Raw genomic sequence first — 126,080 nt, 5'->3', positions numbered from 1 at the left:
TTTGGACTTCAACTCCCACAATTCCTAACACCCTCAGCCCCCCCCTTTCCCCCTCAGCTGCTTAAACTCAGTCCATCTATACCCCGCCCTTCTCCACCCTGAAGGAGACTCAAGGCGGCTTACACATGGCTATCAGCCTCCTCCCAGTAGACTTAAATCAAAGGAAAGTTTCATGAGAACCACCGCTCTTCTAAATGTTCCTCCAGCAACAGCAAGAATATCAATCATGTTGGGCAGCAAAATCAGGCCCCACGAGGGTCTTCCTCCAGGGGCAAACCAAGGAAGTCCCTAAACAGACTCAGAAGCGGAGGTGGCAGATCAAAAGACAACCTGGCAAAATGGCACTGCTTAGAAGAATCCTCCACCTTATGCGACTGTGCAGCAGAACAAACAACGTGCATCTGTATGCATGCCCACAGTGCCCTGCCACATGAACAGAGGAAGAACTGTTTAAAGCTACAAACAGTGCAGCTGCTATTGTCCGCTTTTGGTCTAAAACTATTTAGCAGCTCATGATCCCTTTATTTTATCAGTTTTAAACTTATTTATGCAATGCTTTTGACACGAAATAAAAAAGTCAGTATAGTTTAGTATCCTTACATAAACAAGATTTTTGGTACAATGGTTAGAAGGGAATATACTTAATTTGTTCGCATTCTCAGTGGTCTTCCTGCAGTCCTTTTCTTGTTGTTGAAGATAAGGAGTAGAGAATGCACATCAAAACTGAAAGCCATCTGGGCCTTTTTTGAAAACTTGATAGAATTATTCAAAAGGGTGTTGATGTTTCCACGTGGAACTCCATTTATACAACCCCTTTGCAATGAACAGCTGCATAGAGGAAAATGGGTCCCCTTCTACATGTTATTGAACACCACTACCCCCACCCCTCATATAATTATAGTTTTCCAAGGGCCACAAGCCAGAATGAGATAGAGCAGTGTCCTTTCTTTTGCATAGAACTCCCAGGTCTCCTCATCACCCCCAGATCTCTCTCTCTCTGATGACCGTCACCCCGGCTTTCAAATTGATTTGAAAGCGCAGCGGAGAGTTCCGCAGATCGCTCACAAAAGGAACGGAGCGGGACCGCAGCAGACTATTATTAAAAGATTTTTTTCTCTTCACTTTCCCCTTCCCTGAACTATGTAACAAATCCCCCAATAAAAAAAGTAGCATTTATTTTAACAGTAACACTCTCTATCTGGTTATTTTGTGTCATTCTCTGACTCTTTCCTTTGCATGCAATTTCTCTCTCTCTCACTAACCCTAGCGGAGGCTTCTCCGCCATAGATTAATACGGCGGACGATATAAATTGGCTCATATCTCTATCAAAATTACCCCTAGAACGCTCCTCTTTTAGTCCTAACCCTTTCTAAGGCTCCTGACTCGAAGACCACCAGCGGAACCGAAATCGGTCCAGTTTTCGGCACCTCAACAGCTGACTGTCAAACGGGACCGACTGCTCCTTTCAAGCCAAACTGCTGCCTTATCCCGGACTTTCCTCTCCCCGCGACTCGCGGAATGGTTTTAAGAGATCCCTAGCCCCTTTCTGTGAACTGGGGATGGGGGGATCGCTCTCCCGCCGGGAAGACATAGATCTCCAAGTACCCTCACCCTCTCTGCAGCTGCCAGGGGGTGCCCGGACGGGTGCCCTCCACGTTTCATTCATACTTTCATAATTTTATGAAGGAGAAGAACACTCTTCCCCAGACCTATCCCTGGACTTATGAAATCTTATACTTCCAAAGACTACAACCCACATGTGCCCCTTCCCCATGCCATCTCTATGAATTCCTTATGAACTCTTTTCCCTCATGTATCCATGAATTTGCATATTCTATGTACCTGGACACCCTCATGACCCACTGTTGTATGAACTTCTAATCGTTGGGCTAACTTCATGAATTGTGAAATCATGCTGCTAGAACTCCACTCCTATGACTTTCCATATTGGGTTCCCCAGATGTTGTAAACCTCGTTCTTATCAAATGTTTTCAATTGTTTATATCATCCATGATTCCCCTTTATGCAATGTAACCCCCCTCTATGGATTTCCCCCTTACTTCCTTGAAATCTGTCTATCTGCCTATATGTATTTGTACTCTTTGGGATCCCCGGAAATTATGTGTTTTTCCTAGCTGGGTTTACGCTCCAACTTTATTTTATTTTTCATTTTATCTCATATAATTGTCAAATCATGAAATCAAATGGGAAATATTTTGACCCCAACATGAACCCTAGCCCCTATGACCCAGGTCTCCCTTCCCAGAAACAAAAGGATAATCTGCTACAGCTTAACCCAATCTAATTCAGATTGCATGGACAATATAAGGCTGAGTCACCAAATTCGGAGTATAGTCCTAAAGGTGATTCAGCCCCCAGGGCAAACATTGTCATATCTCAGGAAATTCCAGGACGCCCCACGTTGAGCGCCCTGTGGAGCCTGTCCATTTTGGCTCATCAACACCCATCACCACTTCCCGTCTGACACCCCAAGGCATATCTAAAATCTGTGAATGTGACAGGACCCCGGACATCCTTGATGGGTGCCATTAATCCCTTTAGAAATCGGCCGGGCAAGGACTAATCTGATATTTCCTGTCCTGCCACTTCATTGTTTCAATAGCTCCCGCCTCCTCCTCTCTGATTGGCCCGAGTGGGGACAAAAGTGGCTCCCCATTGGGCCAGCAGAGCAAGGCGGGAAACGAAAGCCCGCCTCGTTCAACCTCCCAGCCTATCCGCGATCAGATGGGCGGGGGAGCGGGGCGGGAAATTCAAGGGGCTGTCAGACCGAAACATTGTATAAATATGGCTTTATTTGAAACATATGATACGCTAGTAGATTGAATGATCGCTATTAGCGTCCTTTTCAGCTGAATCGCTAAATAAAGACTCCTTGGCGGATTTTCCTTCATCTTTGGCGGACCTTCTTCATTTCGGCTCCAGGTTGTATTTCGGCTCATATTCTCCTTTTGGCTTCGCCAAGGTCCGTTCCCTCAGGACCGGGTCGGGTCTCTCCTTAAGGGCCCGATCCCCTAAAACGCGGTCGACAACATCTCCTCTATAAACTATATTTTATCCAACTTTTATTCCTATTAAGCATGTTGTATTTTACTTCTGGGAAAGAAAACCATTAACCTTTACCTGACCTACGTAAGGAAGCAAAACATACAGTTATTGTTAACACTTCCACATTCTATCCAAAGCTTAAAAAGAGATATTTTGGCTGGAGTTACATTTTTAAAATGTACCTGTTCAGACTTACAAATTCAACTTAAGAACAAACCTACACAACCTATCTTGTTCATAACTTGGGGACTGCCTGTAGTGTATAAATTGGAACTGTCTATCACAAGATGTAGCAATGTTTATAATGGCTTTGCAGTGTAACTAGAAAGAGTTCCCAGCAACTCCTAGTTATAGTGAACACACATGGTGGGTGTGCTGGTACAGCTGTACCAGAACCTTCTACTTTACTTTATTGCTGCAAATGTTTGCAATCATAGGACAGGCCACCTGTCAATCACCATTAAGTTTGGTTCCGCCCCTTGTTCAGGGCTCTGGGAGGGAAGGAGCCATTTTTAAGTTAGTCTCACTTAGGAAGCTCATCTATAGGACGTAGACCAGCTCGTCCCGTAAAAAGCTTCATATTTCAAGACCGTCTGGGGTTAAAGAATACCAGGGATAAAGACCACCAGGGATAAAGAGCACCAGGGTTAAAGAATACCAGGGATAAAGACCGTCCGGGGATACAGAACAACAGCACAGAAACATCTGCAAGCCATTGGCTGGTAGGTCCACTCAACAACCAGATGCACTTGGAGTTGGCAGTGGGTCCCAGACTAGCTAGGCCCAGATAAGAGATAGCCTGGGAGGGGTTATAAGAGGGTTTCCAGTTATTCAAAGCCAATCGCCTGTCCTGTGGGACAAGACTCCTTGAAGATTTATTATTTGTTCGTCAATAAAGGCTTTGTTATTTCTTTAAAAGACTTCAAGGCCATCTTTTCAAGGAATTCCTCAACACCCTTTCTTTAGGCACCCTGGCTTCCCGCTGGGTGTAAAGCATACGTCCTATATAACAGACAATCAGTCACAGGCCCAACGCGTGACAGAACAGTCGGAGACCATGTTCATGGGGCTGTTCCAGGCCCCTAAGGTCTTCAAGAGATGCACTTGTTCTATACTCACACATTTTCACACATTGACCATCTGCCATTGCCCAGGGGATGCCTGGATGTTAGATGTTTTACCATCCTTGTGGAAGGTTTCTCTCGTGTCCCCGGTTGGGGAGCTGGAGCCTGCAGAGGGAGTTCACCCACTCTTCTCGGATCTGAACTGCCGACCTATTGGTCAGCAGTCCTGCCGGCCCAAGGGTTTAACCCATTGCACCACCAGGGGCTCCTGTCTCCCTCTGATACATAAATATTCTGTCCTCTACCAGAAACACTGTTCTTTTGCATATCAGTTTACAGAGGGTGGCCCATTCTAGGATACGGGTTGATATAAGCTGATGTATTCATTGGATTAATGTGAAGTTGAATACAGATTGGCTCTGACTTTTGGCCCAATGCTACTGGCCCTGTTGTAACGGTCACACAGTGTTTTACTGTTTTAATTGGATATGATATTGGTTTTTAAGTGTGTTTTTACGATTGTTGGTTTTTACTATATTTTGTGGCATTAATCTTGCCATTATGTAAGACCGCTCTGGGTCTCTCTGGGGGAGAAGAGCGGTATATAAATTTCATAAATAAATGAATAATTGCCCTCATGGGTTTTCCATAAACACATAGTTGGTCATCAGTGAAAAGTATGTTGGATGTGAGAGACTTTTAGTCTGATCCAGCAGGGTTCTTAGGTTCTTGAAAACGCAAATGTTAACAGGTCATAAACCAAACAAGGAGATCAATTAGTGTGCAGCAAGCAAACAGCCCCTATCACAAACAGCAGGTGATGAGATACCACAAATCGGTCTTGACCTACTTGTTTTAAACCAGATGCTGAGTAGTGCAAAGGACGACATACTAACCACCCTCTGAAAACAACCATATGATCCGCTTGAGGCTGCAAGTCTAATTATTCATTTATTTACGAATGTCTACTCACAAAAGACATGAAAAAGCTTCAGACTTGTGAAATGAATGGCTCTTTCAATATACAAAATAATTTCCACATAACACCATATAATTTTATTTTGTATAGAAATAGGTCAGGGTTTTTGTTATTTTTCTTTACAACAGCTCTTTTTTAAAACACTTATTTTGTAATGACATAAAATATCTCTTAGAAACATCAACATAAAGCATACAAAAGTGCAATGCCTTGGAGGAAAATTCAGTCCTAAATGTAATAATGAAAGATATATGTTGCAGCATTTTCCCACTTAATGGGCTCTAACACAGTGCATATCCTTCAGGTGTTTGTTCTGTGAACAGTTGTGAAGGATTTGTCCAAGAAATAGAAGAGAATCTCTTCAAAGTGCTTAAAAGAGCATGGCTAGTATGCTGAAAGAGTAGCTGCAAATGATTGTTCTTAAGCCCAATGTTTACAGTTTTAATTCAATAAGTAAATAGGAAGCTGCAAAGTGTAATTTATCTTAAACATTAGAAGTAACAAGAGTAGGATGGTAGGTAACAATTTTCTGGTCAAGAGTCTGAGGGTTACAAACTGCAAGGTGATTTTATTTTAAACTAAATGACAATATGCTCCTTCCCATTGGAAGTGCTCATCCGGCCACTGGAGCAGACTTTTCCTTACCAAAAGTGCTAGGTTATGCTTTTTTGTGCAGTTGTGCAAAATAATAATATCAACCATAATAAAAAATAATCTCTCATTCTCTCGATAAATCTCTGAACCAGTGCTTTTCATATTAAATGATCAAAATAGTGAAGGCCAAATAACTTATATTCCCCTTTTTTGGAATAACCAGAGCATTTTCTGGTCAAAAGATTCAACCGAATCTTCTTCTAACACATACCTTAGTGCCACAATTTGCATATGATGGTATGTATTAATTTTAAGAACACAGTCACAAAACCAGTGCAAACATCTGCAAAATGAATCCTCGTTCCTTTTCCTATTGCACTATCCATAAGGGTCTACCCTTGGTAGTCCCTTTAGGTCACAAAGCTTTGAAATGAACACATATGCAAACACCAACATTTCCTCCTGCCCATCCACCGTTGAATAAAGCTAAATGTGCACTGATTGTGATGGTGGGATCTACTGCAGACGCTGCTGCATGTCTGAGGATTCAGGCAAGCCAGTGGTTCTTTCGGCAACAGGCGCCTGCTGCTGCTGTGATCGCACATGAAGGTACTCTATGCTTCAATCCTGTGGAGGGTAGGAAGGTACCACCAGACCATCTGCCTGCCTGCCCTGCAAAGGTCCAGCAGACTGCACCTAGGCACAAAACAGAATCTTGTGAAGTCAATGATTTAAGAGAAACAAAGCAAAAGATTCATTTATAACAGAAATAAAGTTGGTACAGTCACCTCTTCATATCCACAAATTCAGTATAGCCATGGCTTGAAAATCTCCTATGCTCCCTGTAACAGGTTAGGCTACCTTACAAGGTTGGTGTATAGGTAGTTTTCAGGCCTTGCTTGCAAAGGCTAGGCAGAGCAAGGGGGAGGAGCGATCAGGCTGCTATTACTGGAACTGCAGTGATTGGCTGATGTAAATGAGAGTTGCTTAGAAACTGGAGATGGGTGGAGCCAAAGTGACAATTGGAGCTATGAAGCCAAAAAATTCTATTCAGTTAGGGGGTTGGTTTTTGAAGTGTGAAGTTAGAGATAGGTTTGGGATCTGTATTTTTAAAAGGAAACCTCTTTGAGGAATATAGTGAAAGTCTTCAGGGAAGAAAGGTGGAGAACTATATTGAGACTCTATAGTTTAGAGTGCTGGTGTTAAATCCCAGGAGAAGTGGATTTAAAGGTTTAAATTGTCCTGTTTGTATTTCCTGTGTGAAGGAACATATTTCCACAGAATTCAAGTTATAAAACTGTTCTTTGTAAGAGTTAAGCCTAATCTGTTAGTGAAACCACTACGCATCTTTACTGTTTAAATACAAATAAAAAAACAACTTCTTGTTTTTTCCTTACATAAAGTGTCTCGTGTAACTCTCTAAATATCCTAACACAGAGGAGGCTCCTGAATATAACATTGGTAGCGGTGTTAGTAGTGGTAACAAATTCGAATTCTCCATATATTGTTGTCAGTGGGAGGCAATCTGCCTAGCACATGTCAAGTCCTCTATATTTTTGGTGGCAGCTGAAACCAATCCTCTATACCCCCCTGCCAAAATCTCGAAAGCAAACCTTGATTTTGCTATCTACATATAGAAGTATAAAAATATGTATGTTTCCTGTATGACTTGATGGATCTGGACCAAATTTGGCACACTTTATCCAGCTTAAAATACTGGTGAGGTTTCATCTGGAAAAAAATCCACCCCTTTTGTGGCTAAGGCCCCAAAACTGTTGCAGCACACAGATGCAACCACAAAAGAGAAGAGAAGGGTGAAGGGAGTTGCCTCTCTAATTTATATCATTCTTATCATTAAAATGTAAAGCTAACAATGAGTATTTCTCCTTAATAGCATTAGAAAATGCAAATCCGGGCAGCCCCAGGCAACATCAGATATATGCCCTAGTTTTATATAAGGAACACCATTTTATCATATCATTGTCTATGTCTATAGTAGGACTTGAACAGCCATGGATTTTGATATATATGAGAGAATCCTGGAACTAAACCCCAGCATAACCTGGCACTGGAACATTCTCTCCAGGAAGATCAGGCAAGTCCCTACAGTTTCAACTTTCCAGAAGGAACTGAAAACCTGGCTTTATAAACAGGTTTTTGATAATGGTTAAACATAGTAATACACAATGGTTGGAGAATTTAAATAGAATTAAATTTCTTAACTGGACTTCATTGATTCCATCAACCAGAGCAGTGGCTGAGGTATTTGAATTGCTTTTAATCCCTGTTTATTTATGAATGATGGTTGTTAAGTTAATATATTTTGGGTTACTTTGTATCAATTTTGTGTTGTTACTTTTGTTGATTCAATTTAAATTGGTTATTTGTTTTATTATTGTTTATTGTATTATTCCCATTGTTGTAAGTCGCTCCGGGTCCCCTATTGGAAAAGGGGCAGGATATAAATAAAGTTATATTATTATTATTATTATTATTATTATTATTATTATTATTATTATTATTATTATTATACCAAGAGCCCAATATATACAAATAAACGCCCACAACTCATGGTTTGTGATTTTTACTTGTTGATTACCATCTTCTGCAGGACTCTAAACATGGTGCAGGTAAGTTACATGACTGAATACTGTATTATCAATGTAAAATTGAACTTTAAAAAAAATCAACTCTAAACATTTGAACGATATTTAATCAGAAAAATGTGTGGGATTTCTTGTCCAATAATTTGGTTTGCAGTTCTGTCTTCCATTGTAAATGGATTCTGCCTCACCCTCTTTTCTTGCCATGACTCTAAATGTTACATGGCGATCAGGTTTTCCACTAATATAAATATTTGCAGCAGAATTCTGAGCTTGTTTATTTAGAAATAAGTACCACTGGTACTTAACTGTCAACTAACTATATACATCAAGGACTACAGCCCAAGTTGCCAATGGTGGTCTACTGTGGACAAATTTTGTCATATTTAAAGTGAGAGAAATTTTCTCTATATTTGGGCTCTTTTGACTTTGACCTTTAAATCCACAATTGATGTTTACTATTCTACTAGAAGACCTGTTTTTGAAGTGGAGTTTATTTGCTACAGTGCCAAGAGCAATCACTGACGAGTAATCATTGAGGGATTTTTTTGTGTAGCAAAAGGAAAAAACAAAGGAATAAGTAGGTAATTTGGACCCAGAACACAAAAGGAAATCTACTTAACAGAAACAATGTGCTAAAATTAGATTTAGAAACTGACCATATGCAAAGTTTCCTCCATAATCAAGTTTAAACAAATTGATGTTTTTATGAAAATGTGAGCAGATTGTTTTCCATTGCAAACATCACAATTTCCAAATAGCTAACTTTTCCAGTAATATTCTACACTATAAGAACAATTAATTGGGTAAATCTTTTTTATTTGGATGAATGGGTCCCTATAGGAGCATTGTCCTGTGGCTGCACCATAATATGTTATTACAGAATGACAGCTCAAATGGATTCTAAACAATAAAACAGAGAGAAAGCCAATAATTCACATTTTCTGTAGAACTGTGAAGAATTAGAGACATTTCCTTTCCATTTCCCCCATCTTTAATGGTACATTTTGTACAATTTGTATTATTCCTCTAATACTAAAACCTGTACTAATGAGTGCAGTTAAATAAATGCTTTTATAGATATAAATCAGAGGCCGTTGTAAAATTAAAAAAATGCTTTTCACTTCAAAATCTTAATAGAAATTACATTTACACATAAATAAGATTGAATGAAAACCAGCTCACTATTTAAAGCCCTTTTATCCAATCAATGAAAGGTTTGGAATGAAAAATTATGTACGCTCTTGGATACATATCAGCATCACCATGTCCAATTTATATGTAGGGAACCATTCGCTGTTCATGTAAGAAAGAGAGTGATTGAGTGTGTACATATGTGTGTGTGCGTGAGAGAGAGGGGGAGAGAGGGAGAGAAGGAAACAGAATGCAACTAAGTAAGTGATTTGTAACTTGAGATGCAATACGCATTCGTTTTCTTAACACTGAAGCATTCTGAAACTACGGTACTTTGTGAAAAATGGACAGAATTTATTACCATAATGTACAGCACCACCTGCTTTTGGTAAAAGCTGGTTGATACTAATGCACTACTTATTTTTGAAACATTTATCTGCCGCCCCTTCAACTAGAAAAAAAAAACATTCAGGGCAGCTTACCCATTAGACAATGTCATTTCTGTTCCAGCCCACCTGCAGGTAGCATTGCTGCTGCTGTTGCTGCATAGGTTGCAAAGCTGAAGCCTGAGAAGTCTGCATTTCTGAAAACCTGGGGTGTAACAGTGCTTGTCCCATCAGCACTATAGGTGCATTGCTGCTGGAAGCTTGCACTTCCAAACTTTGGAATGCCTGAAGGCTTTGAGAATATCTGTTAAATGAAAGAGTGCAAAGTTTTCCAGCTGATACAATATAAATGTCAAAGCACAGTCCATTATGGAGAATGACTGGGAAAATAACAGGATCTGTGTACTTAAGATGGCTAACCAACATACACATATACATGCACCTACCATGTCTACTATGTACAGATTATTTTCTTTCTCATTATGCCAGGGGTTTCCAAACTAAGGCCTGTGGGTCGGATATGGCCCTCCAAGGTTATTTACCCAACCCCACCCTAAACTTTAGTTGATTCTGAGTCTAAACACAACAATAAAATCCTAATTACCTTGATCATCTCATCAGCCAAAAGCAGGTCCACACTTCCCATTGAAATACAGGTAGTCCCTGAATTACAAACATCCGACTTACGAGCAACTGGATGTTCGTAACTCGACTCCCTGTTCCTCCTCAGCCAAGATGAAGGAGGCTGGTGTAGGAAGCCGCCCCTTGTCTCCAGCCTTGGCTTCCTGCTAGTCTCCTTTGCCCTTCACCAGAGCCTTGGCTGATGTTGTAGCCCAGCTTCCATCTGAGCTGTCAGGTGAGCCTGAGGTTGGGCCTGTTCAGCCTGTGATTGTCCCTGCACCTGGCTTGTCAGAGGACTCTAGGTTTGGGCCTGAAATTCCTGTTCCTATGCAGCCAGTCTGTCCCAGTGGATTCTGGGACCAGAGGCATAAGGGTTCCAAGCAGGCAGCTTGAATCACATGTTAATTCCTGCAGCTTTGTACCTTGATTCTTGTTCCAGTCTTGCCCTTGCTTCTGGGGATTTTTGTGTATCCAGTTGATATTCCAATACCTTTGCAGTGTGGATTTCTGCTCCAGCCAAGACCCTTGCCCTGTGATCCAGCTTTGATCTTGTACCTTGGACTAATCTTGGAGAGTTCTCTCCTGTGTTCCAGTTTGATCTCCTGTGTTCCAGTTTGATCTCCTGTGTTCCAGTTTTGCCTCCAGTGTTCCAGTTTGATTGTGTGACTTGGATTAATCCATGATATCTTGCTTGGACTTACCTTGATACCTTTATTTGGATGAACTTTGATATCCTGTTTGGACTCTGAGTGACTTTTAGAGACTCTTGCCCCAAGATTCTCAGGTACTTTGTTCTTGTGGATTTAAACCTGATTTTATTGACTTTGAACTTTGATTTGCTACTGCTTGCAAATAATCTTCAATAAACAGCTTGCTTGCTTGCTTATATTCTGGGGCTCCAGTGTGGTTTTGAGGTGCTTCTGCAGCCTAGGGGTGCAACAGCTGAGGAGGAATGAAAGGGAGCCTGTCAGCAAGCTCCTTAATTCCTCCGCAACCAATTGGCTTTAATTTCATTTAAAAATGTAGTCATTCCAACTTACAAACAAATTCAACTTAAGAACAAACCTACAAAACCTTTCTTGCTCATAAGTTGGAGACAGCCTGTACTGCTAAGTTTATGTTGGTTAAAGTTGTTCTTAATTTTAAATATTGTATTGTTATTTCATTTTTTTGCATTACAAATAAGATTATGTGCAGTGCATAGGAATTTGTTCATGCTTTTTTTTTCAAATTATAGTTCGCCCCTGCATTTCCAGTCTGAGAACAGTGAACTGTCTCTCTGCTTAAAAAGTTTGAGGACCCCTGTTCTACACATATTGTTGTACATGCAAAAACTTTGCACATTCACACCGCGTAGTGTGCTCACATTCTCTAAGCAATCTTTTGAAATAATGGGGTCTTGCTGGCTTGGGGCACTGTGCAAGGAGCAGCAAAGGACTGTATAAGGCAGTCCTTATACAACTCCCAGAAATCCCAGCCAGTTTACCAGCTGTTGGGATTTCTGGGAATTCAAAACATCTGGGGACCCACAGGTTGAGAACCACTGGCATAAGGGATCCAGGCCTGCAGGCTGTATGTCCCTATATTAGATGCTCTTTCAAGCATCAGGACCCAAGTGTTTAAACATTTTAAGAACATATTTTTTTCCAACAGCATATACAGTTAACCATTTTGAGAACAGTATCTAAGTCAGACAAGTACATTGTATTAAAAAAAGTAAAGAGAAATTGTTGATGCCTTAATACAGCTTATACGTAAAATCATTAAGAATGTAAACATTTTACATAGTTGCTAATCTAAAATAACAAGCATAATAATAAGATGCTTCCCATCTAGTTTAGAACTTTCCCTGTTTAAGACATGCTGATAATTTTGGGTTTTTTTCTATCTACTTAAGTATATTTTGTTTTATATTTTAAAGAACATCTTAAACTTCTTTCTGAAACCATTCGTTCTCCCATGTCTTAAAAGCGGGACAAAATGAAGAGATGAACAAGGCAGCTGAGATCTGTGAAAACTAGAGATGTCAACTGTAAGAGTGAAGGTAAAGATTACATTCTTTCTCTCTGACAATCTGCTTAACTCAAATACCACTTCTAAATGACCTGTAATTTCATGATATTATGAAATCAATATGATTTTAATACCCTTTTATCTTAATTATCTATGTATGCATATATAGACTTTCAATGTATGGATATGTGTGTGTGTGTATGTGTGTGTATATATATATATATTCATTCGTTCATACGTACTTTGCTTGGTGTCCAGCTGCATTAATATCTGGCGACTGCCTTGCATGACATGACCCAGGCATCATTGGCTGAATAGGTTGACTCAGTAAGAGTCTGGAAAACAGGAGAGAAAATTAGCATCAGTGAAGATCAAGTGACTTTAATACACTGAAAAGGAAGACAATTGTTCTGCATAAGGTAATTTCTTGTTTGGCAGGATCAAGAAATTTTAAATGAGACTGAGCCCAAGGACAAATTTTAATTAATCCTAGAATAAAGCACAGTAAAAATCTTATCAATAGCACTCATGGCCTACTCACCCTCATAGCAAGAAGTTCATTTTGTGTTAAAGCCTAATTCTAATTGCAATACAAAGTAGAGAAAAGCCATTGACTCCGCTGTATTATTTTTTCAAATGACTTGTATACAAAAAACTCTGGACTCATCCCAAATAGAAAGTTGGCTGTCCTCATGATGCACAAACGACTTCTATTGTGTCTTTTTTTGCTTTTTGTTCTGTTTAGGCCAAGTCAGGGGATACTCCAGAGTTTTCTGGAAGTAATAACCCAAACATGGAGCTGTAGATTCTGCAGCAATGACAATTTGCACTAAAACACAACAGTTTCTCACACTTCTTTTTACCTTAACTGTCGGTCATGACCAAAATCTGAAGTATTGTGCTGCTGAGTGCTATTCTGTAGAATGGCAGGAGGTGGAGCTATGCTCAAGGATTGTGGGAGCACAGAGGTCTCCCTAAATTGGGAAGATAAATTGTTCGAAGAACGGCAGCCCTCTTGAAGCCCTTGTGAAGTAGCCACTGATTCCTGGTCCTAAAACAAGCACAATGTTTAGGGAGTATTATCCAAGGATACAGCATTAAAACAATATTAGACATACTTTTACAAAATTATACGCGTGATTTAATTTACTCTCCTCTTTTAGTAGACTCTTAGTAAATTATGTGAGATGCTATTCTATTTGCAAATACCATATTTCTTCCATTCTAAGAAGGCATTGATTGTAAGATACACACTAATTTCAGTAGTATCACCACCAACAAAACACATAAGATGGACCTGCAATTCTAAGATGCATCCCATTTTTTGGAGGTGTGCGTCTTAGAATCAAAGAACTACAATAATCTTGTCGGATACATTGCCCATGTCCATTGACATTCTATTTTTTTAATTTAAAGAGCCAATTACAGCCTTTGTTACTGGGGTGGATTTTTTCACCCTCGGAGCTGCTGTAGTTTCAAAGGGGACTTTAAAAAAATATCTGAGAAAGAACTTCCAGCGTTTTTGGGGGGGGGGGGGGGAGGGGGGGAGGACAAGTCACTCAAACCATAAACATGGAGAAATTATCATCTGCATCCCCTTCAGCAGAGCTGGTAATATTCATAGCAGTCAAGGGTACTATTGTTTTATTCCCTAACCTCAGCCAATTACACCATTAGAATGTTTGCCAACTTGGAAGTGATGTTCCATGACTTTTATGTCACTTCTCTGCCAACTTGAAAATTAGTGTATTTTCTAATTGGGGCCTGAGAGAGTATTTTAAAGACAAGCAAGTGCCTCAGAGCAATATATTTAGACAAAAACTGTATTCATTAAAACTGGGGAGGGGGGGGGGGAGGATGGGAATTATGGGATTCAGGGTATGTATTGCCATACACATGGGCTTCATAGTTCTATCCTCTGCCCCTTAAGTTGCAAGGATCCTTTTATAGTGAAATTTTGTTTTTGGAGTGCCAGGGCCATAGGAGAGACTGTTTTTGCCTTATGGACTAGATTTTGTCCATTCTTGCTATAGGAAAATTGTAGATTTCTTTGTACCGACCTGGCTCGATAACACATTTTCTTCTCTTAACATCTGATGTTCAACTGTCTGAGAAGCTGCAACCTGCCCATGAAGAGGAGGCCTTGCAATGACCTGCTCCTCATGCTGCCGCTGAAGTGGATCAACCACTGACTTCCTCTCTGATTCTGATTGCTGTGAACTACTGAAATTCAGAGCTGCTGTTGGCTGCTGTAAGAACACCTGGAAGACGAAAATAAACAAAGTTCTTGCTTGGTATATTAAGGCAAGAAATTGAACTTCTCTTCCAGGTTGTTATTTTTTGAGTAATATTTATAAAATGGGGAGTCAGAAGGCTTAATTTGATCCAGCTGCAGAAAATATGAACTTGATGTATGGATTAGGCAACTTCTGCAGGTCTGAGAGTTATATACACCTCTTGCTCCTTGCTCACAGTCCTGTATCGGTACCTATATTTATATCTCGATGGTTGGATGGTTATGTATGTGCACTCACACATGCACACATACACAACTTTAAAAGGGAGGGGTATTCCATACATTTTCTCTCATGCTCTCAACTGATTTTAAGACCAGTAGAAGTGTTCTTTGAAAAAACATAGTGCTTACTGCAAAATTCCATAGAGGTTATTGTGGGCTTTCTACCAGTTTTTCTAAAAGTTATATGAATGTAAGGTGATGTAGAACCTCACCAGAAGCCCTGGGGCAGTTGCACTTAAGCTACAGGTTAAATATTGCAATCCCATGACTAGAAGAACCTAGGGCATTTCTTTTAAGTGTACATGCAGAGTTCATTCATTCATTCATTTTCCTGTTTACTTCTGAAACTGAGGCTCAGGGTATTCCTCATCAAGATTTACTTTAAAAGGACATACAGAAATGTAAAAGCTGTATTATTTATTTATTTATATCCCGCATTCACCACCACCTTCACCCACTTGGCCAATCCCCCTCTGGCTTCTTTCACCAGCCAGGATGGGCAGGGGTCTAGAATGCATGTGGTAGCCCTCACCTCTCCAAGCACCTTGTCCACGTCCTCAAGCTGAACCAATTGAAAAGAATCCATCAAAATAGGACAAGCAGGTGCCCGTGCTACATCCTCAGAGAGTGCTGTTAATATAGTGTCAAAGCCAGAATGGATCAAAGCGACTTTGTCTGCAAAGAACCGAGCAAATGTTTCACAGCGGGCTGTCGAGTTGTCAGGGATCCTGTCTTGGGAGGCGGGATTTAACAAACTTCTGACAACTCGAAACAGCTCCGCCGGACGGTTCTTTGCAGATGCAATATTAGCTGCAAAGGAAGATTTCTTTGCAGCATCTATTGCCGCAGCATATGTCCTCAGGGCGGCACATAGCCATGTTCGGTTTGACTCACTTGGCTTTGAATGCCACACGCACTCTAGCCTCCTCTTCTTTCGCTTCATCGCTGCCAGCTCCTTGAGATAGAGATGGGTTAGCTTGGCTATTCGAGAGGGGATGTTCTGGAGCAATCATGTCTACTGCCCTAGTCATCTCCCTATTTCAGAGAGAGACCAGAGCACCGACAGGATCACCAACTGAGGTGGCGGGAAACTCCCCAAGAGCCATCAGGAATCCATCCGGATCCATAAGCCTCCTGGGGTGGACCATTCTAATTGGTCCTCCACCCTTGCAGAGGTTAGGGGGTGTAGTAAGCCTAAACCTGATCAGATGATGGTAGGTCCATGGCAATGAAGCGATGGTCAGCTCCTCCACACTGCCACCTTCCTCCCATCCCTGGCAGAAAACCAAATCCAATGTGTGTCCAGCTCTGTAGGTCGGACCAGATACCTGTTAAGACAGCCCCATGGTTGTCATGGTAGCCACAAAGTCCTGTGCTGCCCCGGAGAGAGTGGTCTCAGCGTGGATGTTGAAGTCCCCCAGCACTATGAGCCGTTGGAACTCCACCACCAGGCCTGAGATCACCCCTGCTAGTTCAGGTAGGGAGACTGTAGTGCAGCGGGGTGGTTGGTACACTAGCAGAATCCCTATTCTGTCCCGGTCACCTACCCTCAGGTGGACACATTCAAACGTGGTTGACTGTGGGAGTGGGCACCTGATCAGGGAGATGGAATCCCTATAGACCACTGCGACCTCCCCGTCCTCCAGATTTTGTTTGGTGCTCCTACTCATTTCTCACCCATGCCCTGCAATCTTCAAACCCCTCCAGCCCACCCCAGCCTCCTCCACCCTCACAAAGTGCACGCACAATTGTTAGATACAGGGGGTTAAAGAGCAGCATGAGAGATAGGTCTCTAGATCTCAAAAGACTGTAAAGTGCAGGCAGGTGTGCAAGAGTCTATAAAGTGCAGGTAGGTAATATAAGAGTCTATAAAGTGCAAGTTGGTTGTACTATAAGGTGCAGCCATTGAGTAGGGTTGCCAATTAAAGTGCCAACAGTTAGATCATTTATCCATGAATGCTTGAGATTTCTACTGCTCAGTTTCTAAGTGGAAACCCTGGATCATGAAAAACCTTTTACTCTGTGAATCCTGGGGAAAATGCAGTGAGGAGGAATAGTTCAGTTGTTGGCTGAGCTTCAAATACAAAATATAAAATTTAAACAAACAGCAGGAAGAATTGTAGCAATATTTAGAAAATCAGATCAGCTATTCAGGCGTAATGTTCACTCTCCAGACTCTTAATTCACCATACCTCTGACCATATACCTATTGTTATTATCAAAAACAATTGAAGAACAAGATAAAAACATATTATTAAACTGCAGCTGCCACTTTGTGGAAAAGCAACTACCCGGGCAATTACATGAGAGAAATGATGGGTAGTTGTCATTATCTCTGCCTCACTGACATAATCACATTTTCCTGCTTCAAATCCTCCCCCCCCCACCCCCCACCCCGCCCCACAAACACCTCCTTATCCTTTTGTGGAGTTTCAGATGTATATTTGCATGAACAAGCCTATGTCTGAAACCACCAAAAGAGGGGCTGATTGAAGTTGGCGTTGCAGGAGGAAGGAGGAATTTAGCACTCATCCCCAACCATGCTGCATATCCTCTGAAAATACCCTCCTCTTATACTCTTCCCTGGGAAAAGCTGTCACTGAGGTTTAAATCAGTATCTTTCTTAGCAATGGGGAGTTTGGTTCCAACATACAGGTTCTAATCATAACCTTATACTTCTTCTTTCCCTGGGGAAGCAACATCTTTTTACCCGATGAGATTATGGGGTTATGCCATCTTCTTCTAGAAATAATTCACCACTGTGTTAAAAAAATAAGATATGTGACTAATAATTAAGAAATTAATAATTAAGGAATATATCTAGAAATGTGAAAATATAGCAGAAAACAAAAATAATTAAACAAGGAGAGAAGAACTAAGAATGAAGCACAAACAAAAAGACAATAGTTATTGATGCTTTCACGTTCAACCGTCTTAAAACTAATAGCTATTATGAAAACCAGAGTAACTACATGTTCAGGATATGATGAAATATGGGCATCTTATTATAGGAAACAGGAGTCATGCATTTCAATATCAAACTACATTGCCAGAAATTGCCTCCAGTCAAACAGTCATATTTCATCTATCCTTGAAAATTATGTGTAATTATAGAGTCTATATAAGGACAGGAATAATACAAGCTGTAGGCCATATGTGACCTCGCAGGCAACGCTTTGAAGACCCAGGAGTGTTCTCACCAATTTTTCCTGCTTTTTGGATGATCACACTGTGGAACAGTGCAAGCCTTTTCTGAAACAGCACATAGTTTCACACATAAACACGTTGGCTTAGCAGGAAACCCAGTCTAAACCACAAGTTTACACTGTTCCATAAAAAAATGACCTTCTGAGCATTTTCACTCTTACATCGAGGGTCTGGCCAGGAAAAAGGACCCCAAGATTCTCACAGGTTGCTGACCCCTGGAAACGACTGGGTGAAAAAGATTTGTTTTCTCAGCCTGCGAGCGAAACACCCCCACAAACTGTCATTAGGCTTTCACATAAGTGTGTGTAAGTCCATTTTTGCAGAAATGTCATGGGCTAGGTTTAAAAAACAACAACAAAGAAAACAGTGTTGATGTTTATGTGAAACTACGGTGCCTTATGAAATAAGTTGTTTTTTGTACAACAATCTTTTTGTTGAAACTAATTTTCACCAAAAGTGCCAAAGTGTGACAAATAATTTTAAAATGTATAAAAACTGTCATGATCTCATTGGAGGGTCAGTTTGGAGCAGAACTATGGAAATCAATGGGAAAAATTTTCCATGACTAACTTAAGTTCCAGTGATATCAGCTGATCTCCTCTGAATTTACTTAGTGTGATGACTCATGGGCCTTGTAGTCCTGTTCCTAGTACTATTGTGGCAGACGAAGAGGGAAACATGGGGTTTTCGCCGGTTCAGCAAGAGCCGGAGTCTCTTCACCTGCAGGATGTTGATGTTTGCCCTCAAGAATTCAGCCAAACAGGCCTTGGGCAGAACTCCCCACCGTTTCCCAGAAAAGAATCTTATTCCAGAGAAAGGGGAGCCAGAGAGGCCCAACGGAGGAGTTTACGCTTAGCTGCCAAACATCAAGCTGATTAGGCCTGCTTCCCTTGGGAAATTCTAAGGAGTCACACATCTGGACAGAGTTGGGTTTCGCTTCTCGTTCTCTAGGGAAAGAGTTCTGTTGGCGGGAAAACGAGACCCAATATAGGTGTTTGGCGCGAAGGATTCTTTGCGGAGTCAATTGGTCAGCTTGAGGAGAGAGATCGTGTGTGGACTTCGTAATCCCAGTTCCTTGCTTCCCGGATCAAGCTTCAAGCCTTGCCCTGTCTCACGGTTTTACCACGGACTCTGTTCATGCTTTATGTTCGTCTTGCCTTCAGTCACGGATCTAGTCAAGAATCAAGTTTATTTCCAGCCTTGTTGTCAAGCTTCATTGGACTTTAAAGACTCTGTTATTTCCCCACACTATTGCTTGGCAAAGTGTGTGTTTCGGTCAAGTGGATTAAAACTTTGAACTCTAATATCTTATATTGGACAATACATTTCTGGACTATATTTGACCTCATCTGAAAGGTCTGCTTCTGAACTATATTCTTCACTTGTTTTTATTGATTTTATATATTTCTTTAATAAAGATATTAGATAGAGACTGGCCTCTGTGTAAGGTTATTGGTGCTCTGCAGCCAGGGTCCTGACACTTAGATCCAACTCATTATGTATATCTAATACACTGCCGTATATCACAGTATCTGATCCCAGATTATCTGCTTTAAACTGGATTATATGAGTCCCCACTGCCAGATAATCAGGGATAAATGGATAATCTGGGATCATATTCTGAGATATAGGGGCAGTGTGGAAGGGGCCTTAAATATACAATCTGGGAAATAACTTTATGTGAGGGAATATAAAGTCAAGAACTTGTATATAAAAATGTGAGACAAGTGCCCCCATAGATGTTACTGGACCGCACCTCTGAGTAGCCCTCACCAGCACAGCTAATGATGAGCAAAAAGTGCAGGCCAACATTTCAAAGGGTACAGTTGCCCACCCTATTATATGACATCTATTAAATACTAATGAGTTGGGGATACTGATAGCTGAGCTTTACTAGACTATCAAGCTAGCAGTCCTCAACTAGGTTTACAAATATTGAACCATTCTCCAAGAACCCCCAGTCTGTGTTTCCAGTGTTGAGGAACTCTCTTTAGTTGCTATAGATTGAGGTCTCATTTTTGAGGGGTTCTAGAAGTTGTAGTCTTAAAAGAGAACTTCTCCCAAGTCTCTGACTGTAAGTAACTCTTAAGTAGATATGTCAAAAAAGTAAAGCAGAAGCTCACATATGTGTCAGCACAAACCTCAGGACTATTTCTGCAGAGTGTCAAGACGTGAAAGGCACATTACTAATCTCCTCTAATTGGCAGTCTTGTTAGTATTCTCAGGAAAGAAGTAAAAAACATGAAAGCACAACAGCTCTCAGATCTGGAAACAGACAGCACCATATTTTAAAAAGATATATGAGAAAAAGCTTTTCTGTATGTGCCCTTTAGAAAATAGGCATTTTGAACCATCTGTGATGATCAAACAGGAAACTCGTTATCACCAACAGCAATTATTTTTTAAAAGATATCACAAGGAAAGACAGGAAGCTGAATTTATAGCTAAAAGACATTTCTTTCAGAAAATAAACTGATTTGTAAATTACTGTTTTATGGATATTGCCATCTGTAAATTTCTAGTCCTGATGGGACTCAAGCCTTTAAACTGTTAGGTTGTATATAATAATAGTCAGTGCAATAATATAAAAACAGTAAAAGCTCTCACTCTTTTAACAAATGGATTAAGATACAAAAAATAAATTCACAATAACAGAACAAAAGGGTTCCTCGATAACCTGAGGAAAAGTGTGGATGCATCAGTAATGTCACAAACGCAGTGTATGTGAGATGGCAATTATATTTATTGCTTCCTGTTCACTTCCAACACTTTAAATTAAAGTGCTTGTCTTTAAAACACTTTAAAAATGGGAGACAACTGAAAAACATTTAATTCTGCATTATTCCCATTTTAAACTTCTAAGGTTGTTGCATTATCTGTGTTTCCTCCATCAGAGATGAGTGGGACCTTTGTGGTGGTCTCCCTACATAGAAGTACCCAAGTTATGGACTGCCCTTTTGAAAAAAGTCTACTTGGCATAAACATCATTTTTCAGGCATCAGATAAAGAACATTTTTTCCCCGAAGACATTTTAAATTTTGTTACTGATATTCATATGGCTATCGATTAGGGATGGGCAATTATGGAGGGATTCATATGGCACCAATAGCTGTAAAATATTTTTATAATTGCTTCCAACCCCTTTTTTTGGCATTTGACAATTCTTTCAATGTCCTGACCCCCATTTTTTTTACAGTGTTGGATACTCCACTACAGTTAAGTTCTGCAACCATAAGTTAGGCCAGTTAGGAAAACCCAGAGTAGTGATGTAAGGCTTTAAAACAGAGGTTCATAGATTCCACGATTTTTGCAGATTTGGGAATTTACTCTATTTCACTGCATAGACTACAAGGCTACTCCTAAATATGTCCATTAAAGCACATGTTTCAAATTCAAGTCCTGCGGGCCAAATGTGTGGCCCCCCAAATGCTGGATTCCAACTCCTGTATTCCTAATAATAATAATAATAATAATAATAATAATAATAATAATAATAATAATAATAATAATAATAATAAAGTTCCTTGACAAAATTGAAGGAAACGCTGATAAGGAGAAGACCTGGCTCTGGCTCACGAATGGGATCCTGAAGAAGGAAACAGAAGGCCTGATCCTTGCAGCCCAGGAGCAAGCCATCAGAAGAAATGCAATTAAGGCCAAGATCGATGATGACCCAAAATGCAGGCTGTGCAAGGAAACCGACGAAACCATTGATCATCTCCTCAGCTGCTGTAAGAAAATTGCACAGACAGACTACAAACAGAGGCACAACTACGTGGCCCAAATGATTCATTGGAACTTATGCCTCAAGTACCACCTTCCAGCAGCAAAGAACTGGTGGGATCACAAACCTGCAAAAGTATTGGAAAATGAACATGCAAAGATACTGTGGGACTTCCAAATCCAGACTGACAAAGTTCTGGAACACAACACACCAGACATCACAGTTGTGGAAAAGAAAAAGGTTTGGATCATTGATGTTGCCATCCCAGGTGACAGTCGCATTGACGAAAAACAACAGCAAAAACTCAGCCGCTATCAGGACCTCAAGATTGAACTTCAAAGACTCTGGCAGAAACCAGTGCAGGTGGTCCCGGTGGTGATCGGCACACTGGGTGCCGTGCCAAAAGATCTCAGCCGGCATTTGGAAACAATAGACATTGACAAAATTACGATCTGCCAACTGCAAAAGGCCACCCTGCTGGGATCTGTGCGCATCATCCGAAAATACATCACACAGTCCTAGACACTTGGGAAGTGTCCGACTTGTGATTTTGTGATATGAAATCCAGCATATCTATCTTGTTTGCTGTGTCATAATAAAATAAAAGAATAAAAATAATAATAATAAAAACTTTATTTATACCCTGCCACCATCTCCCCGTGGGGACTCGGGGCGGCTCACAATGCTACAACAGTAACAGCGCAAATACATTAACAATATACACAGTTTAAAACACAAGAAGATGATAAAACAGAAGTTAAAACAAAGGTTTATACAACAGTAATAATATCAAACAACCACCAATGCAATTCAGTCAACTTCAAAGGTGGGGGGGGGGGGGGGAGACTATAGCAGCAATACAAAATAAAATCATTAGATTAAAATACCCCAATGAAAGGAACCTAATAACATTCAGAATAGAATTATAATGAGGCTGGTCATCCAATAGCTGTCTCTCCAAAGGCCAGCCCAAACATCCAGGTTTTCAATTTTCAGGCATCAGATAACGTTTTTTCCGAAGACATTTTAAATTTTGTTACTGATATTCATATGGCTATCAATTAGGGATGGGCGATTAAAGGATGGTAGGGAGGACACCAACCTAATCTCCCTAGGGAGGGAGTTCCAGAGCCGAGGGGCCATAGCTGAGAAGGCCCTCTCATTAGACATCAATACTAGATCTGAGGGAGTTGCGATACAGTAACATCTGCAAGGCTGCAGTTCGTTCTGTTTTGTCAAGAGAGTGGGGGCTGAATCTATACACAAGACTTGTGGATATAATGTCTGACTTTAAAATGTCTGTAACATTTCTCCAACATCAAGGCCACAAGTGCTGCTATTTTGCATTTCCCATTATCCCCATTCAGCATGGTGGATAATTAGAAGTGATGGAAGTTGTCGTTCAAGAATATCTGGGGACCCAAATTGGGTAAAAACTAAAGAGCCCTGATAACTTCTTGGACCACAAGAATATCCAACCAGTCCAAATTCCATGAAATAATGTCAGATTGTTCACTGGAGGGAAGGATATTAGAGGCAAAAATGAAGTACTTTGGCCACATAATGAGAAGACAGGAAAGCCTGGAGAAGAGAATGATGCTGGGGAAAATGGAAAGAAAATTGAAAAGAGGCCGACCAAGGGCGAGATGGATGGATGGTATCCTTAAAGTGACTGGCTTGTCCTTGAAGAAGCTGGGGGTGGCAGTGGCTGGCAGGGAGCTCTGGCATGGGCTGGTCCATGAGATCACAAAGAGTCGGAAGTGACCGAACAAATAAACAACAACACTGATAACTATATAAAAAATTATAACTCCCCCTATATCCACAGATGTTCTATCCATTGATTCAACAGAACTTCCTAACTGCAAGAGCTGTTCAGCAGTGAAACTCTCTGCCCTGGAGTATTGTGGAGGCTCGTTCTTTGGAGGCTTTTAAACAGAGGCTGGATGGCCATCTGTCAGGGGTGCTTTGAATGTGATTTTCCTGCTTCTTGGCAGGGGATTGGATTAGATGGCCCATGAGGTCTCTTCCAACTCTATAATTCTATGACTCTATGAATAGCACTTTGAAGGCAACCATAATGCTGATGTGGCTCTCAATGAAAATGAGTTTGACACCCCTGTAAGTGAAGTCGTTGCAAACAGGGAGCTCCCCACCCTAATCCAGCAGATCACAAGTATTAAGGTGTTCTGTGCATAGAAATCTATTTCTGCTGTAGGATTTCCCCTCACTGGAACATAACAAACCAATCTAGAAAAAGGTGTTATTTGGAATTTCTCCTGCTATGCTGACCTGCATGTTGGAGTCCTGTACCATGCAGAGCTGTTCCTGGATTTTCTGCAGCTCTTCCTGCTGCCACTGAATATTGGCTTGCAGTAGTCGAGTCCTATGCTCGAGTTGGTCCTTGATGTTTTGGAACATGCTAAACTGAGCACAGATCTTTTAACAAGAAAATAAAGAGCTATGTTATTTTACTGCTAGGTATAGTAGCTGTTGTTATATAAGCTGTCCTAGATAACAAGTGTGCAAAATAACAGAAATTGGTACACTTTACTGTACATGTTTTTCTCCTGGGGGCACCATGGAACCATTCCCATTTGTTAGCTAATGCAGTATAAAGATTTTCCTTTGTTTCCTTTTTTATAAATTAATAATTAGAATCCTCCAATCAAAAATGCATTTTGCCTTTTAAATCATCTTAAATCATCTTCTTAGAACATTTATTTTTATCCATGAGAGAACAATGAAACAACTGCATCAGATAAATGAACCTCATGTTGGATTGATAGAATCCATTTTTTCAAAGTTAAAACTTTTTGGAAGACTTGGTTTTATTTGAAATTGGATACAGCAAATCATGTTGCTCCCACGCATCTCCAAAATGAGATGATAATGACGGGAAGAATGTCATTTATTTTTTATCACTATTTTAAATTTAGTCCACACCATGCCACATACATACAAAAGGGTCCAAATCCTTAGCATCATTAAGACCCTGAACTGTAGCCTGTTATCTCATCACTTCCCACTAATGATAGAGCAATGGAGGGGCAATTTGAATGTTCTTCCCTCCTTTCATAGACTTGTCTTCCTGTATCTCTAGTTTCTGTTCACACTGCTGAATTTTCAAAATCCTTACCTGAACTGGATCTCTGGAAGGCTGGTTAGACCTCTGTATTGATAAATCCTGCTCTACAGTGGATGTTCTTTGCAAAGAAGGCGATTCTAGGATGAGCTTTGTTGTTGTGGCTATAGAAAATTAATCAAATTGGCAATATTTATGACTATAATTAAAACCAGTGTTGTTGAAGTTGTTATAACTATACATTAAAATACTGGTAAATCCATAAAACCAGTCAGTGATAGGATGAAAAACTGCACAAATAAGGGGAAAAAACAACACCAGAGGAAATTAGAGGAAAGGGGAGGGGAACCTAATTCTCTCTGGTCTGAATCATAGGCTGCTTCCTCCCACCCATCTCCTTTGTTAATCCTGCCTGCAGCTCTTTCGGATTTCTTGCAGAACAAATGCATTACTGATTCCATCTCAAAAGGATTCCCTGGGCCACACTATTTGCTTTTTTTTTTCTTTCAACATCTACTTTACTGCTGAACCGAAAGCACTGGATGCTTCTGTGCAAATGTCCTCGTGTTGCTTCTAAGATATTCTGGGATCAAAAATGGAACATGCCCATGAAGAAAATTGCACGTACAGACAGAGTTTATAAGCTTGCTGTTTTTACTACATCTGTTTTCATTGCTTAAGAGACAAGTCACTTTTAAAATTGAACAGCTGCTTGGTCTCCAGCTGTGCGACCAACACACACACACACACACACACACACAGTCTCACACACACAGGAACATGAAGCTCTGACTGTTTGTACTCTCTCTCCCCCAATAGCAGAGCATCCTCTTAAAATATATTTTCTTTCAGCTCTGGATGATGCTCCTCTTTAAACTTACTGTCAGAAATTTGGCTTGAAGGCACAATAATTTCACAACTTATTTACTGCGATTTCAGTACCAGTAATTATGAAAACAAAGATGAATGTAGCTGTTTGACTAATTCTCTGCCCAAAGATAAACAGGAATCATGAGGAGGACCAACTGACCATCCAAGCCTTTTGCTGAAGTGGGGATAGATAAATTTGTCCTTGTTGAAAGGAAAATATCCTGAGTATCTACAGGATAGACAGACAGATGGAGTAAATAAGGTCAAAGAGGCAAACCCTGATTTGGTTTGCCCCTTTGACATTGACCACGAGTCATAAAATCCTTATCAGAACCTTTTCTTCATTATTTTTATATGAACAGATCTGTATATATTTAAATCTTTGATTTCCTTCTTCTTTGCATTCTTGTTCATATTTAAATGTATTACAGTTCAAATTTCAAATTATTTACACAGAAACCAGAAACTCACTTGCGATTTCAGATAAAGATGGAGGTGCAGATTTGAGAGAGGCTTGTGAAGATACAGAAAGTGTCCGACTGGTATTGAGAATCGATGCCCTTAATTCAATTGTGCTAAAGTGCTGTTGAGAGTCCAAACCTGAGCTACTTTCCTTAAAAACAAAGTAGATATTATATAATAGCCAGTGTTACTTTGGTCATTTTAAACCTAAACAGATTATAGACAGTGGTTATAAAGCTTGGATGAATGAATATTAGATGAGAAGGAGGATGTTTTAATATACTTTTGTTACCAAAGTGGACATGTTCCTGGGCATAACTTCTTTAAAGGAAAATTTGGTACCAGAGGCAGAAATAACCTGGAAAGAATAGAACTAGAATAGAATAGAAAAGAATAGAACATCACATACACACAAAAGAAGAAGAGGTAGGTCAAGATGTTTAGGCAAACATTTTATTCAAAACTAATGAAACAACCAGGTCTGGTAAACCTTACAACACTAAAAGAAAATGTTTGAACCTTCAAGATACCATTTGAAACATCTTCCAAAATGCATCCAGAAATTTTTATCAGTAGCCAAACATATAGCTCTGTGTATTTTTTAATATGCTGAAGTAGCTCTGCTCCATATCACTCTGCATTGCATTCCCAGACACAAACATAGTACAGACACAGTATAGGTTGTTTCACTGTGACAAAGACAGTTTCTCCAACCAAGGAATGAGTATGGACACATCAGCAGCAAGTGAACTCAAACAGGCACATGGCAAATGTTAGGGTGTGCCCAATGTAGGAGGCATCAGGGAGAAAAAGGGTCTCTGAGTAGCAACTCCTAAGTAGTCTTCACATATTCTTGTTTATAGGTGACATATAACAGATCCCAAAGAACATAAAATGGGAGCTCGGCTTCAAGTGAAGAATGTGATATGATCAACATCCCAACTAACTTGATTTACATCTCTTTTACATGACAAATCATAGCACTTATACTACTTTTACTCTCATGCTGGAGCCCCCAGTGGCACAATAAGTTAAATCCTTGTGCCAGCATGACTGCTGACCGGCAGGTTGGTGATTCGAATCCAGGGAGAGTAGGTGAGCTCCCTCTGTCAGCTCTAGCACCCTATGCAAGGCATGAGAAGCCTCCCACAGGATGGTAAAACAACAAACATCCAGGCGTCCCCTGGGCAACATCCTTGCAGACGGCCAATTCTCTCATACCAGAAATGACTTGTAGTTTCTCAAGTTGCTCCTCACACACACACAAAACCTTCCATGATAAATCCTGGGATATGTAGTCTAGTGAAACACTAGAACTACCCCAAAGAGAATTCTAAATACATGGAACTACAAATCCCAAAATTCTGTAGAATGGAGCCAAGGCTGCTGAAGTGCTACCAATGTGCTATAATTGTATAGCATGAAAGTCTACATATCCCACATATATGGATCATAATTAGTGTAAATCATTCCACCTTCACTATTCCAAGGAGGAAGGATCAAAAGGCTCCAAATGTGATTGGAGAGATGAAAAGCAAGAAGGGCATTTTCAGAGACTGCTAGAAACGACTATACTCTGGTCTGTAAACTGACAGACTGTGGTAAATATTCCTCTGCAGAGATCCAACTAGACTTGACAATAATAAATGCATCTTTGCATTTGACATGAAAGGCATCACTATCAATGGGAGGGTTTATAATTATCAGGGACTGCAAATCCCTTTCCCGCTGCTAAGTCCTATGGGAAAATCCCGTCTTTGAAGGTGCTTTTTGTATCGAAAAGAAGTTCTCCATTGGTTTCTCAATACCTTAGCAGGGGATGAAATGGTTAAATTGCATCTCCCTTTCTACACTATTTCATTAATAATCAGGCTTCTCAGCTGATATTTGTATTTTTAAAACATGCATTTTTGAAAATAAAAAGTCACATCTGTTTTGGCTCTTACTAGCCATATTTCTGAGTATCAGAGGTGTCAAATGAATTTTTTTTGTAAAACATTCATAAAAAATACTGTTATTAACTTCACTAAACACTAAGGATACAGATTGTAGGAGCTCATTGCTTAAATGCAGATAATGCATAATCTGTGTTAACAGGCAGGAAGCTACACATTGAAGAATGAGCACAGGCCAATCCCACAAGCACTTCAAAAGAAGTTATTCTTCATGCCTGGCTTATGGTGTGTTTGCCTTTCATGTTTTTCCCTAAATGCTGTGGTACTAAATGTAGGCTTTCTTTCAACTTTATTTTCAACCATGAAATTATACTGGGGCAACTGAAGATGTGATTAGAGCTTAAATATCTATTCATTACATTGACTGGTCATAAACTGACTCACAACAGTTGTGCATTTGCAGCAGCTTCCAAAAGACTATGGATGGCATACCGGACCAGGGAAAGTAATGAAGTTTCACAAAGATGAAACTGTGACACAGGCCCGTAGCCAGAATTTTGATTCGGGGGGGGGGGGGGGGGGCTGAGTCTGGGTGAGAGAGGATCTACCCTAGCAAACCTTTTGTATCGTTATCCCAATACCCCCATGCATCTGGGATATATTGAGCATGGTGATCAGATCATGACATGAATAAACATAAAAGTTTAAATAATAAATGTAAGGTCTTCTCATGGATCACCCTGAGAATTTCAGGGGGGGGGGCTGAAGCCCCTCAACCCCCCCCCTCAAGCCCCCCCCCCCCGGCTACATGCCTGCTATGACATGTTTCTCCCTCCCTCAGCTCCCCAAAACATCCAAGCATGCATTTTCAATGTGGGATGGTTTATGTAGTTAGTTTTGTTTGTTGGGGTTGTTGTATGTGAGTTTTGTTTGTTGCTTAGTAACCTGACCCCAAAGCTACATTCCAGAGTTGATGTCACCATTTTGGGGTTTTGCATGTGATGTGGGGAAATGGGGAGTATACTTCCTGGAGTTTTACAGGAAGTGACATATGATTTTAGAATTTGGGGCATAAAAGGAGAGACTCTCTTTTGTTCTTTCTCTCTTTGGCTCTCTTTTGGCTCTTTGCTCTTCCTTTTTCTTGATCCTGCCATGCCATTCTGATGTTACTTCTTTGTTAAGAGATATGTAGTATCCTGAACTGTATTCTTTTGGAACTAAGATATTTTTACCTGTATGACCATCATCATACAAGATTGTGAGTAAACATATTTTTACTATTTTACTTTTGATGTCTCTGATGCTTATTTTATGTGCATAATTCTTTAAAGGGAATGGGAGGCTGGCTATTTTGCTTTTATCTCACCTCTGCTCATATAAACCCCCAGTCTTCTGCATTTTTGCTACTCTGCACCAATATCTAACCATATTGGTATCATAATCCTAATAGGTTATGAATATATTCCTAATATTCTGGTTGCTGAAGGCATAGTTGCAGACCTCCCAGAGAATCGGGTCATTGTAATGGATCCAACTCTAGGAATATAACTGGATAAATCACTGCTCTCCCCAATATGCTCTATAACAGCAACTAAATGGTTTTGTTTAGGATTCAGGAGAAGCTTAAAGGTTGGTTTTTTGAGGAAAGGGACTAGAGCCATTGTGCAAGTTCAGTAGAGAATTCTGACCTCTGCAATGTCTTAAAAAGTGAGTTATGCAGGAGTAAGTTGGACTTACACCCCCATAAGTCATAATAGGATGCCAGCTCATATTGACATAGCAGCCCCAAGCTCAACAAGGACAAACAATAACATTCTCAATATGAGTTAGGTAAAGAGCAAGCTTGCCCCAGCAGGCTTATCAGTTCTTGATAAGGCAAAAGGCAAAAGGGCAGCAACAATTGTGAGGAAGAGGCAACACAGAGCCAAAAAGGAAGTAGGGATCTACATGTGTGAGATAATATCAGCAGCCAACTCACACGAACGGAAGTGGCATACATTTTAAAGCTATCTAAACAGTTTTGAGCCTGGCATCTGGTGTTACCATTTGTTCCCTTTAAATAATTTAAAGGGAACAGCAGTATCTCATAGGAGATATCCATCAATTTTCTCATATGTCAGCATTCCGCTGCATCTTTCATTTTTAACATTTTATTCTGGAAAACAAAATCATATTCCTAGCCAAATCTTGCTCAGATAAACACTGAATTCACATTTTATGACATTATCTAATTATGCAAATATTCAATGACTGATGATATCTGAACTTTAAAAAAAAATTGGAAGAGAGACCCTGAAAAATGCCATTCCAGCATACCTTTAATACTGAAGAGATGATTTCTGGAGGTGAATCTTCCAAGATCACATTTCGTCGTCTTTCCACTCGAACATCTGCATAACTGATGAAACATTGTAACCTTCTGTGGAGATCTATATCCCATTCTACTGTTTTGAAAACTCTGATTCGTTGCATGATTTTTTCTAGAACTATTAAAATCTACACTTTGTGTATGGATACATGGTGGCATTTTATGCTTAACTGTGTGTACAGGATTACAGCTAAATTCCACAGAAATGACTATAACCTTAAATTGGAGTTTTAAAAAGTTACTTTTTGGACTACAATTACAAAATACCCAAGCAGAAGTATGGCCAACCTTTGCTCTGAACACTCTTCTTTACACACAGTTATGAAATGTTATCTCTACATGGAATGATGATGTTTGCAAACACGTTTATTGTTTTAGTATATATGCCAGACAAGAATGGTTGGGTGTGCTTCTACATTAAAAATGCACTTTATAAATAAATAACATTTAGTTATTGCATACTATACAAAACAACAATGCCAAACAGGCATAAAATTGCAGACCAATTAGCATGCCAATACGTTACTGCCATTCAAAATAAAATACTGATTCTAGATAAAACATATTTGTTTAGAATGCCTATTTTTGAATCAGGCAAGAAGTCGCTTTCAATGCATGAAGATCATCAGCAATATAGCTTTGACCAATCTGCATCCTTTTATAACAGATATATTCTATTATACCCAGCATGTCTTTCTAATAATGTTCTCCATTGTACAGTTTTTGTTTACATCAGGCACACTAATGATTGACCCAAGAGCAACCTCATTTATTTCCTCATACCTCAGAACCGTATGGGTACACACAATGAATTCTGGCTTGGAGTTCCACTGGTGGTACGTGATATAGTAATGTGTTTGCAGCCAGATCCACTGTTGTCCTTTGGTCAGAAACCGGTAGCAGCAAGACTTCCCTTTGCCAAACTGCATCACTGTTTGTGAGCAGAAAAATGTACACTTCAAACACAATTTACAAAACAAACAAAGTAATTTGTTCTTGGGGGCTTCCCAGTATAACCAGAATTTTCCTAAGGACAACACATTCCCTTTTTTGAAACACAGTTGCTATCTTGCGTATAGCCTCACAGCATAAAATGGAATATACCAAAAACTAGTAAGTAAATAGAGTGGGAAACCACATGAGGATCATATTTCTCATCTAGTTGCCTGCCTTCCCGTGAGAAGGTTGTGCTAGACAGCACATCTGAAGGCATGGTTTATTTGACTCCAGGACTATTATTATTACTATTATTATATTTATTTATACCCCACTTTATCTCTCCTGAAGGAAACTAAAAGCAGCTTAACATAAAAGCATTAGCATACAATTTAAAATATACAGATATGCAAACATTAAAACAGAATTAAATATAAACAGTATTAAAAATATTCAAAATTAAAACCACAGCACCTCCTGACTTGATCTTAAAAACTTTCATCTTTAAAAGCCTGTCTGAATAAAACAATTTTAGCCTGCCGCCAGAAGGACAGCAAGGAGGGGGCCATTCTGGCTTCCTTGGGAAGAAAGAAGTTCTAGAGCCGAGGGGCAGCCACCAAGAAGGAAGGCCCGCTCTCTCGTTCCCACCAACCGTGCTTGAGATGGGGATGGGACCAAGAGAAGGGCCTCTCCTAAAGATCTTAGGGCCCAGGCAAGTTCGTACAAGGGGATCCGGTCAGCCAAATAGCCTGGACCTGAACCAACAAAGGTGTGTCTTAAATTTCCTAATTCATCCAGAAGTTGTTATATGTTGAAAAACAAAGGGGAACCTCTACACACAAAGATACAAAGACTTTAAAGCTACATTGACAGGGTTGTTTGAATTCATGGGAGTGCCCATTAGTACCACATCTATGACCAAGAATCCCTTCACACAACACAGTTGCCAAACTAATGGCACTTTAACTGCCATGACAATACTGTATGGAACCTGGGATTGGCTGTTTAGTGAGACACACAAGTTGTTTGGCTGAGACTTCTAAACATTCCTCCTTAAACTGCAAATCCCAAGATTCCACAGGGTGGATTCATAGCAGACAAGTGGAACTGGACAGAGCAAAAAAACAAAAACAAAAAACCAAATATTTTCCAAATGCAGCTCCATGGCCATTGCTGATCCAACGCATGGAAGTTAAAAATAATTCTGATTGGTATAATTTATCAGATTACTAACAGAACCACAAATAACAGAACGATTTAAGATCATTAAGCAATGAGACAAACATTATTTAAGTTTCTGTTTTTGGGTTTCTGTTAATTCCATTCTACAGTTTTAGATCATAAAACATTTCTGAGTGCCACTGGATATCTATCTCATTCTGAGATTTCATATCCATTTAAGTGTTCAGCAGCAGTAACTCCAAATGAAGAAAAGTACATAGCCAAAATTAGCTTGTTTGATAGAAATAGTTAGCCTCAAATGAGTATTTTAAAATAGGGATATGGGATTACGTGATAAAAAATTAAATATTAACCTGAATTGAGTTCAATGTCAGATTTGCTATATTATCAGTGCATATAGCACAATGCTACACGTTCCCCCAACATTAGAGCCATTGATTTCAATAGGATTTTCTCCCAAGTAAGTGATTATAGAATGACAGCTGTTGTTTGGTGTTAAGATTTATCATATTCTCCGATATTTCACATAGAAACAAATATTACACTGGATTCCCATGATGGTAGGAAATGTGATACTCACAGTGTTCATGGCATTGTGCTAAGAGCTGAAGGTCATCTACATGATAGTAATCATATCCAGAAGTACCCAGTACTTCAAAAGGCAAATATCCTATAATTGGCGGAGCTCTGTGTCAAGAAGGAAATGCAGATATTTGTATTAGGTGATTTAAAATTCCAGCAGCAATGTTCTACACCCCTCTACTCACACCAGAAAAAGTAGCAAGAAAGCATGCTACAGAATACTTGGGATTAGAGTTTGGAAAGTTGTTTTGGATTCTTAGCTCCCAAAATTCCCAGCTAGCACATTCCCTTCCCAGACAGCATAGCAAAATGAACAAATTTGTTGTAGATTTTAAAAACTGGGTAAGGAGAATTATGGTGCAAAGCAGTGCAATGTATCTATGTTGTATCGTCAAAGACAGCACTCCAAGAATCTGAAGAAAAACTTTCAAGATCTTTTAAAAGTGGCATATCTTAAAGTCCATTAAAGCAAGTAAGTAACAGCAGGGCGAAAGAGTTCCAGATAGCTTTCTACAAGACGGAACCAGGGCAATTAAAGTGAAATTATAGTATAATTGCTTATTGGGAAACAGCCCTTGGCCTGCTATTTAGCATCTACTTTATTCCCCCCAAGTACCTCCAATATGATTTAGGCTAGGCTTTTAAGGCCTCAGTATCTTCTCCCTTGAAATCTGAATTATGTTGGTCAATCTTTTAGAATTTAGCTATAGACCAAGGACCGTGTACACATCTTGCATAGCCACTGGATGGAGTGGGTAGACAATTCTGGATATTATAGCCACAAAAAGGATCCTACTATCTCTTTTTGCAAAGAGAAAGTATACAAACAAGGCTGAGAGGAATTCCCAGAGCTTCACCTTATGCAATTGATTCAATTGGGAATTCTGGTGCATTCGGTATGTCAGTAAAGCTATGAAGAAACAAGAGCAGGTCCCTTCTTAGACCTATACAAGTGTTTCCCTGTCTTGCTTCAGGGGTTTAATGGAGTAAGAGCCTCAAGTCATTTTTCTTATTACAAGACCCATTTCAAGAGGCGACAGTTTAGAGAAGATAAAACAACATGGGAAAGTGTTACCTATTCCCTTCATGCCATTTTTCTACTTCAAATCACACAGCAGCTATTCTTGCCCTCTCCAGGGACATAGCTACATTTTCCCCAAGAATAAGCATGTGGCTTTGAAACCACTTGGGGATGGGGGAGGCTGTTGACAATTTATACACTATCTGCAGCAGAGACGTGGTGGACAGGTAATCATACACAGTAAGTTAGCATTTTGTAGCTTTAGGACATTTTGAAGGCAGTTTTCTGCAAATGAAAATCCACTTTCACTCCTTAAAAAAGAAAACAAAAATGCAATTCCACCATTGTTCTCAAAATCTGTCTCATGAAACATTAATGAATAGTTAAGTAAAATTTCAAATACAATTTTTTATTTACTAGCCTGTGATCCAGAAATAAAAACTTCCATTCCAAACTATGTCTTGAAGTAAATTCTTCTAAAGGTTCTTCAACTATACACATTTCCTGTGTTAGAAATAAATGATGTTAGTACAAGTACTATATATGACTAATACATCTATTCCACATGTTTTATCAGGTTTAACAATCTCTATGTTTGTTATTCTGGAAGATAAAATAATAGTTACAATCTCAGCAAGTTTGCATCCTGTATATAGCACAATTCTTTTAGAAAATTACATAGCTAACTACTGATGATTTAATATATGCATTTTATGTTTTAACAGAGAACATACAAAGTTATAGGGCACGTTACACATGTGACATCTACTCCAGATGAAAGTTAAAAAACTTAATTAACACATTGTTGCTTATCCCTATATAGAGAACCTCTAGATTTGGATGTTTTAAGGCAAAGGCACAGAGGATAATCATGAAAATAACAAGAATTGCATTAAATGTACTCCTAAATACTGTAATTACAGCAGAAATCAGTCTCTGCATGGAGCTTCTTTTAGGAAACAATACTTGGAAAACAATACTTGGGACTAAAGTAATCTGTGTACTAACTGGTTTGTTTTACCTTTAAAAACAAAACAAAATGAAATAACCCCACCCAACAAATGGCAGATTGCTTTTGCAGACATGAGATTACCACCACAATTCACTCCAATTTCAATTAATTTTAGGAAAAGACCAAATTTTGCTGTCAAAGGCTTTCATGACCAGAATCACTGGGTTGCTGGAACATGGCCATATAGCCCAAAAAACTCACAGCAATCCAAATACCAGATTTGTTTGATTAAATATTAAATAATGGAGAAACTCTGCTTCAGAAAAATATCCCCCCCACCAAAATCTGCAATCTAGAAACATGGGAGGATGTCAACTTGAAAAATTGCCTTCATTAATCCATGACATCTCTCACTGACACATTACTGCTTTTTGTATTTTTCTACATCTACAAATATTTGTCATCATAGTCTTTACATAATCCCAAATCTAAGTGGCAGAAGAACTATGTATTTATGTAGTTTGCAAAACACTAGTTTTCTTCATTCAACCAAAGTTGAAGGCAATATCTCTTTGCTTTGTACATAGTCATGAATGGGGGAGACACTTGACTTCAAAGGGCTGATATTGTTGCTAAGACTTAACAGACTCTAAGACATACACACTTGCCTTTAAAAACTGAGGTGTTGCCAGCCGAACAGTAGCAACAAAGCAGACTTGTTTTCCTAGTGGTGTTCTGTAACCTCTTGGAACAGCACCATCAAATCCATTATAAGTGGATATAGGCACTAGATAAGAAAATTACAAGACAGAAAATTGTGCCTCTTAGTGCATTTGTTCCCAATGCCTACTTTATACATATGAAATGCACTAATATTTGATATCTCTCAGACATATGGGTTGAACATATTTTGCAAGTTATGTATGTCTGTATAGCCCACATACACACACAGTGGGCCTTTCATATTCTGAAGCTGTGGATTCTAACATCCACAATTTGAGAATATTTTTTTAAAATCCAAAAATCAAACCTTGATTTTGCCATTTTATATAAGGGACACCATTTTACTATGCCAATGTATTTAATGAAACCAAGCAGTTGCTATGGACCCCACTGTGTGTTTGTGCATGCCTGTACTATAAATATAAATTATCTGCTTTTCCGCCTAAAAATCTCCCATTATTGCACAGCTGTTCTGCATCTCATTCTACCTCAAAAGAAGAAAATGACAGCACTTTTTTGTGTGTCAGGAGCAACTTGAGAAACTGCAAGTCGCTTCTGGTGTGAGAGAATTGGCCGACTGTGAGGACGTTGCCCAGGGGATGCCCAGATGTTTTGATGTTTTTACCATCCTTGTGAGAGGCTTCTCTCATGTCCCCGCATGGAGCTGGAGCTGATAGAGGGAGCTCATCCACACTCTCCCCGGGTGGGATTCGAACCTGGCAGCCTTCAGGTCAGCAACCCAACCTTCAAGTTACAAGGCTTTAATCCACTACGCCACTGGAGGCTCCTATGACAGCACTAAGGCAGTGTGATGAAACTAATGATAGTACTTCATCTTGTTTTCTAAAAGTGGCTGTGTGGAGGTAGATTGATTTTAATCTATATTAGTGATATTGTTATCTGTATAAATACAACTTTTGGCTGCAATCCTATACCTGCTTAAGTACCAGTTAAGTCCAATTGTCCCCATTCTGATTTATTTTCTAAAGCACATGCAAATGATCGGACTGTTACCTTCATGAAGCAGAACTATCATGCATATATGATTTTCTAGGCTAGAGAATAAGATAATAATGCTCTATACAAATAAATTGGTCTCCTAAAACGTTATGATCAATGAATCAATGAAGTTTTGCATATTGTGGAACTGGGGTTTCTGACAGACACAGTGAGTTTGTTTCTTTTTAATTGCTGAACAATAATACCAGCAACATTTGAAGTAAGGATTCCTAGAGAGAATTCAGAGAAATAAAGATTCTAATCTTTGAACCTTATCAAAAAGGCAGGATGAATGCGAGGGAATGTGGGGGGACAGCAGGGAACTGACTTACTCTGTTTCCTCTCATCCAGATCTATCTGCTGCCATCCCACATCCTTTCCCTCGCATTTCTCTGCTTTGTGCCATTAGGAGTAGGTTAACACCCAAATCTTTCAAAAGCACTCTGGGCTCCGTTTCTCCATTCTGCTGAAATATAGTCCCACCGGAAGTTGCCCTGCATCATGTGATGGGCTCCGTGGGACTCCGTTTCGACAGCATGGAGAAAAGGAGAGAAGATGGAGAACTCTATGTCTGATAATGTCCTACGGTAAGTAATAAAGAAGTCACAACAGCAGAATGGTTACTTTTATATATTGTTGCATAGCAGACCTTCTGTACTGTTTTCTATACAGTAAAAAAGTTCTACTCTATGAATATAAAATACTATACTGAAAAACAATGAAAGCAATTCCCCTCTTCACTCTATAACCCAAGTCCCACCATAAAATAAGTAAAGTAGAATAAAAAATAATAAAAATATAGAGACTGCAAATGATAGTAGTCAAATAGTCTTTATTACATCATCAGAATAAGGGAATTACAGGCACTTTGCTATACTCCCAGTTGCCTCCAAGTTCATGTTTTTAAACATCTTGCAGGGGGGATACTATATTCAGGGGGGATACTATATTCACTACAACATTACAACCACACACATGGTGCCTAGAAGAATTAAAAAAAATTTGGAAGATTGCAGTATATACTCGAAGATAAGCCGAGTTTTTCAGTCCTTTTTTTGAGCTGAAAAAGCCTCCCTCGGCTTATAATGGGGTCAAGGTCAAGCTGGCAGCAGAGCCTGGAGGCCATAGCTTGCAATAGATGATATATTTTCTTATCAGTGTGTTTACTTTTCCAAAGCCTCCCTCGCTCTTAACAAAGGGAATGGTTTGAAAAGGGAAAGGAGGGGGAGAGAGGCCTTGCAAGTCAGGAAGAAGAAAATACATATATCCATTAATCTTATAAAAGCATTTTCCCCTGAAATATTTGTTAATCTCTCCTACAGATATATAGGCATTTCCCTTTGCAAGCCTTTGCAATCCCTATGTACCTATGTGGGGGAGGCTGGAGGATTATGAGGACTGCAGGGCGGGGGGGAGGGAATGGGTACGAAAGGATGCCAATTTATAATAGGGAAATAATAAATCAAATAACATCGTCCTGACCAGGGGAAGTGGAAAAGAGAGGACAGCAGGCCAGGGGAGGGGGGTGTTCCGATGGGTGGGGAGCCCCTATTGAGGTGGTATCTGGGAGGGGGAGATACGGGAAAGGGAGACCAAATCATTTAATTCGGCCTAGGGTTTTTGGTAGGACATTATTAGTTCCAAAACGGTTTCCTGACATAGCTAATCTGGGTAGCCAGGATGACGGTCCCTCCAGATTAAAGGTGGTGCTGTTTAATGCCAGGTCAGTGAACGGGAAAACATCTTTCATCCAAGATCTCATCTTGGATGAGCATGTAGACCTGGTATTACGGAGACCTGGCTGGACGAGATGGGAGGAGTTAATCTCACCCAGCTCTCCCTGCTGGGTTACTCCGTACACCACCAGCCGAGATCTGGAGGGAGGGGAGGTGGGGTCGCGGTGGTCTATAAGGATTCCATCCCCCTGACCAGGTGCCCCGTCCCGCAGTCAACCAGGTTTGAATGTGTCCACCTGAGGGTGGGAGACCGGGACAGATTAGGGATTCTGCTAGTGTACCGACCACCCCGCTGCCTGAGCTAGCTGAGGTGGTCTCGGGCCTGGCGTTGGAGTCCCGGCGGCTCATAGTGCTGGGAGGCATCAATGTCCATGCCGAGACTAACCTTTCAGGTGCGGCTCAGGACTTCATGGCTGCCATGGCAACCATGGGGCTGTCCCAACTGGTATCTGGTCCCACCCACAGTGCGGGGCACACACTAGACCTGGTCTTCTGTCAGGGATGTATAGAAGTTTTGTAAGATGTGTTATGTAAAATAATTACCCATATGGAAAGCAGTACCAGAAGTCAGAAAGTTTAATAATCATTGATACATGTGGAATTTATGAAGCATTTGAAATCACCCACTTCAAAAAGCAAAACAGAAATGTTGGCTGGGGAAATTGAAATATATGCAATATGGTTGGCCCTCCATATCCATGGATTTTGCATCCACGGGTTCAATCATCCACACTTTGAAAATATCCTCCTCCCCACATAAATTCCAAGTAGCAAACTTTTATTTTGTCATTGAATACAAGGGACAAAATAGACATTGATCATCCATGAATGTTGGTATCCACAGGGAGTTCTAGAGCCAAACAACATCAGATCCATGGGCCTATTGTACTTCCTTTCTTATCCAACCAAAATGTGACTAGTTGTTTTAAAAATACAAACTATGCAACTTATATTTATGTATCATTTTCTAGGCCAATTTAAGGTTAAAAGCTTCCAGTGGGGTCTTTATAAAAGAGTTTGCATACTCCCAGCGCTCCTACACTGACCATATAATGCAGTTCATAGTTGACTCGAGCTCATGGTGGCTTACAAAACACACACCACAAATATGCACTGTAGTGTGCATTAAGAGCAATACAGAGCCTTTTTAAAAGTCTGAGTTCTGCCAAAAATTGCATTGCAGCTGATCCCTGTGTAGCCCAGATCCAGGGCGAAATCTACTTCACAAAATACAGAGAGCAGTGTAGACACATGCCCCTGCTGAAGCATAGTAAAGAGTTTCAAACTGGTGCTGAAAAAAAACATCTCAAGGGCATTGCTGGACAGCAGGGGGCTAATAAACACCCTAGGAGGGAAAACTAATGACCTCTGCTGTTAACTGTCACTTTCCCTTATTTATTTTCACCCCATATGCCTCTTGAGCACTGATGCACATCTCTCCTGGAAATTGCGGGGAGGGGGACCAGCAAAACACTTTGGGACTAGGTTTCATGTTCACTGTAATCACCCATATGGCCTCAAGCAGGTTCCAAACCTGTCAATCTAATCACCTCACAGCAAAAGTGTTTCCATTTGAACTGGTTTCCAAGTTGGATTGTGTCAGTGTAGAAGCTCCAATCATGTTCCAGATATGATAGCATTTCAGTAGCAAACTGCTTGTTCTATACAAGCACAACCATGAACCATCCCCAAAAAAGAGTTGAATATGACTGTTGCAATTTTATTTACTTCACACCTAGAGTATGTATGATGTGACAAGAAAGGGAAATCTGTGGGCTTCCCCACCTGTGGGACAGAGTCAATGCTTATCATGGCTTTGTTCTCTGCTAAAAGAAAGTTGTGGGATGCACTGGATCTTTCCTGAGTTCATCCGCATTTTGTGGCAGTGTTAACTGGTGGGCTGTTTCCCATTCAGAAGTGCCTGCACCTGTCCACATGGCCATCCTGTTCAGGCAGCCCAGAGACAATGGATAGCTATTACCCATATGTCTTCTTTAACTAAATCCCCCTTTATGGCAGTCATCAAATCTACCTTTGTCTTCTTTTCCAAATACCCAAGTGCCAGCCCCCATTTGTTTGCAAATTCTTCAGTATTTCCTCCTCTACCACTATTTGTCAGCTTGGCCATTTGGATATACAGTAAAGTCTCACTTATCCAACACTCACTTATCCAATGTTCTGGATTATCCAACGCATTTTTGTAGTCAATGTTTTCAATATATCATGATATTTTGTTGTGAAATTCATAAATACAGTAATTACTACGTAGCATTACTGCGTATTGAACTACTTTTTCTGCCAGATTTGTTGTATAACATGATGTTTTGGTGCTTAATTTGTAAAATCATAACCTAATTTGATGTGTAATAGGCTTCTCCTTAATCTCTCCTTATTATCCAACATATTCGCTTATCCAACGTTCTGTCGGCCCGTTTATGTTGGATAAGTGAGACTCTACTGTAATCTAATAATTTCTCTCCAATCTTTAATAGGCCTCCTAGAGTCCTAATCTAACCCTCATATCATTATATCACACTGGCTGTTTTCTACATATAAATACATTATTGGATGAGTGCTCTTGGAAAACAGATATATAATATCCAAAATAGTTATAACATTTAAAACAAAAAAGGGATAAAGCAGATATGGAAAGATGCAGCTATTCCATTCACAATGAATGATAGCATAGGAAGTAGATAACACTCCAGTCACATTCCATGTAACTATTGCAAAAGGCAGTTCACATACTGTAGAGGAACTATTTTCCTAGGCTAATGCAAGGAAGATGATATATACCTGCAACAGATATGTATTTTGAATAATGAGGTATGCACTTCGTGTAACACTCACTCTTATTTCACAAAAGAAGGGATTGTAAGTTTGAATTAATATAGCCTTTGGTTCAGTTCAGACCACACTCTTCAGTTCGATGGAATTTGCTTCAATCTAAGTAGTTGGTGTTAGTTTTATTATTTTTTTCCTGTTAGACATCTTTTCCCACCTACACGCAAAAACACCCCACTCAAATTTAAAGGTACATTCTTACCGTCATCAAATTTATATGTTGATTTAAATCATTGTTTATATTTACAGAATAGCTAAGACTTACCATGACTGTAAGACAGAAAGTTTCCTACAAATTTTATGTATTCATACGTTGGAATGTCTTTGGAGTTCAGACTTCCTCTCAGAAGATGACAGTAAAATTCTAAATCATCATCAGCTTGGATTATTAAAAAAAGAAATGAAGGACATAATAATTATTATTTGTAAATTAAAACAAATTAGACTGTGAAGAAGCCCAATTAGTTCAATTATTCTTTATGGGAGCCTACAAAGGTTCGTATTTAGTTGGATGAACCTCTGCATGAATGTAGGCTGCTCAGAACTAAAAATAGTTATTTCTCATGCATACTTAAAAGCTAAGGATTGGGTTTAGCCCTTACCCAAGTATTCAGTATCATTCCAGCAAATAAATCACACAGGCTCAAGTAAAAAGCAGGGCAATGCAAAAATCTACTTCTCACTTTGCAACTTTAACTGAAAGGCTTTTCCATTTTAATAGACAAGCAACCACAAACATAACACATTTTAATAATGTAATCCTATTACTGAAAGTGAGTCCCTTGACACTCTCCCATATCTATGCTTTATGTATTAGACAGATCCAGTGCAATTTTAGAACAAATTATTTTTAAAATAATAAGCACACACACTTCATTAAAAGATTTATGGACATAAGTGAACATATGAAATAAACTTCAAGGTGAAATATGTGTGGACAAAACATTTCCAAAGATACCCTGTGCAGACCTTTGTAAGAAAGACTAATCTTACATTTCAATGATTTGGCAATGGAAGGTGCACCCTCTTGCTATGGCAAAATCCAAAATATTTGGATTTTGATTTCATGTTAGTAGTTGATTTATTGTTCCTTTTACTTTTATATTTACGTATACTATCCTAATGGCATTTTAATCTATATGAAGAAACACTCACATTTTAGGTAATCTGATGATACAGTGTCTAGCAGAAGCATATGAGATGATAATATTTTATAAATGTCTGGCTGTTCTTGTTCTGGAAGGAAATCTAACAAATTCTGGTCGATCACATCAGACTGTAAATGACAAAACAATATGTATCAGAAAAACAAAAAATTCCAATAATTTCCCTTCTAAACACAAACATGCACACACAAAGGTAACTGGTCTATGCAATTCTGTATGTAGGCAGGTCTATAAATTTATATAAATCTATCCCTAGTCAGTAGAAATTTTGGTAGTTAGGTTCCAAAAAGGCAGGGCTGAAAGTCAGTGGTCCTCCACATGTTGTTGAACTAAAATTTCCATATTTAGTTACCATTGTCCATCTGTCTAGGAATGATGGGAGTTGGAATCCACCAATATCTAGAGCCGTGTTCTCAACCAAGGGGTCCCCAGGTGTTTTGGCCTACAACTCCCAGAAATTCCAGCCAGTTTACCAGCTGTTACGATTTATGAGAGTTGAAGACCAAAACATCTGGGGATCCACAGGTTGAGAACCGCTGATCTAGAGGGACACATGTTGCTTATCTTAGCCCTTATGATTAAGAAAAAGTTAATGTAGAAGACAATATTGAGTATGTGGAATAAATCCAATATATAGCCCTTTCAACCGCATCACACCAGAAGAGCATGGATCCACTTTAAATCTGCTTTCTGCCTCCTGCAGAATTCTGGGGTTTGTAGTTTAGTGAGGCCCAGGACCTCTGTGGCTGAGAAGTTGAAAAGCCACTCCCTAAACTACAAACCCCAGAGGCAGAAACTGGATTTAAAGTGGATCCCTGCTCTTTGATGAGGACAGCAATAGTCTTTCTGTTTACTTCAGTTAACAGATGTAAAATCATTCTTTTTCTGTCTGTAAATGAAGAGCTCTGAAAATCAGGCTGTCTTTAACACTGTTATTCATTAATACAATGGTATTCGCTTTATTTCATTAGCAACTCTCTGAAACACTGCTGGCCCCAAGCATTTCAAATTTGAGAGGCTCAACGTGCATTAGCTATCCTTCTCACCCTCAAACTATTTATATATGACTGATATTGATATGATAAACAAACCTCCTTTATCCAATTTATTTTTAAAAAATGTAAAAAAAAAAAAAGCATGGGATCTAGGGGCAGCTCCACATAGCGGTAAAATCCGCTTCAACCTGGGTTTAAGAAACCCAGGTCGCGGTGGACTGTAGTCCACACACTGCCAAAAAACCCCACGCTTTCTGCGGGCACTGTCTACATGTCCTCTTGGTACTTACCAGAAGAATGGAGAAACAGCCCACCCCCTCCCCAACCCCCCCAACCCCCTTTCAAAAATAAAATAACTTACCCAGCCTCCATTAGCGTGGTGCCGGAGCTCTCCTGGCACATAGGAATGATGCACTAGGAGGAGGGGGGCCAGGAGGGATTTTCCTCCTCCCTCCCTTCTCCTGGTGCATCATTTCTATGCACCAGGAGAGCTTTGGCACCATGGTAATGGAGGCCGGGTCAGTTCTTTCATTTTTAAAAGGGGCTTTGGATGGGTTGGGGAGGGGGTAGGAACCCTCCCACAAAACACGAGACGGCTGTGAGGACGGCCCCTTCAGAAGTCCCAAGACTTCTGATTGCCAGTCCAGGCAGCGACCATAGTGGGTTTGCCTTCCAAGGAGGCGCAAAACAAATCCATTAACATATCCAGGAGGGCGAGCATTTTGCCCCCTGAAACTCTAAGAGAAGATAGACACAATTCAAGCTAAGTATTTATTTATTAAGGAAAAGGCATGATCCACTTTAAAGATAGCCTGATTTTCAGCATTCTTCATTTGCAGACAGAAAAAAAAATCTATATCTATTAACTGAAGTAAACTGAGTATTCTCCTAAATGGAACCCAAAGCTTACAGTATAAGTTAAAAATATGTAAGCAGTTTGTAGTACAAAGGTTTTTAAAGCCTGAAACCACTAATCCAATTAAACAGACTTACATGAGTAGTTTTACCTTCTCTCTGCTCTGTTATCACTTTGTCATATTCCCTAAGAAACAATTACTCCTCCCTTGCTTTACTCCTAGCTATAAATGTAGCCTGCTTTCTTGTTCTTGGTTTTTCACAATAGCCTCAACAATTTTTGGAATTTGACTTTCTAACATTTTTTCTTACTGTTTTGGCTACTTTGCTATTGTCAATCTTATTCCTCCCCAATTCCAATTATATTTTTTGAAGTCCCAGCTCCTCGGAATACTAGATGTTTCCCCTTTTCCTGCTCATTAAAGTAATTCACAGTTGCAGTATTCCACTTTTTGGAATTTTTCATCTTTATCAACCCCTTTTCACTCACAATTTCTAGCCATGGCATTCTACCTAACCCTTCTTTGACAACAGGCTTTGCAAAGGTTCCAACTAATTTTCACAGTCTTTACTACAATGAATTTGAATATGACATAATATCTTTCTTTTCCCCACAATATTCCCTCATGTTCATTTCATCTGCCACTGCTTCTCCCTTGGTCAGATCTAAAGCCAAGAAAACAGTTCCCTTTGTTATTTCTAATACCTACTGGAGGATGAAACTGAAAGCCAACTTAAACTGGCATGCTTAATATTTCCTTTTCTACCCAGTCCTGCTTCTGTAGCTTGTTGTGTTAGTAAGAAAGTCTCATGCTTGTAACAAACTGAGCACATCTAGGCTACGAAGAAATGCACAAGAACTACTCACTGGTAAATGTCCAAGAAGAGAAGTAATACTGTCAGAAACATATACAATGCTTCCATCTGTTGTAACAGCTATAACAAACCCATCCAATGCCTGATGGAAAGAATTAAAAACAACAACAGTAAAATTGTTATTTACTGTGAACTGATTCACACATTTCAGATGTACATCAGAACTTTCTAATTAGATCAGAACAGCAGAATCTTAAAAAGAATGTAACCATGAGCTTCTGTGCTTGAAAGCGGCACATTTATACAGGGTGTTTCAATGTTTTGTCTTGCACTTTAGTGGAAGATTTTTGAAATTGGGATTTTTTAAAATTTGGTCCTTGAAATGTCTGAGTTTAATTTCTCTTCACAGCAGCAACAGAAATTTTAGCAACTGAAGCTGTCAAGTTTGGTGGCGTGATCTGGGGGTGGGTAAGGTTTCTTCATATTGAGACCTACCATCTCATCACATTGAGAGGGGAAAGCATGGGTGACCGTCCCTTTAAGAGTAGAGAATTGCCCCTCTTATATCATCAGCAGTACCTGGCTTCCCATCATACTCACACTCACATATGGAAAATTAAGAGCTGGAAATACATTAATCTTACATTCATCACAAGGTCAGTATTAATTTTTTGTTTTTAATCAGGAAAAACAACAATACCCAAAAACCGATACAGTGTTCCCTCACTTATCACTGGGGTTAGGTTCCAGGATCATCCACAATAAGTGAAAATCCGTGAAGTAGGGACGCTATATTTATTTTAATATTTATACATTTTTTAGTAGTTATACACTATTTTAAGTCTTTTTCAACCAATCGTGTGTTGATAAATCGCCTCCTTCTCCTCCCGTTGCCACGTGGGCTCCTTTTCTCTCTCTTTGGCTTCTCCTTCCTTCCTTCCTTAGACTGTAAATGGTAATTTTTTATGATTTATAATAGTCTTTTAGAGTTTATTGAAAAACAGCGAATCCACGAATAGTGAACCGAGAAGTAGTGAGGGCCCTGCCCAAAGCCCCTTACCTTAAAGGAGACTGACAGCAGTTTAAAATTGCATTTTTCACCTCCAACATCAACTTTTTTTGTAAGTAAATAATATATTTCATTTGAATCCATTATGCAATTTACTCTCATTTTATGGAATAATCATGTGAATGTATTCAGTCATGCCTTTATTTTTGCTTCCCAGTTTTTCTCCAGATTTGTACAGGTTGAGTTTCGCTTATCACGGGGCGCATCAAGACAGCGCCTAAAATGCACAAGCACCCATGTTTTTACCTGGGGCATCCAAACAACACCTCGGGTGAAAATGAATTCCTTCAGGTCAAAGAAGACTGCTTTGTCCCAAATCTGACAGCTGGAAAGATACAGGTCTTTCAGAAGACCCAGGTCTTTCAGAAGACCCAGGTCTTTTCAGCTATGGGCACTGTGTGGATTGGGACTGGGGACTGTGTCGCACAACTTGTGGTCCCAATCCACACAGCTGTCTTGGGTTTTTTGGGCTCCTGGAGAACCCCATCTCCTCCCAAAAACCCCCAGAAAAGCCTTTAAAAAGAAAATAACTTACCCAGCTGCCATTACCATGCTGTTGGAGCTCTCCTGGCACATAGAAATGATGGTAATGGCAGCCAGGTAAGTTATTTTCTTTTTTAAAAACAAGACACCTTTTCCTGGACACCTATCCCCAGGAAAGCACAAATGTTGGGGGGAGGTGTATGGACTTTAACCCACACCCAATTGGGTTTAAGAAACCCAGTTGGGTGTGGGTTAAAGCCCTGTGTGGAACCCATCCTGGAATGCTTAGGACTAGGAGTGTTTTGAATGCTACATTGTTTTGGAATTTAAAATACATGTATTTCCATATGTGTAAATACTGGGATATCTGGGGATTGGGACTCGAGTACAAACACACAATTAATTTATTTTTCATTATACACATAGCCTGTCAATAATTTCATATAATATTTTAAATAGTTTTGGGCATGAAAAAAAAAGATTGAGCACCACCAGAAAGCAAAGGATCTCAGTCACCCATGTGAACAATTTTGGATTTTGGAATATTTTAGTTTTTGGAATTCCAGATAAGGGACACTCAACCTGTATTACAAAGCTGTAAAATAACACAACAGGAAACAACCCAAGATTATTGTACTATATAAATCTCCTAGGAGCCTCAAAAACTGTTTCAGAATAAGCATGTTAAGAACAACAAATATGATTGAACACTCTCTAAATGTCTACAGCATATCTAACAATAGGTCATCTGCCACTTGGATGTTGCAACATGAATGTAAGCTATTGTTAGTACAATCATTATAACTAACTAGGTTAATGTGTCAGGTGCTTTGGAAATGAATGCAAAATAACCCCCTGCATTTTTTTTCGTGTCAGGAGCAACCGGAGTTGCTTCTGGAGTGAGAGAATTGGCCGTCTGCCAGGACGTTACCCAGGGGACGCCCGGATGTTTTGATGTTTTACCATCCTTATGAGAGGCTTCTCTCATGTCCCCGCATGGAGCTGGAGCTGATAGAGGGAGCTCATCCGCACTCTCCCCGGGTGGGATTTGAACCTGGCAGCCTTCAGGTCAGCAACCCAACCTTCAAGTCACAAGGCTTTTATCCTCTAGGCCACCGGAGGCTCCTGCATAGTACATTAAGATTCCCTGTTAGCTTCCAAAGCAATTTTGTAACAAAATACAAAGTACACTGCAGGCCAATAATACTATGTAACACGATTTTTTGTTTTTGGGCTATAAATGTCATTTTCTAATTGGTTCTACCATAAAAACATGGAAAAATTATTAAACTAAAAATGGCATATTTTCATTAAGGAAAATTACAAATGAAGTGCCTAAACTGAAAGAAATAATAGTATCTACTCTCAGCCACAAAAACAAAGTTTCTGGAGTATAATTACTTTCAAAGCAAATACAGTAGAGTCTCACTTATCCAAGCTAAACGGGCCAGCAGAAGCTTGGATAAGCGAAAAACTTGGATAATAAGGAGGAATTAAGGAAAAGCCTATTAAACATCAAATTAGGTTATGATTTTACAAATTAAGCACCAAAACTTCATGTTATACAACAAATTTGACAGAAAAAGTAGTTCAATACGCAGTAATGTTATGTTGTAATTACCATATTTATGAATTTAGCACCAAAATATCACGATATATTGAAAACATTGACTACAAAAACGGTTTGGATTATCCAGAGGCTTGGATAAGCGAGGCTTGGATTGGTGAGACTCTACTGTACTGCACAATTAAGCAGGAAATAACACTTTCAAACCAGGAACAGATTTTTTCAAATGTTGCTACATAGTGTAATAAATGTTATCAGTCTCTATTTTCAGAAACTGGCATGAAAGAAAGCAACCAACCTGAAGAGAATGTCTTATTTGCTCTTAATGTACAGCTCTAGACCATTAAGGCCCCTTCCACACTGCCCTATATTCCAGTATCTGATCCCAAATTATCTGACTATCCCAGATTATCTGGCAGTGTAGACTCATATAATATAGTTCAAAGCAGCTAATCTGGGATCAGATCCTGGGATATAGGACAGTGTAGAAGGGGCCTAAAGTGTCTAATTTGCAGTCTACAGCCACCATTTACTTTGGAAGAATGTCCATATTCACATTGTTCCAAAAATTGGATTTTTCACCTCCAACATCAACTGAGTGAATTCTTCGTTGCTGAGAAAGGAAGGTTTCCATTCCTGTTGTGTGTCACAAATCTCTGTCTGTGTGGAGAATTCTAAACAAATACAGAAACAATATTATATATTTAGCCATAAATAAAATTATGTACAAACAAAATGTACCAACAAGAAGTACAAATTAAAGAATCAATTTGACAAAAGGACCCTGACCATTATGAGAGTTATACCTGGGCAAAAGTTTGGGCCCTTCTACACAACCCTAAAATTCGGGCTAAAGGACTGATCAGCCTGAGGTGTCCAGATGATGTTTCAGGCTAATCTGCTTAAAAAATGAAATAAACCAAATTTCTCAGTTTATTCCAAGTTTTAAAAATACCACTAAGTATCTGGACCTTTCCTGAAGTTCCAGATCTTTGGAGGTCTGGGGTTCTGTACATTAACTAATTTAAAAAACACTAATAGTCAAAATCTTAGATCAGTTAGTGTCTAAGACCACATGTGCACTGCCATATAATACAATTTAAATGCACTGAACTGCATTATATGGCAGTGTAAGGTAAAGGTAAAGGTTTCCCCTGACATTAAGTCCAGTCGTGTCTAACTCTGGGGGTTGGTGCTCATCTCCATTTCTAAGCCGAAGAGCCAGCGTTGTCTGTAGACACCTCCAAGGTCATGTGGCCGGCATGACTGCATGGAGCGCCGTTACCTTCTCGCCGGAGCGGTATCTATTGATCTACTCACATCGGCATGTTTTTGAACTGTTAGGTTGGCAGGAGGTTTTTGAACTGTTAGGTTGGCAGGAGCTGGAGCCACTCCCGGGGTTTGAACCTGAAACCTTTCGGTCTGCAAGTTCAGCAGCTCAGCGCTTTAACGCACTTCGCCACCGGGGCTCCTATATGGCAGTGTAGACTCATATAATCCAGTTAAATGCAGCTAAACTGCATAATGAAACTGCATTATATGGCAGTACAGATGGGGCCCCAACTTGTTCCTTTTGGCTCAAATTGCCCCGATCCTGCTTTACCAGGCAGTAGCGACTGCAAGCAATAGAAATCAATTGGGGAACAGCATTTTGACATTTTTAACCACTTCCTCTAGTGATCTCTGGTGTGACAACCAGAAGCAGATCCCTGCGGAAACATTAGTGTTCTGCTCTCCAACTGACAGGAGAACAAATCTCTGGCTGTTAAAGCAGGACTTCTGGACTTTTAACATGGTTGTGATAAGTGTCACAAGTATGTAGACTGTGAGATTGTCTGGACCCTAAATTAGAGGATATGTAAGAATCATGAATATGAGAGTGACATGTTACTGCATTGCAGATTTGTAAAGGCCCAACCAAATTCCAGTCTAAATTGGCCTTTTGTAATCAATGAGATGTAAGCTAGTCATGACTTGCAAAGTTGCATATTTAATCTGTTAAGCCACATAAATTGATCTGAAAGCAGTAAGGCGTTGCCAAATATAACAATATCTGATTCTAAGCCAATATAAGGGATGAGCTCTAACAAGAGTTGCATTTATTTTGGTTGTGCAAAGATCTTTATCAAAACTAGTTCAGCAGGTGATAGATACATCTATGGCCCTTCAGTTAGGATTCATCAAAACACAAGAGTGACATGTGGCTTGGTTTCACTGTCTATCTATTACAAAAATCAGAACTGGAGTTGACTTTAATAACAATAGGTAAAGGTAAAGGTTTCCCCTGACGTTAAGTCCAGTTGTGACCGACTCTGGGGGTTGGTGCTCATCTCCATTTCTAAGCCTGTCCGTAGACACCTCCAAGGTCATGTGGCTGGCATGACTGCATGGAGTGCCATTACCTTCCTGCCAGAGCGGTACCTATTGATCTACTCACATTTGCATGTTTTCAAACTGCTAGGTTGGCAGAAGCTGGAGATAACAGTGGGTGCTCAATCCGCTTCCCGAATTCGAACCTGTGACCTTTCGGTCTGCAAGTTCAGCGGATCAGCGCTTTAACACACTGTGCCACCGGGGGACCTTAATAATAATAACAATAACAATAATAATATTAATAAGTTTATATCCTGCCTCCATCTCCCTGAGATGCGGCTTATATGGGGAATCTACTAACACTAGTTTACATGCTCCATATTTGGTGGTACTTTATGCTATATTATTGCAGAAGAATTAAAACTGTATCTGCTACAGTGATAAACAAATCTTATATTGTGTAATTTTGACTGCATGAACAAGATTTACCACTATCAAAGACAACAAACTGATAGCAAGATGGCAATGCCAAGACTATTTGAGGCTTGTTTGGTTACCATTGTGCTTCTGAAGAAAGCCAATGACTTTTTCAAGTACTGTTGTTTTGTCCATTTTACGGGTGTTTCCTGGAAGCATTGAACTGAGCTCTTTGATGAGAATGTTGAACTGATCACGCCTTTTCTTTTCAGACTTGTTACGTGAAGCCCTAGGAACGGAAGGAAAGTATTAACAGAATCAAAACGTTTGTTACTATATCTTACTATGTTGTGCTAATATGAAAAGTAGCACTTCACCATGGAAGCCAAAGAATAAAAACTGACATAGAAAAACATTATTTCCACCTCATCAAGTGATGAATGGAGGTTTTCACTTCACCTGTAATACAAGGGGGGGGGGGAGAAGCCTTGTACTACACAGAAAAGAGTGCTACTATTAGACACAACACCACAAGATTTACACTGAACTTTATTATTGCAGTATATTGACTTGAGTGTGACTTGGTTTGTATAATTGAAAGCCATATGGAAATTCCAATGAAAATCTATAAAAAGAAAACCAACACCATCATCGGACCCAGTAAAGTTTCAGACATCAACTACCCCCTTTAAAATAAAAGCATGGCACAGAGAAGTGCCTTGTGATGCAGACTTTTTGAACATATGCCAGGCTTTCTTCTTGTTCTTTCTTTTGATTTGTTAATAGGGGGGATAGCCTTGTCAAGTATGCAATTAAATTTTCAAGAAGCTGAGTACTCACCTCTTTGCCCTGTCTTTTTCATCCTCATCCATTAGATTGTCTAAACAGCTTGTTCTGTCGAAAGAATTTGGGACAGCTGTAATACATACATGCGCTAGATTCTTATAATGTTTTCAGACAGATTCATTATTGTTTTAATTTATCATGACATTCAAATAAGTGTGCCCCATGAATCATCACTCAATTCAATTATAATGCTTGTTATAGTGAACACAAGGCTGGCTATAGGATACTAGGAATTGCAGTCCAAATGTAATGTTGCATAACTTTTTTCAAGCTGCGGGTTGCACAGACTATTGAGGGACATCCCAGAGAAATCTTGAAGCTAGTTTTTCCCTTTCCCCCCTCTCCCAGAAAGTATAAACACAAAGGCTACTTGCAACACAACATGACAAACTCCACATGAGACCCAAAAAGAAATAGATTCTGAGCTGTATTCAGAACACCCAAACACACATCAAGAAACATGAAAGGTACTGCAGACTAACTAACTAGAGAAGTCAGCTATAGCACAGCACTTGATGAACCAACCTGGACACAGCATATTATTTGAGAATACAAAAATGCTGGACCACTCTAACAACCACCAAGTCAGACTACATAGAGAAGCCATTGAAATCCACAGACATCTGGACAATTTCAACATAAAGGAGGAAAGCATGAAAATGAACAAAATCTGGCTACCAGTATTTAAAAAAACCTCTAAAATCAGAACAGTAAATAAAGAACAACACTGAAAACAGAGGAATTACAGACACGAATCAATCAGGGACAGCTAATACCTCCGAACAAAGGACTCCCCAGGCAGGAATGAAGCTTGCAAGGCCATTAATGCTAATCAAGGTGATTATTACAACATTCACACTGGTCTCCAACAGACAAGAGTCCTTTCTCCCACCCTGGACCTTCCATAGATATATAAACCTCCCTTGCTTAGTTCTCCAATATACCTCACAACCTCTGAGGATGCCTGCCATAGATGTGGGCAAAACGTCAGGAGAGAATGCTTCTGGAACATGGCCATACAACCTGGAAAATGCACAACAACCCAGTGATTCCAGCCATGAAAGCCTTTGAAAACACACTGAGCTGTATTGTTTTGCCAACTGTATCACATAGGAAAGCTACAACCATTGTCCTATTCAAACCTGAGCAATCGTGAGTTGTGCTGACACAGCTGAAAGCTAATATAATGCATTCTATAAAGAAATGTGAAGAAAATCTGGAAAGGGATAAAGACCATAGAAACATTACCCTGTTGCTTCAACATCTTCTCTGCCCTCCTTCTGACAGGAGTGTCATTCAAAAAGATTGTTCTATTAAACTCTAAATGCCTTGAATCCACAGATATGGAGGGTATAAGTGGAGAACCTGTAGCCCATAGAAAACATGCAGTCAATCTATGGGCTTCAATTGTGGGTACTCTGACCCAGACCACTACCACTTCAAATATTGTACAATCATTTTTATGTGCCATTGGTAGCAGAAAGAAAACAAAGACCAATTTGTATAAAGAATGTCAGCGGAGAGGTGAACAAAGGGCTCTTCGTTGCCATCCAGCAAACCTCTTGGGTTTTACTTAAGTGTAGAATAGCCCTAAAGTTCTCTATACCTAAAGAAACACTCTCCATAGCCATCTTACAATTTCCTCTTTCTTCAAAGCCTGAACTAAGCCAGTTTTTTTTTAAAAAAAACTGAAGGCTAAAAATATGGGTGAGCTTAAAATGGATGCGACTAAATAAGGATGACCTAACTTTGGATCCTAATTCAGGTTCTTATTTTTTCTTAATTCAGGTTCATTAACATGTATGGTAACTTTAGGTTTCATTAGAACTTGCTTTAATGCTGGTACACCTGAGGTCTTCAAGTATGAAGGACCACAATCCAAATAAACCATGACTCATGCTGCATCACAAATAATGTCTCATGAAGCATTTTTGTGTCACATTGAATTCCAAAACAACATTATATGTATAAATTTATGAAAGTAATGCGAATCAAGCCGGTTGTGGCCTCCAAATACAACACTCCCTCTGACGTCCCTGATACCCATAAAACCCTGCCCACACTCCTTCCTGCAGTTTATGTGAAGCAAAAAAGTTTCTCTGTAAGTTACAACTCTCCTCTAAAATAATCAATCTCCCATATTTTAGCCCAAAGTGATATTCAAAAGAAAAGATGTTCTATATATTCCCACTTCACCCTGAATTGAATTTTCAATGGAAGTAGAAGTGACTGCCTCCATTTAGCCTTTCAAAACTTTTGTAAGGATAATTTGGTAGATCACTCAGTAAGGCCATGGCCTCATGGAGACTCGATCCTAGGGCCCTTCCACGCTACAGTTATAGTGCCTCTGATTGTCCTATGAAATGTCCTATGACAATGTCCTATGAAACCCTGGTGTTTCCAGTTCAGGGAATTCTCAGCCAGAGAGATCTAGTACCTCACCAAACAACAAATCCCAGGATTCATAGGATGAACTCACAGCAGTTAAAGGACAATCATAATGCTATAATTGACTGGTGTGAAATGGCCCATGGTCTGCCACTTTGGCCAATATACTGCATGGACTTAGCTGTATTTTCCACTTCTGTAAGAACCTGATTAATGACCTCATCACACTAGAGAAGTGGTTCTCAACCTGGGGTCCCCAGATGTTTTTGGCCTACAACTCCCAGAAATTCCAGCCAGTTTACCAGCTGTTAGGATTTCTGGGAGTTGAAGGTCAAAAGCAACTGGGGAGCCCAGGTTGAGAACCACTGTACTAGAGCATGGATCCACTTTAAATCCAGTTTCTGCCTCCTGAAGAATTCTTGGGCTTGTAGTTTAGGGAGGAGCCTTTAAACTGCTCGGAGAAAAAGGCCATGGGCCTCACTAAACTACCAACCCCAGAATTCTGCAGGAGGCAGAAACCACTGGATTGAAAGTGGATCCATGTTCTAGTGTGGTGAGGCTGTCAGTAGTTGCTTATTATACTTTTCAGAATTTAAAAACAGAAAATCAAATAAATCCCCATTCTTCCCTTATTGGTAAGAGCAATAAGGTGCATAGCTCCTGTATTTGTGTATTTGTACCTTTCCCACCAATGTTTGGGGAACTCTTAATTGTCTGAAAGAAAGGTGTAATGCCTATGTCAATAGATACTTCTTAGGACTACTATAATGAATCAGCTCTATGCAAAATGAGTGATTTCTGCTGCAAAGTGTCTTTTACAAAAAAAAAAAAAAGAGAGAGAGAGAGAGAGAGAGAGGGAGAGAGGGGGAGAGAGGGAGAGAGAGAGAAGATCAAACAATTCAAACAAACATTTATCATTTAGGGCAGCCATCTGCACAATTCAAAGCACTCTTTGGTGTGCCTGTTCCCTCCCAGCAATGCTAAACAGGATTAGCCTTCTGAACGCAAAACAGAAAAAGTAGGTCACTTCAGCAACACTGTTCCATGTGATGCATTGATGATGTGATTGTAATGGTCTGCTCACAGTCATCTTTCTTTCTCACACAACTACAGCAATGAAGGGCCTAAGAAGATTGCTGTGTGAAATGTTATCAAGGCTGTGCGTATTCCATGCAGTAATGAGCCAAAATGACCAAGGTGGAGTGCCAGACTCATTTTCACCAAGGGCCACATCAGCCTTATGGTTGCCTTCAAATGTATAAATGTAACTATGCTGCTCTGGCATTGAAAACTTCGTGGGCCACAACCAGGGCCAGCCCTAGGTAATTTTTTAAAGTGAAAGCAAACAGTATTTTGGTGCCCCCTCAAACCAATCAGGTCCTAAGATGTATATATCAACCCTCAGTTACCAAGAGTAAAATAAATACAAATTAAAACTTTGGAAAACAAGAGTCAGTACAAAGAAACACTAATGGGGGGAACAATTAACATATTGAGAAAGCAGTGTAATTTTTGGATTCCTGTAGGTTTTTCAGGCTGTAGGTTCTTCTCCAGTATCTAATAGACCTCAGCCTCTGAGGATGCCTGCCATAGATGTGGGCGAAACATCAGGAGAGAATGGCTTGGAACATGGCCATACAGCCCGAAAAACCTACAGCAATCAGCCGCATACAGCCGGGAATCCAATTCAGAGCAGATAATCTGGAATCAGATCTTAGGATATAGCAGCAGTGTGGAATGGGACTCAGGCTGGATCTACACTGCCTTAATTCCTAGGATCTGATCTCACATTATCTTCTTATCACAGATTATCTGGCAGTATAGGGAATCAAATTCTGGGATATAGAGGCAGTATGGAAGGGGCCTCATGTAACATATGATATTACCTACCCTAACTTCCAAAAAATTAACAATGCCCCTTTCAAATAACCCAGAAATCACCAGGTACCCAAGGTAGTTTTTTTTAAAAAACCTGGCAATAAGAGGAGAGGGTGAGCGTTAGGACCCTGCAGAATTCAGCCAGAGGAAGAGGGGCTGGAGGGAGTCAAAGGAGGGAAGCAGGAGGAACTGGGCTCCGCAGCAGGAGCAAAGGCAAAGGCAGCGGCAGCAAGAGACTCTCTCCCAGGTTTGGGTGCTGCTCTCGCTCTTGAGCATCTGGCTGGGGATTTAGTCGGAGGCAGAGAGGCAAACCTTTGTTTGCCCGCCTCTCTCTCTCTCTCTCTCTGGGGGCTAAACCGGGTGCATGTCAACAGCGCCCCTAGGGGATCAGTGCCATCTGCAAAAGTGTAGCTCGCTTATACCTAAGGCTGCCCCTGGCCACAACCTTACCAAACTAGAGCATGGATCCACTTTAAATCCAGTTGCTGCCTCTTGCAGAATTCTGGGGCTTGTAGTTTAGGGGAGGGGCCTCTCAGCCAGAGAGGCCCTGGGCCTCACTAAACTACAAGGACCAGAATTTTGCAGGAGGCAGCAACTGAATTTAAAGTGGATCCATACTCTAGTGTGATAAGACAGAAAATGACGTAGGGAGCCGGATTCAGCCTATGGGCCTTGTGTTTGATACGTGTGCTATATGCCATTCAAAAACAAAAATGAAAACACATGTTCATTTGGAACATCTGTTGAGGCAACTGCAGTGGCAAAGTCCAAAGATAGTCAGAAACTATGAGTGGCCTTCCAGTGTCCTGCAGAGCTCTGACCCCTTGTCATATCATATTTCTTTTTCACTGAAACATATTGGATGGACATCCCTTATGTGAAATGCTTGGAACCAGAAGTGTTTTAGATTTCATATTTTTAATAATGATTTTGGAATATTTGCATATTCAAGGACTTCATCACATGGAGGAACTTTCCTCCCCCGTGCTATTTTGCCAGCCTCTGTGATGAAATAGAAAGGATAAGGGGAGACTCTTGTAGCTCTGCACACTGCTTCTTTGCAACAACACTTCCCCCATCACATAGAGGAAGCATTGTTGAAGTGGCACAGATCCATGCAGGCTCCCATGTTTGGAGGGAAGCTTCCCAGGATGCTGGGCAAGGTCTCTGCCAGAAGTCCAGCGATGTCCTGTGATAGACAGTGTATCCATCCATCATGGGGCTGGCTAGGAAGTGTCCTGGAATGCTAATGGCAATTTTATACACCATGAAACAAGGTTTTTCATTATCTCAGCTACCCATTTGGACAATTTTGGATTTTGGACTATTTCAGATTTTTGGATAAACCTGTACACCATTTCATCTTTCCAAATTTTATCCCCCCCCCAAAAAAAAAAGTAAGAAAGAAAGAAAGACAGTTTAATCAATCTGAGCTTTTAAGAAGAGATCAAGTATCTTATTTTATTGATTTATTGTACAGGACTGAATAAATATCTAATGCAGTAAGACAACCGAAAATAAATATGATTATTTTTGAGAAGGATTACCTCATTAATATATGCCACCACTATTCATTTAAATAAAACCATAATATTCCATAGAAGTGCACAAACCCAGCTTGCAGACTTGGGAAACAAATTACTAAATTCCACTAATGAGACCAATGGTAATATCTATTATTTTTTTAAATCATTCGTTCATATACCCTCCTCGGGGCTTTAATGCTGATGGTCAGTGTTGTAGACTCAGGTAATGCAATTCAACTGTATTGAACTGCATTATATGAGTTTACACTGACTATATTATGTAGTTTAAACCGCATTATATAGCAGTGTTGATGAAGCCAGTGGTTGATACAATATCATAATATGTAGTCTCCCAAGTGCACACTAGACATCAGACTGATAACCCCCTTTTCCAACCTCATACAGAGTGTTCAATTAGTTAGCAATTAAGCTGTAAACCACCTTGGCCAAATCTACTTTACCCAGAAAGGAGCATTACTGGGCAAAAAAGACAAGTTAAGACAATTTCTAATATGCTGAATAAAACATTTATTATACGCCTGTCCACGTGTAAGCAAACATTTTAGAACACTTAAGACAATCTGGAAATAACCAGACTGTTCAGTATAAACTAACTTCATTTGTACAGGGGAGAAAATGATTGGTCGAATTTGCAGCAAAAGCTTAACTGGGCACGACTCTGACTATCAGACACGATTTCACCAAATCCTCTCCTCCCAGTCTCCAGAGTACCATAGATTTGCATTATATTAAAAATTTTCCTTTTTAAAATAATGTCAGATGAATAAATGTACACCCACGCAATACTCTAAAAAAATAATAAAAGGAGCTGGCATCCCAGTTAAGAAGCAAGAAGAGACAGAAATTATTACTAAAACAGTGATGAAGTTTTTAATACACATTTTTATTCAAGAATTGTAAAAGTGGTAGGAAGCTGGGCTCTCAAGGACCTGCTAAGAGCTTTCTTTCTCTCTTCCTGATATATCAGTAGCCTGACAATGTATTTATTTATGATATTTTATACCACATTTCAAGGTAAAACCTTCATAGGAAGTTCACAAACAGAGAGCATAAAATAATTGAAACAGAAATAAAATGTGGAGAAATTTCAATCCCTCAAAATGACTTATTTGAATGGGTTTAGAAAAGTAGACAGGTTCTGCTTGCCAAACAACACTATCAGCATGAAAGCAGGTGCACCTTTTAAGCCCCACTTACATTCACAGGAAGTTCCATTGAATTAAATAGATGTAAATGGGAACAGCACTGTGCTGTTTCCATGTGCATCAACAGAACTCAAATTGAAACATTCCTGAGACAAATGGCCGGGAAGTTTTAAACCAAAGCCATCATTCATAATTACTGTCCCATCTCTATGAAGATTTTTCTGTGAAGTTTTTTCATATACAGACAACAGGGATCTAGGACACTTTGGACTGGGATTCACCATGGATCGTGGCAAATCCTGTGGGGTCTGATATGGGGAACCCATCACCCTACAATGCCCGCCTTTCCCCTCACTCCATTTCACGGAGAGATGCGCTTGACTTCCCCCAGTTGTTTCCTATGCAACACGGGAAGCCACCAGTGTTGCAGAAGCACCCTCTTACCGCATTTGAACTTCAGTTGAGGCACGGAACTCCACCGGAAGTTAGATTTATGTTGTATGATGGGAGTGGGCAGTGCGTCAACTGAAGTTCAAGTGTTATAGGACAGGCAATTCTGCCCGTCTGATGAGGCCGTCAGTAGGCAACATGCTGGACATGAATCAACAGTGTGAGGTAGAAACTTAAAAAGCCAAACAGATTCTAGGCCAAATCAATAGGAGTATAGTGTTTTGATTGAAGGAAGTAATAACACGCCCACTGCGCCCGGCTATTGGTTATTAGTTGTTGTTCAGTTTATGTTTTTATAATTTTATATGTTTTTCTGTATTAATTCATTGTAATTGAATTGATCTTTTGTTGTATTTTATTTTTGCATTACTGGGCTTGGTCCCCATGTAAGCCTCCCCGAGTCCCTTCAGGGAGATGGGACAGGACATAAGAATAGAGTTATTATTGTTGTTGTTATTATTATTATTATTATTATTATTATTATTATTATTATTATTATTATTATTATTTTAGTATGACACAGCAAACAAGATAGATATGCTGGATTTCATATCACAAAATCACAAGTCAAACACTTCCCAAGTGTCTAGGACTGTGTGATGTATTTTCAGATGATGCGTGCAAATCCCAGTAGGGTGGCCTTTTGCAGTTGGCAGACCGTAATTTTGTCAATGCCTATTGTTTCCAAATGCCAGCTGAGATCTTTTGGCACGGCACCCAGTGTACCCATCACCACAGGGACCACCTGCACTGGTTTCTGCCAGAGTCTTTGAAGTTCAATCTTGAGGTCCTGATAGCGGCTGAGTTTTTCCTGTTGTTTTTCGTCAATGCGACTGTCACCTGGGATGGCAACATTAATGATCCAAACCTTTTTCCTTTCCACAACTGTAATGTCTTGTGTGTTGTGTTCCTGAACTTTGTCAGTCTGGATTTGGAAGTCCCACAGTATCTTTGCGTGCTCATTTTCCAATACTTTTGCAGGTTTGTGATCCCACCAGTTCTTTACTGCAGGGAGGTGGTACTTGAGGCATCATCATCATCATCATCATCATCATTATTATTATTATCTCTATTCTACTTTGGTCAGACTTCACCTGCAATACTGTGTCCAATGCTTCACCTGAGGATAGCATTTTAGTTACCATTGACGTCACCTCACTCTACACTAACATTCCATTAGATGAAGCCCGTACCATCATAGAGAATATCCTTCATAGTAGAACCAAGTTACAACCATCCACACCTTTCTTCATGGACCTGTTAGACATAGTACTGGAGAAAAATTATTTCTGTTTTCAAAATCAATTCTACTTTCAGGTCTTTGGTGTGGCAATGGGAAGTCCGTTGGCCCCCTCTGTTGCCAATTTATTCATGGCAAATCTAGAAAGTACTATATTGCTAAATCCATCTTTAAATGTGTACTATACCAATATAATATATTATGGCCGATTGATTGATGACATATTCATGGTATTTAAATCAACTGAGGCCGCAGTAGGATTTTCTAACTGGATTAACACTATACATACGTCCTTTAAGTTTAACAGTCATCGCAACCTGGATGTTACTGTATATAAATATCATAACAAACTTTTGGTCAAGAACTTCAGAAAACCCTCAGATAAAAATTCTTTTCTTCATTATAACAGCTTTCACCACTTTGGTTTAAAGACCAATCTTCCATTTTCACAACTACTCAGACTAAAACGTAACTCAAGCTCTAATGAACATTTATTCATGAAAGCCTTACCTTAAGCCAGGAGTTTAGAAATAGAGGCTATCCTAAACATGTCATTAAAAAGCATTAATTAAAGCCGAAAAAACTGATAGAACCACCCTACTGAAAGAATCTTCTAAACCAACAAAAAATCAAATTATTTGGACACAAGAATTATCGCATTACCCCAAACACATAATCCAAATTATAAAAAAGCACTGGCATCTTCTTCAAGATATTTCAGGTTGCGACAAATTACCTATTGTTGGAAACAGGCATATCAAAAAATTAGAGAATTTTTAATCCATACAGATTTAATCACTCCCATTAGTACACTGAAGAGCACCCTGAGAGGCCATTACCCCTGTTGTCACTGTAAGTGTTGTCCTCAATCTTGGAAGACTAAGGAGATATATAATCATAGGAACAAAGTGGGCACCACACTAAAACATTTTTCTACTTATAATAGCAGCAATGTAATCAGCCTCTTGACATGTGACTGTGATCTCTGGTATATCGGAAAGACAACCAGACCCTTGAGAATCAGAATCTCTGAACATAAATCCAGAATCAAACATTTATCTACAGAGTCTCTTCTATATTCACACTTCAACAATACAAACATTCATCTACCTCATTTAAATTTTGTGCTCTGGAATGCATTACTCAAAAACCTTATATGGACTTGGAAAAACTATTATTCCAAAGGGAAATGTACTGGATCTTTAAGTTTAAAACCTTTTCCCCTCAGGGACTTAATTAATCACTTAATTTTAGCTGTTTCCTTTAAGTTACTAAGTACTCTTTACAAACCTTTGAATGAACCTTCAGAATCACTCGCAGTTGAAATCACCACATGCAGAGTCATTTCTTGTAAGCAATTAGGCACTATGTAAGTATATAACAATTATATGGGTTACCTTTACTTCTGTTAATACTGCTGGTAAAATACTTGTTACTCTGTTTTGTTTTAGATATAAGTTCATTGTTGCTGATTATACCAACTCCTGAAGAAGGGGAATTTTTTTCCCCGAAACAGGGTATAAAAATACCCTGGAACCCCTGTAGACTTTACTTGGGACTTTATTTGGACTTTACTTGAGAAGACTTTCTTGAGAGCAATGCTCCATCATTATTTTCTTCATTCTGTATACAGCAACATGACCAACCGTCTGTTTACTTCCTTTGGAAGATATTTTCATTGATTATGTATCCCTGAAGACTACATACATTTGAACCTATATCAGACTTAGATAACTTTTGTGTTAGAGCTGTTGCTCCTTTTCATTTTGTCTGGTACTACCGAATTGAGCTTTGTATGGGGAACTTTAATAATACTATATGCTATTTGGACATTATATTTTCTTTGTACATAGACCATCTTGTGTTTGTGTAGATACTTTACAAGTATTCTGGGATTTTGTATAGCAATTCTGGACACCACATTTCAAGAGGACACTGAGAGCTGAAATGGTAAAAGGTCTGGAAAACATGTCATATGAGCAATTACCTAGGAAGCTGGGTATGTTTAGCCTGAAGAAAAGAAAATTAAAACACAACATATAGCAATGTTTAAATATTTGGATGGATGTCAAATGGAAGATGGAGTCAGCTTGCTTTGCTGCTAAGAGTGCATCTACACAGTAGAATTAATGCAGTTTGATACCAGTTTAACTTCCATTGCTCAATGTTATGTGCAACGGGATGTGTGGTTTGGTGAGGCACCAGTAGTCTTTGGCAGAGAATCTACAGAGAGATTTTACCTAACTTTCTAACTGTGCGGGCTGCTCAGCAATGGAATGCACATATTTAGATCATAGTAGAGTCTCTTTCTATTGAGGTTTTCAAACAGGCTGAGTGTCCATCTGTCAGGGATGCTTTGATTGTATATTCCTGCATGGCTGGAAGTTGAACTGGTTGGCTCTTGTGGTCTCCTCCAACTCTATGATTAGGTTAAACCACAGCTGATAAAAGGTAAACAAATTAAATACGAAGCAAAACCTTCCTGATCTTTAAGGTCTATTTAAAATAGTCACAGATTCGATAATCACACAGCCATTACACAAAAGGCCTGGTTTTCATGCTCCCCAAACCCATGGACTTTATTAGCAGTCCTTGATCAGAGCCTCAGTTAGAAATCTAGGAACCTTGCAAATTCAAAGAGAGGTAGGTAGGTAGGTAATCATTGAAATGCACTTTATTCCTGTATTGTTTTCATAATTGGGTGTTAAATCACTTTCCCCTCTTTTTGCAAGTTGTAAATTATATAACAGGTCGGGTAAAACAGCTGGAATTGTTTGACATTAAACAAAAAAGTCTGATAGTGATGTAATTTCCACAGATCTGCAATTGTAGATTAATAAAAGATGTTTGTTGAAAATGTATTGGATGGCAGTGTGCAGATGAAAGCTATTGTTTTAAATTCCTTTAAATTACATTGAAAGAGAAAGGGTCACTATTTTCTTTCTGTTAGGTTTAACATAGAAATATAAAAGAGAACTTGCTAATGGACTGTATAGCATCCACTTCTGTTTCTTGTTCCTTTGTACATACAAAGGGCACCCTTCTTAAAATAACTGTTTGAAGCTGAGAGCAAATGACATGAGATGACTAACTCATACAAATACCCTGTAGGCTTCTGTACACTTTCTCTGAATCATCAGTTGTGATGATTTATAGACATGAAAGATATTAGATAGCAATACTTTCGTAGTTCATATACTTTTTTGGACAAAACTGATAGATTCAGATGATGCTGAACAAAGGAAAACTAAGGTTGAAATAGAGGGGGCAAACCAGATACAGGCAGGGCAGGCCCAAGGTAATTTTCAAGTGTAGGCAAATAGAATTTTGGCGCCCACCCCTCCAAACCAATCACTGAAAAATAAAATTATTGGATAAGCAAAAATGTTGGAGGAATTAAGGAAAAGCCTAAATAAAGAACAACACTCTGAAAACAGGGGAAATCCAGACAGGAAACAATCAGGGCCAGCTAACACCTCCCAACCATGGATGCCCCCAGGGAGGAAGCAGCCAGGCTTTGAATCTGCAAGACCATTAAATGCTAATCAAGCTGGCCAATTGCAACATTCACACAGGGCTGGCCCTGGGTAATTTTCAAGTGTAAGCGCAAAGAGTATTTTGGCCTCCCCCCCCCCCCCAAATGTAGTGAGAGTGGACGACCAAAGCCATGGAGATATTACATAGCAAAGATAATAGGCTTCTTGTTGAAGAAGAATCACTCAATTTGTTGTATCCAGAACAGAATAATAGAGTTGGAAGATATAGATGTGTATTAATGAAATAAAAAATAAATCTCTTATTTGCACTTGTGTGTCTTGTACTGTTAATCTGTGTCGTGTAATGTTTCATATATATATATATATATATTTTAAAAAATTAATTATTCCTTTGTAGGTTTAATTCTATTTTAATGCTTATAGTCTGCTTTGGAATATTTTAAGAGGGAAAGGGTGGTATACAGTATAAATTAATAGTAATATCAAAAATTAAAATATAGTATCCTAACAATAATGCTAATACTATAATTAATATAGCACAACTTCTAGTTTTTAACAGCATTTTCTAAATTGTTGCTATTTTAATGCTTATGGTCTGCTTTAGAGCAGTTTTAGAAGAGGAAAGGTGACATACAGAATAAATAAATATAAGTAAAAGGTAAACCTTTTCCCCTGATATTAAGTCTACCCGTGTCCGACTCTGTGAGTTGGTGCTCATCTCCATTTCTAAGCTGAAGAGCCAGCATTGCCCATAGACACCTCCAAGGTCATGTGGCCAGCATGACTGCATGGATCATTACCTTCCTGCCGGAGAAGTATCTATTGATCTACTCACATTTGCATATATTTGAACTGCTAGGAAATCCAAGAGGTTTCCTATGGAGCCACAGGATCCTAGTATGGGAGAAAGTCCCATTCTAGGATTCACACAGTCAACAAGTGGCCATCCGGCTTTTGCTTGAAAGCAGGCATGGGCCAACTTCAGCCCTTCAGGTGTTTTGGACTTCAACTCCCACAATTCCTAACAGCCGGTAAGCTGTTAAGAATTGTGAGAGTTGAAGTCCAAAACATCTGGAGGGCCGAAGTTGGCCCATGCCTGCTTTCAAGCCTCCAGAGAAGGAGGCCCCACTGTCAACTCATTCCAATGTAGTTTGCCCCTTCTCTCCCTGGAGTCTGAAAGAAGTACCTTGAATGCTCAGCCTCCCTGTGGGCAAAGAAAGGGCAGCTGGCCGCATGGTGAGGGCTGCGCAGGAGGCTAGAGGCGGGGCGCAAAGGCAGTGCCAGAAAGAGAGAGAAGGAGGGGGGAGGGAGGGGAAGAGGAGCTGGGAGTCCTGCAGAAGGGTTTTTCCAGCTCCTTTGCCGGCTTTCCTTTATGCATATACCAAATATCCACCTAAAAACCCCATGACATTAAATAGAAACGGAGGGCTGGAGCTTCCCATACTCTGGAGTTTTTGTTCTTTTTTTTTTGGGAAGAAATGGAGCGGTTATGCAAGGCTGTATGTTAGAATTAATACCGAAGGCTTTCATACCTGGAATCAAGGGGCTGCTGTGAGTTATCGGGCTGTATGGCCATGCTCCAGAAGCATTCTCTCCTGATGTTTCGCCCACATCTATAGCAGGCAACCTCAGAGGTTGTGAGGTCTGTTGGAAACTAGGCAAGTGGGGTTTATATATCTATGGAATGGTGTCCAAGGTGGGGAAAAGAACTCTTTTCCACAGGCAAATGCCTCCCTCGCCTGGCAGTTGGACTGCCTCCGGATACAGGTAAGAATGATCACAAAATAATGCAAATACCTGGGGTAGAGCATGGATAAAGTATGACTTTGAACGACAACTCCCAAAATCCATGGATTCTGGAAGATATAGTACAAAGAAAAATGCATGCCAGCTCGGGTTTGGGCTACAGAAATGACCAACTCAAGTCCTTCTAGTCAATTTATTATATTCGGTTTGGATTAAAAACTAGTTACATACATATATGAAGGCACAGCAAGTTTATTCTGGCATTTAAAAGTATTTAAATGTAATGACCACTGCATTTGTTTCTATGTTTAAAACTGTATTGATGTCCCACTTGTTACATATTTAACAGGTCAAAATGCACTAAAAGGGGGATGCAGAGTCACATTTTTGGCTATGTCGCTAAATATGTACATTAGCATGGACATCTATCATGAGGAAGTGGTGAGTCTGCTCTTGGCTTTAAAGTTTCTGTCTAAGATGGTAAGTCCATTTGGGGGACAGGGTTCAGCACCTTGAATAGTTCCCGTAAAGTTCATATAAATCCCCAGAAAATTTTCGCTGTCTCACTGAAGTCACCAGCCACACTCGTGAATGAATATAAGCTCCTAATCCAGGCTACACATGGATGACAGGGAAAGCACATGCCATTTAGGACAAGACCAGAGGCATGGTCTTATGTGCATGAGCCCTCTGCACAAATAACATAAGAAGGAGACTACGTCTGTATACAGTACAAGCTCCATAACTGTGGTACTGACATCTGCAGTTTTATTCACTTTTCTAGACAATTTAGATCCTTCAGGAGATTCTGTGGTATAATTCCACTAGTAGTTGGCTATAGAGTCACCTATAAAAGACCTAGCAATGCCTAGAGGTTTCTTCTCCAGTCATTTCTACGACCTCCAGTGCAAATCTATGGTGCTGCTTCTTTAACTGTTGGTACCACCCCAAATGTGGTCCCTTTAATACAATGTTCTGGTCACAAAAACGTTGGCAACAGTAAAAAGTTTCTGAATGCCACCCATTTACATGGATCTGTTAGCAACAATGTGCAGTGTTTACAGTGGACTCTGCAGAAAGCATTTCAACAAAAAGAAAAATCAGCCTATTTAGCATGCCTTGCAAATGCTGATTTATTTTCAGTAAATGTTTGACTGTATTTTATATACTGATATACCTGGGGTCACATAAAAAAAATTCGGGTAGAAAGGGGTAGCAAATGGAAAAATAAGGAGCCCTATTGTATGGTATGCTTCTGCCATATGCTTGTTCATTCGGGAGGGTTCCAGAGGCGGCCCTAGGTTTTTTCGCTATGTAAGCAAACCTAGGGCCGCCCCCCCCCAACATACTGGTGGAGGCGGCGGCGCTCTCTCCAGCCGTGGAACTACGAAGGCCTCCAAAAAGGCCTCACTTTCTTGAGAGACTTCGCGAAATCTCACAGAAATCCTGTGATATTTCGCAAAATCTCGCGAGAAGAGCGAGGACTTCCTCATTCCACGGCGAGCGACCCGATGGTCACTGCCACCGCCGTCGCTGCCTAGAGAGCGCCCCTCAAGGGCTGCGCCTGAAGCGGCAGCTTCAACAGCCTTCATGATGAACCAGCCCTGGGTTCACTAATACTCATAGCTTAACATATCCACATGAAATCCTGGAATATATTCCTCATGAAAATGAGTGTTGTACTGTGCACATGTAACATGGACTTTACTAAACTTTCATATTTAGACAGCCATTCCTAAAATGAAATCTGAAGTGGTAATGTTTGTAAAATGTATCTTGTAATCTTAGCAAAGGATTCACTTGCTTGGGCTGATAAGGCAACCATGTAGTTATTATGCATATACCTTTGCTAAGGCAGGAAAAAATATGATGTCCCTGGGAGGTCCTGTGGTAGTCATAGTGATGTAGCTGATGCTGGCAATATTTCAGCTTTGCAGCATCAATGAATCACACACTATAAAAGATATACTGGCTTAAGTTTATCTTGCTTTTCACAAACATGAGCTACTGGAACTATATGAAGAAATGTCACTTTGGCAAAAAAAAAAAAAAAAGAGCCCCCTCCAACTTCTCATTGTGTGATTATTTTCGAATACACATTCTTAACTGGCATTAGAGTAGAGTGATAACATTATGTATGGCTTTGCCAGATACCTTACTCATAGTGACTCATATTTTTAAAATTAAAATTCTTCTTAATCTTTACCTCCTCAAGGTAACACAGTACATATACTTCTTGACATGTATTCTGGTTGAACTAGGCAGTCACTGCATGTTTGTGAACAAACAATGCAGAAAACAAATGACCCATATTTTGTAGATTACTGCCAATGTTACTATGGGATGTGCCTATCATTCCTTTTCTTCTTGATAGGATGAGAAAGATTTCTCCTAGCAGGAGCTATGTAGGAAGTTATCTGTTCCAGTTCTCCAGCATTTTCTTAGTAGCTTGTCTGGTAAGGTTAGTCAAGACAAATATTACATTCTGTAGCTGAGTACACCAGCAGTATTTTTGGAATTGCAACAGCAGTAATCAAGTTCATACTTTCTATGTGACCTGTTGAGAAATGAAAGAAATTGAGGTGTGTTATGTAGGAGGCAAAAGAAAGTAATTCTTGCCATCTAGAAACCTGTAAAGGCTAAAAATAAGACTCCAAATTTATATTTAATATATACATATACTACACTTCATGAGGTTTTGTACAGTCTTTTTATACCTGCCCAGCCCCTTCTTCCTTGCACTCTGTCTAACTCAGTGGTTCTCAACCTGTGGGTCCCCAGGTGTTTTGGCCAACAAGTCCCAGAAATCCCAGGGAGTTTACCAGCTGTTAGGATTTCTGGGATTTGAAGGCCAAAACATCTGGGGATCCACAGGTTGCGAACCACTTATCTAGCTGGATTTTGAAAAAACGCTACCATTGGGAAGATGGTGAAGGATGACTGGAAAAACACACACTGTGTTGGATTGGATTGTCTACAATAAACAATACAATCAAGCTTGAACTGGGAAGGAATGGGATTCTCCTCTAGCCAACACTACTGTACCAATGTGTGCCTGCCTAGAAAAGGCAAGTAAATGGCATCAGCCTCTAGAAGTGTCTACTGAACTTTCATGAACAGCAAGAGAATAAAAGAGGAGAGCAGATAAGCCTCCACCGACTACTCCCAGGATATTGAAGAAGACTAGTTCTATAAGTTTGATGACCAAAATGGAAATCTGAAAAAAAAGTACAGCCTGGTAAAACAATAGATGCATTTTGGAAAAAGCTTTCAAGTGGTTTATTTGTAGTTGTTAGGTTCATCATTATAGAAAGGACTTGAAGGCACATAAAGTGAATGCATCACTGGATTTTCTTTGCAAAAATATTTAGGAGATGGTTCACCCTTGTCTTCCTCTGAGGCTGAAAGAGTGTGACTTGTCCAAGGTCCCTGAGTGGGTCTCTGCAACTGAATGGGGATTTGAATCCTAGTTCAAACTGCTACACCATGCTGGAAGGCTCCAATTGTTTTTCTTTACATATGCAAGGTTTATTTTAGCTGATGGCTTGATTAACTTCATTAATTGAAGTACTTGTACTGATTTCATGTTAGTTAAATTTATGACCACCATCCTTATTTATCAGTGACAAATAACTGAAAATGTACAAAGTCTTATACGGCAGCCCTTGTTACCACATGCCTTCATCCACATATACAATGTCAATATTTTCAGGAGGTACATATGTCAGTAACATCTTTAACCTAGAACAAAAATACTTATGCCCAAGTAAAGGAAAACAAACTGGGCTCTCTAAAATGAGGAATTAGAGACAGGAGAAGAGCCAAAGGTTTATTAAAATAAGGTACAAAGAAGAGCAATTAATTTGATCAACAGAATAAAAACATGATTTTGGCAATACAGTAGTTTGAAAGGTATACATAATCTCTTCATGAAGAAACTCCAGTCTTTTCTATTGATTCACATTGTTGATTGAGGTCTAGAAGGCAACTGAACTTTACTCTCAGTGGCTATACTACATACATTTATTCCATTTTGTTCATTAGAAAAGTTAGCTCTTGGATTACAACTCTTGGATTCCCAAGACAAGAATGGCTGTTCTGACTGGGAGACCATGTGACCATGTTGGTTGGAGACTAGTTTTTCCATGCTTTGCTCTGTTTTCACAGACTGCCAGAAATGATCTAATATTATTTACTATTCCTATCTATATTCCTAGCTGTCAGTACATAGTCATGAATATAATGTAACTCATGTTATTGACATTAAATTACAGCGACAACCCTTAAGTCAATCGCCAATGGTGTTGTTGTCCACTGTCTTCTCTAGTTGTCCAGTCTGCCACAGCTTCCATGTTCAAAACTAATCACAGTGGAAGTCAATTTACATAGCAAGAAGCAGAAAATAGGCTGATTCAATGCAACCATTCCCTTGGTCCAAAAAACACCAATAAATATGTCAGGCTGCACTTCATTTTGCCTTAAAAGATTGTGACAGAGTGATGTGCCTAGACTAGAATGGCATTGACCAGTCTCTTCTTATTGGCCTTTTCAACAGGCTGACTGGAAGAACAGCAACATAGCACATAATAATCAAACACTTTAGTGTTGATGGCCAGATGCACTTGGTAAGTGGCAAAATTCTGCAGTAGCATTAAAAGGTAAAGGTTTTCCCTTGACGTTAAGTCCAGTCGTGTCCGACTCTGGGGGTTGGTGCTCATCTCCATTTCTAAGCCGTAGAGCCAGCGTTGCCCGTAGATGCCTCCAAGGTCATGTGGCCAGCATGACTGCATGGAACGCCATTACCTTCCCACCAGAGTGGTACCTATTGATCTACTCACATTGGCATGTTTTCTAACTGTTAGGTTGGCAGAAGCTGGAGCTAACAGCGGGCGCTCACTCCACTCCCCGGATTTGAACCTGGGACCTTTCCGTCTGCAAGTTCAGCAGCTCAGCGCTTTAACACACTGAGCCACCGGAGGCTTTACTTTGCATTACTTCTTGCAATTCTTCTAGAAAGGGGGTGCATTTAAGCAACATTGCATTGCCATTTGTTCATGTCTGGTCCATACTTTGTAGCATGGATGCAAAGAAGCTAAACAACAGTTCTTCTCAAGATCTCTATATCTCAGAGAAAGGAGAAAAGGGAGTGAGGCACGCCAATTAAAAGGTAACGCTCTTAATGGTGCTGGGAAGTTGAAGGGTAGCATTGAGCTCAAGTTTGTCCAAACTTAACAGCATTTATGAAATCCCTGTGCTTTTTCTAACTAATATACCTACCCTAGATATTTTCCCACTGTTACTAAGATACATGAAATAAAATGTGTTGTTGCTATGTGCCTGCAAGTAGTTTTTGACTTATGGTGAACCTAACCAGGATTTTTTTTTAATCAAGAGTATATGACTTGCCTAAGACCACCCAATGGGTTTCATGGTTATGCAGGGAAACAAACTCTGGTCTCCAGTGTGGTAATCCAATATTCATAGAATCATAGAATCATAGAATCATAGAATAGTAGAGTTGGAAGAGACCACATGGGCCATCTAGTCCAACCCCCTGCTAAGAAGCAGGAAATCGCATTCAAAGCACCCCCGACAGATGGCCATCCAGCCTCTGCTTAAAAGCCTCCAAGGAAGGAGCCTCCACCACGGCCCCGGGGAGAGAGTTCCACTGTCGAACAGCTCTCACAGTGAGGAAGTTCTTCCTGATGTTCAAGTGGAATCTCCTTTCCTGTAGTTTGAAGCCATTGTTCCGTGTCCTAGTCTGCAGGGCAGCAGAAAACAAGCTTGCTCCCTCTTCCCTATGACTTCCCTTCACGTATTTGTACATGGCTATCATGTCTCCTCTCAGCCTTCTCTTCTGCAGGCTAAACATGCCCAGCTCTTTAAGCCGCTCCTCATAGGGCTTGTTCTCCAGACCCTTAATCATTTTAGTCGCCCTCCTCTGGACGCTTTCCAGTTTGTCAACATCTCCCTTCAACTGTGGTGCCCAAAATTGGACACAGTATTCCAGGTGTGGTCTGACCAAGGCAGAATAGAGGGGGAGCATAACTTCCCTGGATCTAGACGCTATTCCCCTATTGATGCAGGCCAGAATCCCATTGGCTTTTTTAGCAGCCGCATCACATTGTTGGCTCATGTTTAACTTGTTGTCCACGAGGACTCCAAGGTCTTTTTCGCACACACTGCTGTCAAGCCAGGCGTCCCCCATTCTGTATCTTTGATTTCCATTTTTTCTGCCGAAGTGAAGTATCTTGCATTTGTCCCTGTTGAACTTCATTTTGTTAGTTTTGGCCCATCTCTCTAGTCTGTCAAGATCGTTTTGAATTCTGCTCCTGTCTTCTGGAGTGTTAGCTATCCCTCCCAGTTTTGTGTCGTCTGCAAACTTGATGATCGTGCCTTCTAACCCTTCGTCTAAGTCGTTAATAAAGATGTTGAACAGAACCGGGCCCAGGACGGAGCCCTGCGGCACTCCACTTGTCACTTCTTTCCATGATGAAGACGACGCATTGGTGAGCACCCTTTGGGTTCGTTCGCTTAGCCAATTACAGATCCACCTAACCGTAGTTTTGTCTAGCCCACATTTTACTAGTTTGTTTGCCAGAAGGTCGTGGGGGACTTTGTCGAAGGCCTTACTGAAATCCAGGTACGCTACATCCACAGCATTCCCTGTATCGACCCAACTCGTAACTCTATCGAAAAAAGAGATCAGATTAGTCTGGCATGACTTGTTTTTGGTAAATCCGTGTTGACTATTAGCAATGACCGCATTTGTTTCTAAGTGTTCGCAGACCACTTCCTTAATGATCTTTTCCAGAATTTTGCCTGGTATTGATGTGAGGCTGACCGGACGGTAATTGTTTGGGTCGTTCTTTTTTCCCTTCTTGAAGATAGGGACCACATTCGCCCTCCTCCAATCTGCTGGGACTTCTCCCGTTCTCCAAGAACTCTCGAAGATAATTGCCAGTGGTTCTGAAATAACTTCCGCTAGTTCCTTCAGTACTCTTGGGTGTAGCTGATCTGGCCCTGGGGACTTGAATTCGTTTAGAGAGGCCAGGTGTTCCTGGACAACGTGTCTCCCTATTTGGGGTTGGATTTCCCCCAATCCTTCGTCCATTCCGTGTTGCTGAGGTTGAAGATGGCTTTCTTTTTCTGAGAAGACCGAGGCAAAGAAGGTATTGAGCAGTTCTGCCTTTTCCCTGTCCCCTGTCGCCATCACCCCATCTTCTCCTTGCAATGGCCCTATCGCCTCCTTTTTCTTCCTTTTTCTACCAACGTAAGCAAAAAAGCCTTTTTTGTTGTTTTTTATGTCCCTGGCAAGCCTGAGCTCATTTTGCGCTTTAGCCTTGCGAACCTTTTCCCTACAGGTGTTGGCTATACGTTTGAATTCTTCTTTGGTGATTTCTCCCCTTTTCCACTTCTTGTGCATGTCACTTTTGAGCTTTAGCTCAGTTAGAAGTTCTTTGGACATCCATTCTGGCTTCTTTGCACTTGTCTTATTTTTCTTCTTTGTTGGCACTGTTTGCATTTGCGCCGTGAGTATTTCACTTTTGAAAAACTCCCATCCATCCTTAACTCCCTTGTTTTTTAATATCGGCGTCCATGGAATGCCGCTCAGTAATTCCTTCATTTTTTGGAAGTCAGCTCTCTTAAAGTCCAGAAAGCGTGTTTGACTTGTCTTAGTTTCAGCATTCCTTTGTATTGCAAACTGCAGGAGCACATGGTCACTTGCCCCTAAGGATCCAACCACTTCAACTGTATTGATCAGGTCTTCCACATTTGTTAAGATTAGATCAAGAGTTGCTGATCCCCTTGTTGCCTCTTCTACCTTCTGGACCATAAAATTATCTGCAAGGCAAGTGAGGAATTTGTTGGACTTTGTACTCTTGGCTGAGTTTGTTTTCCAGCAGATATCGGGATAATTGAAATCGCCCATGACTACTATATCTCTTCTTTGTGCCTGTTTGGTCAGCTGTTGACAGAAGGCTTCATCAAGTCCTTCATCCTGACTCGGAGGTCTGTAGTAGACACCCACGACAAGATCTTTTTGAGTCCCGGTTCCCTTGATTCTTATCCAGATGCTTTCAAGCTGGTTTCCCGGATTACAGTCTTGCATTTCCTCTGCAACGTAACTGTTTTTGACATATAAAGCTACTCCCCCTCCTCTCCCCTTTGTTCTATTTCTGTGAAAGAGGTTATAGCCCTCAATGGTTAAATTCCAGTGATGGGAGTCATCCCACCAGGTTTCAGTGATGCCTATGACATCGTATGTGTGGTGCTGTGCTAGGAGTTGGAGTTCGTCTTGCTTATTTCCCATGCTCTGAGCATTAGTGTAAAGACATGTAAGCCCCTGTGACCTCCTCTCGAACTGTTTATTTGGGATTATTGTGCTCTCTGTACTTGGTCCTTGCTGTGTTTGTGCAGCCCTCCGTTTAGCCTTTCGGCGGTTCCCTGTGGTCGTGGGTAATATATTGTTCGCCAGGCTGTTGTTCCCCTCCCCCAGTGGATCTAGTTTAAAGTGCGCCTGATGAGGTTTGTGAGTCTGTGTGCAAAAAGATGTTTTCCTACTTGTGTGAGATGCACCCCATCGCTTGCCAGTAGTCCATCCTCTTGGAAGAGTAGACCATGGTCAAGGAAGCCAAAATGCTCCTCTTGACACCATTTTCTGAGCCAGTTATTGACCTGTACTATTTTTCCGGCCCTTGTAGAGCCGTGTCCTACAACAGGGAGGAGGGATGAAAAGATCACATGTACATTATACAGTTTTAGCTTTGTTCCCAGAGCTCGAAAATCATTTGTGATCTTTTGAAAAGTATGCCTAGCGGTGTCATTGGTACCTACATGTATCAACATAAGGTGGGGAGGGTGATGGGGCTTTAGGAGCCTGCTGAGCCTCTGAGTGATATGGTGTATTTTTGCCCCCGGGAGGCAGCATGTTTCTCGAGCCATCCCATCCGGTCTGGAAATGATGGCTTCCGTTCCTCTAAGGAGGGAGTCACCTACTACCAAGACCTGTTTCCTTTGAGGATTGACAGGGTCCCTTTTGTGCAAGACAGTGTGTATGTCCCCTGAAGAGTGTTCCTGTTGAAGTGAATCATGTAGGTGTAAAGTGTTGTCCTCCTCCTCAACATCCCCAGTGCATTCATCAATGACAATCCATTGAGATACATCCGAGAGCCCATTACTCTCCCAAGGATGTTCCTGTTGCTCCTGGTCTATGATTGGGGATGGAGCATTTGCATGATTACATAAGTGTGACTGTGGTGATGCACTGTCCCCGTCAGGGCTATCCCCTGCGCATTGATCCAGGGTGGTCCACTGAGTGGTATCTAAGAAACTGTGGTCCTCCACAAGATGTGTTTCCTGATTGTATGTTAATGATGTAAGAATTTCAAATCTGTTGTGTAAATGCAGCTGAGCAGAGGAGTTCTGCGGAGGCTGCCTGGTCCTGGGTGACCTCCTTCCAAGCCTGAGGGTTGTCTACCTTTGAGTTGATCTCCCCATAAGGTTCCTGATCATGGTCTTGGTGGTGTTGGTGTGATGCAGGCTGCTGATCTACAGCAGCGTGTTGTGCAGTGTCCAAGAAGAGCTCGAGTGCCTGAATGTCCTTAAGGGTCTTAATACGGTGCTCGAGCTGTTGGATCCTCTGCTCCATCAGAGTCATCTGTTTGCATTTGGAGCAGATGTAGTTGTCTAGTTTTTGTGTGAAAAAGCGGAACATGCCACAGCTGGTGCATGTGATGGGAATGTTTTGCTTTTGTTGCATCTCTTGGTGAGCGTGGTGGCCAAGTGGGATCTTTGTACAGTTAAGTAATATGCACGCACTTTATGTGCAAACTGCAACAAACCACCTCTTTGTGTATTTGTTTATGTTGCTTTGTTTCCTGTATGTACTGCAAAGGATAGTTAGTAAAGGTGCCTGGCAAATAAAGCTTTCCCAGAAACTCAATTAACAGGGGACAATGCCTGCTGTCAATCAACTTAAGTACCTGGCTCTCTTTCAACACAACAGTCACACAACAGTTAGACTTTGACCACAGGAGCCAAGCCCACACTCAGTTTAAAATCTTAGCCAAATCTTAGCCAAATCCTACCTGAAGCCAGGGAGCAAAAATGTCCTCCTGCTGCCTCTGCTTCTGCGAGAACCAACTGCCCTTCTGGGATCAGGCTCTGGCAGAAACTCACACTGGCAAATAAAGCTTTCCCAGAAACTCAATTAACAGGGGACAATGCCTGCTGTCAATCAACTTAAGTACCTGGCTCTCTTTCAACACAACAGTCACACAACAGTTAGACTTTGACCACAGGAGCCAAGCCCACACTCAGTTTAAAATCTTAGCCAAATCTTAGCCAAATCCTACCTGAAGCCAGGGAGCAAAAATGTCCTCCTGCTGCCTCTGCTTCTGCGAGAACCAACTGCCCTTCTGGGATCAGGCTCTGGCAGAAACTCACACTGGCAAATAAAGCTTTCCCAGAAACTCAATTAACAGGGGACAATGCCTGCTGTCAATCAACTTAAGTACCTGGCTCTCTTTCAACACAACAGTCACACAACAGTTAGACTTTGACCACAGGAGCCAAGCCCACACTCAGTTTAAAATCTTAGCCAAATCTTAGCCAAATCCTACCTGAAGCCAGGGAGCAAAAATGTCCTCCTGCTGCCTCTGCTTCTGCGAGAACCAACTGCCCTTCTGGGATCAGGCTCTGGCAGAAACTCACACTGGCAAATAAAGCTTTCCCAGAAACTCAATTAACAGGGGACAATGCCTGCTGTCAATCAACTTAAGTACCTGGCTCTCTTTCAACACAACAGTCACACAACAGTTAGACTTTGACCACAGGAGCCAAGCCCACACTCAGTTTAAAATCTTAGCCAAATCTTAGCCAAATCCTACCTGAAGCCAGGGAGCAAAAATGTCCTCCTGCTGCCTCTGCTTCTGCGAGAACCAACTGCCCTTCTGGGATCAGGCTCTGGCAGAAACTCACACTGGCAAATAAAGCTTTCCCAGAAACTCAATTAACAGGGGACAATGCCTGCTGTCAATCAACTTAAGTACCTGGCTCTCTTTCAACACAACAGTCACACAACAGTTAGACTTTGACCACAGGAGCCAAGCCCACACTCAGTTTAAAATCTTAGCCAAATCTTAGCCAAATCCTACCTGAAGCCAGGGAGCAAAAATGTCCTCCTGCTGCCTCTGCTTCTGCGAGAACCAACTGCCCTTCTGGGATCAGGCTCTGGCAGAAACTCACCCTGGCAAATAAAGCTTTCCCAGAAACTCAATTAACAGGGGACAATGCCTGCTGTCAATCAACTTAAGTACCTGGCTCTCTTTCAACACAACAGTCACACAACAGTTAGACTTTGACCACAGGAGCCAAGCCCACACTCAGTTTAAAATCTTAGCCAAATCTTAGCCAAATCCTACCTGAAGCCAGGGAGCAAAAATGTCCTCCTGCTGCCTCTGCTTCTGCGAGAACCAACTGCCCTTCTGGGATCAGGCTCTGGCAGAAACTCACACTGGCAAATAAAGCTTTCCCAGAAACTCAATTAACAGGGGACAATGCCTGCTGTATTCAAACAATACACCACCAAGACAAGCCTGAATGCAACACCAACACAAGAGTATTTCCATCCCTTCCTTCTCTGACTGGAACCCTCAGAACAGCTCCTTAATCTGTTCTAAAATGTTTCCTACCCCTCTGGAGCATATGGGGAGGCATGGAAGAGGTGTAGTGTGAAGGGGGGGCTCAAATTCGGTCATCCGTTCGTTTGCATAGTTTTGACAGCAAAAGTTCAGCACTGGTTTGTAACCCAATATTCTGGATCCTTCTACTATAAGGTTGGTATTCTTTAAAAAGAGATAGCAGAGCTTTAAAATAAGCATATTAAAATATACTATAGTGACATCTATAATATTTTAGATGCCAAGTTAAGAAATACAATTGTTCATGCTACAGTAAGTTTACATTGGCCCAAAGTAACTAGGAGTTAGGATGTGCAGTGACCTGCTTTAGCAAAATCACATTATCTGCCAGGATCAAATGGGTCGATGAGACTCTTTAAGTGCAGTATGTTTATTCCTTTCTCATTCTGTAAGTGGCATCAGACAAACAATTTATAAAAGCTAGCATCTTGCAATGCTTCTCTATTCTCTTCCAATTATCCTCTATTAACTTCTGAGGCTGCCTGTGATTCCTGTCTTCTCCCTGAGAATGGGTTAGTGCCCATCATGATTATGCTACAAAACCAGAGAGTTACTTGAGGAATGCCCACATACATTTTTATCTGTTTAAGTGTTCTGCTCGTCTCCTGTTTGTTATTGTCATTTGTGTTGTAGGCATCTACCAAAGCTACATTTAAAATGCGTAACTTAAGCATTTGCACAAGTAATATCTTTCAGAAGTATTTTGTGGTCTGACAATCAGCATTAGGACTGAAGCCCAATTCAGCATTGGGAATGCTAATGCTGTTAAACCACTTTTTAATTCTGTCATATGTCAGTAAAACTTAATGTTAAATTCATTTTAACATCTTGTTTTATAACCAAATTAAAGAAAGAGAACATGTGCCCAAACACTTGCATCAAGAGATTAATAAGGTTTGAGATGTAGACTTCATTATTAGATCAGCCTTCCAAAGTCAAAGACATATTATACTGATCAAATTGAAGAAGAGATGGTAGAAAATTGGCGATATTTATTTATTCCAATACCCTATGTACTCATGTATAAGTCTAAAAATCCAGTCAAAAAATCAACCAAAGAACCCTGGGTTGATGTATCCATGGGTCATTATGACTACTGTACCTTAACTCTTTATCAAAAACAGAATTGTCTACTTCTCTAAGTAAAGTGCCAGAAGGCAAGATTTTAGCCCATTCTAGGACAGCCTATAAGAAGCACCAACTTTATCTATTCTCTCTGCCATGGCTTTTTTTTTAATGACTGAGTGGGGAAAAGGTGATGGTAGCCAGGAGCATCTCCCCCCCCCACACACACACACTGATGATTGTGGAATGATCCTCAACTTACCCATGAGTTGTATCAAAATCCATTAAGTTTGGCCCCAAAACCTGCCCTTAACTTATACATGAGATCCACCGATACGGCATTTACAGAAGCATATAAAGTTACACCTCGGTTAACAAACCCCCGATATAGTCTTTACAGCATCTTTTTATGACTGCCCAGCTCCCCTTTATTCCTTATCTTTTTTTCTTGCTGGAAGGTTTTCAGAAGTGTCAGTCAATTGTACTGTAACTGCAGTGCCTGCCCACAACAGGCAAAGTAAACAGCAGCTCCCTCTAAAATCCCTTATTGAACATAGGTGTTACATAAAAAGGAGAAAATAGATGAGTCAATGTTTGGAGGGGAAGGAGAGAAGCATAGGTCTGGCCACCAACACTGAAATAATAAAAAGGTGGAGGGTAGGGAAAGAAAACTTTGATCCTGAATACTGAAGAAGCCTTTTAAGCCATCTCTAAAAGGGTTTTTTGCTTATTTAAGCAAAGTTTATTTGATAGAGTTGTTTCATTTCACATGTGTTTTAAGATAAAAATTTTGATGAAACACATTGAACTGTTCTTTTTTTTAAGATGTAGGAATCAATCCCTATTCTTTCCATGTCATTTTTGCCTCTTATACCAAAGTTTTTCTTAAAACAATAGTGTCCAAGAAGATACCTACTTTTTTGTTAACATGTTATGAAATAATGATTATTTTTCAATGAAGTAAAGTTTGGTGGAGTAAATCTTATAACAACATTGTGATTACAGTTACATGAATCATAGGCTGTTGTTTGTTCTGGTGTACTCTTGTAATAACATAGTGATTATCATTCACTGTCATTAAGTCATCTGTCTATCATGGTACAGTTGGTAACTACAGACTGCCAAGGGTATATCTGCGGCCTTTAAAATACTACAGCTGTGCAATAAAAGGAAGCAAAACAATAGCACCTAATTTATTGTAAACCTAATCCTTTTTATGTCTTCATGTCCAGTATTCCACATACAGTACAGATGCCAGAAATGTGCTGTAACTTGTCCTGTACTACATGGACATGTTGTATGAATCAACATTAAATAAACCTGTAGACTTATATCAAGATACACTCAGATCCAATGAATACTCTCCCCTCTCTCTCCCATGCAAATAAGCCATCATGAATTCAGTTCTGTCCTCTTAAGGTGGTCTTGTTCTCATTTTCTCTATATTACAACAACAAGCACCAGATCAATCAAGGTATGTACCTTCAAGTCGCATGCTGACTTCTGGTGGGTTTTTTTTTAGTCTTCTTACAAAAGGAATACTCACATGTGGGTTTGCCAATTCCTTTTTCTGATATAGCTTATAGCATTTGGTATAAATATAAATAGGTTTTAAAAATTATTTTAAGAAGTACAACTGTTCCCCATTTTTATTTTTAGTTTTGCATTTGACAGAAATGGTTGTGCGAATGAACAAGAAACCCAGAAACATGTATTTGTTGTTAATCAGTCAAGGTAGTTAACAAATATATGTGGCTGAGTTTCACTTCTACTCAGTGAAAAAAGTTCTGAAACTGTGTACTTATAATTTTTAAAGTCTTAAATATTTATACCAAATACTCATCCATAAACATCACTGCCTTATCCAAAGCTGATTCAGCTATTATTACTCAAATGAATTAGTATGGTTGCATTATTTCTCCAGTTGCCAAGCTACTATTAATTTATTCTTTTATTATTCCATGAATAAATTAGATATTGATTCAGAATCTGAATGGATGCCTGGAAAAAATCACTGCATTTGTTTCTGTATCAAACAGAAAAGCAGTCAATTTTAAACTATGTGTCGTGACACAGCCGCCTTTTAAAAAGCCACACACATAAAGGAAAGTTCTTAAATGTTTATTAAATGATATTTTAAACTCAGAAACACTTAACTGCAGTGTTTCTCCTCAAAAATAAATGTCTTAATTCAAAAGGAGTCAAAAGCAAGAACAAAAGGATAAACCGGATTATCTGGCTTGATAATCTGCATCAAATGTAACAGAAACGTTACCAGAACTGACGCCACTCAATGCTGTGGCGCAAAGGGCTGGAAAAGAGCAAAATACTCTCAAAAGGCAGCAAGTAGAATCATAGTTCTCTCCAAAGGGAGAAAACCGGAGACGCCAAGCCAGGAGCAAGCACAGACGAAGGTCAGGAGCCGGACCGGGTTCAGTAGCCAGAAAAGCTGAAGTAGAAGCGCCAAAGCAGGGATGCCAAAACAGGGACGCCAACGCAAACGCCGAACTGGAAACGCTGAAGCAGGAAAGCTTAAGACAAACGCCAAGTTGCAAACGCTGAAGCAGGGATGCCAAGGCAAACGCCGAACTGGAAACGCTGGAGCAGAAACGCCAAGGCAAACGCCGAACTGGAAATGCTGGAACAAGAACGCCAAGGCATACGCCAAACTGGAAACGCTGGAGCAGAAATGCCAAGACAAACGCCGAACTGGAAATGCTAGAACAGGGAAGCCAAAACAAACGCCAAACTGGAAACGCCGTTGTCAGAAGTCGAACAGGAGTCAGAAGCCAGGAACACTGAAGCAGGATTCAATCCGGATTATCAGGAAGCTGTACAGCCAGGACCCAAGGAGAACAGGCAGCGACAAAGCAATGTCCCCAAAACGACACCTTGCCTTCTGCAAGACAATAGTTCTCCAAACTCTACTTTTAACTTACTCGTCGGAGTCCGATGCTGATGAGACCTCCGCCCTTTCCTCATCAATCACAGCTGATCTTGATCTTGTTAGTGGACCTTGCCTCCCATCCCTCCAGCCCCTCCATCTCTGTTCAAGACTTAGATCTCCCCATGTCCCAGAAGTATGAGAGGCTTGCCAATCCCCTGATGCAGCCCCATGGGCTGGCTCATCATCCACATTTACTTGAGTCCAGTCAGCACTCTCCATCTCACTCCCAGACCCATAATTCCCAGAAAATCCCTCAAAAGTCTCCTCATCCGTGGAAGCAGTGAGTATATCCCTGATCTTTTTCCTTTCTCTTTCCTCATCTGACTCCTGCTCTCGAGTAGACCTTTTAGTTCCTCTACTCTCTGCGAAATCATCATCTAGTATGGACTCCTCATCACTAGAAAACCCATAAAACGTCTCATCCTCTGAAGAAGCCATAAGTATTTCCCGAACCCGCTTTACTTGTTGTTCTTCATCAAGCACCTGCTCTCTATTAGCCCTTTTTCTCCTTCTAGCTGTTTCACCCATAGAACCATTACTGCCCCTTGGCCCAACTACAACACTATGAATGTTAAATTTACTTTTTAGTAGTATGCATGGTTTTAATGTGTTTTAATCTCTATGTTTTAAATACATATATTTTAATGGTCTTATGTTTTAATGTGATTTAACCATGTTGTAACCCACCTTGAGTCATGAGGCGAGTCAAACCAATACCTTTTTATTTAAAGGTTATGAGTCTGAGTTTTACATTTTATAATGCATGTATTAAAATGGAGTACTTCAAAGATACCAGATCCCATCCCATGATTAGGCTCCTCAGCTGTTCCTCACTTTTGGCCATCGGAGTGGTATCATCTGCATACCTAAGGTTGTTAATGTTTCTTCCAGCAATTTTAACTCGTCAAGCCCCGCACGTCGCATGATGTGTTCTGCGTACAAGTTGAATAGGTAGGGTGAAAGCATGCAGCCCTGCCGTACTCCTTTCCCAATCTTGAACCAGTCTATTGTTCCGTGATCTGTTCTTACTGTGGCTGCTTGGTCTTTATACAGATTTCTCAGGAGACAGACAAGGTGACTTGGTATGCCATAGTTTATTATGATCCACACAGTCAAAGGCTTTAGAATAGTCAATAAAGCAGAAGTAGATGTTTTTCTGAAACTCCCTGGCTTCCTCCATTATCCAGCAGATATTGGCAATTTGGTCTCTCGTTCCTCTGCCTTTTCTGAACCCAGCTTGTATATCTGGCAACTCTTGCTCCATGTATTGCTGGAGTCTGCCTTGCAGGATCTTGAGCATTACCTTACTGGCATGGGAAATAAGTGCCACTGTACGGAAGTTGGAGCATTCTTTAGCACTTCCCTTTTTGGGTATGGGGATATAAATTGATTTTTTTCCCCAATCTGATGGCCAATCTTGTGTTTTCCATATTTGCTGGCATATGGCATGCATCACCTTGACAGCATCACCTTCCAAGATTTTAAACAACTCAGCTGGGATCCTGTCATCTCCTGCTGCCTTGTTATTAGCAATGCTTCTTAAGGCCCATTCAACCTCACTTCTCAGGATGTCTGGTTCTAATTCACTCACCACACCATCAAAGCTATCCTCTATATTATTATCCTTCCTATACAGATCTTCTGTATATTCTCGCCACCTTTTCTTGATCTCTTCAGCTTCTGTTAGGTCCTTGCCATCTTTGTTTTTGATCATGCCCATTTTTGCCTGAAATTTGCCTCCGATTTTTTTGATTTTCTGGAAGAGGTCTCTTGTCCTTCCTATTCTGTTGTCTTCTTCCAGTTCCATGCATTGCTTGTTTAAAAATAGTTATTTGTCTCTTCTAGCTAGCCTCTGGAATTGAGCATTTAATTGGGCATATCTCCCCCTATCTCTGTTTCTTTTCACCTTTCTTCTTTCTTGGGCTGCTTCCAGTGTCTCAGCAGACAACCATCTTGCCTTCTTTGTTTTCTTTTTCTTTGGGACGTACTTTGTTGCTGCCTCCTGAACAATGTTGTGGACTTCTATCCATAGTTCTTCTGGGACTCTATTTATTAAATCTAGTCCCTGAAATCTATTCTTCACCTCCACTGCATATTCACTAGGAATATTTGTGAGATCATATCTAATTGGTTTATGTATTTTCCCCATTCTCTTTAGTCTGATTCTAAATTTCGCAGTAAGATATTCGTGATCTGAACTACAGTCAGCTCCAGGTCTTGTTTTCACCGACTGGATGGATGTCCACCACCTTTGGCTGCAAAGGATGTAGTCAATATGATTTCGGTGTTGACCATTTGGTGAAGTCCATGTGTAAAGCCGTCTTTTAGGTTGTTGGAGGAGAGTGTTTGTTATGCACAGAGAGTTTTCCTGGCAAAATTCTATCAACCTACATCCTGCTTCATCCGTGCTTGCCTGTGATCCCAGTTGTCATTTGACTGCCCACCTTAGCATTCCAATCTCCTGTAATGAGAATAATGTCTCTTTTTGGTGTGTTATCCAGTAGGTGCTGCAGATACTCATAGAACTTATCTAATTCTGCTTCTTCAGCAGCTGTGGTTGGGGCATATATTTGGATCACTGTGATGTTAAACGGCTTGCCTTGAACTCGAATTGGAATTCATAGGGCCACCATAAATTTGCCAACAATGTGAACGCACACACACACATTTTAAAAATGATCTGGTATCAAACAAACACGCTAAACTCTATATATTTGTAATCTCTCTTAAAGTGTGATTTGTGATGCTCTTCCAAAGCTGAAAATGTGAGAGAGAGAAAGGGGAGAAATATCCAGCCTGATACCAAACATTATATGGCACAAAAGGTATTGCAGAGAACATACATTTGATGAATAGCATACTCTAGCCTACCGGGAGCTACGATTCCTCACCATATTGGGAGACACTAAAACAGTGGTTCTCAACCTGAGGTCCCAGATGTTTTTGGCCTACAACTCCCAGAAATCCCAGCCAGTTTATCAGCTGTTAGGATTTCTGGGAGTTGAAGGCCAAAAACATCTGGGGACCCCAGGTTGAGAACCACTGCCCTAAAACAACTCTAGTCAACTGTTACCACTCCCCCTAGCCAGTATCCAGGCATCAGGGAGTTCAAGAGAAGGGAGGCAAAAAAAGACAAGCATTTTCACCAGTTAAAGACTGGATTTAGCCCCATTTATCATTGTGTCATTATCAAGATTTTGACCCTATTAGCCAAGAAATCTGTACATTTATTTTCTGTTTCTTAAGTAATTATTAGAAAGTTCTGAATATTTACCGAAACCCCCAATCCACAGTACCTAATCCTTTCTCACTTTTGCAGGCAGAGAAATCGCCCAAAATAACAGAGAATCTGATGTGGAGAAATGTTCTTTTTTCTTATGTCCAACTAATGTCCTAGCAGCTAAGCAATAATTAGAAGGACAATTTCAAATTTCAACCTCCTCCCATTTACTATTGCTATAATTAATAAATGGAAACAACTTAACCAAAGACAGAATAAACAAGTAATACTGGATCTTGGTATAAGTCACTCTTCTTCTGGACTGATAGTTGTCAACTCATATTCAAAGAAAGAACCCACAAAAGAATAGGCCTTCAAATCCAACCTCATATCTTTATAATTGTGGCAATGATCACCTCAATGATCCTCTTAAAACAGGCACATGGAACAACTATTTTCAGTTTTTAAACCATCTCTATTTCATTTCCAAAACCAAGATGGCTCTCAGTACAGAGATATTGTTCAAATGTTATTTCTATTCAAAAATATGTGTGTGATAGGCTGAAATAGTTCTCCTTATCAATAACTGATACTACTTGGAGAAGCATTAGGAGTATTTTTATTTCTACAGAGAGATCCTCTGTTACGATAACAGTAGATGGTAATTAACTTTCCTTAAAAATCACTGTGGGAATTCCTGTGATGCAATGTCTGGTGTTAGTTAGTTATATATAAATGTTTCCTCTAATTAATATTCATGTTCTTCTCCATTGGGATGCCACCTCATTATGCTTATAATCCTTGCAAAGACTAATGTTCTGTGAAAAATACAGAAAATTGGAATACATCTACTCAGTATATTTTTTATACAGGAAAAAAACATGAAATAGGAAGCAACAATATGGTCTCCTATCCCAAGATCTTTTCCATAAAGTCTAAATGGACTTTACATTCAGACTTCACTTCCCCCTGCCCTTTCCATATGCAAAGTTCTCGGAAAAGTAGGAACCAACATTCAGAAAATTTACTTTTTAAAAACTATAAAACTGAGTTAGTTTTTGAAAGTAAATTTTCAAGGTCTGAAAAAGTATAGACTTAATACAGAAAGCAAGAAAATATACACTGCTGCAAGAGGGAAAAAATGACTAGAGCTTGGAAATGTGATTTTTCTGAAGAGAGAGAGAAAAAAAAGAAGAAGAGTGCGGGAACTATCGTGGTATCTCCCTTCTAACCTCCGCCGGGAAAATCCTTGCAAGAATCCTTGCAAACCGCCTTCTCCCTGTCTCAGAAGACACCCTCCTAGAATCCCAGAATGGCTTCCGTCCCTCCAGAGCAACAGTGGACATGATCTTCACTGCACGACAGCTCCAAGAAAAATGCAGGGAACAAAACCAACCTCTGTACATAGCATTCATTGACCTTGCAAAGGCATTCGACACAGTGAATCGCAGCGCTCTCTGGACCATCCTCCAAAAAATCGGGTGCCCTGACAAATTTGTGAACATCCTGCGGCTCCTCCATGATGACATGATGGCAACAGTCTTGGAGAGCAACGGCTCCCAAAGTGACCCATTTAAGGTGGAATCAGGTGTCAAGCAGGGATGTGTTATTGCCCTTACCTTATTTTCCATCTTCATCGCTATGTTACTTCACCTTGTTGATGGGAAGCTTCCCACCGGAGTGGAAATAATCTATCGGACAGATGGCAAGCTATTTAACCTCAGCAGACTGAGAGCCAAAACCAAGGTCACCACAACATCTGTTATAGAACTCCAATATGCTGATGACAACGTAGTCTGTGCGCATTCAGAAGAAGATCTACAAGCCACTCTAAACACCTTCGCAGAAGCATATGAGAAGCTCGGCCTCTCACTGAACATCGAGAAAACCAAAGTGCTCTTCCAACAGGCACCAGCTAATCCCTCTGCAAAGCCAGGAATACAGCTTAACGGTGTAACATTAGAAAATGTTGACCATTTCCGCTACCTTGGCAGCCATCTCTCCACAAAAGTCAACATCGACACTGAAATACAACACCGCCTGAGCTCTGCGAGTGCAGCATTTTTCCGTATGAAGCAGAGAGTGTTTGATGACCGGGACATCCGTAGAGATACCAAGGTGCTTGTTTATAAAGCCATTGTCCTCCCAACCCTGATCTACGCCTGCGAAACGTGGACTGTCTACAGATGTCACACCAAACTCCTGGAGCGTTTCCATCAGCGTTGCCTCAGGAAAATCCTGCAAATCTCTTGGGAAGACAGGCGGACAAATGTCAGCGTGCTTGAGGAAGCAAAGACCACCAGCATTGAAGCGATGCTCCTACGCCATCAACTCCGCTGGACTGGCCACGTTGTCTGAATGCCCGATCACCGTCTCCCAAAGCAGCTCCTCTACTCTGAACTCAAGAATGGGAAACGGAATGTTGGTGGGCAGGAAAAGAGATTTAAAGATGGGCTCAAAGCCAACCTTAAAAACTGTGGCATAGACACTGAGAACTGGGAAGCTCTGGCCCTTGAGCGCTCCAATTGGAGGTCAGCTGTAACCAGCAGTGCTGCAGAGTTCGAAGAGGCACGAACGGAGGGCTTAAGGGAGAAACGTGCCAAGAGGAAGGAGCGTCAAGCTAACCCCGACCGGGACCGCCTTCCACCTGGAAACCGATGTCCTCACTGCGGGAGAATATGCAGGTCAAGAATAGGTCTCTTCAGCCACCTAAGAACCCACCCCCAAGATACCAAGGATGGAAGACTATTGTCCTCGAACTACGAGGGATCGCCTAAGTAAGTAAGTTTTCTGAAGAGAGATAGACTCTGAACAAAATGTTAGGGTTGGGTTGTTTTGTAAATCAAATAAACATCCATGTTTTTTATTAAGTCCACTGCAATCATTTTGTTGAAAGACTGATCACATTCATTACCTAATAGTAATATACAGTACTCCCAAGTATTCAACCTCATTCTTTATTTTTACCATTAGAAGGCTTTTGGATTTTAACAAAAATCCTGCATTAAAAAGAGCACTTTTGTTTCATCTATATACCTGCCCTAAAGCATCTGAACTCGTATGAGTAGAGAAATCCTTGGATGACACCAAACCATTATTATGACTGTGCATTGGTGCAAACCCCAAGGCTAGCAAAGAGGCAGGCTTGCCTACTTTATGCTCAGTTCATCCACACAGAAAAGAGACTCCATTAGGTGCTCCAACAAATGAGCATCAACAAGAGTTAACTGCTCTGATAAGAGATTACACTTACAACATTTTTATAATATTAAAAATGTCCAAATCTGAGTCCATTTCTATAACTTCAATGATGAACTAAGTTATATACACAGTAGAGATGAAAAGAATATTAGAAAATTATTGAAAAAATATGTTTTTTGACTACTGAGAAACCTTGGCCCTTTCAGACAGGTCCAAAATGCAGGACCTGTCTCAGTTTTACCTGAGGCATCTAAATGACACCTCAGGTAAAACTGAATTAATCCAGAGAAAACTGGGATATCCCAGTTTGCTCTGGATTAATTAAACACCTGGATAGATCCAGACCTTTAACTAAAGTTTGGATCTTTCTAGGTGAAGGCCTTGTGGGAATTGACTAATCCCCACAGTGATCTTGGTTCTTTGGGCAGATGGTACCTACCCCCCTCACCTCTCAGGCCCCATTTCTCCCCAAAACAGCGCAGCGCAGGCCCCTCTGGAGAGCTATCTTAATGCATGGAAATGACGCATCAGGAGGTGGGGGGGGGGGAGAGGAGGGATTTCCCTCTTCCCCTCCCCACCCTCTTGACACATCATTTGCACACATCAGAAGAGCTGCTGGCAAGCATTCATGTATGTTTGGGGGATATGGGGGTGGGGCGGAAACCCAAAGGTTGGGTTGGGGTGTGGGTGGGAACTAAATACGTAAATAGATTTAATATCCCAATTCCATCTCGAATTTAGTTATGTCTGGAAGGGCCTGTTGATTAATGAATCTTGGACCCAGGAGAATTTTCACCGTTTATGACTTATTTTGCACAAAATTCACACATGGTTATTATTTGCAGAAAAAGCCTTTTCTGTAAAGGAAATGGAATTTTCTGCATGGGAAATAATATTTTAATGTGCAAATATTCATTCCTGACAAAAATGCTGTAGTTCTGTGTAAAATAGATTTGCATAGAAAGCAGCATTTCTTTACATAGGAATTAATACTTCTGCATTAAAATATTATTTTCCACACAAAAAAAATGTATTTTGTCTACAGAACTGACACTTGCAAATTTTATATAAGTCTGAAACTACAAATTGCCTTTGAAATTTGTGCAGGTTTTTTTCAGGATTTTCTCCATGCGTTAACCACATTTTGTACACTTGGTTTCCTTTTTCAATGAAATGCACAGGGCACTTTTAACCAAAAAATGTGGAACATTATATTTTATTCTTTAAAAAAATTCAAACATATCCTCCTCCATTCCCACCTCTTTATCTACTTTTTCATAACCAAACTACATAGTAGAAGATAGCTGTTGGATAAATTATCACATGTGTGGCTTGACCCTAAATTTCCACAATTATATCCTCTGTTACTTTTTCTTACCTAAAGATTGTTTAGCCATACAGTATGCTTCTTTATGAATCACAATACTGCTAAGAGGTTTCTTTTCCTCTCTAGATTTCTGACCACTTCATTACCATGACAACAATGAACTGAGTAAAGTTGTGCTGCTACCCTTAAAAATGCTAACTAATCTCCTTGTACATCCATATGAGAGTTTCCACTCTACCTGACAGAATTAGTGGATAAATACTATATAATGACATTCAATATTCTTTGTTGCTTAATAAAATCTCAAGTTATTATAAGGTGAAATGATGCACAAAACTCAAACTTCCTATTGACCTCATTATTCTCAGTTTGGAGATCTAAGCCCTAAGCAAAGCAATAAAATTAAAGCAGTGGAATCTGTTCTTCTAGATCTCATTTCTCCCCACATCTCCAACAACCCAAGGCTTTGATGTCTGTGCTGCAAGCAGAGGCATGCAGGATGCAGCAAAACTGAATTGGCTACAGTGAGAGAAAATAAGATAGTGAACGTACCAAGTCTGCTATAAAACCCATCAGGTGAATTATGATATCTGCTTCTTTTTTTAGCCTTGGGATTTGTACCAATACCCAGTTACCACACTACTTTAATTCCCAGTTTGGTAGTGAGAACTGGAACCAGCGGCATGCTGAATTTTGGCAAGGGCACTGAGGCTTATACCAGATTCAGAAAACGTTGCTCTGCCAAGGATTTTCAGGACTTCAGTTGCCAGAGCTAGCAAATGGTAAGAAGTTGTGGTCCAAAAACATCTGTAAAATCAAGTATTTGCAATGGCTGGTTTACACCTCTACTTATTCAGAAGGATCACCATGGGCCCATCACTTCCACACTCTCCAACTCATAATGCAGAGGTTTTCTGATGAGAAACAGAAGACCTTTTAATGGATCTTAGAATGCACCTACACTGTAGAATTAATGAAGTTTAGCACCATTTTAACTGCCATGGCTCAATGTTATGGAATAATGTCAAAACATGCTGGAGTCTCACTGAACTACAACTCTTATGATTCCATAGCATTGAACCATAGCAGTTGAAATGGTGTCAAACTGTATTAATCCTACAATGTAGGTGCACCTTTACTCACCCCAAGTTTTCTGTTGGAACAGTGAGACGTAGATTGGGGAAAATGTAGATAACAGCAAACATTTTTCGTAGGACAAATGAAAAGGATATAGCTTGTACAGGAGGTCCTTGGAAAATAAGTGAAACTGTGGATGTTAAACATGTATATGAGTTCTACAGATACAGAGTGATATTGCACACCCATTCAGCCACATTACTACTATAGGACTGTCTAATTTGCTCATTTCAGGATTTTGAGCTCTAAAGTGAAGAAATAGATCCCCAGTTTCTTTTTAGGCCATAGTGCTGGGCATATAGCAGCCACCACCTCCCCTTCTCTCCATTCATCCATGCAACTGACATTTATGCCATTAAAAATGAATCATAAATGAAAAACCAAAAGAGTGTAGTAAATAAATATGTATTTATATCTATCAATAACAGGATATAAAATGCATTTAAAATGTGCTACTATTCTATAGCGTGTATTGCAAAATGTCAGTTTAAAAAAAAAATTGTCCCTGCTATCAACTTAAAATAACTTATAAATATTATGCAGAATATGAACTGAAGGACAAGTTATTTCCTACCTTTACCATTCATAATGAGTCATCCTGCCAAACCAATTTCTATGTAGCTTTTAAATTGTTTCACTCTTCATGCTGCAAAAACGTATCTTGATTCACCAGAATGCAAGTACAGTATAACAAAAGTAAATAATTAGATAAAGATACAGTATATAATTTCATTTCACAGCCAGAATCATTTCCAATGTGGCAGCTAGAAATATTCGTGCTACATTTTGTCACCTGCTCACATCAGAGAACGAATAAAAAATGGTTTCCTTTGAAACTGACAAATAGTGTAAATATCTTACTATTTTTTTCCACAGAAGTGTCAGAAGAAATGATTTTTATCTCTGAGATTTTAAAGCTTGAGCTGAGGTTATTTACATTTGTTTTATTAAATTTAAATTATTTTCATTTGCAAAAGGCCAAAGCAAGTGTAGACTTTCAATATATTGCTGATATATCCAAATAAGGAAGAACTTCCTGACTTAGAGCTGGTCAGCAGTGGAATTCTCTGCTTCCGAGTGTGGTGAAAGCTCCTTCCTTGGAGGCTTTTAAACAGAGGCTGGATGGCCATTTGCTGGGGGTATTTTGACAGTGCTTTTCCTGCATGACAGGGGGTTGGACTAGATGGTCCATGTGGTCTGTCTTCCAACTCTATTGTTCTATGATTCTAAGATAAGAACTAGAAAAACGCACCATTAAAGACCTTTCTACAGAGCCACTTAGGATACATCTACATTGCAGAATTAATGCAGTTTGACGCCACATTAACTGTCATTGCTTGCTACTATGAAATACTGGGTTTTGTAATTTGGTAAACTGCCAATACTCTTGGCAGAAAAGACAAAGGATTATGTAAAACTACAGTTCCCATGATTTTAAGGCACCAAGCTTTGGCAGTTAAAGTGGAGTCAAACTGTATTAATTCTACATTCTTGTTCAAATAAAAAAGTCTTCACTGTCTGCAGAAGGGTCAACTTAGCGCCTCCTAGCAGACATTTTCTTAGCCTAGGTACAGCCACTTAGAAGACATTCTCCTGTGCCTTTACCAAACAAAGTAGGGCATAGCCCTCTCCCTGATGATCTTAAAAGTCAACTATGTTCATGCAGGGAGACATAGACTTTCATTTAGTCTGGACCTGAGCCATACAGAGCACACACTATCAGCCTGTGAAGAAGGGAATAGGCTGTTGGAGGAGGTCATGACTACCACAGTACTACTCCTTTTTATGTGCTGTTTCCACCTGCTTAGATAATGAGTGACTAGGGATAAAGTCGAAAAAAAATCTGTAATGAATTCACCTGCATTTCTACATTATCAAACCCACTCTCAGTTGTAAACATAACACTACGTCAATATATGCTTTTTTAAAAAAAATCTGAAGATTTATGAATGTTCTAGGCCAGTGCTATTCAAACTGGTGGTCCCACTATTATTGCAGGTCTACAGGTCATTGGTTGCTGGTCCATGGTGAATTTTCATGAAATAAAGAAACAGTTTTAGCTAACTCGTACAAATATAATTCCAGTTCCTGGCATACTTGGAAAAGAAGAAATTCAGCCTGAGAAACACTATTCTAGGTTTACAAATGGATACATCTGTACACATGGATATCTGAACTGGTATTCGGACCATGCATAATCTGATCATCACAAAAAGAGAAGAGATGGACAAAATGTCCCATCCCTACTGTTATGATTCAAATGTTATCCCTATTAGCATCCTAGAAGCAACCTGATTATAAATAACAATCTTTTTGATCTTAAAATATTAATACCTACTCAGCAACAATGAACAATTGGAAATACAGAGCAGATACTCTATGCGGTAGAACAAATTTACATAGGCCATAATAAAATGAGGTCATAATAAAATGAGGTCACCATCTCTTCCTAAACCAACCATGCATCCCAAACAATTCAGTATAAAGTTCTGTCTTTGGCTGAATTTGTTTCCAAGAAAACAGTAAGTAGAAAAAATTTGCAAAGTCAACCATTTGTTCATCATAAACATATTCTTCAGGCAACCCAAGAGGTGACATTAATTGATATTCAATAAAGAAATCAATCAGACTACATAATTGGAAGCAGGAGATAGAGAATTGCACAAAAGAAAGAAAGAAAGAACCTAAATAACATCCCCATAGAATTTAAAAGTAAGTGAAATCAGAGGTACAGTAGAGTCTCACTTATCCAACACTCGCTTATCCAATGTTCTGGATTATCCAATGCATTTTTGTAGTCAATGTTTTCAGTACATCGTGATATTTTGGTCGTAAATTCATAAATACAGTAATTACTACATAGCATTACTGCGTATTGAACTACTTTTTATGCCAAATTTGTTGTATAACCTGATGTTTTGGTGCTTAATTTGTAAAATCATAACCTAATTTGATGTTTAATAGGCTTTTCCTTAATGCCTCCTTACTATCCAACATATTCGCTTATCCAACATTCTGCCAGCCCGTTTATGTTGGATAAGTGAGACTCTACTGTAATTGGAATTCAAAGACAAGGAACAGAGCAGAAGCAAAGATTGTAGGAAAATTTGGCCTAGAATCAAGAAATGAAGCAAACTCCCTTTTTCCCAGAGAAGCCAGAAAGCCACCCCCCCTTTTTTTTCTTTTTTGCTGTTCTTCCCACAGCAAGCTGAAACTTTTTTTATTCAGACAGATGTTTAAAGCTGAAGGTGTTTAAGATCTAGTCGGGGGTGCTGTGGTTTTTAGCTTTGAATATGTTTTTATGGATTGTAACTGTGATTTTTAAAATACCATTGATATTTAATTCTGTTTTAATGTTTGTATCTTTGTAGATTTTAAATTGTATTGAAATGCTTTTAATGTAAGTCACTTTAAGTTTCCTTGTGAAGAGAAAAAGCAGGGTATATATAAACACAATAATAATAAAGAACACTAAGCCAACCATTGTGCCAAAATGTAACCTGAAGAACATCTCCACAGATTTAAAAATAATGGGAAAAAAACAGATTTGCACTATTAAACCTAAAGGACCAGAAGCCAAAAGAATTGTGAACTGAAGCCAGGGAAACTGCCAGGAATGCAGCTGAAAATAACCATGAAGACAAGGAGAACTACTACAGTAATCAATTCAAAATATGCAGATGATACCATACTTGGAATGATTACTGAAGAAAGTAAAGGAAGAAAGCACATAAACAGATTTATGGTTGAGCATTAAAAAAAAAAGAATAATGACCATGGAGGATTTACATAATAGATGATGAAAACACTGAAATAGTCCATATCTTGGCTCAGTCATTAAAAAGAATGGAGGCTGCAGTCAAGGAATCAGAAGACTAGGACCTGGACAGGCAGCTATGAAGGAACTAAATGGGATCCTGACATGTAAAGATATCATTGAATACCAAAGTTATACATATTGCTGTAAAAGCTGGACAGTGAAGAGAGTTCATCAACTCATTTCAAATATAGTGCTGGAGAAAAGCTCAATGGAAACTGTGACCTTTTACAAAGACAAATACTGTATTTATTCAAATCTAACACTCACCTTTTTTTTGGCTAAATCACCTTGCCAAATTTAGAGTGTGCCTTAGATTCACATTATACAGTAATCATAGTGCTGAGCCAAAGGGGAAGTTACTTAAGGAGCATCTGGAGCTCATATCTGAGAGATGCCATCTCTAATTTAATTGCCATGGCTCAATGCAATGCAATGCTGGGATTTGTAGTTTGGTGGGCCAGCCACATACTTTGGCAGAGAAAGCTCAAGGCCTTGTCAAACTACATACTGCATGACTCCATAGCATTGAACCAAGGCAATTAAAGTGTATTCACTCTGCAGCATCGATGCACCCAAAGGTTTTTTTTTCCATTGCTTTAGTGCTCTAACACTATTGTACTTTGGCCACATAATGAGAAGAAACAACTCACTAGAAAAGACAATGTGTTTAGTAAGAAAGAAGGCAGTAGAACATGAAAAAGACTGCATTCCAGATGGATAGACTGAACCAAGGATGTCCCATTAAGAACATGAAAATAAGAACATGTAAGTGGTCCCACTTCACAATGGCATTTTTCTGTAGCAGTCTTTCTCAGGAAAGTCAGAGAGATATAGTAGTTTGACTCTAGGGCTCTTCCTTACAGTCATATAACCCAGAATATCAAGGCAGATAATCCACAATATCGTCTTTCAACTGGGTTATCTGAATCCACACTGCCATATAACACAGTAAATAATAATAATACTTTATTCTTATATCCCGCCCCATCTCCCCTAGGGGACTCGGGGCATCTTACAAAGGGACCACGTCCAAAAGTATAATAAAATACAACAGTAAAAACAAAAAGTTCAAAGCAGATAATGTGGGGTTGTATACAGCTGTATGGAAGGGGCTGAGGAGATCAGTGTTTGAGCCGCCACTCAACCGTGAAAACCTGCCAAATGACCCTGGGCATGCCACACACTCTCAGCCCCAGATAACCCTGTGATAGTGTCACTTTAGGGTGGCCATACTTCTCAGCGGTACCCTTTAGGGTTGCCATACGTCTTGACGGCACCAGGCAACACAACAACCTGCTTCTCAGGCTCTGTGGTGTGGGCTTGTGTGTTCCAATGAACCTGCTACGGGCGTAATCACCGGAGTTATGCATTCCCAGTGGGATCCGCAAGGGAGGTTCCAGACTGGGCACAAACTGAAGACCACAACGGCAGATCAGGCGGAAGATAACATGGTATGTGTAACAACAGCTGTGAAGGCGGAAGAAGGCTGCAACAGATTAAGAAGCCACCATCGTCGTGTTAACCACACAATTGGTTGGGACCCTCACCCTGTGTGTTGATTGGCTGTGCACCAGCCTCCACACATAAAAAAAACCTCACACACGGGTGTTTTTGAAGAACTTGGAAGGCCATCATAATCGGATGAGGGATCACCAAAATAAGTAAAGTGTGGGCAAATGAGATTTGTGTCATATTTCATAACTCTTTCCTGACAATTAACCACAGGCCAGAAACCACTGGTTCCAGGCTTAGTCAGGGGGCTAGTCCTGTGAGGAGTGGTGCTGTACATATATGCATGCTAGGTCTACTCTGTTCTGCAGGTAACCACGTGTTATGGTGCAACAAAAGGCCCTTCTGCACATCCATATAAACCAGAATATCAAGGCAGATATCATGGCACACAGAAGACTGGGCGACTTGGAAGGCGCTGAACAGACTCCATTCTGGCCCCACGAGATGAAAGCCAACCTTAAGAAACGGGGCCACAAAGTGGAGTCCACAACATGTGAATGTGAAGAGGGGCAAACCACAGACCACTTACTATAATGCAGCCTGAGCCCTGCCACATGCACAATGGAGGACCTTCTTACAGCAACACCAGAGGCACACCAAGTCAGGGATGCAGCCAAGGTTAGGGGTTCAACCCCCCCCCCCCCCGATGAAATTTTTCAGGTTTAAAAAATAACCCGGTTTACTCATGAATTTTAACTGGTTAGCCAAATCCCTATGAGTGTCCACTGATGTTTATCGATGGAGCCTGATTTATAAATTATTTTGCGTTATGGAACTCTCTTCATTATTTGCTAAAAAAAAGTTTCAACCCCCCTCCCCCCCCCCCCCCAAAAAAAAAGAATTTCTGGCTATGGCCCTGCTCCAGCTTCTGGTCACTGGACATTTAGTACTTAACATTCATTATTGTAATTATGTTTAGTTGTTGTATGGTTTTAAGCTGTTGTATGGTTTTCTTATTTTGGAAACTGCCCTGAGTCCCTTGAGGAGATAGGGCGGTATATAAATAAAGTTTTATTGTATACATATAAAAATATATGTATTTATAGTTTGTTTTTTATTGTTTTTTTCCTTTTTAATTTTTAATTTTTTAATTTTTTCCCCTCTTCTTCCTTTTTACCCCCTTCTTTATGTCTTTTTCTCATTCCTACACTTCTTCTTTTTCTCCTTTCTTTTCAAAATAGATTCTCTATATTTTTTTTCTTCACTTTCTGTCAACAAACATTGTTCTCACGCTTTCGTTGTATTTAATTCCTATATATACCAATAAAAATTTAATTAATAAAGTTTTATTATTATTATAGTATAATGCCAAGTTTCCAACTTTGTTTGTGTGTTTTTTTAATACATTAAGACTGTGTTCTCATTTCGCTCCTGACAAGATAAATAAATAAAATCAAGGCCGATAATTCACAATACAGTAGAGTCTCACTTATCCAACATAAACGGGCCGGTAGAACATTGGATAAACGAATATGTTGGATAATAAGGAGAGATGAAGGAAAAGCCTATTAAACATCAAATTAGGTTATGATTTTACAAATTAAGCACCAAAACATCATGTTGTGCAACAAATTTGACAGAAAAAGTAGTTCAATGCACGGTAATGTTATGTTGTAATTACTGTATTTACAAATTTAGCACCAAAATATCACGATGTATTGTAAACATTGACTACAAAAATGCGTTGGATAATCCACAACGTTGGATAAGTGAGACTCTACTGTATCTGCCTTGAACTGTGTTATCTGGGTGCACAGTGGATTTGATACAGCTGTATGGAAGGGGCCTAAGACAGCCTTTTCTACACCTTTGCGTGACCTCTCTCTTCGGAGAGGCGAAGCGTGTGGGGAGTCCGAGGCCGAGGAGCGCGCCCTGGCGAGCCGAGGCCACCCACCGGTGGGAGCGGCGGCGAGGGCGCCCCCTGGCGTGGGCCGAAGGGCAGGGCAGGGCGGCCGAGCGGAGGAGGCGGCTGATGTGTGTCACTGTGTCAGGCGCGGGCGAGGCTGGCTTACCTGAGGAGCCTGGCGGGAGGGCACAGGGGGTCGACGCTGCTGCGGCTGTTGTAGCTGCTGCTATCCGCGGTGGCCACTCGCGTTGGCGGACTCCCGCCGCCGTGGGTCTCCCACTCGCGCCGCTGGCCGGCCGAGCTCTCCCTCCAAGGCACGGGGGGCTCCGAGGCGCCTTCTCTGCTGCTGGTGGTGGTGTTGGTGGTGCTCCCACTCCGCCGCCGGTCTCTCATGGTGTGAGGGGGCCCCGCATGCCGGACGCTGCCCGCTCCCCTCCTCAGCTCTGGCGGGAAGGGAGCGCGGAGTCTCGGCCGGGCATTAAGTTGCGACGAAGACCGCGGGGGCCCCTCGCCTCCAAAGTGGCTGCTGCCCCGCCGGGGTCGGCGAAGAAGGGGGCATCCTCGCCACGACACGGAGGAGGCGCCCCTCACGCCATGCCTCGCCCGCTTTCTCTCTCTGCGTGGAGGAGGCTCTCGGCCAAGAGGGAGCCGCGAAATGGGGTCACGGAGGCAAGGCGCTTCCTCCTCCTCCCTTCCCAAGAGAAGGTGGGCTCTTTCGGCTTCTTTTTTGGCACGTGGGGAGGAGGATGAGGACGAGGAGAACCCAAGGCAGCTGCGCGGGAAAAAGAGAGCGCGCGCTCTCCCTCTCCCCTTCTCTCGCTCTCTTTCTCTCTCTCTCTCCCGCCTCTTGTTTTTGCACAAGGGCAGGAAGCGCTCCACTGACCTACATATTATTTTGCCAAACAGGCCTGACCTTCCCCTTCCTTCCCAGGAGGAGGAGGAGGCGGAGGCGGATGCCACACGAAGGAGGGAGAAGAGGAATTTGGGGCCGGCCTCGAGTTCCAAGCGAGCCCTTCCGAGGTGTGTCTGGAGATCTCTCGGCGAAAAGGCAGCATCAAACGGGCACCTGACACTTGTAGGAAACATTCCTCATCCCACCAGAGTTCACCAGGCCTGGACCCATGTGGAGTTTTGCCCCCCTGGTGCCGCAATCTTTCTGCCATAAACATCTTGGTTGCTGTGAGTTTTCCGGGCTGTATGGCCATGTTTCAGAAGCATTCTGTCCTGACGTTTCACCCACATCTATGGCAGGCAACCTCGGGTGTGAGGTCTGTTGGAAATTAGGAAAACTCACAGCAACCCAGTGATTCCGGCCATGAAAGCCTTCAACAACATTAACATCCTGCTTCAGGACTTTGGGGCCCCTGGTGGCACAGTGTGTTAAAGCGCTGAGCTGCTGAACTTGCAGACCAAAAGGTCCCAGGTTCAATCCCAGGAGCAGAATGAGTGCCCGCTATTAGCCCCAGCTCCTGCCAACCTTGCAGTTCGAAATGTGAGTAGATCAATAGGTACCGCTCCGGCGGGAAGGTAACGGCGCACCATGCAGCCATGCCGGCCACATGACCTTGGAGGTGTCTACGGACAAGCTCTTCGGCTTAGAAATGGAGATGAGCACCAACTCCCAGAGTTGGTCATGACTGGACTTAACGTCAGGAGAAAACCTTTATCTTTACCTCAGGACTTTGGTTCAGATCACTGTCCTCGGACCTTGAGTGCATCTACAGTGCATTGGAAAATGAGTGCATTTTGATACCAGCATCCTTTGGTGGAGAAGGCTAAAGACTTTGTAAAACTAGAACTCCCATGCTTCCATGGCATTGAGACATGGCAGCTAAAAGTGGTGTCAAATTTCCTTAATTCCGCAGTATAGATGCGCCCTTGTTGGAAATCCGTGTGCCCTTTCCAGGCGGGTGCAGATGACACCTTCTGAAGTCTAAACTGCCTACACAAGCTAAATGGAGAAATTCTTACTCAGATTTGTTAATTGCATTTGTTTCTAAATATAAATGTATGTCTGTCATATTTTTTTAATGTTCACAGTATATATGTGTTTAAAAATTCAAACTGCTCCAAGACCCAGACTTGAAATATTTGAAATTTGGTTCCAGAGTGACTTTTTAATGTTTATTAACTAGAACCATCAAACATAAAGAGCCTCCGGTGGCGCAATGGGTTAAACCCTTGTGCCGGTAGGACTGCCAACTGACAGGTTGGTGGTTTGAATCCGGGGAGCATGGTGAGCTCCCTTCTGTCAGCTCTAGCTCCCCATGCGGAGACACGATAGAAGTCTCCCACAGGATGGTAAAACATTCAGGTGCCCCCTGAGAAACGTCCTTGCAGACTGCAATTCTCTCACACCAGAAGCGACTTGCAGTTTCTCTAGTTGCTCCTGACACGAACAAAAATAAAATAAAAATCAAAGCATAAGAGTTGGAAGAGACCACAAGGGCCATCCACAAGTTAAGCACCCCCAACTGAAGTCTGCACATCTGTATTATAATTTTGGTGTCAAACTGAGGGTGCACCTACACTTTAGAATCAATATAGTTTCAACACCACTTTAACTGCCATGGCTTAGTCCTTGACCAGGGGACGACCAAGGGATACTGTACTGGATACTGAGTATTGTATTTCAGAAGCAATGGCAAACCACCTCTGAGTGTTTCTTGCTGAGAAAACCCAGTGAAAGTGATTGGGTTGGCATGAGTCAGTTTGAAGGTGCGCGCACACACACAAACTGCCTAAGAACTCAACATATGAAGGCTAAATTGGGAATGAAGTTAATTCTCTGCCTTACATCTCATCAGAGAAGCCCACATAACATATGGGCTGAAGTTTCTCCAGGTGCAACGTCTGTCTCCACATCCAAGTCCATGGAATCTGACTTAAGTCAAAAGAGTTTACAGAATTAATGTTCCAATATTATCCTCAAGCACACTGGGTTTTTCTTGTTTCTTTTTGTTGGGCATCTTGGAAACTTTAGTAAGCAGACAGTATACAAAGATACAGATTCAAAAACACCCGCAAACTCAGATTCAATGCATGCAGGTGTAATGCAAACACCCCTATCCCATTCTGTATCATAACAATTCAGGCTTGTGTTTTTATAGATGACTGAGATGCATCTACACAGCAGAATTAATGCATGCCTCAGTCCTATGGAGTTGTAGTTTAGTAAGGCAACTGACTATTTGACAGACAAGGTTACAGACCTTGTAAAACTACCATGATTCCATAGTGTTGTGGGCACTTAAAGTAGTGTCAAACAGCATTAATTTTGCAGTGTAGATGTATCCTAAATGTAACACTGAAAATAATCACTATATACATAGGGAACCCCGGTGGCAAAGTGTGCTAAAGCATTGAGCTGCTGAACTTGCAGACCGAAAGGTCCCAGGAGCGGAGTGAGCGCCCGCTGTTGCTCCAGCTTCTGCCAACCTAGCAGTTTGAAAACATGCCAATGTGAGTAGATCAATAGGTACCACTCTGGTGGGAAGGTAATGGCGTTCCATGCAGTCATGCTGGCCACATGACCTTGGAGGCATCTACGGGCAACGCTGGCTCTACGGCTTAGAAATGGAGATGAGCACCAACCCCCAGAGTCAGACATGACTGGATTTAATGTCAGGGGAAACCTTTACCTATATATATATATATATATATATATATATATATATATATACACACACACACACACACACACACACACACACATATATAGTTCTGTGGGGGGGGGGGTTACCTGTCAATATTAAGATCTCAATAGAACACCCCCCCCCCAAAAGCCGCTATTTGCCACAGAAGAGAAGCTATAATTGACATCAACAGCCAATTCCTTCTTACAACAAATAGCAACTGGTGTGTTTCCGTGACAGCTTTCATCATGATCAAGGTATGGGGCAAAAAGATCACCTTTCCCTCCTGCATGCTGCTTTCTGCAGGCCTGTTTGCCCCTGGCTACTGTTAAAATTCCCATGCAAGACAGGTACTTTATATGAAATGCTAACTTGGGTTTAACATAATGAACGTTTAGATATTAGCATTTCTTTGTCCGCAAATATAAGTCAAGAAAAGGAATAGAAAATGTTTCTGTTCTTTTTATATTACACCAGAAACTTTCAGAAGTGGCTTATATAAGAGAAAAACATCGTTTGCGATGCTTCCAGCATGATTTTCTCCCACACACAAAAAAAGAGGCCACATCTCCAAACCTTCTGCAATATTAATTGGATTTTCTGTTTTGCATGAAGATGCTTCCGGACCATGTAAGCGGGCAGAATGAGGGTCCAGAGTTTGTGAGCTATAACTGCAATTGGAGATGGCAAGGAGGAGCTGAATCATTGTCTCAGTGCTCCCACTTTGGTTTCCCTTTACTACGCTTTCTTCACTTGTCCAGAATCTACTCATGAATTACACCATGGCTTCCAAATCATATGTTGCAGAATCTTTCTTTTCTTGACCTGATGTTATAATTTAGATAATGTCTACTCTGGAATAAGTCCTGTTATGTGTGTGTATATGAAAGTCAAGTATGTATAAGATTCTTTCCACACCTAGGGAAGTAATTGTTCAGAAACAATTTGTCCCAAGACTACTTAAACTGAAATCAATGGGCAGAAAGAAGGGGGAGAGGATACTGTTGTGTTTTCCTACAAAAGAAAATACCCCTGCAAAGTTGCTTCTTAAAGCAGAAAGGAACTATTTTGTGATGCGATGCCACACAGTCAGTTAGAGTAAAACCTTTCACATAGCTTTTTTGAAGACAAAAAGAAAAATAGGTCAGTCTCTTTTTCCCCACTTTTATTATTTTGTCTAATACGCCTTTTGGAAACTCATTGATGCATTATATGGAGAAGCATGATAGATTCTGAGAAAAAAATCATGTAATGTTAGGCTTGTGTAACCCATGTGTACTAGTTATTTTCTTTTCATATTATAAAGAATTGGGACTAAATTACAATCTGGAACAGATGTTAAATTAATGGAATTTACATGCATGCTGATTCACCATTCAGCAACTGGTTTAATGGTTCTATCTAAAATAGTAATTGGATTAAATTTTGGAATATAATGGTGAATTATTTTATCTACAATTGAAAAGTTATAGACCTTTTTAGCTTTTTGTTTTTGGTCTTTGATATCATTCTTTCTTCTGTCTTGTTTTAATGAAGAGACTGTAGTCATAATCAGATTAAAGTGAGCATTTAAACACAAAAACTATGTTGCTTAACATAGAAAGTAACATCTTAAAGTGTTATTGTAGTATCAGAGTACTTTCTTAGCAATTCCTCTCAAGGAAGCTATTACTCCAGTACCAATATATAATCCTTTCACCATACCTTGCACATTACATGCAATGTTTTGGGGAGGTGAGGAATAGATTGTTAGATTCCATGCTTTAGAAAAGCCATTCCAAATTGGTAGGCTATAAAACTCACCAAACTCAGCCATCAATCAGATTGCAGATTTTTTACTTGAAAGCATCTGGAAAATGGCAAGCTGTGGAAGATAATTTGAAAACTTCAGGAAAAAGCCAGCCCCGGTGGCGAAGTGCGTTAAAGCGCTGAGCTGCTGAACTTGCAGACCGAAAGGTCTCAGGTTCAAATCCTGGGAGTGGCTTGAGCGCCCGCTGTTAGCTCCAGCTCCTGCCAACCTAGCAGTTCGAAAAACATGCAAATGTGAGTAGATCAATAGGTACCGCTCTGGTGGGAAGGTAATGGCGCTCCATGCAGTCATGACGGCCACATGACCTTGGAGGTGTCTACGGACAACGCCAGCTCTTTGGCTTAGAAATGGAGATGAGCACCAAGCCCCAGAGTCAGACATGACTGGACTTAACGTCAGGGGAAACCTTTACCTCAGGAAAAAGCATTTTGTAGGAACAATAACAAAATGTGCCACTAGGGGGCAACAGTGAAACCAAGCATGCTATTATCAGTAAATCCCCATGTCAATTTAATTAACAAACTAATGAACAATAACTCAACAAAAACAATGCTCCTATTTCTATTGATCAACATTAATTAATGTTTAATATAGCATCCCCAACTCTGCTGCTTGTGTACCTGAAAGGAAGTGAAGGAATTAAGTGAATGGTACAGGCAGAAAAGTAATGTATGAGTTTTGTCTGCCTTTACATCTAGGGGCGGTTCCAGTCAGGACTTTAATGCGTGCCCAAACGGGTTTAAAAAACCCGATTGGGCTCGCATTACAGTCCACACATGCCCCAGAAAACAGCCTTTTTCAGATTTTTAATTTTCAGTGAGATGAAAAGACAAAGATCTTTTCTGGATGTTTGTCTGCCCTAAATACAAAAGGGAAATTGACTGTAAAAAGAGCATTAATTAATAAATGTGTTAATTATTCAATTAGCTATTACTCCAGTACCAATATATAATCCTTTCACCTTATATAATCCTTTATTCAATTAGCCTCATTGCAAAAACTGCACATAATAGAAACAAAATAAATACACATCTGAATTCAGTGCAAAATCTTCTATAAGAATGAACTAAAATTATATCTGACAAAATATTTGCTGAGTTGTGTTATACGAATATGATGTGAAATGTGCAGACTTTATAGTAGTCCGCTGTAATGTACCATTCGTTATATTTAAATAAATTGACGTGATTGAAAACAAATAAAGACATATTTAAGATCAGCATAACATTGATTTAAACTGTGCTACTCTCATTTCTGATGATTACAAAAAGTTTGTTTTTGTTGGCTTGTGTTATTTATTATTATTTTAATATTCATCATTAATTATAGGAATTGTGATTTTATTAATTGCTCAAACATTAGGATGTTTCAGATCATGGTTATAGTTTTGCCTATTATAATTTTTATCTGTACTACTCTTCAATAAAAATTTCCCAGCCTACTTTACATAAAAAGATTCTATTTTTTTAAGTTAAAAATGAATTGAAATACAAATACATTGGAAGGCACAAAGTCTAAAAAGGCAACAACATTCGAAGAAACAGGGAAAAAAATGGCTCAGCTAAAATTAAGATGCAAAACACCCAGAGAGAAAAAGAGTTTTGCCTGGTGCTGAAAGGACAACAAAGTTGGTATGTAGTAGAAATCTATATGGAGATCATCCCAGAATTGACACACCTCAGTGAAAATAATGATCTAGTACTATTTAGATCAGAGCAGGAGTCACATGCCTCCCCAGATGTTGTAGGATTGTAAGTCCCAGCAGCCCTAGCCAGGATTGCTCATAGAGAGAAATGATGGACAATGAACTCAACAATATCTGGGTTAATCCTGCCATAGATAGAAGAAGCATAGACGAAGCGTCAACTTAAAATCTTCAACAGCAGAAAGATGCATTGTAATTTAATGTGGTGATTTATCCTCTTTCTGAACCATCATCTCAATGTAAGATGATAAATAATTTTAGTTGAAATGTTATAGCAGAAATCACTAGCAGTAGTATGCTTGTAATTGCTTAGTAAGGGGTTCCTTATTAACCAAAACTTTTGGCCTGAACAAGTCCGTGGGTTAATTCGTGGGTTAAAGCAGGAGTGATAAACATGTGATTCCTCCCCAGAAGCTGTCATTGTGCCCTTCTGAAATGGCTCGTTCCACACTGCTACCCTAAAAAAAATGGCTCCAAAATTAGACAATCATGTCCCTAGAAGTCTCCAGGAAGCTTTAGTGGCAGTTTGGGGCCACTATTTTGACTTCTGGTATACCTATAATTGAGGGAGGACCATTTCAAATTTGGAAGTTATTTCTTATCACTTGCAGTTTTGACACAATGCTCCTAGTTCCGGAGAGAATGTCAAAATGACCCTAAAATGGTAGGTGCAGGGTGGACATGCCCAGTTTCCAAGGGGCCCTGTAGCAGCCTCCTGGTCCTTGGAAGTTGTCCTTTGTTGTGATAACTTACAGCTTTGTTATTAAACCATTTTAGAAAGAACTAGCTGTGCCTGGCCACGCGTTGCTGTGGCGAAGTATGGTGGTATGGGAAATAAAGTATTGAGGAATTGGTGGTAGTTACAATTATTGCTCTCCCTGTAATTAGGACTTCATTTTTCTTTTCTTTTTGTTGTATCAACCTAGTGGCGTGGATGATAGGTTGTGTTGTCAAATTTTGAGGTTGGGGGGCCTGTAGTTTTGTTGTTTTGTGGGTCGCCGTGATGCCATCACTCATTTATATATATAGATGTGAAATTCAGCACTGATGACCATTATGGTATAGTGATATCATAATATGCCACTTTGAGCTCAATAGGTAGTAAATGAACATAATTACTTATAAACATTTCGAAAGAGCTTTTCCTTTACCACTGCACAGCCAAGTCAGCTCTAAACACCTCAGAAATCCATGGCTAGGGTTTTCTTATACCAGGTAAACAGGATAAATGAAATTATTTAACAACACTTAAATTGTAAGTAACAAAGGCTACTTTATGAATATTTCATTTGCAATGGCAAAGGGCTCCTTGCAAATATAGTTGGTGCTCCATCGCCATGGATTCTGTTTCTGTGGATTTAATCTTCCACAGCTTGAAAGGATTTTTTTAACATTCCCTAAAACCATAGATGTTGGTACCCACAGAGTTGGGCCTGGAGTCAAACCAGTGGATACCAAGGGCACACTCCATGACGTTTTTTAAAAATGAGAAAGTCTTGAATCATATTGTAGTATAAACAACGTTGGTACAACTATCAAAGAAGATAGAAACTGAATGAGAAAAAGCTCCATCTTACAATGTCTCCTCCTCCTCCTATTCTCATTACATCACAGTGAACATTATGTTCCATGAACAAAGGAAAATACTTGTTCTGTTGAGCTTTCCAGGCTGTGCTCAGCCGTTTCTCTTGTTCTCCACAATGTGTGGGCAAATCCTGGCTGAGTCAAAGTTACACTAACTGGTAAGATGCTGGTGCTTCCACATTTAAATTCTCCTTTTACATTATGCAAAGCAATGCCAGAAATAATGAGTAACCACCCATGTGAATTTTCACCCCTACTAGTGGGTGCTTTCTTAAGTACTATGAGAAATGGTGTCATGGTTTGTACTTTGGACTGTTTCTGGGGACCAAGGTTCAAATGTTCAACCATAGAAACCCACTGGGTGACCTTGGGCAAGTCACATTCTCTCACCTCAGAGGAAGGCAATGGCAAGCCCCTCTAAACAAATCTTGCCAAGAAAACTTTAGGGTCACCATGATTCAGAAATGATTGGATGGGCTCCAAGTCACTTGAACCCAAACAATGATAGTAGAAAAATGTAAGTGGGGATTGGGATAAGTTTCATGGACAATTGGTGTGAATGTAATTTCACTAACCTTCATGCTAGTCCTGCAGTACTCAGATAAAATATATGGACACTTCAGCCATCAGTAAGTAGTAGGAGTGATGTTATTTAAAGGGAAAAGAAGCTTTGCAAACCTTTCCTGTCATTTCATACAAAATCTTATGCTTCATTGAAACCGAAAACATGAATGGAAAGTCTAGTCATGCAGGGTTTTTTAATGCAGTCTAGAAAATTCTCTACTTCAGGAATCCTTGTGCTGGTATAAAATCACCTTATCAGACAGAATATAAGATAATTTCAATTATTTCCTGTACCTCTCCCTCTCCCTCTCCCTGTCTATCTGGAGCTGCTTAGAAGGAAAAATGAGGATGATGATGAAATACCTTACTGGCTTGATGCAAGGACTTCTGGCATAATATAAAAATAACTTGAATATTATAAAGCATGAATGAAAAAACTGCAATTATAGGCAACATGTCTCCTCCAAAACCCACTTTTGCAGCCTTTGCAGCCTCTCATCAAGCCACCAAAAATCCCAACATCTAATTTAAAAAAAAACAAGCCAAAAAAGGTTGCAAATGCCACTTCTCAAAAAACCAAAAACAAACTTACAATAGGAAACGGTTTATTTCCACACAAACTCAGAACCCCAATCTCTGAAAATATTGTCAAGTGACCAAAAATTGTGTCCAGAAGTGATGTGATGCTGTTGTCGAACACAGCAACCCCCTTCCCGATTATTTGTAATCCACCAAAGACACCTGTGTCAACTGTGTCAAAGCAAATGGAATAATTTCTTTTCCCTGACTTTCTGTGAGGTCTCCACATCCCCTATGGTGGATCAACAGCAGCAGACCCCTAAAGCCTGTCGGCCATTACATTTATTTATTTATTTATTTATTATCTGTATACCGCTCTTCTCCCCCAGGGGGACCCAGAGTGGTCTTACACAATGGCAGAATTAGATGCCACATATAAGACAACATGTAATAAAAACCAAACATAAAACACAAATAAAAGCTGGTATCCAAATCAAATTAAAACAATTAAAACCATTTCACCATTAAAACAGGGGAAGTTTCGAGCCAAAGTCAGAGCCAATCTGTGTTTGACTTAATATTAATTCACAGAATTCATCAGGTCATATCAACTCATATCTTAGGATGGACCAAAAGCTTGGTCCCACAGCCAGGTCTTCAGCTGCTTCCTGAAAGACAAGAGTGAAGGGGCTTCCCTAACCTCCCTTGGCAAGGAGTTCCACAGCCATGGTGCTACCACCGAAAAAGCTCTGTCTCTCGTTCCCGTCAACCGCACCTGTGACGGCAGCAGCACCAAGAGCAGGGCCTCACTCGAAGATCTTAATCTGCAGGACGGCCCGTAGATATAGATATGTGCGCATATGTATGTATTCTTATTTCTTTTATTAAATAATCCATAGATATGTGCTGATTTGTGCCAGCACACATACAAACCAGGTCTGCAGCAGCGGATCCCTTGCACAGCAAAACCCCAATCACCCCTTTAATAGAATGTATCTTCTCTATCCTTCATTGTGCTTCTTTATCCGATATTGAAGCTTCTATGAACCAGAAGGTGAGCTGGTCTAGTCTTTCCGCCTGACTGATCAAGAGTGGAGGCACAGCCAGCTAGCCCCTGCACTCAGCCAATCACAGACCAAGGCCAGAAAATTAAACAAAGACAATGCTAACAAATGTTTTATTTTTTACTGTATAAAATGCTTGCATACAACAATATGGTTACGGTTCTACATTTATAGCATCCATGCTGTACATTGCATCTTTTCTGCAATCGTAATAAAGAGCCTCTGTTGCTTGTTTTCACGCTGGTGAGTCATACTTTGTCAGGGAATATTGGCAGTTAGCTGGACTCACCAGGCATAGATCCTCCTTATCCATGGTGCATAGTATTCAAATTTAGATTTCAATGTCACTTCCCATAAACATTTTTGCATGGATGTGGTTTGGAGGAGAGTGTGTGGACCAAAATTGTCGTCCCCACTCATAATGATACTCTCCATTGCAAGATGAAAAAGGGAACCCCCACCCCAAATATTCAGCCAGGATTTCCCTAAACAGACTGCTTTAGCATGGCGTTTGAAGATATGGGGAATTGGGAGGGGGGGGGGGTAACTCGATGAAAGCATTCAGTGTTCCCTGCTATCATTTAGTAAATAAATTGTTAAATAATTTACTACATACATTGACAGAGCTTATTTCCATTAGCTGAAATACCCGTTTTCTGATTATTAGCATGATTCAGAGATTGGCTGAAAGTAGTTTGATGTGGCATTAAAGATTGAGCATTGGAGTAGGACTCGGAAGACTACGGTTAAACCTCGTTCAGCCATGGAAACCTATCAGGTCATCTTGCAGAAATCAGACTTTCTCATCCTCAGAGGAAAGTAAGGTCAAGCTCCCTCCAAACAAATCTTGCCAAGAAAACCCTGTGTGTTGGAAATTGCATGAAGGTGTAGAACATATAGAGTTTGATGTTCCAAACATAGGTGCTTTTTCTTTATATGTAACCATTTCATAGATGTCCGTGATTTTGTGGCAGATATCATACCTAAAAAGTTTGAAAATCACCAAAAACCTAGAGGAAAACTACTTGACCTGTATTGCAGCTCTGTTATTTAAAGTAAAACAGGGTTACCCAATTCACTTTGGCAAACATTGGGAGTATTTGTGACAATACATGAAATTCAAAAGGAGTAACGTGCACAACTTTTGTATAACAGATTTTTTTTTTAAAAAAAAACAACAACAAATATCAGAGGCAATAAAACAGTGATTTTGTATTTCTCGAGCAACTGCTGTCCTTATCTAACCCAGCACAGGATTACAACTCTTCATGGCTTTTTAATCCAGTGACATTTAACAATTTATTTAGAACACAAGAGTTCATCTGCCTTAGCAATACTGTCACCCACTGTAAAAGGTGTGAATTAATAATAGACAGTACTACATGGCAGAGTTCAGAGCACTTCACATTTATCATTCTAGTCATCCTTACAACAACCTGTCAGGAAAATGAGCACAATCTCTGTCTATGTTCCTAATTCAAGAAAGGCTCACTTGGGACTTAGATCTCCAAGGAAGCTGTTGCATAGCTCACAATTCTTCCCAAAGGGCCTATTTAGAAAAAAGCTGGAGGCTTCATCCTTTCCTAGCTGTCACCTGGGTCTTGATCCCAATGGCTTCTTAGATGAGTGATATCTTACTCATCTCAGAGCACAAGGAGGGAAATGTTCTGAGGTTACATTAATTTCCTCAGCAAATGGTGGCAACTACTAACTAGAAGAATCTTTAGAGTATTCAAAACATTTTGAAGCTCTGCTTGTGGGGAAATCTGGCACGCTGTCAGTGGTCCCAAGATGCCTGTCTGGCATACTTCTTCCTCACATGTGGTCTTGGAAGCAAATGGGAGAAGTGAGGTCCTTTGAGGTGATCCCAGGTTCTTGATGTGGTCAGGAGTGACACCCCTTGCACTTCCATATTGTTTGGAAGTGGTTTGAGGTTATGATTCATTGACTTGTTTTAGAAGAAAGATGAGTCAGAATGGAGAGGGAAGATGATAGACATGTACAGAATTATGCTAGGAAATACCTACACAGTAACTGCACCTGTTTTTTTTTACAATCACATGTGTTTAGCCTAATAATAATAATAATAATAACAACAACTTTATTTTTTACTAGCTATGCCCGGCCACGCGTTGCTGTGGCGAAGCCTGGTGATATGGGAAATAAAGTATTGAGCAATTGGTGGTAGTTGGTATATGTCATTTCCAAAAGGTTGTGAATATGCAGTATTTATGGTTATTCCTTTTTTTTTTTTGTCGTTTGGACGGAAGTATGAATGGTTCAATTAGCTGGAATGATTGGCATGTAATGGCCTTTCAGCCTCAAAGCCTGGGTGATTCCTGAGTGGGGGAATCGTTTGTTGGGATGTGTTAGGTGGCTGTGTTTGTTTCTTGTGTGGAATTCATCTGTTTTCAGAGTGTTGTTCTTTACCTCTTGATGTGGAGGAGTGTGGTGGTGTTGAAAATAAAGTAATGAGGAAGTCGTGGTATATGTGTTATGGTTGTATATATGTAGAGAATGGATAAGATTGTGTGTGATCTTGAGCTCACATCATGTCTAGTGAACTTCCAGTAAGTCCATTAGTAGTTAAAGTCTGAAGGAAGTACGGTTTGATGGTGTAAAGGTATTGAATGGTATTAAAAGTGGTCAAGAAAGGTTTAGCTTAGGTAGGAAGGAGCGAGGGTTAGAAGGTGAAAGGATATTCAATTGTATTTAAGCTGGGTAACAAAGGGTTGCCCTTGGTAGGAAGTAGTCATATGTTGTACGTTGAGCATCTGTTGTACGTTGTATCCATATACAAATGTGTGTATATGTATATAGATTGTTTCTCATATAGAAATAATCTGAAGTTGCCTATATATATTCCATATATGTATGTATCCCACACCTATATATGGTGTATGGTGAGTATGGGTTATCCATATATACCAGTGTGTGTGTGTGTGTGTATATACAACCTGCTGTATTATATTATATTATATTATATTATATTATTATATTCCAAAGGTTTATTATTATGATTTAATATTATTATTATATTTGAAAGGTTTATTTTCATTATTACTATGTAATATTATTATATTTAAAAGGTTTATTATTATGATGTAATATTATTATTATATTCCAAAGGATTATTATTATTATTATTATTATTATTATTATTATTATTATTATTATTCCTCCCAAGAAAGGATTCCCCTAAGTAGGAAGCAGGCAGGGTTTGAAGTTGTAAGGTCATTCAATGGTAATTAATCTGATGAGATTTGGTTTGAAGATCCAATGATGGTTAAGTGTTATTATTATTATTATTATTATTATTATTATTATTATTATTATAGTATGGAGTATTAAAAAGCCTTATTATTGTGATAGCATTATAATATTATGGGGTATTTAAAAGCCACCCCTTATACACAATAGAGAGACAGAATGGCAGAGAAAAGAAACTTTGCACATCCTCAGAGGTTCGCTTTTTGGAAACTGTTGGGAGAAAAACAGGAGGAAAGTATATTGCCTATTTATTGACTGATTAATGTATTGTTTTATGATTGTTATTTAATATCGATTGGAGTGAAGTCACTTGAGCCACGAGGTGCTGGTTTTGTATAACCCAAGGTTGTCTGTTGTATAACCAAAGGAGGAAGAATGGAAGTTTTCCATCCAGTAGCTAAGGAAACGTTGTAAACTCTCCCTGCCATTGGGGAAGAGGCATGGCAAAGCATGATGGGAACTGTAGTTTCCCCAGAATAGAGGCTGGCTCTTAAAGGAGCCTTTGAGATTCACAGCAGTTGAGAACATTTGAAAGTTTTGGAAATGAGTACTAAAAGGAAGACAGTAAGGCAGAAGGAAGGGAGAGAGGGAGGGGGTGTGCGGAGAAAAGGGAGAAGAAAATGATTTTGAGGCGGAAGGTGCTGCTGGTGGTGGTTCTTCCCTCAGGAATCTCGCCTCGAATCGGGAGGTAGGCGGAGGAAGGAGAGAGGGGGAGAGAAAGGAAGCCATAGTGTCTGGAAGAGGAAAAGGTGGCTGACGAAGAAGCCGCTGAATGGAGGCTCTCCGTTTTTCGGTTTTTTTACCTCGGAGGCCTGGAGAGAAGGAGGAGGATAGAGTGTTCCGTTGGGGGGAAGGTGGTGGAGGGAAGGATTGGTGAGGAGGAGGTGCCGGAGGAGGGAGAAGTTGAGCGTGTGGGCGAGGGGAATGTGTGTGTGCGCGCGCGGGGGAAGCGTTTCTAGGATTGTGTGTTGGCGCAGGCGCACATGGTCTGTTGTGGTTTTTGGCCCTGTGATTGTTGTTTGTGTGATATTTTGTTGTTTCGTACTGGAGGCGGGGATGATGGATTGCGTTGCCAATTTTCGAGTTTGGGGGGCCTGTAGATTTGTTGTTTTGTGCATCGCCGTGATGCCATCACTCTTTTATATATATAGATATCCTGCCTCCATCTCCCTGGAGGGACTTGGGGCAGCCTACATGGGGAACATTCCTAATCCAACAACAATTAAAACCAACCATAGATTAAAACATAATTCAGTAAAATGAATAACATTACAAAAAACAATAACATAACATAAAGCAGCAGCATCAACCAACAATCTATCCCGTAATGAGCACTGAAATACGGGACAAGGGACTAGTACAATATACTTCTAAAATAGGACTGGAAGACAAAATGAATAAGAATAATAAATTAGAACTGAAGGAGCAATGTCATTTAATGCTAAACCTATAGGACGAAGGATAGGGATAAAGTGCAAGGACTGATGGTAGTTATAGTTGGGGTGAATTTCCTATGAGTGTTTAATCAAAATATGCCAAGATTCATTTTATTCACTCCTCGAAGACCAATAATCACATCATTACATTTTTTACAGGGAAGTCACCAAAACATCATCTTCTGTAACGGGAGTACTGCTTTCATGATACGTCTCATTCACACTCAAACATAGTCAATATCCAAGTCCAGAGATCATACACAGAGAGTTCTTCAAGCCACAATCCCAGTGCTGGGAAGTCAATATTCACGTTCCGAGGTCAGACAAGCCAGTTAGTAATAGTATAACTAATTGAAAGAGAATCCAAAGTGCATAAGTCCAGTTCCGGTCCAGGCTTCACAAAGCCAGTCACACAATGAGTTCACAATAACATCATCCAACAAGATGTTGCCTCCAGCAACAAGACTGCAAACTCAAGAGTCTTTTATGCTAAGGCCACAGGTGTTGCTCATGGATAGCCTGTTTCTCAGTTAACCTGGCAGACCTGTGTAATTGAGCTTGCTCTCTATGAAACTGCACATGAGAAGGAGCAGTTAATCCTTCAATAGCCTGCCCTGTGCTGGCTTCTGCTTGCTCCTCCTATTGGCTACTGCTAAGGGTTCTCCTTCTACAGCTACTAGACTCTGCTATGCATGCTGCTGAAGGCTGTTGGTTTCTAGCTCCAGCCACTCATCCTCACTGGCAGAGCTGATCAGTACACCTCCACTACATGGCACAATACAACCATGTTTTTGTCCCTTGACATGGCAATATTTGATGCACCAGACACCTGTAAGGCCACAAATGGTGGTGACCTCAAATGGTATGGACATGGTAGACATGGACATGGACTCTTCATTTCGGTGAAGAGATTGTTGCCTGTAGTTTTCCCATAGTAAGTATTATAACATGTACATCAGGATCTTTTATTTGTGGAAACAATCTGTCAACGAGCTGTTCTGTTCTGTCCTGTCCTCAGCAAAGACTAACCCAACAGAGAAAAAGATTCAGCTATAGAAATGAAGGCCAGGTTTTTCAGCTTCAGGGGAAAATATGAAAGTGCTTTTCACTTGAATTCAGACTGGGTTATAATTAGTTATTATGATACCTGGAATAAAGCATCATTAAACAAATTACTATAAAAGAATCCTGCTCTTTATTAGAACCAAAAGATTTACAAAGTACATTTTAGGCTGTAATTTTCAGAAAAATGAAGGGGGGAGAACAGCTTAGTAAATTACCACTTGACATTCAAGGTTTGAATTGGTCTTTTTTGTGGGCTGGAAAGCTTGTTCCTTATAAGGTTGGAGGGTGCTCCTTATTGTAAAAACGTCCCCTGTTTGAGGACATGCACCTATTTCTATCACACTCCAAAATAAGGAATTTTTTTGACATTTTAATCAGTCTATATAAAAAGAAATTATTTCTAATGCTCTTTTGTTTAGGAGCTAGAAAGCTTCTCCTTTTATACAGATTGAACAAGATGCACCATGTAATGTATAAATGTGAAGAATAAGTTGATTTTACAATGAACTACATGGCTGAGCTAACTACAATAAATACTTTCACTTGGTAGTTAAGTAGAACACATATTTGTTAGTAGCTGTTTTTCAGTTGTTAAGCCTACATGTCATGAATTTCAGTTGTCCCTTATGGCTGTTTTGAATACCTGGCAACACTAACATGACATTAAAAGCGTCCTTGCATTTCACATTCGAGTTCTCAAAAAGGTATAAATTGAATCATTTACTTAGGGATAGAAAACACAGAAAGGTGTCAATTTTGCTACCAATCTGCAAAACACTCAATTAGCATAGCCAATCCAAATGTAACTTTTCCAAGTTCAGCTGGGGCCTTATAGCTGTCAGTGTCACAGCAGGCATGGAAGTATGGCACCCTCTGAGGGTACTTCCAGACAGTGCCAAAACCCATGTTTAAAATCTAAATTATCCCGGGACCTGACAGCAGACCTAACGGGACCTGTGTGTAGATATGATCCCCCGCCATCCTCACAGCCTTCCTCTGTAGCAGATCAAAATGGATGGCTGTCAGGGAATATCTGGCAGAAGTTTTTTTAATCCCTTTGTTATGTGCTGGACCATATATGTGCACATGCAAATATCTTAATATAAACACAAGCAGATTTGCATGTGCTCATATGAGGTCTAGTGCATAACAGAGGGAAAAATAATTTTTAAAAATTCAGTCAGATCTCTCTCTTCCCCAATTTTTAATTCAACCTCTGTTTAAGATTATAAAGTGTACAAAAAGGAGTTTTAGATAGTTCTAATTGCTCTCCATTTGCGCTTCCCTTGAACCACCTGTGTGTCTGTTTGACGGCCCGATCAGCTGATCAGCTGATTTGGGCTTTTTAAAAGTGCACATGCACTGCAGCAGCCTACACAGAAGGAACACACGTGTTTTGCATGACTGCAGGTCATGCAAAGGTGCACTTTTTTTGAGCCGAATCAGGTCATAAGCACACCTTTTTAACATGTGCTTTTTAGCTCTTAACCAGATCCCTCCTGCACTTTAGCTAAATGTTGTTTAGCCAACCTCCTTGTAACCTGGTTACTTCTAGGTTTTATAGCAAGTGTTGAAGGGCCCTGAGCAGTTTTGTGCTAAGTAACCCCAAACTCCTCTCCAATGGAAATAGGAGCTTTAGAGGAGCTACCTTTTGTCAACCAAGCACCTGAACTTCCATCCCTGAAAATAGTTACTATATTTTGTGACTCAGGGCATGTCAATATGTCAGCTCACCACAGCCGCTCCTGAATGAACACACAAGACTCTCTGTGATATCACCAGAAACTTTTACTGTAGGAAACATGAACATCAGAAAAGCCAAGAATGGGAGGCTCCGGCCAACCCTCCTTTATATACCCTCCCCCTCATTTGAACAGTCTCTTCCCGCTCAGTAAAACCCCGCGCAAATTCCCCGCCAAGTCCATCAGCCGTTTCTCCTCCGAGTCCTGGGACGCAGGTGTCTTATCAATGTCAGTGACCCTGAAACTCAGAGCCACATCCAGGCTCTAGTAGCAGGGTTCTGACATGGCGTCCTCCTCCCCTTCGTCCTGGAAGGAAAAGATTAAACACAACTATTGTTCTCCGCTGTCCAGAGTTCCTTTATACTTTTTTAACAGGCTGCAATGGAATACCGGGTGTACCTTTCCTAGGTCCTTTGGTAGCCTCAGCTCATAGGTCACTTCGTTTATTCTTTTTGCTACCCTGAATGGCCCTATATAGCGTGGAGCCAATTTCTTGGATGGGAACCCCAATTTCAGGTTTTTTGTGCTCAGCCAAACCAGATCTCCTTCGCCCAATTTGTCCCCCTCTCGGCGCCTACGATCCGCAAAGAGCTTGTACTTCTTTTGTGTTTCCCGCAATGCCTCTACCACGGTTCGCCACCCTTGCTTGATTTTGGCCGGCCATTCCTCGTCGGTCTGGCCCTCCCCTTCCTTCCACTCGGGTAGCCTGGGGAAAGGTGCCACCTCCTGTCCATATACTATTTCGAATGGGGCACGACCTGTGGCCGAATGTACGGCCCCGTTAAAAGCCATCTCAGCGAACGGAAGAAGGTCCGCCCAATCATCCTGTCTATAATTGGTGTACATCCTTAAGAATTGGCACAGTGTCTGTTGGGTACGTTCGACCCCCCCGTTGGTCGCGGGATGAAAGGCCGAGCTCAGGTTCCTTTCTGCTCCTAACAGCTGTAAGAATTTTCCCCAAAATTTTGCAGTAAATTGGACTCCCCGGTCACTAATTATCTTGTCGGGACACCCATGTAGGCGATATACGTGCTTCACATACAAATCAGCAAGTTTTTCAGCTGAAGGAAGTTTTGGCAGAGCCACAAAGTGTGCCTGTTTTGAGAATAAGTCCAATATTGTCCAAATGTATCTGTGGCCTCTGCTGGGGGGTAGTTCGCCTACAAAATCCATGGCTACGCATTCCCATGGCCTCATGGGCTCTACCACCTTCTGCAATAGCCCCTGGGGCTTCCCCGGTGGTGTTTTTCCCTCTGCGCATAATTCACACTGCGTGACGTACCCCCTGGCGTCTTTCCTCATTCCGGGCCACCAGCATTGTTTGGCCAACAGTTTAATAGTCCTGGTGGGGCCTAGATGACCCGCACCCTTGTTATCATGGTACTTCCTTAACATTTCTCGTCTTAAACATTCAGGAATATACAATTTCTTATTTACAAACACCAAATCCCCACACAATTCTCCCTTTTCTTTGTTTGTTTGTAACCATTTGTCCATTCCATACGCTCGCTTCAACTCTTCCTCCCATATTTCTCCTCCCCCCGTGGAAATGGCAGTACGTTTGTTTTCTTTGGCCGCTTGTGCTCGAGTTAGTACTGCCAGGCCCCATTGCTTATCAAGAAAAATACTCCCTTCAGATTCCTGAATTCCTCCCCCGTGCTGAGGCATCCGAGAGAGAGCGTCAGCGAGTATATTGTGTTTCCCCTGGAAGAATCTGAGTCTGAAATCAAAACGGCTGAAATATTGGGCCCATCTAATTTGCTTCGCTGATAGTTTACGAGGGGATCTTAGATACTGTAAATTTCTATGGTCAGTCCACACCTCAAACGGTGTTCCACTTCCTTCCAGGAAGTGTCTCCAGCACTCTAGTGCTTTTAGAATCGCTAAGGCTTCTCTCTCCCAAATCGGCCAGTTTTTTTCTGTATCACTAAACTTTTTTGACAGATAGCCACATGGCTTCAGGTTCCCCCCCTCGTCTTTCTGTAGCAGAACTGCCCCATATGCCCGGTCTGACGCATCGCAATGTAATACAAAGGCTTTAGACATATCAGGGTGCTGTAGGACAGGCTCCTCCGTAAAACGCTTTTTAAGGGCTTCGAAAGCTTCCTGGCATTCTATTGTCCAGGTCAGTTTGGCCCCTGGGGCCTTCACTTTGGCTGTTTCTCCCCTGCCTTTAGTCTTTAACAAATCCGTTAATGGCAAAGTGAGGCGCGCAAAGTCCTTGATAAATGTTCTATAGAAGTTTGCGAACCCTAGGAAGGATTGCAGCTGCTTCCGTGTTTTGGGGGCTTCCCACCCCCTCACGTCTTCTACCTTCGCAGGGTCCATCGCCACTCCCTGGGAGGAAATCCTATACCCCAGAAAGTCTATCTGGTCTTTATTGAACTCGCACTTGGCAAGCTTCGCATACAGTTTTGCTTCTCTCAACTTTTGCAGGACTTCCCTGACTAGTTCTACGTGTTGCTCCTTAGTCCGAGATACTAACAATATGTCATCTAAAAAAACAAAGACTCCCTTGTACAACAATGGATGCAACACTTCGTTGATTAATTGCATGAACGCGGCGCCTCCGCCGCACAAACCGAAAGGGAGCACACGATAATTGAATAATCCGAATGCACAGGAGAAGGCCGTCTTCCACCTGTCCTCTGGTTTAATCTGCAATTTATGGTATGCTTCAATTAAGTCCAATTTAGTGAATATCTGTCCCTCCGATAACTGGGCGATCAAGTCCTTCACTAAAGGTAGGGGGTATTTATTTCCAGAACTGATTGCATTCAGGCCCCTGTAGTCAATGCAGAGCCTCAGCGTTTGGTCCTTTTTGCGCCTGAACAACACAGGCGCCCCTAGAGGGGAATTTGAAGGCTCTATGAAACCCCTCGCTAGGTTTTTATCAATGTATTTTCTCAGTTCCTCCTTTTCCCTAGCCGACATTGGGTATATTTTTGCCTTAGGAAGCTCTGCTCCTGGGACTAGCTCTATCTTCACTTCAACTCTCCGCTTCGGTGGGAAACTGTCTGCTTCCTTCTCATCAAATACGTCCACAAAATCCCGATACTCCGGGGGTAATTTATCTGCCAGTTCTGCTATCCTGATAGAGTCTTCCTCCCCCCTTTTCCCCGGCTCTCTCTCCACTTCCTGGCTCCCTTCTTCCAACTTCATCCTGAAGATCATGCTCTTATCCTCCCAGTTGATTTGCGGGTTGGCCTGCCCCAGCCATGGCATGCCTAGTATAACATTATAGCTGGCTATTTGTGATATCACAAATGACACCTTTCCTTCCCAACTCCCTATCTTACACTTTACATCTTCGGCACTGTACTTAGCTAAGGATCCCGATGCTGTGGATCCGTCCAACTGCGAAAAAGCTATTGGGGATTCTAGGTTCGTTCTTTCGCATCCCAATCCCTCGGCTAATTCAGGGGAGATGATGTTCCTGGAACATCCACAATCCACAAATGCTTTGCAGGTTGCTTGTTTGCTGCCACTTTCCAGCTGAATGGGGACCACTATCATGGCTTTGTCCTGACTTACCAACCCCCCCGAGTGGTGCCTCATCGGTGGTTCTTCCTCGGCGCGTTTCCCTGCCACGGCTCTTGGTTTGGGCGGGCCTCCGCCTTCCCCTTTTCTCTGCCAGCACTCGGCAGCCCTGTGGCCCAAACGGCCGCACACGAAGCAGCCCCTCCTGCTGGTGCTCACGTTCCCTGGCGGCTCCGTTCTCCTCCCGGCTGGGGTTGATCCCTCCTTCCGGCTCCCCTCTTTCATCTGCGGCCGCTGCTGTAGCCCTCCTCGGTGCCTCCTCGCCTGGGCCAGCGATGTCTCGACGCGCCCCGCCAGCTGAATCCATCCGCGCAGTGTGTCAGGCTCATCACGATGCACCGCCCAGGAGAGGATCTCCCGCCTGAGCCCCTCTTTGAAGAGTTCTATCTTTGTCACTGCAGACCATTCCGGCACCTTTTCAGCGAGGCATTGGAACTCCTCCGCATACTCAGATACCGACCTCTGCCCCTGGGAGACGGTCTTCAACTCCTCCCTCGCCCGGATCTTGGCTTAGTGTCAGCTCACCACAGCCGCTCCTCCACAACAGATCTCTCTCTTCCCCAATTTTTAATTCAACCTCTGTTTAAGATTATAAAGTGTACAAAAAGGAGTTTTAGATAGTTCTAATTGCTCTCCATTTGCGCTTCCCTTGAACCACCTGTGTGTCTGTTTGACGGCCCGATCAGCTGATCAGCTGATTTGGGCTTTTTAAAAGTGCACATGCACTGCAGCAGCCTACACAGAAGGAACACACGTGTTTTGCATGACTGCAGGTCATGCAAAGGTGCACTTTTTTTGAGCCGAATCAGGTCATAAGCACACCTTTTTAACATGTGCTTTTTAGCTCTTAACCAGATCCCTCCTGCACTTTAGCTAAATGTTGTTTAGCCAACCTCCTTGTAACCTGGTTACTTCTAGGTTTTATAGCAAGTGTTGAAGGGCCCTGAGCAGTTTTGTGCTAAGTAACCCCAAACTCCTCTCCAATGGAAATAGGAGCTTTAGAGGAGCTACCTTTTGTCAACCAAGCACCTGAACTTCCATCCCTGAAAATAGTTACTATATTTTGTGACTCAGGGCATGTCAATACATATTGGAACTATCCAGTGCAAAGGGCTCCAGAACTGTTGGGACGCATGTCAAGAACATCCCTGGAGCCCTTTGGCCATTTACATAGCGGAACAGTCCAAGGACGCATACAGTGACACAGTGGCCTGAATCCCAAGGCTTGCTGAAGATGTTGCATTTCTGGTCACATGGTTCAGCAACAGAAATAACATTACCCAAAATGGGAAGTCTCCAGCAAGCCCCTGGAAGGCAGTGGCAGTGTTCCTATTGATGATGTGTACTACGGATCTGGCTGAATCTAGTCCAGTGGTTCTTAACCTGAGGGTCCCCAAATGTTTTGGCCTTCAACTCCTAGAAACCCAAACAGCTGGTAAACTGGCTGGGATTTCTGGGCACCCACAGGTTGAGAACCCCTGATCTAGTCCAATCCATTTGTCAATAGCTCCAAAACTAGAGTAAATTCTGTGTGCTGCTGTTACAGATGAACATCAACTCTAGCTATATATCATGTGGACTCCCTGCAGCAGTTCAGCAGTAAGTACACTTTAATTTGGCCATGTAGACATAGCCTCGGTGTATGAGTAACAGAGGGAAAAGGGAAGAGAGATGGAGTTTACACATGTTTTCCCCGCAAAACACAGATGACTGTCTAATGTGGCTTTGAAGCAGAGTGTATATATGCTATAACAAGTCCATTAAAATGTCAGCATTGCAGTGAGCAGTGGCTCATATAGCTTGCCCTAATCTACCCTCTTCTGCCCTTTTCATGTTACATTTTCTGTAACCACTGGAGTCCCCCCCCCCTTCATTTGAAAGTCTGATTTGTAGTCCTGAACCACTCCAGTGAACCAGGTCATGAAGAGACAGAAAACTATTATTAGGAACATGTTTATTTATAACAAGCAGTTTAACATTGAGCAACAAGACATGACAGGCCAAGCGATTTTGAAGGTTTATTGTATGCCTGGGTGAATTGTGAGGCACGAGATGGAGTGCAGAGGCTTTTACACTGCCCGCCAGACCACCCTGCAAAATGCAAGAAGCTTTCAGAAATATTCTGCCATTAATATCACCTACTGCTGTTCCTTTTTTGCAAGCAAAACTAGAAAAAGTTTGGATTCAGTGTCATGGACAACACAGCATTGGTCTCTGAAGGCTGCACTTATTTCTGCTGAATTCACACTTCACTCTTGTAGATCTGCACTTAGACAATCACAAGTTTGCACACACAGGTCATGGATTCATAAGCATGGGTTTAATGCTGAGGGATTGTGAGAGAGACATGACAAGGAGTTTACACTGACCCTACTGACCTTTAGAAGGGAAAGGTCAAGCACTATCTCCAGGGTTGATACACTTTCTGCCTTTAAGTGTGGTGCTGTCAGTGTTGTTCCTGTGGTTGTTACTCCTCCTTTTACCAATCTGAGACTCAAGGCAGTTTACAAAGGTAAAATAGATACAATCAATCAATCAATACATTGTACATTTTAAAGAACAACAAATATGACTGGTGTAGTATGCGGAATGTCTCCCCATCCTGGGGGAATTAGCCTGACAAAACATCAAAGTCTTCACTGCCTATGAAAGGTCAGCAAGGAGAATGTCTCTCTAATCTCTTTAGGAAGGGAGTTCTAGAGCCTGGGAACAGCCACCAAAAAGGCCCTTTTGTGTTCACGTCAGATGTACCTGCGAAGGTGATAGAACAGTGAAGACAGTCTTCAACATGATATGCATAGCAGCTGATATTAGACTGGATCATCATTGGTACAACTCTGGAAGAAATGGTTCAGCCCCCCACCCAACCCCATGGCTCAGGGCCTCAATGTTGCTGTTAATGCCCTCTGTACAAACATGCATATACATTATTTACACACAAAAACTTCTTGTTGTGGTTTTTATATGGAAAGAAGAATTGTAGATCCCTCTTTCTCCCTCCTCACTAAGACCCCTTCCACACTGCCCCTATATCCCAGGATCTGATCCTAGATTATCTACTTATCCCAGATTGTCTGGCTGTGGAGACTCAGATAATCCAGTTTAAATTAGATAATCTGGGATCAGATCCTGGAATATAGGGGCAGAGCGGAAGGGGCCTAAAAGATGGTACCATTTGACACCCCACAAGGTCTTTAGCCTTCTCTGCCAAAATGTACTGCTACCTCACCAAACTAAAACTCCCAAGTTTCTTGAGCATGGAGCCATGGCTGTTAAAGCAGTGTCGTATTGCATTAATTCTACAGTGTAGAATAGATGCATCCTTTGAGAGAGGTGAGACTGGCATCTACTGAGCACAGGTATGCCAAGATTTCTACCTTTAGCAATGCACTCAGTGAAGGCATCAGTGGTTGTGTAAAATGCACTCTCCTCACAGGTCTTTGTGGAATGTATTTTTGGAAGCAACTTAGGTTAGAAGTGATGTGATTTAAGAAATGGTTGCAGCCAACACCTATGACAAGTATTTTTAAAGAGTCAATTGATATATTGTTTGCTCATGTTAAGCCATATTTAAATACCTCAAAGCAATTGATTCTGATTGATCCCAGAATAACATTAATTTCTGTTGCTTGTTTTACAGGCATGCTGGTTTTCTTCCCTTGAATAACAGCTGAAACTGAAATAAAAATAGCAAGGTGAAAAGACCGAGAAGCAAACATACTGACGTTCTATTGCTTTTTAATAGGAATATATTTTCATAACCTGTTAAGATTATGATTCCAATATGGTTAAACATTCGTGCAGAGCAGTAAAAATGCAGAAGACTAGGGGTTTATGTGAGCAGAGGTAAAAAGAAATTAAACAAGACAAAATATCCAGCCTCCCTTTCCCTTTAAAAAGTCATGCGCATAAAATAAGCATCAGAGACATCAAATAAAATAGCAAAAATATGTTTACTCACAATCTTGTATGATGATGGTCATACAGGCAAAAAACATCTTAGTTCCAAAGAAAAACAGTTCAGGAAACTACATATCTCTTAACAGACAGGAACATCAGCATGGCATGGTCAGGAGCGAAGAGGAAGAGACAGGAAGAGGCATCTGTACATCACTTCCTGTGTGTCCCCAGAAAGGATACACTCATTTCCCATTTCATATGCAAAACCCTTAAATGGTGTCATCAACTCTGGAATGCAGCTTGGCTCAGGTTACTAAGCAACAGACATAACTACATAAACCATCCCACATTGAAAATGCATGCATGATTGCTTAGATAACCCAACACTTTTTCAACTGGCTTTGTTTCAATTTTCACTTCTCAGCACAGTTCATTTTCTGTGTTGAAAAAATGTCGTCGTCCCCCCCCCCAATAATTAGACCCTCTACCTATTGGGAATTGGCTGGATGAGACCTGTTAGGATCACAACCCATCGGGTATAGATTATGACCTGTTAGGATCACAACCTAATGGGATATCAGAGTTTACTTGGTAAAGGATGATCGCTGGGCATGTAGATATTTTGTTTCTATTAGATGCTTTCAACAGACAATGATGCAAGTAGACTTCTTTTAAAGTAACAAGATTGTTTACTGATGGCTTCATGTATTTAAAGAAACAGGCACATTTCTTTGTCAGGTGAAAAACTTCAGAACGTTTAGAGAGTATCTTAAACTTATAAACTTTAACAGTCTCTTCATAAACTATATTGCTTTATACAGCTCTGTTGTATAGTCTACTTTCAAAGAAAACACAAGCCTCAACAGTTCTAACTCCCAACTGCCTCTCCACTCTAACAGACTTCTATACTCAAGCAACTCAAGGCTCAACCAGCTTCTCTAACGGTCATCCTTTTAAAACTGAACATTCTAAACCATCACTGAGTCAGTCACATGACCTGCAGTCCCACCCACTGCTGTAGGTAATAGCAGAGACCCCCGCTTTTAAATTCATCTGACCTGCGGCGGGGAGTTCCACAGATCCGGATCGCCTGCAAAGTGGGAGAATGTCCAGACCGCAACAATTTATTATTAAATTTTCTTTTCATTGCTTTCCCCAGTCCTGACACTGTAACTAATCCTTGAATAAAAAGGTATCCTTTCCTGTAACCTGAAATCCTCTCCAGTAGTTATTTTGTATCCTTTCTTGACTCCCTCGCATGAAATCCTCCCTCCTTCCTCCATTAACCTCACCGCGTTCTCCTTGCCATATAACAACATGGCGAACGGAACAAATTGAACCATAACTTTCTCAAAAATATTCCAAGCATGCCTATCTTTCATATTTAACACTTTTAAAGACTCCTGCTTCCGGGACAACCAACAGCGCCAGGATTGGTCCATTCTAAAACTTCGAAACTGTTGACTGTCAAAAAGCCGGTTCCAATTGCTCTTTGCAGCCCCGTGCCGCTTCTCGGCTCCCGCGGCTGGCAGGATGCCTTTTCAGGGACGCAAGTTTCTCCCAGGGCTACTGGTAGGGGGCTGCCATTCCCTGGGAGAGAAATGTAGTTTCTTCAAGGACCAGCTGCAATCCCCAAAATGGCAAAGACTCCCAGGCGGACTTCTTCGGTTCATTCATTCATTTTTATGAATGAACAGGATTCCTCATTCATATACTCTTGTTGGACTCCCAAGGACAGAAAGCAACCTGAGCTGCTTATGGACTTTTCATGAATTGTATGCTTATATGTTTATGAAATATTGGAATCAATTCTTTATTAACTGTTTAGCCAGATGTAACTTGGTCTGTGGGTTCCCTGGAAGACCCCCAGACTCATATATTTCCCTTTTATATATGTTATATTACAGAAAAACCTGGGTTTTCTTCCTTCCCTCTAAAACCAGAGGGAATCTGAATTCTCTCCTTGTTCTTAGATAAACCACGATATGGCTGAATTGCCAAATTGCCCACCCCCAGCATGCATTTTCATTCATAACTCACTCAATTTTGCACCAAGAATCACCCCAATTCATATTTATGACTAAAATCGCTTAATCTTTAAAATACAACCAACAAAGATCATTTTTGACCATTCTTTCTCTGATAATTAGCTGATTGTCAAACTGTGTTCCTTGCCTAAATAGCCTCCCGCTTTGCGCTATTAGCGCAGGAATGGAAAATAAGCTATAAATGTTAATATTTAGTACTTTTTTCGGTAATTTTGGGTGGAAATGGATAAGATATGATTCTCTATATTCCCTAGTATGTTTTAATTAATGAAGGCATAGCCTGAACTCTAGCTGACCCCAAAAATTCCTGCCTTCTCTCATCCTAGATTCTGGGCTTCACACACAAAAAAGTATAAACTGTCACCATAAAGATTTAATCTATGTTACATCTGCATGGCCCATAGCAAGAGATTGAAACACCTCAGTTCGGAGCAG

At 40.6% G+C, this 126,080-nt stretch overlaps 2 protein-coding genes and 1 long non-coding RNA gene across 7 annotated transcripts; all 3 read right to left on the bottom strand.

The window, feature by feature from the left end:
• Window positions 1–5,161: 5,161 nt before the first annotated feature.
• On the bottom strand, window positions 5,162–98,864 carry npas2 (neuronal PAS domain protein 2). 5 transcript variants are annotated; one of them, XM_008121267.3, is made up of 20 exons: window positions 97,930–98,864; window positions 52,087–52,140; window positions 51,387–51,535; window positions 49,099–49,190; window positions 45,450–45,539; window positions 42,721–42,841; window positions 41,831–41,944; window positions 35,932–36,050; window positions 34,733–34,815; window positions 33,289–33,395; window positions 31,374–31,521; window positions 30,539–30,620; window positions 26,337–26,478; window positions 25,050–25,159; window positions 24,203–24,349; window positions 14,522–14,722; window positions 13,325–13,512; window positions 12,704–12,796; window positions 9,924–10,131; window positions 5,162–6,400 (listed from the first exon to the last, which is right to left on the bottom strand). In XM_008121267.3, exons 1-19 carry the CDS (start codon window positions 98,847–98,849, stop codon window positions 9,927–9,929), a joined length of 3,165 nt encoding a protein of 1,054 aa, XP_008119474.1. In that variant the 5' UTR covers window positions 98,850–98,864; the 3' UTR covers window positions 5,162–6,400; window positions 9,924–9,926. The 5 variants fall into 5 exon arrangements, 3 of the variants coding, with proteins under 3 accessions (XP_008119474.1, XP_008119473.1, XP_008119476.1); XM_008121266.3 differs by having other exon boundaries at window positions 9,957–10,131; XR_010004317.1 differs by lacking the exon at window positions 5,162–6,400 and adding an exon at window positions 10,432–11,390 and having other exon boundaries at window positions 9,995–10,131.
• LOC134297540 (uncharacterized) lies at window positions 80,567–84,552 on the bottom strand. The gene has a single exon (XM_062975383.1). It carries the CDS (start codon window positions 83,505–83,507, stop codon window positions 82,746–82,748), a length of 762 nt encoding a protein of 253 aa, XP_062831453.1. The 5' UTR covers window positions 83,508–84,552; the 3' UTR covers window positions 80,567–82,745.
• Window positions 98,865–121,634: 22,770 nt separating the features above from the next.
• On the bottom strand, window positions 121,635–124,038 carry LOC103280909 (uncharacterized). The gene is made up of 3 exons (XR_507519.2): window positions 123,659–124,038; window positions 123,276–123,373; window positions 121,635–122,448 (listed from the first exon to the last, which is right to left on the bottom strand). It is a non-coding gene; the product is annotated as an uncharacterized LOC103280909 (long non-coding RNA).
• Window positions 124,039–126,080: the final 2,042 nt, after the last annotated feature.

The sequence above is a fragment of the Anolis carolinensis genome, chromosome 3, assembly GCF_035594765.1.
Source record: "Anolis carolinensis isolate JA03-04 chromosome 3, rAnoCar3.1.pri, whole genome shotgun sequence".
Taxonomy (NCBI): domain Eukaryota; kingdom Metazoa; phylum Chordata; class Lepidosauria; order Squamata; family Dactyloidae; genus Anolis; species Anolis carolinensis.
This window is presented reverse-complemented; position numbering and strand designations above follow the sequence as displayed.

Excerpts from the sequence above, each read along its gene's own strand:
- LOC134297540 (XM_062975383.1), bottom strand. The coding sequence starts at position 83,507 with ATGGAACTGGAAGAAGACAACAGAATAGGAAGGACAAGAGACCTCTTC.
- npas2 (XM_008121266.3), bottom strand. The coding sequence starts at position 98,849 with ATGTTTCCTACAAGTGTCAGGTGCCCGTTTGATGCTGCCTTTTCGCCG. Across the intron at positions 36,051-41,830 it reads CTTTCTGTCTTACAGTCATG|TGCCTATATCCACTTATAAT; the intron begins GTAAGTCTTAGC and ends TTTCTTATCTAG. Across the intron at positions 6,401-9,956 it reads AGCAGCAATGCTACCTGCAG|GTGCAGTCTGCTGGACCTTT; the intron begins GTGGGCTGGAAC and ends TTTTGTGCCTAG.